This window comes from Bombus pyrosoma, linkage group LG1 (assembly GCF_014825855.1).
Source record: "Bombus pyrosoma isolate SC7728 linkage group LG1, ASM1482585v1, whole genome shotgun sequence".
NCBI classification, from domain to species: domain Eukaryota; kingdom Metazoa; phylum Arthropoda; class Insecta; order Hymenoptera; family Apidae; genus Bombus; species Bombus pyrosoma.
The window spans coordinates 5,259,719-5,382,894 of record NC_057770.1 but is presented as its reverse complement, the minus strand read 5'-3'; the positions used below and the strand labels follow the sequence as shown (position 1 = coordinate 5,382,894).

The 123,176-nt window shown below is 32.8% G+C and overlaps 11 protein-coding genes across 48 annotated transcripts in view; 5 read left to right on the top strand and 6 right to left on the bottom strand.

Moving 5' to 3' along the window:
* Positions 1–2,203: 2,203 nt before the first annotated feature.
* LOC122569582 (odorant receptor 13a-like) lies at positions 2,204–7,512 on the bottom strand. Its single transcript, XM_043731271.1, has 9 exons — positions 7,476–7,512; positions 6,894–7,016; positions 6,489–6,606; positions 6,154–6,415; positions 5,927–6,091; positions 3,627–3,717; positions 3,409–3,545; positions 3,198–3,330; positions 2,204–3,121 (listed from the first exon to the last, which is right to left on the bottom strand). Exons 2-9 carry the CDS (start codon positions 6,960–6,962, stop codon positions 3,071–3,073), a joined length of 1,026 nt encoding a protein of 341 aa, XP_043587206.1. The 5' UTR covers positions 6,963–7,016; positions 7,476–7,512; the 3' UTR covers positions 2,204–3,070.
* Positions 7,513–11,826: 4,314 nt separating this feature from the next.
* Positions 11,827–48,186, top strand: LOC122569658 (schwannomin-interacting protein 1 homolog). Of its 7 annotated transcripts, none has more exons than XM_043731045.1 (12): positions 11,827–12,156; positions 12,237–12,401; positions 18,013–18,084; positions 21,211–21,509; positions 22,188–22,525; positions 24,940–25,287; positions 27,595–28,144; positions 29,457–29,554; positions 38,142–38,253; positions 39,338–39,696; positions 40,648–40,859; positions 42,139–48,186. In XM_043731045.1, exons 2-12 carry the CDS (start codon positions 12,382–12,384, stop codon positions 42,317–42,319), a joined length of 2,589 nt encoding a protein of 862 aa, XP_043586980.1. In that variant the 5' UTR covers positions 11,827–12,156; positions 12,237–12,381; the 3' UTR covers positions 42,320–48,186. The 7 variants fall into 7 exon arrangements, with proteins under 7 accessions (XP_043586980.1, XP_043586991.1, XP_043586962.1 ...); XM_043731056.1 differs by having other exon boundaries at positions 24,940–25,296; positions 42,163–48,186; XM_043731027.1 differs by having other exon boundaries at positions 24,940–25,296.
* Positions 48,187–50,479: 2,293 nt separating this feature from the next.
* Positions 50,480–63,560, bottom strand: LOC122569633 (rho-associated protein kinase 2). Of its 3 annotated transcripts, XR_006317528.1 has the most exons (13): positions 63,064–63,559; positions 61,848–62,173; positions 61,344–61,504; positions 60,925–61,263; positions 59,697–60,830; positions 59,306–59,606; positions 58,450–58,865; positions 57,720–58,361; positions 57,233–57,643; positions 56,939–57,155; positions 56,408–56,630; positions 54,541–54,859; positions 50,480–54,455 (listed from the first exon to the last, which is right to left on the bottom strand). XR_006317528.1 is itself a non-coding variant. In XM_043730971.1 (12 exons), the coding sequence occupies exons 2-12, from the start codon at positions 62,026–62,028 to the stop codon at positions 54,772–54,774; spliced, it is 4,113 nt and encodes a 1,370-aa protein (XP_043586906.1). In that variant the 5' UTR covers positions 62,029–62,173; positions 63,064–63,559; the 3' UTR covers positions 50,480–54,771. The 3 variants fall into 3 exon arrangements, 1 of the variants encoding a protein (XP_043586906.1); XR_006317533.1 differs by having other exon boundaries at positions 50,480–54,859; positions 56,326–56,630; positions 63,064–63,560; XM_043730971.1 differs by having other exon boundaries at positions 50,480–54,859.
* Positions 63,561–63,621: 61 nt separating this feature from the next.
* Positions 63,622–67,209, top strand: LOC122569753 (BTB/POZ domain-containing protein 1-like). Its single transcript, XM_043731297.1, has 5 exons — positions 63,622–63,878; positions 63,997–64,951; positions 65,021–65,365; positions 65,441–65,614; positions 65,702–67,209. The coding sequence occupies exons 2-5, from the start codon at positions 64,058–64,060 to the stop codon at positions 65,873–65,875; spliced, it is 1,587 nt and encodes a 528-aa protein (XP_043587232.1). The 5' UTR covers positions 63,622–63,878; positions 63,997–64,057; the 3' UTR covers positions 65,876–67,209.
* A 72-nt stretch (positions 67,210–67,281) lies between these two features.
* LOC122568000 lies at positions 67,282–77,764 on the bottom strand. The gene is made up of 12 exons (XM_043727253.1): positions 75,588–77,764; positions 74,320–74,920; positions 73,379–73,491; positions 72,914–73,044; positions 72,676–72,833; positions 71,037–71,149; positions 70,601–70,764; positions 70,026–70,327; positions 69,758–69,932; positions 68,601–69,687; positions 68,157–68,458; positions 67,282–67,771 (listed from the first exon to the last, which is right to left on the bottom strand). The coding sequence occupies exons 1-12, from the start codon at positions 77,520–77,522 to the stop codon at positions 67,585–67,587; spliced, it is 5,268 nt and encodes a 1,755-aa protein (XP_043583188.1). The 5' UTR covers positions 77,523–77,764; the 3' UTR covers positions 67,282–67,584.
* LOC122569745 (ATPase WRNIP1-like) lies at positions 71,156–74,040 on the top strand. 2 transcript variants are annotated; one of them, XM_043731286.1, is made up of 6 exons: positions 71,156–71,458; positions 71,777–72,060; positions 72,148–72,336; positions 72,465–73,275; positions 73,363–73,584; positions 73,697–74,040. In XM_043731286.1, the coding sequence occupies exons 2-6, from the start codon at positions 71,785–71,787 to the stop codon at positions 73,807–73,809; spliced, it is 1,611 nt and encodes a 536-aa protein (XP_043587221.1). In that variant the 5' UTR covers positions 71,156–71,458; positions 71,777–71,784; the 3' UTR covers positions 73,810–74,040. The 2 variants fall into 2 exon arrangements, with proteins under 2 accessions (XP_043587221.1, XP_043587214.1); XM_043731279.1 differs by having other exon boundaries at positions 71,156–71,581.
* Positions 73,828–77,898, bottom strand: LOC122569765 (methyltransferase-like 26). 3 transcript variants are annotated; one of them, XM_043731345.1, is made up of 4 exons: positions 77,763–77,898; positions 75,111–75,177; positions 74,590–74,885; positions 73,828–74,433 (listed from the first exon to the last, which is right to left on the bottom strand). In XM_043731345.1, the coding sequence occupies exons 2-4, from the start codon at positions 75,143–75,145 to the stop codon at positions 74,252–74,254; spliced, it is 513 nt and encodes a 170-aa protein (XP_043587280.1). In that variant the 5' UTR covers positions 75,146–75,177; positions 77,763–77,898; the 3' UTR covers positions 73,828–74,251. The 3 variants fall into 3 exon arrangements, with proteins under 3 accessions (XP_043587280.1, XP_043587264.1, XP_043587270.1); XM_043731329.1 differs by having other exon boundaries at positions 73,828–74,885; XM_043731335.1 differs by having other exon boundaries at positions 73,828–74,885; positions 77,758–77,888.
* A 555-nt stretch (positions 77,899–78,453) lies between these two features.
* LOC122569572 (WD repeat-containing protein 7) lies at positions 78,454–98,345 on the top strand. Of its 19 annotated transcripts, none has more exons than XR_006317519.1 (27): positions 78,454–78,588; positions 79,755–79,933; positions 80,017–80,249; positions 80,339–80,481; positions 82,423–82,613; positions 82,689–82,834; positions 83,033–83,053; positions 84,246–84,272; positions 85,469–85,559; positions 85,645–86,056; positions 86,199–86,419; positions 86,528–86,747; positions 86,921–87,035; positions 87,147–87,352; positions 87,476–87,613; positions 87,728–87,796; positions 88,444–88,545; positions 89,497–89,709; positions 89,783–90,047; positions 90,141–90,360; positions 90,432–90,657; positions 90,734–91,074; positions 91,157–91,480; positions 91,552–91,644; positions 91,722–91,919; positions 92,021–92,467; positions 98,155–98,345. XR_006317519.1 is itself a non-coding variant. In XM_043730836.1 (26 exons), the coding sequence occupies exons 2-26, from the start codon at positions 79,769–79,771 to the stop codon at positions 92,204–92,206; spliced, it is 4,563 nt and encodes a 1,520-aa protein (XP_043586771.1). In that variant the 5' UTR covers positions 78,454–78,588; positions 79,755–79,768; the 3' UTR covers positions 92,207–95,514. The 19 variants fall into 19 exon arrangements, 16 of the variants coding, with proteins under 16 accessions (XP_043586771.1, XP_043586780.1, XP_043586789.1 ...); XR_006317518.1 differs by lacking the exon at positions 98,155–98,345 and adding an exon at positions 93,275–95,514; XR_006317517.1 differs by lacking the exon at positions 98,155–98,345 and adding an exon at positions 92,592–95,514.
* LOC122569722 (hrp65 protein-like) lies at positions 96,121–117,093 on the bottom strand. Of its 8 annotated transcripts, XR_006317553.1 has the most exons (15): positions 116,763–117,093; positions 112,868–113,032; positions 111,935–112,153; positions 111,415–111,728; positions 110,865–111,160; positions 110,559–110,749; positions 109,800–109,896; positions 109,539–109,558; positions 99,164–99,211; positions 98,838–98,938; positions 98,357–98,613; positions 98,013–98,069; positions 97,744–97,900; positions 97,475–97,640; positions 96,121–96,473 (listed from the first exon to the last, which is right to left on the bottom strand). XR_006317553.1 is itself a non-coding variant. In XM_043731256.1 (10 exons), the coding sequence occupies exons 1-9, from the start codon at positions 116,958–116,960 to the stop codon at positions 99,198–99,200; spliced, it is 1,524 nt and encodes a 507-aa protein (XP_043587191.1). In that variant the 5' UTR covers positions 116,961–117,092; the 3' UTR covers positions 98,832–98,938; positions 99,164–99,197. The 8 variants fall into 8 exon arrangements, 4 of the variants coding, with proteins under 4 accessions (XP_043587191.1, XP_043587171.1, XP_043587160.1 ...); XR_006317552.1 differs by having other exon boundaries at positions 97,744–98,069; XR_006317551.1 differs by lacking the exon at positions 97,744–97,900.
* Positions 117,094–117,680: 587 nt separating this feature from the next.
* On the top strand, positions 117,681–119,867 carry LOC122569756 (growth hormone-inducible transmembrane protein-like). Of its 2 annotated transcripts, none has more exons than XM_043731311.1 (5): positions 117,681–117,841; positions 118,035–118,252; positions 118,666–118,777; positions 118,870–119,487; positions 119,565–119,867. In XM_043731311.1, exons 2-5 carry the CDS (start codon positions 118,051–118,053, stop codon positions 119,650–119,652), a joined length of 1,020 nt encoding a protein of 339 aa, XP_043587246.1. In that variant the 5' UTR covers positions 117,681–117,841; positions 118,035–118,050; the 3' UTR covers positions 119,653–119,867. The 2 variants fall into 2 exon arrangements, with proteins under 2 accessions (XP_043587246.1, XP_043587255.1); XM_043731320.1 differs by having other exon boundaries at positions 117,792–117,953.
* A 794-nt stretch (positions 119,868–120,661) lies between these two features.
* Positions 120,662–123,176, bottom strand: part of LOC122569651 (TBC1 domain family member 25) — a 10,074-nt gene continuing 7,559 nt past the window's right edge. The window contains exons 6-9 of the mRNA XM_043731013.1: positions 122,680–123,067; positions 122,297–122,608; positions 121,721–122,137; positions 120,662–121,644 (exon numbers count right to left, since the gene is read on the bottom strand). Coding sequence (XP_043586948.1) covers positions 121,224–121,644; positions 121,721–122,137; positions 122,297–122,608; positions 122,680–123,067 — 1,538 coding nt within the window. The 3' untranslated portion in view covers positions 120,662–121,223. The remainder of the gene's footprint in view (positions 121,645–121,720; positions 122,138–122,296; positions 122,609–122,679; positions 123,068–123,176) is intronic.

Below are 123,176 nucleotides of genomic sequence, written 5' to 3'. Positions count from 1 at the left end.
AAAAAAATCGCGAACACGTAGCGCGGTAGCCACAGCCACGACATTTTCTAAAATAATTGTTCATAATTAATTAATTAAAGGGAAATTTCGGTCGAAATTGGTGTGTGAATCTTACCAGAGGTTCTACCTTTGTCTTACGATGTTGAAAATTCATAACTTTTACCAGAGAACAGAGTAATTAAGAAATAATCATTAACATTAGAGGGAGAAGTACGTCTGTCCTTGCCGCGTAATATAGCTCCTTCTTAATATACCTTCTTGCACGTTCTATGCTCCTTACTTTCCTGTTATTTTGCCGCAGTTGCAGCCGTCTTCCGACGACCCCTCATCACCCAGGGGCAACTCCGTCAATTTTTGCATGATTTTCGCTACACGTAGTTAATTTACGATCTTTTGTGTACGAAGGACTTGGCACAGGATCTAAGGATGCTCCTACGGTTGACTAAAGGTTGACTATAATAATCGATCGTGAAATTGGCCAGTGGTCAACCTATAGTCAGCTATTTCAGGGGGAGAAGAATTTATATGTCGGGTTGGCGTTATGATTAGGGTTGGGGTTAAGGGCGTGAAACGAATCTTCGTTATGGTTAGACTTTGTCGTTATGCAATAGAGAAGGTATTGACTAGTGCAAATATGATTGTTACAAATATCGACAAGTAACCGTGGTAATTAGATACTCGAGACGCTAGTGACAATGATTCTAGGTTCGATAACGAATCCACGGTCAACGGGATTGACATTGAACATTTAACTAACATTTAAGTTATTAATTTATAACATTCAAGCCATTAATTTACTACATTTAAACTGTTATTTTATACATTTAAGCTACTAACTTCTAACATTTAAGCTATTAATTTATAACATTTATGCCATCAATTTATAACATTTAGACCATTAATTCACAACAATCCAACCAATAATTAACAACATTTAAGCAACTAATTAACAACGATTAAACTATTAATTTATAACAATAGAAACATTAATTGCCAACATTTAAGACATTAATTTATAACAATCAATCCATTCTTCGAGGAATCAATAAATCCCTCGCAAATAGCCTAATAGTACCCGGTAATTGGCATCGTTTTCCAAAAAATTAGTCAGTTGATTAATCTTTGGGAAAGGATGTCAAGCTGAGAACTACGCACCAGTCCAGTTTGGATCACCGAAAGCCACCAAGAGAATTTTGGATGATCTAGACTAGACTGCAATAATCCATTCTTTTGCCATCCAGAAAATTATATTGCCTTACATACGTATTACCTATTATCATTTTATACTCTCTTTTCCTTCTTTTCTTACTTCTTTCGGCTTTCTCACGCATCCAACGTTTACAATACAATACAAATTTTTACATATTTTACAATTTTCTAACAAAGCTAACCCATGTTTTGACAAATTCCCATGCTGAATCATCATCGCTAGTACCTTTCCTGCTCCACCTTTCCTGCTCCACCAATCCAAGTTAGGAACGCGTTTATTTTATTTACGCATCTTTATTTCACACCTTGTCTTTTCACCCTGTATTTTTACGCTCTTATCATTACCTGCTTTACGCAAAACGTTTCACATTTCCAAACGCTTTTATTTACACATTTACGAGCAACCAACGAGATAATACATTTTCTCATTATCAACGATTAAACTCTCTTTCCCTTCTTCCTCTTGTTAATCCTCTTGCTGCTCGTTGTTATTCGTCGCAGTCCATTTCTCCAGATGCATCGTTCATCCATGCTCGCAGGGCAATTTATACAAAGGAAAACAAACCGATAACGATAACCTATAACCAGACATGAGGTAATTAGAATTATACTTCGCGTTTTATTTACCAGAATTTGCGATCAACGTACCTTTGCGTTAAATTTCCATATACACAAAATATCTTACGTGGCTCCGACCAACGAAAAACTCTGCAACGGTGTAACATGCGCTCGTCAGACGACCGAGTCACCATCATGAACTACGTAGAGTTCGGATCGATCACTTTGTCCAATAAACTATTCTAATACTTTCGAATAAATTTAATATCGTATGAAAGATCCAATCGACGTGTTGCCCTTGTTACGACGCTATTGCGTCGATGTCGTCTTACTTCTCTGTCTTGCATATAATTTTAGTATCGTCTTACTTAGTTTAGTTAAACGAAACTAATGCATACGCTGTCACAGATGTTACCCCACTGTAAGTAGAATTCACTGCAGTGATACTGGTAACTTTTCGCAAATATTTCTCGACGAAATTTATGCGAGTTCGCCCCTTATATGTATACGAAAAAGTTGATTGAAATATTGACTTCTACAACATGTCGAAATATCATCGAAATCGAAGCCTAGTCAGTCTTTCTACAGTTTTGATCGAATCTTCTTTTTAAAACGATCTTTAAAATGGATCCTTAAGATGGATTCCGTGGATTTTTCGTTGAGACAATCATTTTCTATGCAAACTTTTGGAGAAAAGATTCAAATTAAAATACTGGGATTCAACAACTCCTGATTTGATTATAGCTCGGACAAACAAGGGAAGAAAAGCTGTCCCATACGCAATGGCCAGGATTATTGGCATGTTCAAAGACGAGAAAAAGTCGTCAAGCCGATTTAATAATTCGAGGTTGTTTATGATTACATGATGTACACGTAGCATGCAGTATGCTGTAAAATTCACTAACTGTCACTACATATATGTATGCACCTCGAGAAGAATAACGCGCATATACACTTACCTGTACTTACCGAATCTTTGCATTCAAAAATTCAATCACCGTGACGCAACGAGGAGAACGGAAAAACCAAGAAGGAGATCAAAGTCAAGATAAGGTGCGAGTTTCAATATGCGTGCATCATATATTGCCTTTACTTTAATACTTAATTGTTGTTTTGTGTTTTACTTTCTATTTCTAATACTGGTGTTGCTAAACATGCCAGTTGTTGTACCCTGAGTTTTTTAAAACGTATCCTTATATTTATCGCAGAAATAAAATGAAAGCAATCTCTTTATCTATTAAACCCCTACGATATTTATTAAATATGCAACTAAAATATACTGCTTTTTAATTTCGTTAAAAGTTCATGTAGTTGAAAGCAACACGGTAAAATAACTCATTGCTGTTTGAATAATCTGAAAGTATGTGTTACAATAAAATTATGTACAATCTTACCATCGTATGAAATGAGTCGCGATAGAAAGTATTTACCGCGAGAAAAGTTTCCATTGACATGGTCGCTACTTTGAAAGCTGTGATTTTGCTAAATACTAAAGTCCTTGCGAGTAAAAATTTATATAAATTACGACACCTTTTAGGAAATATATACCACATAGCCTCGCATCTAGATGAATTAATTATCAATTAACTCTTGAAATATAAGAGTGCAAACGTTTCAGAAAAGTAAAGGAGGTATTCTTACGCCGCGTTGTACACCTCTTCGCTGTGATTCAATAATCTTTGCCCAGGAAGGCAGAGAACGAATATGTGAGCAGCTTGCGCGAATGTAAATGATCCAAATCGTATCGTATCAGCTGCATTGCCTAGTTTCATTACAGTCTAAAAATAGTGAAGCGTTTACAGATTTGAATCAAAGAAGAATATTCTAATTTAATTATATAATGTTGTACAAATACTCGCTTCGACTCCTGCAATGCTAAGGCAGACAACGTTAAAGAACAATTGAACGAATATGGATTTGGCGAACAATGATTCGACAAGATTACAGTATCTAAGAAAAATAAAATCCATCTGTCGGTGTGGAGTGAAAGAAACAAACAGTATGACTGTACACTAGGATGGACCTTACTCAACTTATTTGTCAAAAATTAATTTTGAATTCTTGTTTTCAAGATACCCCTTAAAATAGTACCACTAGATGAATACATAATCTATGAAAAATTTAGAATCGAACGGCAAATCGTGTCACGTTGACTTTGAAAATTTATTTGTTCTTGTGACTCGTTTCTACGCGTTGCGATACATCGTAAGTATGATATGTCTCACGTGTCTCAGATATATCGTTGAATTTATCTTTTTTTTTTTTCTTTTATCTTCTTACGCAAGCGTAGCCGGCAGTCTCGCGGCGGCCAGATTAAGGAAACAACTAGCCTAAAACCGCCGAATACATTGGTGATATTCATTTTTAAATGAATTATAATAGCCGTTTCTTACAGTCTTGCATGTGCACGTTCTGCACGGCGTCGTTAAGCTCGCCCGATCTTCGTGTATAAACAGAAGATAAGCGGCTGGCGGTCGGTAACTAATACCGACCCCTTTCGCTGTGACAGGCGTACAACTGTAGTAGGCAGAAATACCGGTGTAGCGGTACCGGCGTCTTTTCTCCAATATCACGAAAGCTAAGCGAGTTCAGCCCTTGAATGTACATATCCAAAAATCATTGAAATCGAAGGGTACTTAGCTTTTCTACAGTTTTACGCAATTTCAGGAAGTACAATTGATACACGATACTAGACGAAAAACTAATAGAACTACAAGGAAGCGAAATATTAGAGCCAGAATAATCAGAGGAGGAGATATCGAATAGCCGATATAAGGAACAAAATTGATATCAAAACATTCCTAGATGATAGAGATAAAGCTTTAGCCTCAAGATACTGTCCGATATATAAATATATATATATATATATATATATATATATATATATATATATATGTATAAAGAATTTAACAAATTCAAACGGGGAAGAATACTTAGGCCTTGTATTACCAATAATTTACAGGATTAGGACAATTGTTCAAATATGCTTAGCTGGGAGGCATGAATGTAGTATAGTATCAGAAGGGAAAGGGAAAAAAATAAAAAAAAATGACGGGCAAGTATGCCAACTGTGTAACATGAGAAGGGAAGAAACCTTGAAATTTGAAACACATCACTATTTGATCGCTGTGCGCGATCTTGGCACAAATTCACTTTATTTATGCTTGGTTTAACACTTGACGAATTCGCTTCTACAATGAATTATCATTTACACGACTATTTTGTAGTACAAGAGCGGAACGCGGTCGTTTTTCTATCAGGTCTCGGAATTAGAAACGACTCTCTCTCCTCGAATATCTGATCGATATCGCTAAGAAGATCGTCCTTTTCCTATTCGCCCGGGGCTCGTCCGTTGGCTCTGGCATTCTACACTGCGACTATCAATTACTGTCAAATAACCGAGTTCCGCGGTATGGCAGCGATATAACGTATCTCGATATGTCCCCAATATCAACGATATGGTATACAGAGAGAAGAGAGAAAAGACTTCCAACAGGTACTAAGCATCGAGAACAGAAAAGAGGCAAAAAACATTTTTAATTACGTGCAACCAACGATAAAGATGAGAAGACCGCACTTGGATCGGCAATAAAGCTTAATATATGTGAAAAGATATTTTTATATACAGACATAAATGTGAATATAGCTGTATGTACGTACTGTATGTATATATCATTGTATCGTATAGCGTAATACTAGATATTACATATTAATTATTAAGAGAGAGAGAGAGGGGGGGGCAGAGAGAGTTAAAGCAATATAATAAAATAGCAATATAATATAGGAACTAAGAACTCGATGTAGAAGTCTGATACAGTGTAGGAAACTAGGAATAAGAATGCAACAACCCCTCGTTGTATTAGGCCTTGAGCCTAAATTACAAACAAATAATAATAATAAATATTGTTTCAGAGCGTAAGAAGACAAATTCAACGATAAGATGAACATTTATACTTACTATATATACTACGACGTAGAGAAACTAGTCACAAAAGTAAAAAAATTTTTTGCAAAGTCGATATGATACCATCTCCCGTCGCCTGGTCGATTTAAAATTTTGTACAAATCACTTTTTCATCCAGTAGCACAAGGAGTGTCTCGAAAAACTTTGATAACGGGAGAATCCAAGTCCATCCTACCGTACACTAAGGCTACCGACCTTATTGCATTTTGATATTCTTTTATACAAAGAAACAGTTTCGTACAAATTTTCTTCTCTTCTTCCGGCAATAATTCGGTATTTTTGTAGCTTTCTAATAAACGATAATCCTTTAAATTTATCAAACTACTCGCATCCAAAATGTGCACAGTTCTCAATTCGTAACTAGAAAAATTTCCTTTTCACATCAGAATTTTAAACATAATTGAGATATATGTAAACTTTACCTCACAATTGCGAACAAAGCACAGCCATGTTGGGCGTATAGCATGTACGTAGTATCACAAGATGCAATTAAATTGGCAATCATGGCTATTGTCATGTATGAATGTATGAACAGATAATAAAAATATTGTTGTGTGTCCACGCCATAATCGAGTTCAATTGGAAAGCTTTTCTCTTCTGAATGATTCGAGGGTATAATGAAATCGATTAGCAGCGATATTGCTGGTATCGTTATGTAAGCCACCACTGTTGTGTAAACGTATACTAAGATGGGAATAAGAAAACTTTTTACCCTTTTAAATAACTCTGAAAAAAGTTCGAGATCTCAGACACTTACAGGCATAATAAAGTGTAATTTTTCTTCCTTGTACGTCATAATACCGAAGAATCAGCTTTTCTGGACGATTCGCATAGTAATTGTGGTTATTTTTAATGAACAAGAGTACATCCCTCATCTGTTGAAAGAAGAATAGGACAAACATCATTTAATGAAAATAAAGAAAGAAAAGTTTGTTCTAGATTCTCCTAGAGTGTAGGAATTTGCAAATATATTTTCGAAAGTTTTCTTCATATTTTCATCGTCGTGTGTAAATTTTAATTGCAACGAGAAACAAGTTGCTTTCATCTTGTGAAAATTATTCCCTATGCAACGATTGAAATAGAACCCGTTAATTAAATTAACAAATCGCCCTCAATCCTTGATAAATATTTCTTTGCTAAACGAAATAGATGGATGTAGTACCTTTTTTGTGTTAAAAATTGCGTTGAGATACATCGACATAGAAAGGAAGAGTGCTATGATCGGTGGCATGCATTCGATGGCTAAACCGTAGTTGACACTCAATGCATTGGACAATCCTCTAATCTGGAAAGATCCATATATACGACATAAAATTACAAGAATATGTAAACAAAAGTGTTTGATTACTCGAGAAGAGTTACAAAATTCTATTCCATGCCAAATTATTACATTCTTCTATAAAAGATGTAAATTCTCATTAACATACAAGTATAAATAATTCACTAAACGCTTGAGATTATCTCTTTAAACTGTCATTCACCGATCGTACAAGATCCACGTATCTTAACCTAGTTAAATGATCATTAGCAAATTCGTTTTACGATCACTTAGTCGGGAATTACTGTACTTCAAAAAGAACAATCTCAATTAGATGACCTCCAATAATTTCTCCGCTTGTTTATAATTACAATTGCACAACGTTTATTGTGATGCAAAAGAAAAAAAAAGAAGAAAATATATTATATGAAACAAATGCTATATATTCCAATCAAAAAATCGTATAAAAATAAAATTAATTCACACGTCACGCTGTTAGCTTTACACATCAAGAGGATTAAAGACACCGTCCGCACGAAGGGTTTATTTCATTCTAAAATGAAAATCGTTTTACTGCAGGCAATCATTTTCCTATAGGTTGCTTTCAGCGACTCATTTAATATGATAGCAGTCAGCCGTTTCGCTTATTAAGTATAATGTTCTCCGTATAATCACGAAAAGAAAGAAAGAAAGAAGAGATGATGAAACAACAATCTTCTTTAATTAGCTATCATTTTGCGAATATATCCGACATGAAAGGAATAGAAACTGGAGGGAACCTTGTGGGATAGGTAGACGTGAAAATCTTGTCTCTCCCATTTAATTAATACGGAACAATGAACTGTTTCGGCTATTTAAATAATTAACTGGCCCGTTAATGATTTAACAAGCAAATTATCGTCAATTTCAACTTCGTGCAAGTTTTATTGATTCGTTTTTACACTAGTCTACGACATACGTTGTATGTAAGTCGGAGCAATGAATGAATCGTGATGATAATCGGCATGGATTTCTTCGAGCAGCCTGCCTTTCGATTGAACAAGCGTCTTTTATCATTCGTAGGAGTGTGGCCATTTCAGAATACTCTGCCGAAACTATCAAGGCAAAGTGTTGTTTTAATCCCGATCATCGTTCTCCTTACGGCCGAGGTAATTGAATAGGAGAGAAACGAATTAATTTTTATAATTACATATAACTAGATTGATTCTATTAAAACAAAAGTCTGTAATGATATAGGATAAAATTACAAAAATACACGATAGAATTTTATTATAGTTTCGTCTATGGTTCGATAAATTTGATATATTCCATGCCAAATCATCTTAAAGCACAACTGTTTGATTATAAATTTGCACTGTGTGTTTGTGATAGTGAAAAGGAAATCCACTGTTTAAACGATGTAATATTTCCAATTAAATTAGATAAGTGCGTAAAAATTGCCAAAATTTTGTAATAGGATTTAGCTATTATACAATCTGAAATATATCGATAAATGTAATACCTTATGTTGTAACTGCAAACAAAACAGTTAAGGTGTAACAAGAATACCATATGCAAGGATCACAATGAATTGTCACGTAACAGTGCATCGTTACAGGATTAAAATATTTGTCGGAAACAACATTGTCAACTTGGTAAGGTGAACGCGAAATTTATTGTGCTTTATATATTGTACAGGGTATATAAATATTGTTGGTAATGATCATCACAGCGTGATTCTATATTTTCGATTCGGTGAATGTTTGACTAAAAAAAAGAAAAGTCGTCTGTCAAAATTGTCCTTGAAAGTCAAGGTCAAAAGGTCAGATTTTTTGCTTGCCTCATATTATACTCGTCGCGAAAACCAACTTTGTAACATGAACCACGGGCTGCAACTCAACCGTTCTCCTGAAAAATGATGTTAAAGTTTCAGTAATTATTAAACTGACAGTTCACATGACTGTGTTTAAGTTTACAATGAGAAAGTATTGTAAATAGCGCGTTAATGACGAAACAGCAGGGAACAGTGGGAAATAATGGAAGACCACTACGTGCAGAGATGATTCCTAGGTAACGTGATTTTCAACGATTATATCAGCAATTTGATAATCAAGAATTAATATTGTAACGCGTCTGATCACATTACCGAGCAGGCGGATGCCGCATCCATTGATGGTAAGTTATCGTATTGCTCTTGCTTTTCCACTAATGGGATTATACAGAATAGCTCGTCAAGTGCCAATCAATCGTATGAAAGTGCGAAAAATAATGATGAAATTTGCCACGTTCAAGCACTCCAACCAAATGACTATGCTGCTCGACGAAATTTTTCCCGCTGAATGCTAAATATATTGCAACGCTAACCACGCTTTTGGCAACGTTTGTTTTGTTACAGAAAATTTGTTACAGAAATTCCTAAAAATGGTTGAAAGATTTAATCATGTATGCTTCACCAACAACCTATGGGCAGGAGTTATCGTGAATATGTTGCACCTGTTAACTTGTAACTCTAAGCAACAAAATGAGGCCAATAACGTGGTTCCCAATAATTCTAAGTAATATGAAAGGTGCTGCGACAACATATAACATTTTTAAAATTTACACTACCAGGAGTCATTTAACAATGCAAGCACACTATTGTAAGCGGATCCTAGCTTCTAGGACATAACATTAGGCGTTTACGTAACAAAGACGATATAGATGGATAGGAACGCGATACACAATGATGCACTAGCACAATGTCCTTTTCTTTCTTTTTTCTTTTTTTTTTTCGTCCTGTGCCGTTGCTTTAATGTTCAATATATAAACAAAAAGACTGTCGCTGGATACCTCGGCAACACCTCGGAAGGACAGGTGTTGCTCGTGGACAATTAAGCACCTCTGTGATAGGTTACCAATCTTGATATGTATAATCTTATCAATTTTAAATCATGGATAAAAATTCATAGAATTAATAAATTTTACGTCATTAGGTCAGTGATGAAAGTAAAATGGATAAATGTTGTGGATCAGAAAGCTATCGTTACGTCGATTCTTATTTACGGTCAATTTGTACTTCTGCTTTTATCATTGCCGTAGACGAACGGGCATGTAAAACAGATACGTCGCGTCAGAAATAATATTTACTGTCCGTCAACTAGTAGAACTACTATTAAAATGAAATCTAGGTTTTATTACAACTAAAACATAATCGCAAAAAAATTAAATTTCATATTAAACCTAAGAGAAACATTCGTGTATTGAGACTATATTAAAATTATTGCATCACTCTCTTGATTCATTACCTCTCGATAGGTGACGTTTTCGTTTCTTCTCTAAAAGTAAATATAGTATACAATTAATTTCTTCTTTTTAGGCAACGTAGTTTGATTATTGCGCGATTTTGTTACCTTTATACTTGCCTATCTCGGTTAGAAGAGCACGTATGAACTTTTCTGTAGGACCGTACAATTACATATAGGTTCTTGCAGCGTGAAACCACAGACGAGTATTTATTAGTCAACGATGAAATTAAATAGGTTCTTGGATATGTGAGCGTAATGTTGCTTCCAGCATTTGGCTGATGAGGGGTGAGAGGGGGTGGAGGGGGGAGGGGGGACGGCAGTACTAGTCGGGAAACAACCAGAACAATGAGCAACGTGCGTTAGCAACATACAGCGAACACTCTTATTTCCTCTCTGGTTGAAGACGAGAGGCCGTGTTGCAGGTTACAGCCGCAAGTTATCGCGGTCATGCACGATATTCGACCGCTGATATGTATAGATATTACGAATACCGAGACTCCGTGAAACCGCGTAAGACAACTTGATCGCGGGCATATTGCAGCTTTAGTACGAAGCACCACTATAGGCTGTCCGGTGTACTTCGCTCTGCTGTACTCCCCATAACTCTCACAGCACTCAACATTTCGCCACTACATACATACATACATACATACATACATACCTTATATATTTATAATCTTGTGTGTTTCTATAAGATTTAGTATGTGGCGGCACCCGCCACGGAATTTTCCGCTGGCTCCGCGATGCGAGGCGTTAGGCCGTCAAGAGCGCAGCATCGGCGTGCCTGTTGTGTCATCGATATCCCCATGGTTTTCCTTAGTCAAATTCTCGGAAGAGCAAGCACGTGGCATCTGTCACGGCACTTCTAATGAGCGCGTTCTAGTGGGGATGTCGATGGGCACCGAAAGAAAGAATTCGTTTGTCTCGGATGGTGTCATTCGATCCTGCGCTACGAAACGAAAAACAACTCGGTGTCGAGTCGAAGACGAAATCGACGACGATTAACTTGCGACTTGTGTAGCGACGCTCGCCGTGAGCATTACTTTGTCACGAAACAATAAACTGGACATTATCGTTAAACATCTTCCCGTGTACGTTCATTAGCCCCACGATACTCATAATCACCTCAAATACGAAAACTCTATAATGCTATACGATTTCAAACACGATTCGCACGAATATAAATACGTACCCACAAATTTCAGGTATTACTTTATTTGTAAACAATCTGTTTGTAAGAGTTATTAGTTCCTATTCCCTCCAATCAGAACTGTGGTTAACAATAATTCTCCTGTTCACGAGTTAGGAGGTTTCTAATTGTGGTATATAGGTATACTTTTACACGATTGACGTAAAACTGTGTTAATACACAGTTTGTCCTACCTTTTAGTACTACTAACAGTAAAATGCGTGAACGAAGAAGTTTGTCTTGTTTGATATCGAGCTACTTGAAAACAAACTCTCGTTCACCTCGAACGGTGGCGTCAGCAACCCCGACGTCGCCCACGCGCATGCACTACCCTGATCGGGGGTTGAGAATGAGGCGACGAGCAGCAGAGAGGGAGAGAGAAATCGAACGCCAACACCGTTTCTCACAGTTTCCTCTTGTTGTTCGCGCGTGCATCAAAAATATTTTGCATAATCGCTGCGTGGCTCTCAGTGGACGTGGAAACGACGAAGAACAGGACTTGAAATCGGCATTTTCGCTTCAGAATTAAAATCCGAAAGAAAATAATAATTTTATGATAACACCCGCGTCTCTTCTATCGTGATTCTGGTGGATTCGATCGTGGAATGCGAGGGCTGCGACATTATCATCGAGGACATCGTGAAAGCTAAGGACTCGGTTTGATCATAGCTAGGAAACGCTAAGGAATAACTGCTGATTACTAGCGAAAAGGCATGTAAGTAAAAATAAAGTTTAATATGATACGTTCAGGATGCTCGTATACATGTGAATTGGGTAACCATGGAGTCCACACAGAGTCGTACGTGACAATATGGAGGAAAGGCGAGTCGCGTGACGCAAGGACGCTGAAAGACGCGTTCTCGTGCTACTGTTTGGGAAAGGAGCTTGGTGGAATTTCTAAAAGGTGGATTTTACGAAAGGATTTTGTCGGTTTGGAACTATGCAACGTACGAGAGACGAGTGAGTCGTTCGTTGCATGTCCGATTTAACGAAATGCGAGATACGTACGATATGTAGAAGCGGTAACGAGAGATAATTTAGATTATGTGAGATAATTTTAGATTACAAGTGTTTAGGCATTGTTGGATTGCGAGATGGGTAGTTAATGTTTATGTTTTTAAGTTAAGATGATTAAATGAACTCACGCTTACGCGGAAAATATTGAATTCGCTTGTACCTTATTCTACTATATAGAGAATATTTATCGTATCAGTAATTAATTGAATAATATTCATGGTTACAGAAAGTAAGTACTAATATCTTTTTCTCGTGTATATTTATAATTAGTGCCCGTGTAGCATTTTTATTTTGGTTTCAGTTTGGTTTACTTATTGCATTGATAATTTAAGGGACTTCAATATTTTTGTTAAAATTACAGATAATTCTGATAATTATTAGTTACATTTGTGAATACAGCCACAAAGGCAAAGGTCTCTACAAAAGGTCTCTACACAATTTTGCTCGTTTAACTTTTCAGCAAGATAATGTACATAGTATGTTATTTGGAGAAATTGAGTTCTAAATATTCGAATATGTTTTTTTGCAATTGCTTGACGTACGTACGGTTTACATACGTATAAGAATATGGTACGATGTATGAATATGAATGCATGTAAACCAGAACGATGTGTGTATGTATGTGCAGGCCTGGATATGTGAGAAGCGAAGGAAAAACGGCTCACAATTGATGAAAAGAAGCGAAGACGGTTATACATGTAGTTATGATACGCGAGGACAACACTTGTATTGCCCTACTTTCGGTCTAATAATTTTTTTCTTTTTTTTTTTTTTTTTAACTTATAAATTATTTTATTTAAGCTTAAAAGACAGACAGTATCTCTGGTTTCTCTTTCAAAACCTTATTCTACGTATATATACGGGCTCGTCCGGGATAAAGACGGGATCTACGACTACACGAGGTAGTGACGAGAAAAAAAGAAGTTGACTAACGAAGAAGACAAATGAGGATAGATGAGTCATCTAGAAAAGAAGTTGAGAAAAAGAGTTTGCACTACATTGCAAACTGTTAGTGGGAAAACATTAATCGGATAATGAAAATATCGTAGAAAGAAACAAAAGATGTACTTGTAAGTTTAATCATTCAATGGCCAATGTCAATGTATGACAGCTGAATGTTGTAAAGTATGTGTAGAGTCCTCCAAGCCCAATAAATAGGAACAGTAACAATGGAAAGTCAAGATGGTATGTTGGACTCTTTGGTCCAACGTCCGATTACGTAAATTCCGATTTCCTTAAGGCCTCTCCTCCTCGCATTGCCACATGCTCCTACATCGATATAGTATAGGTGCAAGTATTGATATTTAAATGATATGGTTATCAATCTCCGCGGTGATTCAACAAAAGAATAGAATCTGCGACCTCTGGCTATAGCCAGAAGTGTGTCGTGTGTTATATGATACGATGGTACCGCGAAGTCTGGTATCATATATGTATTATAGCATGAAACTTGGAGCGAGTAACATCATCCTTACCGCATTAAAGTGTTTGATTTTTGAGAAAAATATTTAAAAAAAAAAACATATTATAAACATTATATTGTATCAGGTATTCTTTGATTTACGATACCAAAAAAGATATAACGTTACTCAATGTTATGAAAATATATGTATATAGAATATGTTAAATCTTTTATACTTTGCAATATTAAAAGAGTAGCTATATATTCTTTTATTTTTCTTAATTATCTCGATAACTATGGCTTAATCGGTAAGGTGGCGATTCTACGTATGTGAATAAATTAATCGGAAATAAATGATAGAAAAGGAATTTGTTCAAAAAGGTTTTGTTCATTTAGTATAGTATTCGTAATTGAAACGCCTAAAAATTGATATCTTTTAATCGATCAATTTTTTGATAAATCTCTTCAAGACTTATAATGATCAACAGTTTCCATTTAAACAAAAATCAATCTTTTCCCAACAAATGTTTTCATAAAAATGTCGAAAATGGACAATTATTATTTTTGGTGCTTGCTTCAAATCCATTTCCAAACACTAATTTTTCTCCTCACAAGCGATGTTAAGATAAATAGAAGGAACGACAGTTTTTACAATCCTTGTTTAACCAACTAACTTTACAGGTTCATTAAGCTACAAACAATCTAACGCGGATTAAAGGAATGAAATAACGATTTTTATCATCCCTGTGTGTTTCACCATCAATCCAACCCCTTTATCAGCCCTCCCTCCTCCTACTATCAATGAAACAACGTCTAAATGGTTCTATAGTATACGAAGGGCTTGCATTGTGTTCAAAATTCTCGTCAATTACTCAAACGAAGAAAACTTGTTATATTATAGGCAGACAAATTGTTTCATACTCATTCAAAAAACTTGCGATTTATGTTGCGCCGCCTTTTTCACGTGCTTATCCAATCATTCCAGCTGTTGAGCGAACACTTCTCTAATATCCATGCCACGATTGTAGCACGTGGCCTTAAACGAAACTCACTACCAGGAAGGGTAGAAAGGACACAGTCGATCGATGCGTTCCTGTATCTACGATGTACATAATGTATAGCACGCAACCCAAGCGGAGACAGTTAAAAGTTAAAGGGCTTGCAAGAGAAAACGTGATAGGGATAATAGAGAGGGGAGAGGAAGGTATACGAATCTTCTTTTGCTCGGAAAAATAGTCCGGTGGTTCATAGATCACAGTGCATATGCAATATGCAGCTCTCATTCTCTTTCATCGTGGACTCTCTTTTCTTCTCATTATCCAACGAACATCCGTGCCTTACGTAAAACAAATAATTGTTACACTATTACACTATGTAATATAGATTATTTGAATTATAAAATACAGTATGCTGGAGAAAATGTAAAAAGAAAAAAGGAAAAATGATTTTTCGCAAATTTGCACTAATTCTAAGGCAAAGTTTTATAAAGCTCAGTTTGTTAATTTCGTTCCAATTAAGAAAACCGAAGGCAATATCTCTTTTCATTTTCGCTTAAACGTTAACTAACCTATTTTATTGTTTACTTTTTAATTCGACCAGACGACGCATGTTCATTCTACCTTGTACTGATTGTATACTAATCTTCTAAAAAATGATGGTAATTATCGTAATAGATATTGTAATGAAGCTCTCAATGATTTTCGAAAATCTTCTCCTTAATATTTAATTGGCGTATTTTACTATTATTATTATCAAATTAGCAGAATTACGTACTATTATCAGTACGCTGAGTGATTTTTATTTTTGCTTTCTTCCTGAATTAAATTCGTCGATATTTCCAAAAATTTAAGTCTTAGTAAGTAATTGCTAGATGTCTGTTAGTTATCTTTCAATTATTATTAATGGAAAATTAGTAAAATTACTAGTACTATGATTAGTATTCAGTGAGATTCCTATTTTGTATCTAGTACCTTGCGTTTTCTCCCTTGAGAAAATACGTCGTTATCATAAAGAAAAATATATAGGCATAGCTGAAATAGATATGAATCGCTTTAATTATAGGATAGGCTACTTTGCACGAGATTCGAATAAGGGCAGGTCAAGAAATTCTCCGTGAATTGTTCCGTTAATTACCTCTTTGAAGTGCTTTGAGAATTGAGGTGAACGGATGAGAAAATAGAAGCCATAAGAAATAAGTAGGCGTGGAATAACAGAAATAAAATACAAGGCTAGTAAAACCCATACATACTTGCGTAAGGTAATCCATTGTTGGTTACGGGCCTTCTACGAACGATAAACAGTGCAGAAAGCAAAATCGCTTGGTATACATTGACGAGATCGTGGAATATCGTAGAAGAGCAAGAGATTTATTTAAAATAAGCGAACAAAATATGTAAATCTTTTATTTATTTATGTTGTTTATATATATTCATTCGTATGTAAGCCTTTTGAAATCTTCTATCAATGTAAATATTAAAGGTCTTTAGGATTAAATAAAAGAAATAGAAAATAATTGAAATAAAAGTTTATGATATAATTCTGCTCTTTCTGTTTATTTTACTACTGCTTCAACTGAGATATCCGATATTTATTGCTAATAAGGAGAAGACGTTTTAGAAAATTTATGAAAATTGTTTTCATTGCGATATTTAGAAATACATATGTATACATGTATATAGTCCGTAAATGTAAACTCAAGGATATCAGATTTTCTTACGTTTCATTCATTAATTTGTTGAAAATATAAAAAAAAAAAGACAACAGATGAAGAATTAAAATATCTTACTGTATCTTGTAGACAAGTTTAACATTGAAATGATACAATAAAAATATGTTGCAGAATATATTACGGAATGCATTATAGAATTAATGAAATAGTGTACATTGCAAGCATTCCGTATACATAAAGTGTTTCAAGATAAAATTCCAACGAAAAGATTTTAATTATAGAGTACTAAATGAAATATGTAACGCTTAAATCAAACAACTTTCTATGTAACTAAAGACTGGGGACTTGTGCAAAACCAGAAAGTCAGGAAAATAATACTTTGCTTAAAAACAACGTTCATTCGCTAAAAGAACAATTTCAAAAGTGACATTTAAAATTTCGTACTTATCAAAATATCAAAGAAATTAACATATGACAAATATTTTCGCTCAAACAGACAACGTAATATTCGCTATCTGCACTAAAACGATCTTTTTAATTATACCAAAATCATTCGATTTTTAAGCACCATATTTTAAAACCATGCGATTGAGATCAGGTTCCCAGAGAAACCCGCGCAAATGCATCTCTCGAGCCGAAAGCGTGATGGAAGCAACGATCGATTAAACGTTTCCCACTATGCCTGCCAAACCTTTCAAAAATATTCCTTTCGAAAGTAGAACCTAACCAAATATAAAGGATATCCTCGTGTAATCAAAATGTCTGCAATACTAGTAAAACTTCGGAAAAAACAGCAACTTTTAACTAGTCGAGAAATCGGAATGGTGAAGAAAAATGACGATGAAAATGATAAAGAATCGTTTAAAATACATGTTGCATAGGAAGAGAAAGCACAGAAAGAGAAAGAGAAAGAGAAAGAGACAGAGTGTGAGGAAGAGGAATAGGAAGAGGAAGAGGAAGAGGAAGAGGGGGAGAGAGAGAGAGAGAGAGGAAGATAGAAAGAGGGAGAGAAAGACGGAGCAGGAGGAAGAAGGTAGGGATAGAGTGGGCGAAAAAGAGACAAGGTAGAATGGTGACGAGAGTGGTAGGAGAGTGAAAGGAGAGCAAACGAGGGTGTTGGTTGCGAGTCGATAAACCACGGGAAACGCGAGCACCCTTGCGCACGACTTCAACATGGCGGTCGGTAAGTCCCATTCCTCTTTTCCTTAGAACCCTCGGGCTGGTAGAGAGGAAAGAGAAGAGTTATTGGTCATTTTACAATAGGTTCGATCCAGCGTTTTTCTTCCTTCGCTCCGACAGTGAAATGAAATGATTCCGTGGGATTGATGGATATCGCGGCCATGTGCGTGCGTGCGTGCGTGTGTGTGTGTGTGTGTGTGTGTGTGCTTTATCGTGTTTTATCGTGTTTTATCGTGCAAAAGCAGAAAGAATCCTTTCAATCCACCTGATTAACCAACCAGTCTGTCTTGGAACTGTGTTTTCAGACGAGGATTCGATATGCGGCTCAAGGAGGCTGTCGTCTCGATACCGCTGCATCCTGGAGGATTGAACAACAAGTAAGTGCAACTGCAAATTCGTTGAGTCAAAACCGGGTTAGTCGATGTTCGTGATCCGTCTTCACCGTTCCGTAATCGCACAATTTCGTTTCGTCACCGTGGTCGTCATCGTGATCCTCATTGTAATCGTGATCGTGATCGTGATCGTGATCGTGGTCGCTTTCGTTCGAAACGAGCTTTTTCACGAAAAAGGTTAAACAGTGGTATCAAGGTTTCCGTGAGCAGAAACAGTATTTCGTGCGACAAAAAGTTTTCTTTCAGTCGTTCTAATTGGAAATTTCTAAACGAATAATAAGGCTCTCTTGCCATCTTTTCCCCGCTAACTAGATCGAAATTTGTGTTTTGTTATCTTTCTTATCGGTTTTTCTTAGATTGACTATATTTTTATTCGTTCGATCAAAGATACGAACTTTGTTGTAAGTGAAAAATTTAGGGGGGTGTTCGATATTACGTTTTTTCGGGCTGGTTTTAATATTGTTGCGTCAACATTTTTAATGTTGTTGCGCTTAATTTGAAATGGTCATTTAGCATCGTTTAATCATCGCTGTAATAATTCCCATGAAATTAATTATTTTGCATTTTTGTTCTTCGATGAATACTATCACGAGAGTGAAGTGAAACATTAAGAGATTCACATGAATAGCATTGTCATGAACTTGAGTGCAATATTTATTTCAATATCGATTAATCACGTTTCACTTAATACTGCATCCTTTTTCTTTATTATCGTTAAGTAGAGTAGCTGATAATTCTTTGTAGAATTAGTAATTAGCTCACAGCTTAACAGCGTAGCTTTCACTGATCTAGCAACGAATAGCTTTAAATGTTACTTAACTAGTTTAAATCGTAGAATATTTATTCCGTGCCTTATTATTAGCAATGCCAAGGCATTTAACTGAAAAGGAAAAACCATAAGGTTAGTGTTGACTCTAAACGGTTCCCTTTTCATAGAGTTTACCGTATACATATAATATACATATACTCATTTGTATTCATTCTTATTATTTCTCTCTTGTTGTCTCCATTTTATTCACGCATTCCAAATATTCGTGCTTCTTACGATGTCGATGAGAAAGTAGAACGAGATTAAAGTAATTATTTACCTCGTTTAGATTCTAATTTATCGATGTTGTCATTTATAAATATTTCAACCTTTTCCAAATGCATCAAACACATATACACATACACGCACGCGCACGCGCACGCGTACTCACACGCATATACTATACATACAGATCACAATAAATGATTGTGCCGCATGTGTTTTGTAACCCTTCCTCCCCCTCCCCTCTCCTCCTCCTGCCTCCCGCCCCAAGACACGAGTTTTTTGAGAAAACAGTCTTACAGTTACACGTGCCTTGCCTAGCGAATAAAAAAATTTCCTTTGGTCGTTCAGTGATTTTTATAATTCTCTCCTGTAAATATCCTTAGACGTAAGGATCGTACATATCCTTAGCAAGCGATTACGCGAAATTAATAGTAATTTTATTTCCTTTAGTATGGTGTGTTGCCTTCATTAGATAGAGTTACGTTATCCCTTTTTAATATTCGAAAACGTTGCCGCCGTGTGCACGAGATTATGCGAGACCTTATTTTCTATAACACACGCGACACGACCGGATAGAAAATAGTCTTTTCGTGTTCTAACGACGAATGTTCGAACCATCGCATACATCTATCTCTGTCTTTGTGATCCCATGGCAATGAAATTGCACATTAACGCACTAATCACTTTCCTCGGTTGATTCAAAGATTCGACGGAAGCTAGCTTGAACGATGCCCTTCTGCGTTGCCTAACTCAACTTAAACTCAATTTAACGACCACCTACTGTTTGATCTCATAGATACATATTTGTAGATACTTTCTCCAATCAATGATTGAATTAATCTCTTTCATAGAAATCTATGAAATTCCTCCTAATAAAAGAGGGAAGAAAGATGAATGTTGTTGGTTAATTTCTTATTAAGTTGGTTATTAAGAAAGTAAGTTGAAATAGAATTGAGAATTAATATTTGATTGATTTTCGAACAAAATTTGTTGACTTGTCTATATAGGGAAATTGACAGCGATGTCGATAAAATAAAAGAAAGAAACAAAAAGTTAGGGGGGGGGGGAAAGAAAATTAAATACCTGAAAGGAATACCTGAAAATACACTACATATGTCGTTTACAGGAAGTATAAACAGTTTTTTCGTATGCTTTGAGAATAAGTAATTCGCACAATTTTTTAAACGAAGTGAGAAAATAAAAATTCAATAAGTTTTAATCAATACCTGTTCAAGGTATATGTAATATTTAATTATAGAAATCGACAGTTGGTTAACAGTAACAGTTTCATTTTAAACCATTTTTGAAACGAGCTACAGTTTGGCAAATAATTGCGCGCGTACTTCCAAACGGGACGCTGTATTGATATGTACAATATACACACATATAAATGAAACTGCAAAAAAGTTACTTCATCTCTGATTTCAATGATTTTTGGATACGTTAAAACACGTTGACATCTTGAACAATTTTTTCCTGTTAAACGTATAACCGGCGATCCCGCTTTGTTTTCACGATATTCGCATAAATCTGTCAATACCACTACCTATGTATCCTGTTTAAATCCAACTCAAATCTAGCACTTATCTTTTGTTTATTCTACAATACGTATACACACGCGCGAGCGCGCACGTCAGTTTCTTTAAGCCCGCCATCGCTTACATCAAGCGATAACAATTATTCCGTTGTTTCGTAAAATAATATCGATTGATCAAGCGAGTGATGTGTAAGCTTTTATCAAGTTTTACCAAAAATATTTTAATTATTCTAATTACAATGTAATTAAAATACAAAACGCGTTCGAAGAAAAAGCAACGATAATCGCGCGTCGAGGTCCAAGAAAGTCAGTAAATAAAGCATTGCGCGATAAAGCTGAATTAGTAGTTGCTCGTAATCGCAAATTTAATTATTCGCAAAATTAGAGCGATATGAAAGAGCAGAGTGTAGCTCGTGCCACCTTGCAGACGTCTTACATGGGTGTGCTGCCTCTACTATATTTGCATCGTCATAGATCGTACGGGCCACGGCTAACGGAACGTATCGATCCATTTGGACTTATTTCTCTGTCTCACTCGCAGTCAGTTACGTAGGAGCGACCAGAACCAGCCGATCGTCGAGGAGATCGGAAATCGTAACGGAACTTCGTCGACGACCGTAGATACGGTCGCCAGGGGCCAAATCAACACCGAATTCGTTGTGGAAGTTGCGCAGGATTTTCGCGTCGCCGAAGACACGACCACGTGGTCCTCGTTTGCCATCACCCGCGAAAACGTGCAAACCAATAGCTCGAACAACGAGACCAGCAACCTGAACAACAACCTGACAGTTCCGAGAATCTGTAGGAACAGTTCCGTGGAGAGTTTGGCCGACTACGAAGGTAATCATTGTTTTTTGAAATAAGAGAAATTTTATATATGATTTGTGTAGTTTAGACAGTTCGATCAAAGTAGAAGACGAACGGAATGTTTTTGACACGCGGATTTTGATATCTTGCAGAATGACAAGTACATAACTCGTTGATCCATTGCGTTCCGTCATCTTTCTCGCAAAACTTTAATGTCGTATTATTCTACAGATACACGATGGACTTGATTTAATGGACGAAATTTGAGTAGCAAAGGTGATTTAGGTCAAAGATTCTATTGGAAGATGACTATGAGCGCTGTGAAAATGCGGATCTTTTTATGATTCCGAAAAAAGAGATTCCTTACGTTTACATTGTCAATTCAGCACTTCCAGTCGCATTTCCAGCACTTTCGGCTAATTTACTAATTAATTAGTATTAATTAATTACTATAGTGCAATAATAGGGAATTCTAGTAATAGTATAAGAGTTTACAAACAGCCATTACATGTATATCTGCAATTGCCGGAGCAGCGAATCGAACCATGTGAGAATGTTTAAGATCAACACGTGTGATTTAATGAAACGATTCAATGAAACTATCGCCCGGTGACGGGCGTCTGGTGCAGCTGTGATGAGTCAGTCAGTGGCATGCTATGATTATGAATAATCAGTATTCCGGCAATGTGCGACGAGCATGAAATTCCGCAGGGCGTAACTCCTCTCACGAAGACTCGTCCCACGAGTTGACACCGTCCGAGTGGTCTGACTGGTCCGAGGAGGGAAATTTGCCTTCAGGTTGTCGCGGTATCGTCAACCCTAACTATCCTGGCTTTCAACATCTGGCGCCTTCTCTTCTATCGGACACAGATCTGACAGAGGATGAACACGAGAGCTGTCCCGATTATACAAGGTTGAACGACATCGACACCAGACCAGCTGAGAACGACAACGAGTACAACAACAACGTTGAAGACAGCATTAATCATTTGTGCGGTCAAAGGAACGAGAGGAAGATTTTTTATGAGAAACCTAAGTTTAATATACAGGTAAATAACATGCTTACGGATTTTGATCATTCGTTGTTTAGGAAATGAATACTCATCGAAGAAGCTGATTACTGCTGAAGGGTTTAAAGGACTGTAAGTAAAGGTGAACAAAGGAGGGTAAAATGTAGCGAGCGATATCTTTCTTTTCTCTTTTCTTTTTTTCTTTTTTTTATGGTGCACATCGTGAAATTACTTCCAATTATTATCTTTATTTTTATTATTATTTGATATTTATATAATATTTGGCAAAATGTAATTTTCAAAATAAAGACAATGATCGAATACTGTAGGCATGGATTAGGTTCGGTCGGTCGATCTAGCCAACATCGATTTATAAAATTTACCATAGCTTGGTTGTTTTTCAAAAATTCCAAAGTGGAATTTGAAAAAGATATATAATATACAGCGATTACAAAAAATATTTGCACATCATCTTGCTTATCGTAACATTTACATACATGCTAACTAGATAGTTTGGAGTGTATTAAATTTCGTACAGCTTGGCATATACTAAAAACGTTCATATAAAAAACGTCTCGTTGGAAGATAAGGGTACGTGCAACAACCTTTTGTAGTAACTATTACATACATGTACATAGAGAAGAATTAACAGAAACATGTTTCTGTGTTTTATACGAAAAGAATCAAAGACTGTTGAGCTATTCTTGTACCTAAAAGTACGATTATCAAAATCGTAGTTAAGTTTCAAATATAAGTTGTACCCTTTTGAAAAATGCTAACGAAGCCACAATACGCATACAAGTATCCGCATATGATGTTGATGATATATAAATTGTAAAAATATACGAATGAGTGGCAAATTCACGAATGGGAACAGTATAGATATATTGTATCCTTGTTATATTATTTATCAAAATACTTGACTGACGGCGTTATATTAAAATTAAATACGCGATTTGTCGATGTATCCGTCGGTTTCACATACTAATACTCGAAATTAGAATCTTGTTGTTCCATTTATAATTTAGACCTGAAAACAACGAACTTTCCAAACAACAAGCTGGATATGGGCTTGGACAATTTGGCTACGAACGCCAATTTTATTATTGCATATTAGTTTTTACAAGTCAATTTGATCATTCTATTATAGATAGCTGTAGTAACAATAATATAGAATGAAATAATTTCAGATCCTTTCATACGTAATATCGTAATTAAACTATATTCTGTCAAAGGCAAGTAATTATAAGTGTCAAAATATTTTTCAGCACTTGCGAAATCTTGAGACACATTTTTCAAAAGGGATAAATAGATAAATAAATAAATATATACATATATATTTCACTTATAAGCAGTTCTAACATGTGGGAGTGTTTCGGTTATTAAACGATGCTGTTATTCGTGTTTGTGATAGACAGACGCGAAAATTATAAATAATTTGAAAATGTAGGATTAAAGACGTTCTCAATGGAAAAAATGAAATGCTGAAAGGATTGTAAACTTGATCTTTGCAATTAGAGAATAGTTTTGGAGAAGTTTTGTTGCTTAATCGTATTCTTAATTAGGAACGAGCTTATTTAATGAGAAAGGTATATTTTATAAAAATATTTCTTTGGATAGATAGTTAATAAAATAAACACTTTTGAAATAGAGACTAGACAAAGCTACGAATAATGTATCGAGAAACAACCAAGTAAGCTTAGTTAAACGGAATAAGAAATTCAAAGTTGAAAACCAGAGTCACGGCTAATATTGATTATTAAGCAAATTCACGCGTTTCAAATTTAGCTACAGCTTTCATTTAAACGCCGCCTTTGTTTCAGACTGGTCCAAAATACGTTCAACAGAGGAATTCTTAATTATATTCAAATTCCCTTCGTTTCCAATTACGAGCTTCTTTATACTTTCTCTGCGAATTAAATTTTTCTTTCTCAAAGGTTAACTGTAAGTTTAACTGCATAACTATGAAAAGTCATAACATTAAGTCAGTAACAATGTGAATGTGTCAATCACGTTCAACGACATTCCTTTGCGACTAATACTTGACTAAGACTTAAAAGTGACTGAAATATACCAACGATTGGTTTCCTTCCAACAACGCCAAACACTTTCCTCGTTATTTAATCAGAGATATGCATCTCATCATATGCATATGCATCAGAGCAAATTGCTTTGCTTCATTTCCTGAAAAATGACATTGTTGCAATTTTATCAGTTCTCCTTCATCAATTCGGTTAATACGTACGTGTATATTATCTTATCAATATACATCGTATTTTATTTCCTTTCCATGTATCATCGTAATCATATAGGATGCGTTAGGATCCGTTCGAATGTATTATACTAACCGTCTGTGGTCTGTACGATATACGATCCGATTATATAATGACTATATACAAGTAGTTGGTCGACTTGTTACTGAAGGGTTAAACACGAATCGACTCTGTTTCCAGACTGTAACATCTTTGTACGAGTCGGTGGTGCCGCCATCGGAGAAATGTATAAACTACGTGAAAAGCGTTGAAGACTCTAGAACGGAAGAAAAGATCCTCACGCCGAAATCGGATATCGTGAACAGCGTGGTTGAGGCGGAGACGCATTTGACGGTGCTAGAACCGGAGGAGGCGCTTGCTAACACAGTCGCGGAGGACATTACGGAATTGTCGGAGGCAGTGTTGGAAAAGAATCAGGAACGGGAGATTCCGGTCGAGGTCGAGATCGTCGAACTGACGACTAGCGTCAAGGAGATCCTCCAATTTCCGGAGATCGAGGAAATATCGGACTCGGGCAAGACTAGCGAGGTCGGTGAGGTGGGTTTCCAGCTTTCTGTCATCCATGTACGAACTTTGATATCGAATAAGTTTATTGGTTTATCATACACGTATTAGAATCGAATCGAATCGTGAAATTGTCGAATTGTTTTTAATTGAAGCAACTTCCAAGTAACATTTTTGAAGAATTTATGTGACCCGTAAATACAGACATACATGTAAATACATGTGTGTATTGTTATTATATATATTGTTATTTCGACATTGTGATTATAATTTAAATTCTAATAAACTAATATTGTTTCTATATTAAACGTATCATAAACGCTCATCTGCATAAGTTAAAATTAATTTATAATTCGATAACACACCGCGTAATGGAGCTATATCTCTTAGAAAAATGTTTTAACATTGGTCGTTTAACATCTGCCAGCTTCTCGTAAATCGTATGTCACTTCGGACATTACGTTACGATGTTTATATTACAAGTTCACATTGAATCTCGCAACGATATAGATTAAGAAAAGTGCTTAATCGTCGCAATTTTTCAAAGCGGCGGTGATACTACAGAACGATCACTGTAATACGAACGATTTCTGTTGCGATGAAGCACGAACAATCAAGATTAACGAGAATTCGCTTTATACCGTCTGTGTCACGCTTCTGTCCGTGTATGTGGAAGACTAATAACTGCGCAGCACTGCGCACTGAACACACACGCGTGCAGAACACATCAATGTATTCAACAGACTTCACACTACATTCCTGGTTTTAAAACAGCGTCAGTCGGCATCGACTGGCGACATGTATGTATTATAGTTACACCACTACGTTAATCAGAAATTTCCGCAAACTTTAGGACTAATCAGGCTAATTTCACGAAACCATGTTAAAGCGTTGGTAATATTCTAAGAGGGTGATGAATTTCACGACTATATCGTGCTGTAGAGCATAGGACAAGTTGTGAAATAAACTCGAAATGGAAATCCACTGTTATACAGATTGTTACTTGAAGAAAGAAAAATTATTCGTATGATAGGGAAAATTTGAAAGATTGATAAAACTCGTTTTATCATGAGCATGTTTCAATATCGTATTATTCGTGCAAAATATCATTGTTAATGCCTTTATATCGTCTATTATGTACAGGTATATTATTTTATGTCATCTATATTCCTATCGTGATATTATCTTTGTGTTATATAGTTCCTTGCGACAGTTTGTTGTGATTTTCTGAAGCCATTTCAATTGCGTTGTTTCACACATTCACAAACCACTCCATCGTAACATGAATATGAATTGAATGAATTTTCTATTCTAAACGATAGATTCTAAGCGATATGGGAACTATCTAAATGAAAGATCTCGCGATATTAGAATATAAAATATCATGATAAATATCATAGATGAAACGAAATCATGACTATTTAACCATTATGCACCAATGACAATTAATCAAACTGATTCGTTACAGATTCGTATTACAGATAGAATATTGGCTAATATTGCGGCAAATATCCAATGCATAGAATACTAGAATGCTATTCGATACCACTTTCCAATAAATATTCGACCAATTGATATTCACGAATTAAATTGATATCTACGTTTTCCAATAATTTAATATATTCGCTGTTGATCGTGGGTAAATTCTGAAATAAAAACTACAAAAATGTTTACCAACTGTATCATAATGTATAAACATAATATTGCAATAGATATACGTAGCAGAACTCATCATCAATTTTGTTACAAAAAAAAAAAAAAAAAAAAGAAAAAGAAAAAGAAAACAAAACAGTTCTGCGTAACTAAAATTTATGTAAATTTTAATAAATAAAGCGCTTTAAACGAATCGGGCCACTGGTAATCCAAAGTCAAACTAATCGATTCTACTTTTTACGAATTTCTCAATAAAATTGTGCTGCGTTATATCATATTACATTATGCGATAGTCAATTTTTCAGAAACCAAAGAATCGTGTCCCGCATCTGTTTCTGCGTCGCACACATACACGCACATTGTAAAAGTACGTGCTAAATTAAAATTCAAGTCACATGCAGTGAGGATTTTAAAGAGTACGCTTCTCATGTACAACACGATACGTGTATAACAGTGTACATATTACTAGTGTACTACTAGCGCGCATACTATATGTATATAATATTCTCCATACGATGCACAGCGTTGAATAAAAGAGAAAATTGAAAATTTAACTCGAATCACGTTTACGATAAATACCAAAGGAACTCGTTAAAAATCGAATGAAAAACGTCCGATGCATCCAATCCCATTGTCCGCGAAGCAAAAGGAAGCGGCTAACGAGCATTGTCTTTTCAGACAGAGGATATCGTGGTGGAGCACATCGACCTGATACGCGAGGCAAAGGAGTTGCCTCACCAGGCCCGTTCCAAAATAGGCAACCGTCAGACGGCCACGTCGAGCGGCTCCGCCGACGACGACTCGGAGAGCAATACCGACACTGACAGTTATCCAGAGGAGCAGCCCACCTACACGAAGCTCGAGGAGATTGATCTGCTCTCGAGCATCGGCCGTGATATCGGGGTCGATCTCGAGAAGTACGTGCAACCGGTACCAGACGTGGTCGCTATGGAGGCACTGGATCCTATTCACTCGTCCACGCGATCCTCTGTTCCCACGAGCAATATGACGAAAGACAACATGCAAGATACGAACAAGCTATTGGACCGTGATCTTCCGGAAGCATCGGGCGCGGATACCAAGAAGAAAGAAAAGATGGTCAGGAATCAAGCGAAACGCAGGCAACAGCAGCAACAGCAACAGCAACAGCAACAGTTGCAACAGTTAAGAGCGGCGAACTCACAGAAACGTCCGGACAAGAGAAGAGCTGATGCAGACAATGGACCAGGTATACTTATTATAACGTTATATTATTATATACGTATATAATACATATAATAATATACGTATACGTTATATGTAATAATATCTATATAAATAATATAGATTCTATGATATTAAGTGGTGAAAATTAAATATTTTAGCTTTTCGTCCAAGTATCGTGTTTCTCTCTACACGTATTTTACGATTATATTTTTATAGATGTAGTTCTTTTAAGGGAAGTTTGTTCAAACCATTTTTTACCATCGTGTCTCACATGATAACGTATAATTTTACACATTATATTATACAATGTAGGATTATATTTAACAGATTTTTTCAAACTCAACAATATAATATCGCAGATATTATTTATAATTGCAATACGTAATAGCTTGTGTGTTGCTCCTTTGGCTAGTTTTCAATTACCAATAATTGAAGAAAAAGAGGAATTATTCAAGTAAATATCAAATACGCAACAAAATATGCATATTTCTTTCTTTATCGAAGTTCTTCTTTATCGATGAACAAAGGAAAATACGTATATCAAATGAAATGGAGGAGATTATTTATCAACACTTGTGTTAGTAAATTGATAGCGTTACGATGATAATAAATATCTTTTCTATTAAGTAAAAATCGCGTATTAAGAACAAATAACATTCACTAATAGATCGGATTACTAACCATTTATCGAGCAAATTATCATAGAAGAAAAATTTTCCGCTTATCCCATGGAAATTTTATCGTAGTGTCATTTAAAAGAATAATCGAGCTCTGCTGCTCATTTTTCACGTGTAACGCACAGCAATTCTGCATGATTGGTATTATATAGTATCGAAGTATAGAAGCAGTGTATTATATGTATTATACGTGACACGTTCCTTTCACTGTTGCTCGTTTACGCTTCTTCCTACGTATGCTCTCGCGTACACTTGCCGTGCTTCTTCCCATTTCATAGCAATAAAATAAGATTTATAATACAAAAATTATTAGAAAAAAATAAAAAAAATAAAAACGTTAATTTGCTCTTTTCTTCAATTCAATTTGTGTACATTTGCTCATTTTCGTTCAAACGATCGCTTATCGCGTGATGCATTATATGTATATGTTTCATGTATACGTATACTATATACCATATTATACACATAATATTTCGGTGACAAATGTAGAAAGGTTACGACCATAATAATAAAAGTAGAAATGAAATGATTATGATGGGTGACGAAGAAAATAATAGAGTAAAGGTCTTTATTTTCTATGTTACTCGACTTGCAATAACTTAACATTACATAATTAAGATTGTAACGATATCTCATGCGATCTTCTCTCCATGGAAGGTGGCTTCGACGTCTACAATATCGAGACAGCGATGCCAAAGATCGATCTGGATGCGATCGAATCTCACCTGAGAGCTGCACGCGAAGAAGAACGACGAGTGAGTAAACACCTTTTTACATATGTCTAATTGCACGGTGTCGTGCGTAGCAACGTTTTTGTTACAAGGCCGATTCAAGGGAAACGAGGTATGTTAACGTTGTATTTCTCGAATAATAAATTGTAGTAGAAGGGATAATGGTAGAAAGTAACGAAACGTCGAACGTAAGCGTGCAACTGTTAATACGTACGTTAATTACGATCGCGTAATTTTTGTACGGAAAGGTAAATTCGGCTGGCCAATGTTCTCATAGACAGATGATAATACAGATGGTAAAATTGAATGAACGTTCACGCGACGATATTGAATCGTCAAAGGCCGAGATATACTCATAATCATAAATGTCGACCACTGTAAATAAAACTGCAAAGGATGCGGTAGGCGTACACAAAGATAGATATCGATCTCAGTTTAGGTGCGATATGTTATAAAAATTGTTGCAACTACTGGTTTAGCGAAAAACTGGAAAGTCGCCAGTATATCCCCAATTGCGGAATATTTTCGTTAATTGAAACCATAATGTTTCCACTTGAAAATCAAACAAAATAGAAAACGCAAAAGTTCGTTTAACTAGTTTAATTAACCTAATTATTTCTCAGGAATGGAAAAAAATACAGGTTTTCTCCTTAGCTTTTCTTTTTGTTGGGAAACAAGAGGAATTATGTCGAGTTTAAATGACAATTGGGAAATCCCGTTTAACCTACTTTATCGGTGAAACAGTTAGCGAAGAAAACGAATCCGTGAAAGAGAATGTTTCACTTGCGCGTAGGCTCGATCGGTTGCTTGCAAGAGAGAAAAGAAAATCCGTGTAATTCCGGACAAGGTGTTTCGTGCGAGTAACTTTTTGACCATTGACGCGGAAAATGAGGTCGATGAGGCTTGGGACCTCGTTTCAGGGTCCCGATAGGCAGAGTCTCGTTAAATGCACAGACGATCTATATTCGCCGGCGCGGCGCAATGTCCATTGTATGGAAATGGGGGAGCAGGAAACGGATGCTCGCCACGAAGAGGATCAATGCAACCGTCATGTCGGATAGAGTGTGACACTATTTAGCACGTAAAACCTTCGAGTAGCCTTAACGATGCGTAATAAATTATGAGAGAAAATGAATAATGGGGACGATAAACACATTTTTGAAAAGAATTTATCGCTCATTATGTGCATGTATAAATGTCGTATTACTTTTCGATATTTTATTTTTCTTTTGCGTAGAAAATCAAACAAATCGATGTGTTAGTGCGGCAGAGAATACTTGCGTTAGTTTTGAAAATAAGATTGAAAATATAGAAAATCGGGCAAAATCATTAAAATGTTCCTTTAGTGAAATTAAAAATTTATGTACACGGAACAATTTGAGAAATAGCATTTTTACATAATTACGTGTCGAAGTAACTTAATTTTATATTTCAATTTAAGATTGCACAGTATCGTCTACCTCAAAATTTTCTTTAAACCAGTACTTGAATTCCTATATGTGTCGGTAAATGTTTTCAAAGAAATGAAGCATCGCGTGTTTATTGACGTTAAAGAATGTTTCAGCGTTACATTCGTATAGATATATATTCGTATAGTAAAAAAATAATTACGACTGATTTATCACAAACTAATGCATAGAAAGAGATTTCGTTTTACCCATAAACCAGTTTTGATTAGGTGCAACTAATTCTCTAACATCTTCGGTTCACGTATCATTGCGAATCAAAATCTCAACTGTCCGTAGGTGAAAAGAGTACTCGAGCGTGAGCAGTCAAGCGAAACATTTTGCGTACAATTTGCGAAGGTACATATACCATCTTTAGCAGTGATAATCAAAAGATTTGTTTCGAAGTACCAAACGTTTTACAAATAGAACTGCGATTTTAGAAAAGCAAGTGCGATTATAGAACTAACAAGGAGAAACAATACCTATGAAATACTTATAAAAGCATAATTTAAGGCGTTCGAGAGAAATGTTGAATCATTATTCTCTAAAGTAATTGAAATCGTTAGTAAATAAACTCTTTGCTTGATTAATACTCTATGTCTATTTATTACGTTAAATATTAATAAGAATAACAGAATAGGATAAACAGTAATTCACTTCCTAAATTACTATTGCCATTTATAATTTTTTAAATCAATCAATATCAAACAAAAGAGTTATATCGGGGAATAATCAAATAATAATATCCAATAAGTAATACAATAGCTAATAGAAAATACTATAGAACATATAGCGGTAAAATCATTCAAATTTTAATTATTATACTGAATAGCTGATTTTTTCGAATAATATTCAAACAGCCAACTATTTGCATTGATCATTCGTCGTATCAGAGTCTTAAATTGCTTATTTCGAGCTGTTTTGTCTTACGACGTACAGCTGATGTGTAACTTGCGCTACTAAATCAACCGCCTGTGCTTCTGTACGTAGTTCTCTCTCTCTCTCTCTCTCTCTCTCTCTCTCTCTCTCTCTCTCTCTCTTCTGTTTCCTGTAAAAAGTTGAAACTACTTGCCGAACTTTAAACCGTATAATTGATCAAGAATAAAGACTAAATGTTTCCTTGCTGTAAACGTGAATAAACACGAACACTCGCGCGTCAAATAAGCTAACCACTTTCACCGAACACTATGAAAAGCTAGTTCAACCTCCGTAGACGGTTAATGGCACCATCGGCTTTACCACCTCCTTCGAGTAAACCTTACCGGAAGATCGGTTCGCCGCTCACTTGACTCATTTTATGCCAGTCCCGTGTTGTTCTCGTCTCGCGCGAGTCCAGTCACGTCGTAAAAACTCCAGTATCTTTCCATGTTTTCAATCTATTTTATCACGAGTAAAAAAGCTAGAAAAAATATCTAGTCTCTATGAACGACAATGAACGACAGTGAATGGTGACTCGAGATAAAAGCTTCGTTGGTTGATCGAACAGCTATTTGCCAAACTACGTGAAATTTACTAAACTTTAAATGCATCTAACATCGACAAACAGTGTATTAAGGTTATTTTCACTCGAATCGTCGGCAGTTCGATCTTCTTCCGCATCCGTTACCTGCGAACCGATGTTTCGTTTGCGCTGCGGCTTACTTTATGAGGGTCAAAGGAGAAATTGATATTCTTGGCGTGATAAGTACAACGAAGCTTGAATAACAGTGTCCTCGTGATCTTCTTCGACAATTTGGTTTACTTTAGTGGTGTTGTGTAACTATTAGCGGAAAATTGATTTCATCGTGATTCGTTGTGATCGTTCGTTCTGATCAAAGAATTCCGAAAATCATATAGATCGTACACTTTTTGAAGGTTATGTTGAATATCAGTATTCGCGAGGAAAATAGTTTGGCGATGTTACTAGAGATGGCGTGCAAAATCACTGACATTTGATGATTTATGATTTATGATTTATTACGGTGATTGCAGAATCACGATTATGGTTTGATCTAGCTTTATTCATGACTGTGAACGTGATTCTGTTATCTCGAGTGAATTTGCTCACTTTGATCTGGTAATTCTTCATCTTGATTGTCTGTGATCATTTCTTATAAAATACTTCGATATAGCTTGCACAAAAATATCTACGTATAACGTTAATTTAAAATTACGTTACGTTTCCTTCGTCTATCGTAGATTTACTTTATTTAACATTCGAAAAGAGAGGAATTATTCGTTTCTTTTTTCTTTGCTTCTTTTTCTTCTATCCTATGTCAGTATCTTAAAATTCGGAATTTGTCCATTCGGTTTCAAAATTGTTGATACAAATATCGTTGATAAAAAACATACGGGTTATATGATGCTTGCAAAGAACGGTTATGCTGTTGACCAATCAGAAGCGATTACGAAAAATCGCAAATCACTGTGAAGTACCAGCGTGATCGGTAACGAACGTGATCGAATCACTCTTGATTCACAAGTAGCAGTTCACGTCATCTCTAGATGCTACAATATAGATCGAATCGTCATAAATCGAAAGGCGCGTGTAATTAAATTATACGTTTATTACGTTTCATTTGCATCATAAACACTGTCTCGTATCTAATAGCGTCTTGTTACGTTGTTCGTCTGCCTTTTATTATATATAATCGAAGGCACGCGCCACAGTGTCTGCCGAGGTGAACAAACGCGTTATAGTCGTTTGTGACATCGGTAGGAAGGAAGCCCAACTGTTGGGAACGAGCGAGGATATCAATTGAATTGCAAACTGAATCGCAAGATAGCATCAAATTCTTCTTAAAGAGAAAAGAAAATACCATTTCTGTTTAGTTTTTTAGTAGGTGATAACTTGGTAGGATAGGTAACTTGATTACGATGAGATCCTACATTATATATATATATATATATATATATATATATAATATATTATATATATATATATATATATACATTAGAAGATTAGAAAATTAAAAAGGCAGATTTTTTGTTGATATTGATACTACTAGTAAATAGAGTATTCTTGCACGATATTTCAATATTTTTGTCAACATATTTGAATATAGAGAGAGGACAATGGAAAGACTTTTAGATTCGTTTCTTCTGCATTTAATGTATTTCACCAGACCTACTCCAATCACTTGAAAATCATATTCAAAGGAAATTACATCGTACTCTGAGAATTCCGTGATTTTAAATTCATTGTCCGTTAAGCATTCTTCATCCGCTTTCAATGTCCATAGTTGCTACATTTCATTAACTCTATAACGTTACCTTATTGTTAGACTTTCATTTTTTAAGTAGAGCCAAGACAAAGCTAATCCTTGCTAGAAATGAGAATGACGATGAATAATTTGAGAACAATGTCGACGAAAAATTAGTCTCCGACATAATAATTCCCTCGACGCAATAGGAAAACGAACGATAGAAGAAAGTTTTCACGCTATATCACACGGCGAATAAATGAAAAGAAAGTAACCGATAGATGATATAAGAAAATTGGATTTTTATTCTCGTGCCTTGCGCATATAACGAATAAGAAATCATTCGATGAAGCCATTTATCTATTACTCTCGAGCTGTCCGAATAACTTTCTTCTCGGCATACGAGCAAGAAGAAGAATTTATTGTTGCGCACGATAGCATGTAGACGTAGCACCTATTATAGACATGATGAACGAAGAAATATCAACGGGTCTGTCAAATCTGTCGGCTTCTTCTCCTTCATTAATTAATGTTAACGGTTTTCCAATTCGCCTGTTGAACTCCTTTCGTAATGATACGCGGAGATGAGACTGTGTAAACAGAGTGAAGGAAAAATGCGTATGGTGTTCTTGTGGAGATAAACGGTTGACAAGGAAGAAGCTTGACGGAAAAGCTTAAAACGTGAAAGAACAACCGGAGCAAAATCTTGAAAACATGGGTAGTAGCAACAAGGCAAGAAAACATTATAAAAAGGACTCCCGATTCGTCACGGATCTATACACATTTACATACGATGACTTCGATCTCGTAAGATATACATACATAGCCTTAAATACATTATCAGTTATCAGTCGAAAGAATGGCGACAGATTAAACACGTACGTATATACATGTACGTATCTCTGTTTTGCCGCTTAATGTACTTTAAAATAATGTTTTATAAAATAATATTATAATAATAATGTTAGAATCGTAGAATAGTAAATGTATAATAGCGATGTAATTAACTAGGTAGAAAGTAAAAATATGAATACCGATAAGCAACGAATAAGTAGGTGGTCGATAAGCTGCGGACATTTATGCAAACGCATGATATTTGTATAAAAAAATAAATAAACGAAACGAGGCTTTGATAGTTTGTTTTGTCTCTAGAAATACTAATTGATTTGCATGTGTTACGTGCATTTTTTAAAAGTATAGTTTTATAAACATAAGAATACGTTCGCATATCTTGTAGATACGACGCGTAAAGATTTTGATGGTCGCATTTGTTGCCAATTATTGAAGAAATGGGCCGACCACGTGTTAATCATTAAGTATTAAATATAACTAGGATTATAATTGTTCGTTAAGAAATTGTGAAAAAGTTTTCGGAAATGATTTCATGTCCTATTGGCAGACAGCCTCTTGGTGCAGTTTCTCTACTTATACAGTGGAAGTAAAAAGCAAATCATTCTTATTGTTATTATTGAGAAAACACAAAGCATAGATCGGCTTGAAACGACGAGAAACGGAAAGAACACGGATACTGATCTATTCGTCTTTTAGCGATCTCAAATTTTTCATCGAAAAAAAGGTCTAAACACTAAAATCTGTCATGATAGATATGTCATTGTTGAAAAGGGCTACAGTTCATATACATACATACATATATATATATATATATACATATATATATATATATATATATATATATCGTTTTAGTTATTTATACAGGGTGTCTCTGTGATAGCGACATCTTAGAGGAAAATAAATACAAATGGCTCATGTGTTTCATGCGATACCTTTTGTAAAATAAAAATTAAAATATCCACTAAACTGATAAATAGTTTTCCCACGTGAGTAGGTTAATGTATTGTTGCTGCCATATATATATGATAATATGATTTCATTCAGAAAACAAACTCGACCTTTATATACCTCCATGTATTACTATAATCTACTATATTGTACTACCATAATCCAGTAGGGTATACAAATAAGCCAATAACACGAATAGAAAAATATACCCAACTCCCCCGAAGCTCTTTATCTCTTACCTGAAATATTTTCGCTACAAATAATAATAGACAGGTAAATGAAGGTGTCGATATCAGCTGAAGAATTCTATATGCTGTATTAATACTCTTCTAATGAAATAAACCGTTTAAAATTTAAAGAGGCTAGACAATACAAAATTATAGTACCTAAATTTTCTACTGAATCATAAGATACACCTAAAGGATAAAAATAAAAAATTTCTGATTCCGTGAAATTGCACTCTACTCTGAAGTAGATTTCTTGCTTTCAAATCTAAATATTTTTATATTTATATATATTTGCGATAAAGATTTAAGAGCAACGGATAAGATGTTTTTTATCTATCGATATATATGCCTTCCTTCAAATTGAAGCATTTGGAAAGTAGTTAAAAACGACACCGAGATGTTATTACATACGAGTTATTACTCGTCGTCTAATTTCACGCAAATACAAAAGTTCAAAGCGCTAAAGGAAAAGGAGGAAAGAAAGTTGAGTGTTGCTGAATACATCGAGCATTGCATTATCACTTATTACTCGTCACTATCCTTTTGCTTTGCGCGCGAATCTCTGTCGCCATTCGCACGACTGAATATCATTCTGATCATTTTTATCGGTGGTAGTGAAATGTATCGATTGTTAAATTGAATTGACTTTCATTTCTGGGACATCAGGATGACGATAAAGAGACCGACAAGGAACAGCCAAAGTCGGAAGGAACGACTTTATTGCTACAGAAGCCCGACGAAACAAAAGATCTTGAAAGGGAAGATCTCGTTATGCGATTCGATAGAGTAGTGCGGGGAGAACCGGATGAAACTTTTCAGGTGTGACTTCCGGTGACCTTCCATTCTAAAGAATGCTTCCTTTCTAAATAGTTTTTCCTACTAGTTGTGAAATTTTACTAAAGGGAAACGGTTGGTTCTTAAATTCCGTTACGGTGCAGAATCATCACGATTTACTTTCAATTTCTTGTCAAAGTAAGATTCTATAGTTCGGTTTAATATACATATTTATATCAAATGTAGAAATTTCGTGATGACATATTGCGGCATATTAGATAATTCATTAGAATAATATCTAATCATGGTGGATTTGTAATTCTAATTGACTCATAGTAACAGGGAAAAAGTCGAATTCCAATGGCACCATTTATAGTTAGAATAGAATTTTTAGAGAAATGATATTTTTAAATAGTAAAGATTCGCTATTCCTATATTTTCTATTAGTAATCACGATTGTTTACTATATGTAATTAGATATTAATATTTTTGAATACATTCTAAATTCGAGAATACATTCATTCGTACTAATTTTGAACATTTTTATTTACTACATGATTTATTTTCAAAAATTATTCTTAATTAATCACAAATAATACAATTATTCTTGTGTGAGAGCCAGTTTACTCGAATTTACGTGTAATATACGTAATGTAATTTACGTAATAATAAATTACGTAACCCACGTATTAAAATAAAAATTCTACCGAAACATCATTCTATCGTTACGTTACAAAATATAGGATCAATTACTTATTTAGAATTTAAATGCTTTGAGAGACGTTTGATGTTCCTTATCACGTAAGATCGTTATAAACATCGCCTCTAATAGATATTATAGTTCTACTATTGATCCATTTCCATTCGATTGGCAAACACCAATTACTCTATCCTTACAACTCGTCACTGTGTAAAAATCATAAAGAAAAGTACAATAAACGGATAATCTATCGACAGCATCCCTTTTCCTTTCCAATTAATGACATATTATACGTAGTATAATGTCTAATGTCTAATGTACAGTATACGTTAGAGAAGTTAAATACCGTCAATGTCGTTAATAATTTCACTCTCACGCATAGGCGCAGTTTCGACAAAAGCAATTAGGAAGAATTAAAGCATGAAGGCGGTTTTCTACCACCCTGGTGTTCGCATCTTAGATTTCTCTGTTTGTTCACAGCGGCGAAACGATCGCGAAGAGATACGAAGGAGATTGGCAATGGGTCCAGACGCTGAAGACCTGCGCGCTGAACGCGGAAGAAAACCGAGTCTCCAGTCGCGGCTTCAAAGTGGTCCGTATCACTTGAACATTTCGCAAGAAGCGTATCTTGTTAGTCGCATTTTTCGTGGAAAAGCATCGATTTATATCCATAGATTATTTATAGTTATAGTGGCATTATTGATCGAATAACCGCAATGATATATGATTATTGGTTTAATGTTTGGTTTTCAACTTTATTATGGATATGTATCGCGTGCGTGGCGTGGAGTGCGGACTCTGGCGATATCTGAAAGATTCAAGTTAGAATAAAATTATGTTTATTTATAAAAGTAAATAATTTTTCGAGGCATGGAGACCCTTTGTTTGAAAACGCTACACCATCTCGAACGAATGGTAATCGGCTGTGAATTGTTATGCAATATAACATAGAGATTTTGTTTATTGAGAAATTAAGGCAAGCTTAAGGACAGTGATAACGCCGATTTTATATGTATATACATATATATCTTGCTTGTACCTTTCTTTTTATTGATTAATATGGCAATAATGGAAGGCTAAATTCAACGCTTTAGATAAATCTTACAAATATCTTACTGTTTCGAAATAATTTTGAGAGTAGGTTCTAGTAGAATTAAGAAAATTAATTAGTAGTAATTAGTATCAACTGAAATATGTTCGACTGTATTTCGATCAAGAATATTGCTTCTTCTTACAAAATTTATCAATTAAATAATACGTAATAGATTCGTCGTATGATTGAAATTGCTATACTTGAGCCCGAGAGATTTAGGTATAGAGCGATTTTCCCTCGCTATTATTTATCTTCGTTATAAAATAAAAGATCAGCGTTGCGAAAAGATAAATAAAATAAAAGCCAATTAATCTCTATCATAGATAATTATAATGGCAACCTACGTAAGATGTTCTCGCGTTACATACTTCTTCGGTTGAAAACAAGTCTGTAACCAGCAAAACTTGGTTCGTGTAGCATCTTGATTGGAAAACAAAAACTCAAAAGTACAAAATTAGGTAAAATAAAGACAAATTAATATCTTCGAAGATAATCTATCCTATATACAGAGGCACATAAGCGTGTACAATTTCATTTTACAATTACAACATTTTACATTTACAAAATCAATTGCTTTCCTCAGGGATGAATCTGCAGATCTGCTTCATGAACGAAACACCTTCGGACACGGAGTCTCCGTGTTCAGAGAACGATGCATCCCCTGGATCCACGCCGAGCCCACTGAACTCGAAGCAACAACAGAAACAACAAATGCCAGTCAGACCTCAAGTGCTGAGCCTTCCACCTTTGAGACTGGACAGTGGTTTGAATTCAGCACCGATCGACGAGGCCGACTTCTTCGCCAGACAGGCCAGATTGCAAACCGAGGCACGGATGGCCCTGGCACAGGCCAAAGAAATGGCACATATGCAGATGGAAGTGGAGAGGCAAAGGCTAAAACAAAGTCCCATCACCGAGATGGTGCGATCTAGCCTCGAAAAAGTGAGTTTTATCAAATAATTTCACATTGCTAAATATGGTTCAAGCTTTTACCATCTAATCGTGCTTTCCTTTCCGCGAGTTTCCTAGTTTCAAGAAAAATATCTTTAATTCGGATTCATAAATATCTTTAATTCGATCAAACAAAGGATATTGATCAAATTAAAGATTAGATTTACAGTGAGCTCGTCAATTAGCTGTTGCCTCGATGATTTCGATGATTTTTAAATGTGTCATAGAAATTGACATCTTCAACGAGTCTTTCCTCTCACGAAAATATCGGACTTTTCTTAGCTTCCGAGATATTTGTGGTTATTGGATCGAAAATGATCCTTAGAGAGAAGATTAAGAAAGATTAACGTTCGTATCGTTGTACTCTGGCCATTCTTTGAATCTGGGAACCGTATGTTGTGCTATGTCGAATCGCTACTCAATCAGGCTCGCTTTTACGACCATTGTTTAAGAACGGATGCTCTCGAGCTGGACATAACTGGTACAACTTCTGAACAAGACAAAGACCAGAAACACACCAACCTAACCCCCCCCCCCGCCCTCCAGTAAAGTCTGCCTCTTAATCTCTCCTATTTTTTTCTCCTTCCAAAGAACTCCGTATCGTATTCTACTTTAAACGTGTATGTTAATATTAAAACTATCCGATTCTTCGATCTGTATCCTGGAATCTAATAATATCATGAAATTAAGCATTAATCGAGGCATTAATTATCCCGTGATAGCGACCAAAACTAAAACTATATATAAAACTTCCTATTGAACAAACAGAGGTGTTCCCCAACTTGCGTTTTCAAAAAGATGCTAACATACGAAGAACAAAGTGTGGAAAACAATTAGATCTATGTGTCGTTATTTTTACTGCTATAAAACATCGAAAGGATAACTGGAATATAATATTTTGCGTTAAAAAGAATAAAAAGGTCTGTTCGTTATTAATCTTAGGTTGGCGTTCAGCTGGGCGAGGATAGGCGCAGATTATCTCGAGTACTTTTAACGGAGCTAAATGTCGCGCAACTTCAAGTAGTCGCGAACGATTTGCATGCAAGAATCGCTGCTTTGAACGAGGCTCTGGTCGAAGGACTTTTGAGAAGAGACGACTTACACATGGAACAAGATTCGATGCTCGTCGACGTCGAAGATCTCACTCGATATCTGTAAGTTCTTCGTTTACACTTTATACGATTCTAACTCGCTCTCCTTTTTCTATTACGCCTTGCTCTACGCCTTGTTCTACGCCTTGTTCTACGCCTTCCTTATTCCTTCCTTCGTCCTTTCAAGCCACGATTATACAAAAGAGCGATAAACGGTAAGCAGTAAGCAATAAGGAATAAAAACGATAAGCTGCTGTACGTGGCCTTTATTTTTCGCGTACCACTCGTATATCTATATGAATAGAGTCACGTACCATCGATTAAAATTAAGATAAATGTATAGTGCGCGACACGCGTATGTTACGCTTCAGCAATGTTAGAACATGCTACGAATTTAATTGATTTATGACGCGTAAAAAGAATTGGAAAGCATTGAAAAAATTTTAAAAAATTTTTTAAAATACCTGCTAATGAATGAGGTAAATGACGCTGCAAGTTTGAAAGAAGCGATCGATATAATGGATCGACAAGGGTTCGACACAACATAGGTCTTTAAGGTCGCAGCTTTAGATTCGGCTCGATGATTATCTTAGTTCGGAATTGTTTCTTTATCGACACCATGACAGAATATTCGCTTTCACGCGAGTAAGTGGTAGAAAATGCAAGTAAAAACTTGCCGGGAGCCGCTCCTTCTTGCCTTTGGCCAAAATTCAGCTGGCCGAAACGTTGTGAATTCGATTTTTGAGCCTCGTTCGCAAGACAGCTCTGTTAAAGATTCTTCCTCGTCGTTAGAGTTTCGGGGAGAGTATCCGTGAATGGATTTTTTATCCAGATATGGTCGGTATAATCTTTGAAATATACTCGAAAAGTTTCGCCGAGTATTTGGCGATACTCTGCCATGATATCACTGCCAATTCCTATCGACGAGACGGTCGTTATTAACTTTCACGTGCATAGGAAATAGGCCATACAACAAATGCTTCGTCATTCCTTTATTATGTTAATTGTTATTGTAGTAAATACCCGAGCGACAAATAAATACAGTAGTATAGTATCTAACGACGAATGCGAAGGACTATCTTGATATCGAATCTTTAACAGCTGAAGCGCAGTGTAGGCCGATTTTATGGCTGGATAATCGTAAAGATTGCGGAAATGAGTCTATGATGGGTAAAAAATAAATGTATGAAGTAGGACGTAGCCACTTGTGTATGATTTTGCCGCTTATCGCTCGTCGCTCTCTGTATAATCACGGCCATAGATGTTTCTTTAACGATAGTAGCGTTTTCCGGGCAAGCTATGACGAACGTTATATTTTCCGGCCTGTCGCGTTAATAAACAGCTTCTGCTGCGTTCACATGCACAGAGGTGCCAAGCAGGAGTCACTGAAGAAAAAGCAGAACGCGAGGGAGCAACAAACAACGAGCAGAAGTCATCATCAACAAGTAAACGCAGGGCAGAACAAGTCGTCGATGAAGCCAAAGCTTACGCACCGCGGTCTAGTCTCGTTGGTAAGAAAATAATGCCTCGCCACGAGACTGCGTAGTCTCGTTGGTAATTAAGCGGGAATTAAGGAATTACTATTTATCTGGTACATAGCACAACATCCGGAGAACACGAATACGTTAGATTAGATCTGCTCGATTCGACGTTCGAGCTCTAGCTCGAGAATCATACTGATCTGGACGAGATGCGATATGAATTGCGCCGCGTTCGGCGGACAAACGAAATTCCGTTTGCGATTCCGATGTCGATGCTCGGATTCCCTCTTCCATTTGGAAGAGCAACCAGAAATTGTATTACGAAGAGAAAGAGAAATGTATGTTTCGAGGCAACGGTAGAAAAACGAGTAGTTTTCTCTTATCGCGCGGGAAAAGAAGTTATAGCAAAGCAAATACAATCGTTTTCTTCTTCCTTAATGGAGATTCAAAGATATACCGTAGTACGTATCGCAACGAAGAATCCTCTTTTTCCCTGTTTGATAAATGTGTTTTAGACAGGGAAGAAGGGCATCTTTTTCCAAAGTTTTTACAGCTTTGCCGTTATCAGCATAAAAACTAGAGTAATATGTAAATACGTACACCTCCGTTCGTAATTATATATACCTATGTACATATTAAGACATTTACGGATAATAAGGTAAATCCAAAGAATTATTAGAAAACTATCTTTTTCTCATCCATGCATGCCACGCATGCATTTCTTCAATCGTTACCTAAACTTTAATCGATTCCAATATTTATATTATTATTCCTTTTATCATTGTTATTTGTTGTTATTTGATTGTACGCGTTATCGGTAATTCCATAAACCGGATTTAGAATTTGACAAACTTCCCTGTATTATCTACTTGATCGTCTCAAATTTGTTCAATCGGTGATTCATCGAGACCAACATATCGCTTCTTGACACTAGCGACCTATCACACAACTTGGAAAATAAAAATTAGTTTGTAACTTCAATGTTCATCAATTTGTACTATGTCGTATACACGTTACGCACATACATAACGTATTACGTTTTCATAATACGATGTATTTACGTATTTCTGTACGATAGTTTCGTAAGACCTCGTTATTTCTATTCGATGCTGTTACAACGTGACTAAACTAAATTTTTACTCTTCGGGCTATTCTTTTTACTTTGTCTAAATTTGCTTAATTCTGGCGTGACAAATTGAGATAGAGATGTATACCGTTTCACGCGATAGAATTTATTACGAATAAAAACAAAAATTAATTTTCTTTTTTTTTTTTCTTTTTTTTTCGTTCCACTATCTGCGTCGATAAGCGATATGGTAATTCGTCGTATATTGAAATGTCGAACATTTCCAAATAATTTCATAACTTTCTCATATGTTTTGTAGCACGCAATGTCTTATTGTGTAACGTTTGATTCTTTATCTTTCACGAATACGCAATACTGATCGATTAATCATTTCCTTGACTAATTGACTAATTGAATTATCGTGTTTTATACGAAGTCATTAGGTATTCTAATATTTATGAACGGGGATACATGTACGTGCATATAACATACATAGGCAGAAAAAATAGCAACGAGCAACAAATTCCCTTAGTTAATCCACCTATCTTATGTTCGATGCAGACAAACGATACATTACACGTAGTTGCAATCGCATTCTGTGCGATTCGACAGCTTCGTACATACATACACGTATGTTTTCAATGTCTTTTCAATGTGGTTTCAATGTAGTTTCAATGGTGGCTGAATTCTCAACCCATGAATCGCGACTTTTTACAAAAGTACAAATTGTCTTTTGCAGGGCTTCTTCCAGCGTGATTATCTTTACTTTTATGAAACTTGCTTCTAGAAACACACAATTCGCCACAATGATTTTCAGAGTATTTCAGATTTATCGTAAGTACGGGTTCTATCAGTGATTGTAAACAATGATATTTATTATATTATTATCATTATTATCATTATTATCATTATTGTCATTATTACATATATTATTATGGCATGCTCGATCATAATTGATCATGAGTCGTGTTCTGAATTGATTCTACAACGGGCAATCCGTCAATATGCCATTCTCTGTTTTCTAGCTCCTGTCTGTTGCATATAGCATTTGTTTTGTAAATTATCCAACTCCCTGGCCTTACTATTGTCCGTTCCTATCTTCTTGCTAGCGTCATTTAATCTCCTGGTAATCACTAGTGGCAATTTGGTATTTAGGTAGTTGGCTTTTGCTATTTTTGTTGTATTTTTGATACATACGTGGGTAAATTGTCTTTGCGGAAGAGTTTCTCTAGTGCTTGTTACTAATTACTTGGCTTAATTCGGCTGCTGTTGCTGAGTTCCATTAATTCCATATCCACGGTTATCCAGTTTGCTTTTCTTTATTTCAGCGAACCAGTTTCTTTTCGAGTCTCGGTGTTTCTCTGTCCCATTTTTTCGGCAATTCTTCAAATATCTACTTCTAGGTACCCTATGTTCATCCATGTTCGTTAGTTTTGTCCAGTGGTTGTTTAACGTTTCTCGCCTCTTTTCAACGTTTGACGCTCCAAGTACATTCTTCCAGTTCCTAACCTCAACATACCTGAGATGCATCCTGATGTGCTACGAGATACATTTGACACGATTTTCAGGAGACTCGATTGCACTCGTTCCATTTTCGTATTCATTTCATATTTCACATAGCTTTACTACCGTGTCCCAGCTATTATATTTTGTCGTTACTAATGGTTTCCAGATCGTGCCTGCTGCGACTATTGCCCGAGTTGTAAAATGTTTTATTGCCGTATGTAACGTGGCTGACTTTGAGAATGATACTCTTACATAGGTGTATAGACGTCTACTTCTTCTACGTTTTGGCCTTCGTATTTCGTTTTTCTGCTTCCTACTTTTCCATTTGTTCTTCTGAATACTAATATTTTAGTTTTCTCCTCGTTCACTTCGAAACTGTTTTCTCTAAAATAGTTCCGTAGTGTGTGTTTCCATTTTTTCTTCGCACAACTTGTGTCCACTATTGATGAGGTATTTGTCGATGTCGGATAACATAAGGATATTTATTACATTGCCCCGTGAAAAATGTCCTTTTATGCAAACGTGACGAGGAAACCTCACATGTACTTATATCGTATAAAGAATTTGGCACTTTTCATGATTTATAATAATTATTCATTCTCATTCTTTTGTAGCAGATAACAAAATTCGAAAAGTATTATTCACCAATGTGGCGAAAGCATAATTCGACGCACGGAGAATAATTCGTTTAATGTTAAATAGCATCAAATTATAACAAAGAATGGTTTTTAAAAATTTGTTAACGCACGTTTTGTGAAAACTCTCATTCTCTCGCTTTTCTATTCACTATTCTATTTCACTAGCTTAATCTTACGTAATTTATAATCATTTGTATCCATGTATAAAATTGCCGAGTCGCACAGCGTCATAAGTACAAAATCACAATGAGCGCGACGTTTCATCGCTCGTTTGCATCGGAGTTTGATCGCCCTGGATCGAAACGGATGAAATTGGATCCCCGGTTGGATAACCGGTACATCCCTCCTTTTCTACTCTGGTTAAAACTTGCGGCCATGCATGCACGTGTTTGCCGAATGTATCGCCTTTATATATACATACATGTAATAGCGTTTTAAACGATAGGCAGATCTCTTCTCTGTGTTATAAATAAAGGACACGGGCCAGCCAGCTGCGAAGGCTGGAATAGGCGAATATTTGCTACATACGACCTTCGTCACTAACGTCATCGCTACACGTACGATGAAACACTGATTTTTTGTTCTCCGCAGTCGAGGATATTTCTTTCTCTCACGGCGTCTTCCAATCCCTTAAATCGACTCAACCAACCGACTATTTCATTAACGAATTGATAGCGTTTTCTGGCGTTTACGGCGGAGATCGTGATAGAACGATGACGATAAATGTGGTCCTTTGAAACTGAATTCTTGCTGCACTACAATCGATTCACCGAAATCTTACGGTAGAAAAAGATCTTTGTTTTATAATATTTAATTGTTTGAAGATTCGAAGCGTTGCCTCGTTTGTGCTATTGGCGTAAACACGGATAGAACATGGACGAGGGAATTGGTAGAAAGAAGCGCGACAAACTTGGAGAATCGTCATCCGACGGTATTGGATATCGTACAACTTTCGGTGAGTTTGTTGTACCTGAGAAAGATATTCTTGTTTTTCAGCTGTACCGTTCATCAAAGATGCGTAAAATAGGAGCACGATCGTAAACGCTAACAACATTCAGGCGATTGATTCACATTCAGTTCAGCTAAACCCGAGATTCGGTTCTTCTGTATACGAAATTATTGATAAAGCGTACATCGTAAATTTACTTGGTAAGAAAAGACGAAACGCGAATGGTGTTAGCCGAGCATTGTTAATTGTCACACATGCGAATACACATACGTATGTATATATGATCGCAATGTTTGAGAAATTTAAGGTCAAATTTAAGGTGCAATAATAATATGTAGAAGGAAAGGCAACAGAGAAGCAAGTACGCATCCTACAAACGATATTTTTTTTCTGGAATCGCAAGAGCATACGGGGTATACATATGCATGTACGTATGTACATGTCATCATAAAACGTTTAACTTTTAATTGGTACATGTAACGTTAAATCGTTAAAACATCGACCCATAAGAGAGTTAGATCAAGTTATTTTATTCTTAAGTATTTCATACGGATTTATATCCTGTGTTTCACGTTAATATTCGGGCATCCTCTAAAGTGGAATAACTTTTTTTCAAAATTGGACCAAACAACTTGAGTTTTTTCACGAGCAAAAAGGATCGGTTTACCGCATGAAGGATCGGTGAAAACAATTTTGAAAAAAATTGCTATTGATCGGAATCGCGAAGAATATATTCGTTGTAACGGCAACTTTTTGCCATATTTTTTTATTTATCTGAGCCTGTAGCGGAAGTTGCGTAGGTAAGAAGTATACGTTTCGTAGAATCGTGTCAGTTATGCGTACTGAAAAATTCATGGAGATCGACAATGATGAAAATCACAGTTTTTTCACAACTTTCCGCCTCTAACTGTAATAAATCGAAAGATTCTTACATCGTTTCGACATCTTTCGCTTGTGTCTCGCCAAACGGCTAAAAAAGTTAATAAAGTTACAGGGTGCCCGTATTAACGCATGCTCGATATTAACGTAGCCGTCTGTAAGCAAAAATGAGATAACCTTAAAATTTCTGTCGTCGCTTATGAACCAATTCTATCAGGTGAACATTAATGATACTTAAATCAACAATAATTTCTTTTGATTTTCTTCCATTCTCTAATGTTTTTGTCATAATTTATTACTTTACTCGTGTTCGATAGATTGAAATGAATTTTGAATCAAAAGCATGCACAAATAAAAACTATAGTAGATAATTGATATTACGTCAAAATCGGAACGAGTGGCTCTCATTTCCTTATCTTTTAATTCATTTGCAAGTCATAAACGTTATATATATATATATATATATATCGTGCGAAAGAAGTAGCTACAAACATATGTACATACATATACGAGTACGTAATGATAATTTTGTAAAAAAAAAATCTCTGAAAACATCGAAAATAGCATTTACAATACAAATATTTTACCTATATCTAAAGGTAAATTCGTGAGCGTACATGGGAAATAGCTGAGTACGTATGTATTTGCAAGTGCATTGAATCGAGGCACTATCGATGCTTATTTAAACGTATTTCAGAGATTTAATTACCTTTAATCTCGCGCAAGTCACGACGTATCTCAAATATAATAATTTAAAATCTATTATTACTATTATTATTATTATTATTATTATTATTATTATTATTATTATTATTATTAGTATTAGTATTATTATTATTATTGTTATTATTATTATCACCATCACCATCACCATCATCATCATCATCATCGTCATCGTCATTAGCGTTATCATTATTAAAGAATTATTATTATTGGTATTATCATTATTAGATTAAATGTAATTTATTATTATTAAATACAATATAAATATTCCTGGTCAACCTGTCGATGTTTAAAACGTCCTCGTGGAGACTTTCACCAGACTTTTCTTAATCGCTTTGTATGTCGTGACGTTGCATAGAACAAAGAAAATGGTAAAAACTGGTGGACGGAATCCAATGACCTTGAAAAAGATGAAATAGCGCGCAAGCTATTAAACTCCGTATCAGGATAGCACACTTTTTTTAAACCTTTTCTTTGTATTGTCCGATGGTAGTCGACGAATAGAGCCGAGACATAACAGTTTGGAGCTCTTGCGATTAGTCTACCGTATGGCTTAATCTATCTTATGCATGAGAGACAAACGCTTTAAAGCGTTTATCTTTGTTGATATGTTGTATGATCTTTGTGGTGTGGTTGCGATATTGATCGGGCTGTATGCATACGTAAATGTTTTTCCGGTCGACGGAAAGCGATCGTTTTTATTGTCAACCATTATGTAAAATGATATTTGCCAGATCGATTCGTCCATTGATGATAACTTTTGAACTGGCATATTCCTAAACTCGATACCATTATATTCGCTACATTCGTTCGTCTCTATTCGCATCGAGTGCGATTAGAAAATACAGAAACTGTTTAAAAAATAGGTGGTGCTCGGAAACGAATTTTATCCCCCTTTTATTGTTTTTCTCGTTATATACGCGACACAACGTATTGAATATAAAAAACGATTGGGAATTTTTGAATTTTCAATTTTGAGAGAAGTCAAAAACCATAAAAGTATTACACATCGGCAGGTTCGGCGTATTTCCTCGTGACATACTGATAAAGTAAGCATACGATATGAAAAAAAAATAAAAACTGAATAATTATGTTTGATATTTTGATCGATCAAAATCCTCGATTGCTAGTCGAGTTTTTAAGTGATGACGATCATATTCATCACAAATAATATTATTACGCTAAAGGCATAACAATTTTTCTCAGGCCATTTGTCAAAAGCATTTTAAAGAATGCTTCTTTGTCCATTCATAGGAAATACTTACTTGGTATGTGCATACATATTACTAGTTGATCCTTGTTTGCAAACTCTACGACGTGTCTGTCTGTTTGAAAATATTTATTTTAAAAAAGTCAGGTTAATCGCGACCTCCGAAGGGTTAAAGAAATCAGGTAATTTCAAGGGAAAGATTCATATTTTCAGATTTGTGCGCTGTAATGAACGTAAGTTTGTCGTTGCGTGTTTAATAACGTGTATTAGTGAAAATCGATACTTACTTCGGTAATCATTTAGAAAGCTGCCGCCATCTTGGATTTCGATCATTTTTTAATATGTGCGAGGAAATCAACATTCTGAATAACCTTTTCCTTTGCATGTAAACGCCGTTCGGTCTTAGTTTCCGAGATATCTGCAAAAAATTGTCGATACCACTACGGTGAATTCTGCCTACGATTGTATTATATACCCGACTATATAAACTATGAACAAACGATGGGAATTAGGTTTGGGTTAAACGTTATTTTGTCCGGCCGCTGTAAGCTCACCGACGCACGATTATAAGCAGAATTCGCTGCAACGGTACCGACAGTTTTTTGCAAACGTCTCAGAAACTAAGGCCTTACGCGTATCGAAAGATCATCTAAATACAAGATGGCGGCACCTTTCTAAATAATTACCTTCATTTCTATCGGTGTCTAGTTGTTTCCAAAGGGTACAGATGTCTCTTTTGTATCGTAATACAGTATCAACGATTGTGAACGTGGAATTAATCGCTTGTAGTTATGTATTTTCTTGAATTAATTAAGACTATTCGATTACTAAATATCTAATTGCGTTTAAGAACAATGAACCTCAGATAGAACAGTTCTTGCTTCAGCTTTTGTAAATTTGTTTAATTAAGCCGCGAGCGACGAAAGAGAACGACGAATGCATCACATATATTTTGAGTATCAAAAACCTATGATCGAATAGGCAAAAGAAAACGACTAGTTCACGAACGTAAAAGCGTATTCAAATAGGAATAAACAACTAACTATGCCGAGTTCGAGACGAGAAAAAGACTCTGTTGTCGACCGCCCGTTAATATAACTTTAGACTTTAGCGAAAGCGTAATCAAAAGTATGTTAATCGTGCAAGTACTTGGAAACGGGTTATCCAAGTTTTGCATAAAACTATTCACGTACTGATTTACATGTATTCATACATTAAGGACTTGAAAAGGTAACCAGGTACAGTAAGTTTATTAAAGAGAACACAGAACGTATGCATTACCTATCGAATTTCGACGTTCTTTCATATTTACGCTAGCCTTGCGTGAATTACTTAACAGAGATATGAAAAATTATTATAAGCGAACAAGTAAACGACAAATAAATGACAGAACGTTTGATCTCCGAGGAACAACACGATGTTATTCACCCCTTTGAAACTGACAATATGAGAATCTAAAATGATTTTTCTAAATTAAAAGAAATTACACTTTTCCATTTTTTCTAAATTCTCTAATAACTACTTAGAGAGAAAGAGAACAAAATTTGCTGACTTAAAGCGCCTTTTACGCCCCTTACAAACAAAAACTTCTATTCGGATTTTGCACCAGTCTAATACGTATCGCGTTTCGAACAATTTCAGAGAACTGTAAAATACAAATGGAAATGTAATTACAATGATTATTTTGATTACAATGTGACGAAAACGGTACAGAGAGCACGGCAGTTTTCAAGGCTTGTATCGAAAAGTGCAATCAAAATGTAAAAATGCTCTTCCCGATTGCGTAACAATCGTTTGTGAAAAAAACGCGATGACGATCAAATTGTCGATCTCGAGGAATAATTAGAGGGTCGTCGACGCGTATTCACTCTGCAAGAAGAACCCTTTCGTCGTGAAGGGTCGACAAAGTGAAGCCGAGACATCACTTTGCTTTCTTCGCGTATTGTAAGCAAGTAAAGGCCACTAATCGATAGTGTTCTAATCAAAGATCAAGTATCCTTAGAAACTTGAAACATGATCAGGAATTAGATTTGCGAAATTCAATGAGAGTTGAGAGAAGCAACTACGAAGCTAACTGCATGCATCTTTTCGAAGAAATAATATTAAAGAAATTCTCATTTAATGTAAATTATGGTTAAAATTAATTTGCTACGAATTAAATATCCACAAACGATCTTTTCTAAATTCATTAGGAAATATTCGAACTCGAAATGACTCGACGTACATGTATTAACTGGTTGCTGTTTGCATAGGAAACAAAGATAGATTACATTGTAAAACGGTCTATCTCGAAATTTTGATTACAGGTAAAATAAAGTCATAAAGATTTAACATATACACATGTATATAGAAAATTGTACGCAGTACGCAAAAGAGATATAGAAGAAGGTTTTACACAAAGCTCGATACTCGCTATTGTATTAACAATAATGACATTCGATCAAATTTATCACTCAAAGATTTTTGCACATCCGTAATAATCTACAAACGGTGCTCCAGATGAGGTATCTTTATTTCAACAAGACAAGAAAGGGAAAGAAAAAAATATATGAAGAATTCGTTCTCTTTTATATGCCATTTCTTACCTTATCGTAGGATAGAGAAGATCAAATACATATTTAGAAACATCTAATCTATTCGACAATGAGATTAAATTCATTGTTCGGTGATGTTGGAAAACGTCTACGTAAACTCGCGTTTTATCTACAAAATACTTTAATCGTAATATTAATTAATAATATACAGCTTGTAAATAACTAAACAATAATAAAATATGCTGTAACAAGTTTTTTTCACTTCTTCTTGCTTCTCTACCTATCTATCTGTCTATCCGTGTCTGTCTGCCTGTCTGTCTCTCTCTCTCTCTCCCCATCTCTCTGTCTCTCTCTCTCTCTCTCTCTCTCCCCATCTCTCTCTCTCTCTCTTTCTCTCTCTCTCTCTCTCTCTCTCTCTCCCCCATCTCTCTCTCTCTCTCCATATTTTATATCTCGCGTTGTCGAAAATTCTTTTCCAGTCTATAAAAAAATAGTCCAACAGGCAGGTGGAGCAGAGTAAAATACACAGGCTAATTTAATTAAAAACGCGGGCTTCCTACTTTCATAATCGTTTGCGTATATCTAGCTCTTTCACATCTTCTTAATAAATCAACGGATGACGTCACATACATACTGAGCTTCCTTTATCTCTTGGAAACTCGAAAACTAAATGAAAGCAGAGTGTCAAAAGAAGAATAAAAGGAAAAGGCAGCTAAGAAAAGGGAGGATGAAGAAAAAAGGCGCGAAAAGTACCATATAAAAGGACGTCTCAGATGGAAAGAAAGATGTTGCAACCTACCTAAGAAGAGTCGGGACAAGTTTTGTAAAGCGACCGAGAAATTTCATTTTTCTCTCGACCCGGACCAATGTGATGAATATACGCACACGTCACTGAGGTACACCGTGGATAGAACACAAACGGCGACAATGATTTTTTAATAGTAATGATGATGATGATGATGATGATGATGTGATGATGCGGATGATGCGGATGATGAGGATGACGACGATGATGAGGATGATGAGGATGATGATGATGATGATGATGGCGACGATGATGTTGATGATGATAATAATAACAATAATTTTCATTAGCTCATTACACTTTTTTCCTTTTTTCTTCATCTTGATGCCTCTGTTGCTCCTCGTACAAATCTTTTTTTACTCGGCACCAATTTTTTTAGCATTGTTCCTAAGCCTCTCTCGACTACATGCGCGATTTTGCGCTTTTTTTCAGTGTTTCATATCGCCCATCCTTTCAGCAATCTGTAGCGGATATATCGTACATCGTATTAAAAAATTCTTATCTTACAATTGTAAATATCGTATTCCTATTATACAATGAAGCTCGTTCGTGGCGGTATTCCTTAATATTTTACCATTGTGCTTGTTCTAAAATTTAACTTTTTCTCCCCCTCTTACAATTTCACCCTTACTTTATTGCTTGGTGGCAATATGCATTCATATTCTAATGAATACATGGCAGAACAGAAACGAAAATTCACAAAATATACAGAGCGCCTGTTGAATCTTGAAAGGTCTTCGAAAATATGAATTGAAGATTTATAACAAGAATTTTGAACCAATAAATACAATAATAATTTTGAAAAAGAAAGCAAGAAAACAAAAAGATGTAGAAGGTTCTTCCAAGATTCTAAAAATGTGTTCGTGATAATTTAAAAATCTCAGATATTCCAAGACTATCAATTTCAAAATTTAAATAATGTATCTCCCATTAATAATTCTGTGATGAAGTATTTCCAATATTCATTATCTCACGTTTATATGTATCTACCGACGCATTTCCCGATGATTCGATTAAACATAATAACTGCGTTTCTCATACCAGAAGAAAAAAACTTTGGCAGCCGCTCTAGCCAGCTGATTAGCGTACTTCTACGTAAAAATCAATTTCACTCCTTCTCTTCTTAACGTAATTAAATATCGATATACATTAATCTCAAAACGTATAAAAATAATAATACTATCAATCCGGCGTAGTAAATACACAATATTATCGAGTTCTCAAAGTTCTCACCTTTAAGTAATCGCTAATGACCGGAGAATATTATATATATCGCACAAACAACAATTTTTTTTTCTTCTTTTTTTTTTGCTAAAGCATTATAATTAATGTCCACCAATTTCACAATATCGTTGCAAAGGTCAATGAACGAGCTGCTTAAACAACTGAGAAGCAGTTCTTACGGCCGTAATTTATGTACAAGGAAATCATCTTTGAATTGAAGCATTCACGGAAAAAATAAATCAACATAAAAATCCATCCATTCGCACGTACGAAAAATATTCATAAAACAATGCGCGATGATGGTCTCTTGATGACACTATGCAAATCATTGGCAAACTTGCTCGTCGAATACGATATCGAACATAACGCTGTAGTTTGATAAATCCGAGAAACGCGGCCCACATACTCAAATTCGTTACGATCACTATATTCATTTATATAAACACTATTATCATTACTTCGTCTTGTTAATAACAGCTGCACACTCCCACTTATTACTCGCCTCGTTTCCCCCTCCTGAAAACTTTCATCTTATAACATTTCCTGATGAGCGTCTTGTTTCTTCAATTTCCTTTAGATCATTCGAGTTCCATCATCGTCAGTATATATTAAAGGCACGTTTGATTCGTTTAACGAACATGTACCTACAAATAACGATCAATACAAGTAAAAATGTCAACGAACGATTTTGTGGAGAATCCTCGCATTCGTCAAAAAGTTGATAATGACATGTTTCTCTGTGCATTCAGATCGGCGGATGTTTTTAAGATACATGAACTCCAGGTGTCTCGAGATATTTTCCAGATAACATAGAATGTCGAGAATTATTTTCGCATATTTGAATCTCATTGCAAATCATTTGTCTGACCAACTGATTGAATTTATATGTTTTAAATAGATCGATTGAGAAGGACGTCGAAGCAACGAACTCCAATCGAGTATTATCGACACTAGCTAAGGTCACTTGCCCATGCTGGCATTTGCTGGTAGAGTCGCGGATCGTTGTTGCACCGATAAATATGGCTTCAAGGTGGATCTCGTAGACTCTCTGAAATATGTAAATCGTTATCGATGAAATTCGACTTGTGGAAGATCGTGACTATCGCATTTACCAAGAAATATCACGAGTATAGACTAATATAAAAAGAAAAAAAAAGAAATAAGCTTTAGAAGCAAAATAACAGTTTTTATCTATAAGAGCTAGTGTAGTTATAAATGTTAAAGCCCCATTTCAATAAAAAAAAAAAGCATTGAAATTCATGATGATTTTGTTGATCCGTTTTTTTTTTTTTTTTTTTTTTTAGAATTACAAAGTTTACTTTTAAAATTTTTAGACTTTTTATTTAGGATCAATTTATAATAATGTTTTCTTCTGTACTCTTTAAATGACGAACTTTTTATCAATAATCACATTGAACAATTTGCTGTTAAAAGTAAACTCTGAACGTGCCAATTTTCATTACTATCTAACAGTTTTGCCGTGCACAATGTCAAATATGTTTTGTCATTCTGCATATCGTATTTCGTAATTATTACCATGCAATTTTTGGAGAAGAAAAAAGCTATACGATTCTACAAATTCTCACATAACAACATAAAAATAATATCGCAACTGAAAATCTTAAGCTGCTGCTCGATTATAGGTTATGATTTTCTACTTGTTAAAGTATCGTAAAGTTCCATTAAAAAGAAAATATAAACAAAATATTATAATGAGTATATATGTACATAAAAAGTATATTTCCATCTTAATCTATAATATTCTCAAATTAATTTTCATGCATTATGAATCTTATCAATTTATAACTTCTGCTAATACTAAACAAAGTTAAAACAATGCGACATCATATATTTACTTATTGAAGGGTATGTATATTTAAACTAGCAGCGAGATCAATAGAAATAAAATGAACAATCACTCTCGGCGAAAAAATGTGCTAATGTTTAAGCGCATGCAAATGACAATTGAATCGAATCAACTAACAATATCCTATTCTAGTTTTAAACAAACTCAAACAGAAACCAACATATCAATAACCGCAATAATAATAATAATCGGAAAAAATGAAGCTTATATTGCTTCGATCTATCGAACGATATTTATATATAATTTCGATTTTGAACAAAGCAACTATGTTGGCTTTTAAATTTTTCAAAAGTTGGAATTATTACAAAACACGCTTAATAAGATTACCTAAAGTCTTCATAATACATTTTCAAATTTCAAAACTGCTTTATATCTGTATCTATATTTATATCTACATCTATATCTATATATATAGAAATAGATAGATAGATAGATAGATAGAGAGATAGGTAGATTAAAGCAATCTGAAACATAATCAATAATGGCATTCCATTATATTATTTTTTGTTTCTGTAACAATGATATCTTCTAAGCGCACTGCACTTACGAAACGCTGCCAACGATGTCTTTTTTCTATTTTCATGTTCGTTGAAAATGCGATTCTGTATATAGATATGGGAGTGCAAGAAAAATCAAACGACTCTAACCTCGCTACACCCAATCATGCGATGCCACAATACAAGAGAGCTACTTAGTCTCCGGTTACGTTGAGTCGCACCGCTACGCTACCTTGGCGAGACACGTTGCCCCGTGCCATCGACGTGCGAGTTTGCTTTGTAGCCACATTTTTGTACACGTCTGGACAGTCTTGCGACCCAATATTTCTGTTCGTCAGGACTACCAGCCAATATTAATAATTCACGAGCACTGTTTGGATCGTAGTGTAATTTGCAGGGTGCTATGGCATCTTCCTTTTTGTCCAAATGCTCCTTATGAACTTTTATACGACACCCTGTACACACGCAATAACAATTTCATTACATATTCTATTATGAATAATTTTTTATTTTATGGAGCAGATTTTTTATTTTGTTTGTTGACCAAAGAAAACGAATCATGTTACATCGTTATCAATTTAATAAAATTTATTACAAAAGATAGTTTTATAAATCTTTTCAAAATATAATTAGAAGCGACGAATCGCGAGCAAATACACATCACCCCACGAACGAGCAAAGATTTGAAAATGATATGTTTTAAGCAATGCAGTAATTATAAAAACGTACAAATTCGTTGAAGGAAACATTGTTTCATACTTACTTCGGCACTCGAGAGCTGGTGGCGGTCGAAACATATGCCACAATTGTTTTGAGCATACTTCGCAAGTAGTCGGCATATGATACGATATTGACACAAATTCGTGACCTTTTAACGATTGCGTGCCTGGTTTGTCCGTAAGTTGTGGCAGTTCCACTCCAGGCAGTGTGTTTCCTTCATCACCAGGACGTCTTGCTTCGCCTTCACCAGCATATAATAACTAAACAAGGGAAGAAAAAATGTAATTGAGTATATCATTCGATGAGTAGGGAACCAATTATTCAACATATTATTTACCTGGAAAATTCTCGGAATATCTTTGGCATCAGCTCGGATGACATCACCCTGAGTAACAGATCTAACGTGGAAGACTTTATTTAGGTCCAATATCAAGACTGGATCGGCATTTAATTTATCATTTTCACTATTATAAAATATTATTTTCTTCGAAGAAACGACAACGTATTGTTTTTTCCATCCATGCCTTTTAATGTTCTGTTTATTTGGCACATTTAACCAACCTTCCAATCGCATGGTTCCATGTTCCGATAAAACAGAATCTTCTCCGTCATTTTCTACGGACGAAACGCTAGCGGTTTCTGAGTTGAGCGAAGCAATTTTCATTTGTAATGTTTCTATTTCGGAATCTTTCGAATCAAGTTCCATTTGTAACCTCAATTTCGCTTGATTTTCTTCCACTAATTGTGCCTATAGAAATATAATGATGCTAGGGATAATATATAAATATTTGTAAAAGTGGAACGAGGTTTAGTATTTTACTTACTTGTAAATCTTGCAAATCTTTTTGCCATTTAGCCGTTAACTGTCCGTATTTTTCTCTCTCTTGAGTAAGCTCTTGTTGTAAACGCCTGCAATCTTTCTCCTTCTTTCTTAAATCTGCTGCAGAAGCTTTATTCTTGGATTTACCACTTGAAGACAAATCTTTTCTGTTCATAATCTCTGCTAACTTATTAACTGCTTGTTGTTTCAATAATTGCTCAGTTTTCAATTTACTGCTCAGTTTTTCTATTTCTTCACCATTAGACTGTGCTTTAGAAAGTTGATCTTGCAATTCTTTAAACCGTTTATTTAAATCTTCCTTTTCTTTAAGATATTGATCAACATTTTTCTTAAGTTCACCTTCGCTATCCTTAAGCCGATTTATAATTTGTTCTTTTGCATTCAATTCTTGGTGATGTTTGGCTACTCCATCTTTATATTCTAATTCCTTCATTGTTCGTTCCTTTTCGAGGTCAGCGACAGTTTCTTCAGCTATTGATCTTGCCAAAGCTTCACTATCGCCTCTCGCTAGAGATAATTGTAACTGATGCACTAAAGAGCTACGTTCTTCTTCTAATTCTTGTTGTAAACGTATTTTTTCATCAAGTTCTTCCCGAAGTTCTTGCGTCTGTGTTTTATAAAGTGTCTGGAAATAACACATTAAAATTTATAATAAATATATCAAAAAAAAATAATAGCTTCTCCGCTGATAGTTTGTTGAGATGTGAATTTACCGAAAAGTAAGCTTCTGCTTCTAATTGTTCTTGTAATTCCTTAGTTTGTAGTTGATCCACATTTCTTTGAGTTTTCAAGTGATGTAATTCATCCTCTATTTGACGTTTTGCTTCTCTTAGCTGAGCAACTTCGCCAGCTAATTGTTGTTCCCTGGCACGTAATCGTCCTGCTTCGGACGACTGCTGTGCCAAGTCAGTCTGCAGAATGTTTCTTTTCTGCTGTTCTTGTTCGACCTGACCTTGTAGCACTTTTACCTTTTCAACTTCTTGCCTATGTTCTCCTTCCAGTTTCTGTAATCGCTGTTGAATCTGTCGATAATCCACAGAGAGCATAGAGGTTTGTCTTTCCTTTTCTTGTGCAAGTAATTCAGCACGTTGCCTCCCACTTTTTTCTTCATTTAATTTTGCTTGTAATGCTGTTAATGTTATATTAATACATGTATAAGGACAACTCGCAATAAATTGACAAATTTAAATATAAAGGAGTAGCGTACATACTGTAAATAGAAATGCCATCGAGCGCGAGCATTCCGAAATTTGAAAAATTGCAATTAGTGATAAAGTGGGTTAAGAATAAAACAAAATAATTATATGGAGATGCAGTTATAGGATAAATAAGTGTATGAATGAAATGCAACTTTTAAAAAATCAAAATTTTTAGAACATGCATGATGTTTAAATACAATATGATATATGTATCCTATAATTTATTACATTTGACATAAATACGAAAAAATATTTACGTTAGCCTAAAATAAGTATTTTTTCTCACCCTGACATGCTTATCAGTATAAAAATATGGACTTTTAAAAACCTTAATATTACGATTATTAAATACAAATGTAAATAAAATTACCTTTAACTACTTCTAAATTAGCTTCTTCTTTGGATAGTATGCGTGAACGTTCCGTTTCTTGATGGGCTACCACTTCCTGATTATACCTGGCTTGCGCAGCTTTTAATTCAAGAGTTAAACTTGCTGCTTCTTTTTCCAATGCTGAGATTTTTTCAGTTAGTTGTCTATTATCCATGATTGCTTTCTCCTCTTTCTCTCGACTATGTTCGAGTTCGACATGAAGAGCAGAGAGTCGGCTTTCTAATTCAGCAGTTAACGATGAGGCTTGTGATCGAGAACTACGCTCTTTCGACAATTGTCCCTGCGAAATTATTTACAAAAATATAAATTTACGTTTGAAAATGAGTATTTCTAATCAATTTTCTTTCTTTTTTCTAACATAAACGCTTACTTGTAATGTAGCCACTTCTTGCTGTAAATTATCTCGTTGCGCTTGTAATTTCGCTCTTTCCACTTGTAGTTCATTTGCCATTTGTTCTGCAGCTTGACGAGCAACAGTAATCTCAGTAGCTTGTTTCCGTAACCTCGTTACCATTTCTGTTTCTCTTTCCAATTTCGATTGCATTTCTTTAATTTGTTTTTCTAAGCTTGTTACACGTTCAGAAGTTTGTTGTGAATTACTTGCATCACGTGCTCGTTTCGTCTGCTCTTCATCATACTTCTTTTTCAACTCCACAATTAATGACTCCGCTTTTCTACGCGACTCAGTTTCATGCTCCACCCTACGTTGTGCTTCTTTGTAATTATGCCTCAACAAAGTCAATTCTTTGTCCGCTCTACCTATTTCTTCACGCAATTCGGTTTCCCGGCGTGCCATAGCTTCTAATCGTGTTGTTAAAGCTTTCTGCCTTGATTCTAAAGATTCTACCTGTCTCTTTTCTTTATCCAATAAGTTTTCTAATTGAGAAATTTTAATATCATCGCTTGTACCATTATTGATATGATTTTCTAATCCATCTACCGACTCCTTGCCGCTAGAAGCCATTAATTGATAATCTTCTGAATATGTAAAACCAATAAAAGGTAAATGGTTTCCAGAAAATGCTTTTGGTATCGGAAAACTTTCCTCTGGTCCATCTTCTTTATCAACATCCTCAAAATTGCTAGTATCATCATCGCCGGAAAGTTCTGGCACGACAGGAGGCACACATTCTCGTAAATTTTCAAATGTCCACTGATCGTTTTTAAAGAAAGGATGATTTTTTATTTCTTCCACGCCATTTCTACCCAAACGTTTAGTTCTATCCGTAAGAAAACCACATATCAAATTCTTGGCAGAATGAGAAATATCAACTTCTTGTGGAAAATGTAATGAATTTCTATGATCCATAATTTTTGAATATGTTCCAACTAATGAATCTGCATAAAACGGAGTATCACCAACAAGCATTTCATATAAAAATACACCAACTGACCACCAATCACATTCTCTTCCATATACACCTTCACCACCTTGAGACTGAAGCACCTCAGGTGATATATAATCAGGTGTACCTACTGCAGTATCAGATCGAACAAGACCATCCTAAAAGACATATAAGATAAAATATTTTCATATAATGTTGCATTGTTAGAAATTTGATAGAAAATGCTAAAAAAAAAAAAAAAAATATACATACAGCATCCATTCTCATACAAGTGCCAAAATCTGCGAGTTTTAAATGACCATACTTATCAAGTAACATATTATCTGGCTTTACATCTCTATGAACAAATCCCATAAGATGTATTGCATCTAATGCAAGCACCACTTCTGCACAATAAAATTTTGCCCATTTTTCTGGCACGTCATAATTTGACATTAAATTCACTAAATCACCACCTGGCATGTAATCCATCACCATGTAAAGATATTTTTGATCTTGAAATGCAAAATGAAGCTGAACTATCCACTGAGAATTGGCATGTGCCATTATATCACGTTCTTCCCAAAAAAAGGCTGAATCTGATCGCTTGATCTGTAGAATATACAAAAAATAAAGTGTGCAGTATACACATAAATTATCTATTTGTGCTTTATGTCTTATTCATGTCTTACCATTTCAAATTTACTGAGTAATTTCATAGCATATACTTTCTGCGTAGATTTATGTCTTACTAATTGTACTTCACCAAATGAACCACGACCTATCACTTTTATCAGGGTAAAGTCGTCTGTACGCATTCGCATTTTACAAATATCTTGAGCTACTGAGTCATCTGAAAGTGTAAATAATTTTTATTACATCTTTTCCTTGAAAAATTAATATTAGCGTCACAACATCAATAAATATATTAACATGTTTCATTTATTTATATCTGATTTATTTACTCCTCCATATCTATTAAATAAGGCGAGTCGTTGTATTATTATATTAACATATTATTCTAACACGATTATATATAATAGCGATTGCGATTTGCTTATTGACAATAAAATGCCTAACTTTTCTAAAATATACACTTTATACTAAATTAATGAAGTATCTATTACTCTGTATTTTAGTAACTGCACTATTTAATAAGAATATTTTTCATAAAAACAGAAAGGTTAAGTACTTACATCTATTCATATATGCTTCTATGTTTTTCATACGTTTTACGCTGGGATGATCACAATCTGCCACCAGGGCCTGAACTGTATCCAACAAGCAATCAATGTTTGTGATACTTCTTGGATCCTTTACGCGTTCTTCCAGCACCCTCAGGCGCCTGCGCCTGTCTTCATCTCGTACTACATCCATCTCTCCTATTAAAAGCTAGGAATAATTTCCTTCAAAAATGTAATATTTTTTTTGACGCATCAAAAACAATACAAAGCAAAAGGCTACATATAGCATAAGCACAATTTATGCACTGTTGCAATACTGGATGGACAGTCCATGTTTCCTGAAACAAGATTATATATATATATACATAAATGTTAATATATAATCATTATTGTGATATTATTGTACAAAGATTTACATAAAATATAGATGACTTTTTTTTTTACTCCATAAATGAAATAACCAAATCTATATTTAAATAATACCATATATAAATATAGCTTTAAATAATATAAAGATATGATTATCGATAAGTTTAATATAGTTTAATTCGTGCATTGTATTCATATTGCTAGTCGTATGCACCCATGTAACAAGATAAAAATCACAATATTATAAAATCAAATAAATGGATTTAGAATTAAAGTAATATAAAGTGAAAGGTTAATAAAATTATTAGTTCCATGTGTACCTTTTACTAGAAGGGTAAGTTAATTAAATAACACAATTTAAAAGATATACAAATTTGTGAGGGAATAGATACAACAGAATATAATATATGATGACTCAACATGATTTATGTGTCAAGATCATTAAGAAACAATGATTACTGAACAGTATGAAAACAAAACATATATTTAATTATTTAGAAAAATATGATTTCCCAGACACTAACATTTATTTAGATATTTTGCACTGAAATTGATCATTAACTTACAAACAAAATTTTACCAGTTCATCTTGTCATTTTCACAAAGAAACTTTTATAAAATAAAAATGCAAATTGTAGAAATCGTTAAACAAATGTGAATTTAATGTTTGCATTTCAATATTTCAATGAAAATTTAAAAATTCAAAAAATAACAAATCAAAGAGGTCTGTTAGGAAGCTTGCAGAAATAAGGTGGATCCCGTGCTGGTACTTCTGAATCCGTCATGAAGGATTTTCTAAATATTCCGTATTTTTCATTATCGATTAATTAATGTCAGAAGAAAATTCACTCTAACGTACCTAATATCACGAATACCGTATCCAGTACTTCGTCTAACTGAATAAAAATACTATAAAATACATTATTTTTCTACGTAAATTGGTTGCGATTGCACACAGCTGAGCCGTGTATGCGCCATTGAGAAAATTCACAACGGTCATCAAAGCCAATGAAAGCTCGGGGAAAACGTAGAGTAATTCGCTTTTCAATTCATGTACAATGATCGAGGGGAATTTTCCAATTTTATTCGAGAACTCTGGCACCTGCTTCAGATGTGAAATCTCACATTATTCAATTTGAAAATATAACAGTATTTTCAATGAGATTTTTGGTTATTTTCACTCTACTTGACACCGTTTGAATTAGTTCGTTGTTTCAAAATTGGCAACATAAAAGTCACCCCTTCTTCATACATATATATTTATTTGAATCAAATAAAACTTCGAAAGTTTCACGAATTAATGAAAACTACGTCAAAAGTCGTTGAGACAGAACATCAACGACTTCGGAAAAACGATATAATAAATTGCAGGCATAACCAAGATGGCGTAGTATTCGACGCACTAACTGAGATACAGGTTTTTGCACTTGTACTGTCTGCTTATAATTTAGAATTTCTTTAGTTAACCTGAATATTGTTTTCAGGATTGTAGTTCTGAACAAATTGCGTGATCTAAATCTGTATGATACGCATCACGCAGTTCTATAATATGGAAAAATTCTTAGTTTTCCCGCGCGTATTTTGATGCTCATTGAACACTTTAACGGATTTTTTTTAGCATCATTTATATCATATTTTGTATTTATAGCGATAATACATATCACAAATAGATAGGTACGTATGGTCGTCAAACCTAATACGTCAAAGTATTGCTCTTGCAATATTTAGATCCCTTTTTTGTAATTGATACTTCTTTTATCCTTTTTTTTTATTCTTACCTTTATTATTGCAGTTTTAGTCAACAGTATAATTACGTGAGTCGTATTTAATCTCATATTCTGAATTCTGTAGAAATGGATCTGCCTTGTGATTGGCAGACCAACAAACAAAGACTTTCAGAACGCAGTCAATATTTATTAGAGACAGGGCAATGGTCTGACTGCAAATTTGTAGTTGGGCAAGAACCCCATCAACAAACATTAAAGGGACATAAATTATTTTTAGCTATGTCTAGCCCTGTCTTTGAAGCTATGTTTTTTGGGGGTATGGCAGAAAAGAATGACCTGATACCTATTCGAGATGTTCAACCAGAAGCTTTTAAAGCTCTTTTAGAATACATATATACAGATCGAGTTGATTTAAGTTCTTTTGAACTAGCATGTGAATTATATTATTGTGCCAAAAAATATATGCTTCCTCCTCTGGTAAAAGAATGTACAAAGTATCTATGTTCTGACCTGTCTCCAAAAACAGCTTGCAGAGCATATGAATTTGCTAGATTATTTGATGAGCATGTACTGATGGAGAAGTGTCTTCAAATCATTTGCACAAAGACAAATGAAGTTTTAAAAGAACCTAATTGGGAAGAAGTTGAATTAGGAACACTATTGACAGTGCTAGAACAAGAAGATTTACAAATAAACTCTGAAGTGGAATTATTTAATGCAGTGGAACGTTGGGCAAAAGCTGAATGCACAAGAAAATCTCTTGATCCTAATGATGGAAAGTCTTTAAAGTCAGTAATTGGTAATGCATTATCAAAAATTAGATTTTTAAGTTTAAGTGCTCAGGAATTTGCAGAAGGGCCAGGAATGTCACCGTTACTTACTCAAGATGAAACTTTTGCAATACTCATGAACACACTATGCACTGGAAATAAAGCACCTATGCCTGAAGGATTTTCAACTAATTCACACAGTAGAGTTAACATATATAAACCTCCAATTACACGTACAAATTGTTCCATTGTAAGTTGGATAGATATCGCGTGATAGCCTTTAGATTTTAACTATTCTTCATGAGATTTCATTTTGTAGAGGTTTAAGCCAGTTAATCCATGTTATAACTCATTTATGTCACATTGCTGGTCTTTACAAACACCTACATATCGTGAACCTGTTTTTATTAATGATGCTGAATCTAGCAGTACATTACGAAATACACCGCCAACAGTAATTGATAGCGGAGTAAGAAAGGATGCTGAAAATTTATCTGTAATTGAAGGTGGTATACAAGAGGGATTAAAATATTATTGTCTAAGATCTGTTATTCGATTAACAGAATGTCTTAATGCAAATGTGTTGGACTGTTCCGTGACCTTTAGTGTAGACAAAAATATTTATGTATTAGGTGTACAAGTACCTACACAGATGACTGAAGTAGTAAGTTAAATAATATCGGAGACAAACACAATGTTCAGACTTTACATTAACCGCTATATACTATTTTTATTACAGACTAATGACTTGAATTATGCTCTTAGTAATACTTCATATACCGAAATTTTGTACGCTCATCTTCTCGATTCTGATAATACACGATTAACTTACACGCACTTTTCGACAAAAGTAAAAATTAATACCCTTGTGGAAATTACGTTTAATCGACCTGTTTATATTCAAAAGAATAAGGTATATATTCAAATAATAATTTTAAGCATACTAGAATGAAAATCTGTAAGTACTTGTGAAAATCATTTTTGCTTTTTTCAACTATAGGTTTATCGAGTTGGGGTAGTTTTTAATACACTTGGGTGGTATCCAATTGGACTTTGTACCCAAGATATGACCTGTGATTCTGTATCCTTCTCATTCGGTGTCGGTAATAGTGCGGATAATGTGCGAGATGGTCTCATTCGGTCTATAGTTTTTACATACAATGATAATATGTAATATCGATAATAAAATTGGCTGGCGTAAAAATAAATTTAAATACGTATATTAAATTTCAATAACAAAACAGTATGTTTTATTCTGTTTTATACTATTGATGTATTATTGTATCTCTCAAATTATGTCGGTGCTATTATTAAAAACTGTACAAAGATATATTCACATACATTGGTTCTAGTTATAATGAAAGTCGAATTTGTATAAAACTATTCTCTTAATTTGTATATATAGAAATATTAATGTTTATTCTATAAACAGAAAAGTCTGAATTTTACAATTTAAATTTTAAATCAGTGGACTACATATTAATACAATATATGTATGTTTTTGTTTATTATTCTAACATTAGTATTATTGTATTAAATTATAACTTTTAAGGAATTGTTACTGTACAAAAGAATGTTATAAAAAATTTGAATATAAAAACATGATTATGCTAATAATATATAAAACATGTTTCTTTTGTATTATGTTTGATTTAATTTTATATGTATACATAGCAGAAATGATTATATTCCTTTTATCTGAATTGTTTAACTTTCTTTTAATATCTTAGAGTATTATTGATTTATATGATACACAGCGTGTCCATAAATATCTTGAAAACAATGGATGATACAAAAAATTTACCTTACAATGATTTTGGAAAGCCTTGTGAAGGTCATGGTTATATTCTTAAATGGGAACTATATTTTTTTATTCCATATTCTTATAGCCGACAGCAAAACATTTTCAAGATACTACTTGTATTTTTTGCACCATCGAGATATTAATTCTTAAGAAGGATGGAAAGTTGTATTCTTTTTAAATATATCCACATAAAAGGACAAGCGACTAGCCTTTCTAGTAATAGTATTTAGTACACACATACAATCGGCTGTTTTTAGTTAATTATTATTTTGTATATAATTTTAGCAATCTCCCTGTGATATACAATGGATAACGCCAATGTAGCCGGCATATCAAGTTTGATATCTAACATTTCAACAGTGATTCATGCAAAAAATACAAGCAATGGTGTTTTGAAAAGGTTTGGATGTCGGTTACAAAGGTATGAAACAAAAGGATATGGTTCCCATTTAAAAATATAACCGTGATCTTTGTAGAGCTTTTCAAGGACATTGCAAGATGGAATGAATATCAGTATGATACGCCCTCCTCGAAATCGAACAACGTACAATATTTGTTTCAAGTATGTTTCGACATCCATAGTTTTCAAAATATTCGAAATAAGGAAATTGAAAATTTAAGGAAATGTATTTTCAGATAAAACGGACACATTGTATATAATGTAAATATAATTTATCTTAAATATATAACTGTTTATTTTTCTATATAGTTTTCATAACATAATTATATGACAATTATAAGTATTAAAGTTTATATCATTATATTTATTTGTTTATATTTATGTTTGCTTATTATATACATATAATAAGAGGGAATGTTATAAAATATAATCAGTCTGTATAATTTATCATATACTTTTCGTTATGTAAAAAAGTAAGAAGAATAATACATCTAGATATGTGAATTAAACTTGTACCTTGAACATTTGAACAATGTTCTTACAATTATTAAAATTTGTTCTTTATAATATCAACATACAATGTATATATAAGTGATACATTAAATAACTTTTGATACAAGATACAGATAACAATTTTATAAATGTATACTTTAAAAAACTTTACATCTTTGATTGTCTATTATGTTTTATGTATAATAAAATCCCATGTGTCTTTCCATCTGAACTTTAAAACTTCCTTGGCACTTAAATGAGTTGTGCCATAACTAAGTATAATAAATTTTTTAAATACATAAATAATAAAGGTCATCCATACGATAGTACAGAACTTTAATGTATATATCAAAAAATTGTGCTGATATCGAACTCTGGAAATTAAAAATGCTGAGTTAAATTTTATAAGTGTGTTTCAAAAAATGAATAAATTATAAGTGATAAATCATGTAACTGGAACAGGTGGTCTTTTTCTTGAAAGAAACGTTTTCTTTTTCTAATAAAATGTTAATTTCGAAATATTTTACGACATATTATACATAACACGTACAATGTAATGTAATTTTTCGATCTCCTAACCCTAGTATCTTGAACGTTAAGAAACATCAACTTATGCTTCCGCTAAAAAATCACTATATACAATTACAGATGCACCATTGTATCGACAATTATTATTATTACGACGATATTTTTTCTAATTATTATTGAAAATGTTTCCAGTTACATAAGATCCGTCTTGTATATAATCTTCTAACATACCTAATTACGTAATATAAATGTTCTATTGTCGCTGCTGTAAGCAGTAGTTTAAAAATAAATGCTGGTAAATAATGATGAAGAAATAGAGTTCTTTCAACAAATACAAAAGGCAAAAAATGTAATAAATATCCAGCTAACAACATGCTTCCAACATTAACAAATTTCTTCCACTCTTCATATGCAATATCAAAACACATTCGTTTCCGTCTTAACATATAAAATATTAAAAGAGATGAATAGACAATTACACATGCTGTTCCAGAATACCAAATTGCTATATTCCCTAATAAATGCACTTGAGCCTGTCATAAAAGTATACACATGTATGTATATATATGTATATATATATAACTACATTAATATTAATAAGTAATAATGAATATTATTGAATTGTAATAAAATCAGATAATTTGCTTAGAAAAACATATTTCAATACATATTTACATTACTGTCATTAGAAACCCAATATGCAATTCCTCTAGACATTAATGGCCAATCTAAAGGATCACTAGAATACATATGACTGTTTTGTCCTTCTTGACCGCTGAAAAGCATTTTTATCTGCAATTCTACAAATTTCTCCCAAAAGCTCAAAGTAGTAGCTTGTAATGGAATCATTTCAGCATTAATTAATTCTCTTTCTCTTTGCTTCTGATCTTCACTTTTAGTATACCTATGTTCTTCAACATTCCATATGGAGTCTGTTTGGTCTACTAATCTATCTGCCACTACTTCATGCTGGTTAAATCCCCAGTCGGGCAATTGCCTTCCACTAAATTTCAGTGCATAATCTGTATTTACATGTATTAATCGAATCTGGCTTTGAATCGCATGCCAAACATCACCAGTATTATCTTTGTTAGTAACCTCCACTTTCCAAAAATTTTGAGCAGGCATAGATACATTGTAATCAATATAACAAGACACCTCTTGACTCTGAGGTGTCATTGGGGCAGCAACATCATGTGAATTTAAAGCTCGACTTGTAATCCCATGTACTAATTGTATTATATCTCCATGTTTTATTGGTTCACTGGGTTTTGTAACAACTAAATCATTTCGCTCTGGTTTTTTCACAATCCACCAATTGTTGACATCTTTAAATGAGTAACATGTAACTTGTTGTTGGTGAGAGCTGCCTCTTCCATCTGGATATCTTAATGGATACATATGACTATGACTATGAAGCCAACAAGCTCTTCCATATGTATGTCTCAAGGTAATCTGTGATCCATGCGTAACTTCTAAAGGTTGGCCTTTTGTAATGCTAGCAAGACCACCATCGAGACTTGCTTGAAAAGCACTTGTCATTACTGAATCGTGCGGTCCAGCTTTAGAGAGTATTGTTAAATGTATATAAAATACAGTCAAGTAAACAGTACAAATAACACTTAATATTATCAATACTCTTATCATAAGATGAATGCATAATATTGTGTTAGATAAAGTTTTTCTTGATATTAGATTCCAATAATCATAAGCAATTAAAAATAATGCAAGGATCAATGAATATAATCCAACATATTTTACACTGAAAAAGATTTATATTAAATTTATGTTAATAACCTTTGTTATAGAAATAGAAATTTTTAAAGTTTTACCATAATGCACATGTTAAATTAGTAATGCCCAAAATTAACCATATCCACCAAGATAAACATGTTAGTCGATCCATTACTTTTCTAAATTTGATAATACATATCAGTCCAAATAATGAAAACTGCATTAGAATGCTTTCCATTAAAATAAATCTAGATTGTGTTAACAATGCATTGTCTGAAACAATAATACAAAAATATATAACTAATACAATATAAATATGTATATGTATTGTATATTCTGTAATAAAAATATAATATGATAAATTACCGAATAGTAATAAAATTCCCGCCAAAACAGCAGTCCATTGTTTTAAACCTAATTCTAAAATCAAATGATAGGCTGTCGGAATTAATAGACTGCCGCATAATGCCGGTACTAATCGTAATGCGAACAAAGGGACAATGTCTGCGTAAGGGCTTCCTATCCTGTCAAATTTAAATTGACCATCGAAATCAGCTAAATACGCTACTGCAGAAATAAGTTGTTTTCCCAAAGGAGGATGTGAATCAAAAAAAAATGTTCTTTTCATGTAAAGTCCTATATATTTTCCGTAATGTAATTCATCAAACCTGTTTTAAATACATCAATAATTATTATGATATTTTAATTGAAAAATATGCGGAAATACTTAAATTTCTACACAAAATTCCATAGTTTATATACAAACTTTTAATTTAAGAAAATTGAAATTTGTTATATTTATAAATACATCTCAAATTTATATTATATATAAAACATATATATCATAATGTATTATTACGTGTATTCTATGTATAATATATATATTAACGGTTAGAAAATAACATTATTTTATACTTTTATTAATATAAAAAATAACTTACACTATACTTCGTGGTTCTTCTAAACGATAAAATCGAGTAACAATTCCACTTACTAATAAAATAACTGAAATTAAGTCAACTTCGAGACTGATTTTAATTCGAGTTTTTAGCGTTTCCAGTGTCTTAAACTTCTCAATTACATTTGAAACAATTTCTTCGTCTTTCTATTAAAAAAGAAAACTAATTGTGCTGTATGTGGGTATGTGTATACAGGCTATGTTAGTTAAATATAGAAAATGTGTAAATATATGCATATAAATTCACTAAAGGTTGGAAAGAAGATAAATATATATAAATATTCAATGGTAAAGAATAAGTTTGAGTTCGTAGTTAAAAATATCAAATAAAAAAACAAACAGGCTAAAGATATAAAAAAGATTTCCTGAAAAATTAAAAGTTATCTTTTAATTATTTAATTATTTAATTATTTACCTACCTCCTCCTGTTCGACAACATTTTCGACACAATTGGTAGAAATATGTTCATAATCAAACTTGGCGCTTTGCACCTGCGATTGCTTGTTATCTAATGTCCTTCGCCTTCGACGAACTATCATTGCACAAATTTGCTATTCGATACAGCCTTGTACTATACCTATATCGTATTTTTATTTTCTTAATTGCTATTATTTCGAAAAAATCAAGAGAGTCGTTACTGAGCCACTACTTGATGTCTAATGTCGACCCACGTCATCAATCGAGGAATAGATTGGGTGACATAAATTTCTGCTTATAAAAATTTCAATCTCCGGAAAAGTGATATCCCAATTTCTTTATTATTAAGTAGAGAAAGTGTTAAACATTACGATAAAATATTAAAGACATAGAATTGATATAAGAAGTGACCATCAGGCTTAAGGTATACGATGTAATATACATGTAAGATAACGGTACTATCTCCGACATTCCCTTTGAAAATCCTTTCTCCGTATCGTATGGTAGTTTTGTACAATATATACATATACGTCATTTTATTTATAAGGTACGAAAGTTTCTTTGAAATTTAAAAAAAATTGTTAGTGATTTTTAAAACTGTTTAATATACGATATTCAATATTTTATATCGTCTGGTATTTAACAAATTATAATACTAATTTTCCATCATTTTCAAAATATATTGCATTGTTTTTGCAATTATTAGATATAATGTGTTTATATTTATATATTCGTATTGTAGATTGAGATATGGACAATGATAAAATTTGTTGTCCCATCTGTTCTAAAGAATTTTCTTCTGTAATAATAGAGAATCATGTTAGTAAATGTTTATTCCTAAATGAATCAGCAAGCAAAGAATCTTCATCATCCTTTAAAGATGGAAGTCCTGCAAGGAAGTATATGAAATTAAGTAATACCAAAGTAAAAAAGGACGATGTAGGATTAGTAAAAAATACAACTAAAATGGTATCATCAGTAATAGATATAGATTCTCAAAGTCCAAAGACATCAGTTAACAATAATGTACTTATCTTTTTCTCCTATTATAAAAAAAAAAAAAAAAAAAGAAGAATATTAAAATAGAAAGCTGTCAATAATAATAATTTCTAGACAGATAAAGGAATTACAAGATTATTTGGGAACGATCATATACCTCTTCCTGAACGTATGAGACCCACAACACTTTCAGGGTATGTTGGTCAATTGCATGTTCTTGGACCATCTACTGTTTTATATCAATTGTTAAATAAGTCTGAAATACCAAATATAATTTTATGGGGTCCACCTGGTTGTGGAAAGGTATACTAAAATAATTTTATTATACATAATCTACTAATTTTTATATTTTAATAAAATTGATATAACAAAATTTTGTATATTGTATATAATTTTGTAATATATATAGATATAGGTTTATTTAATTACAGACGTCTTTGGCAAATGTCATAGCTTACATATGTAAGAATAAGTCAAATGGTAAAATGAGATATGTTAAGTTATCTGCAGCAATGTCTGGTGTAAATGAAGTAAAAGAAGTAATCACTATAGCTTCTAATGAGTTGAAATTTAACAGACGTACAGTGGTTTTCATGGATGAAATACACCGTTTTAATAAAATTCAGCAAGATGTATTTTTACCACATGTTGAATCTGGTATCATTACACTAATTGGTGCAACAACAGAAAATCCTTCTTTCAGCTTAAATTCGGCACTTTTGAGTCGTTGTAGAGTCATTGTTTTGGAGAAATTGAACATATCTAATTTAATGTCTATATTAAATCGAGCAGTGTCTTCACTAGAGGGAACAGTATATAGCTCAAATAAGGAATTAGAAAGTGCAAATCAAATACCAAAATTTATTATAGATGAACCGACCATAGAATGGTTAGCAGAAACTTGTGATGGTGACGCGCGTATAGCATTGAGTGGACTAGAATTAGCAGTTCAATATAAAATACAGAGCAATGAAGAATTTTTACAAAATGGTCCTGTGACCATAACACTAGCTGATATTAAAGAAGGCCTTAAGAAAACTCATATGTTATATGACAAGAGAGGTGACCAACATTATGATATGATTTCAGCTCTACATAAATCTGTTAGAGCAAGCGACGAAAATGCTTCTCTCTATTGGTTAACAAGAATGATATTAGGTGGCGAAGATCCAGTTTACATTGCACGAAGATTAGTTAGAATGGCATGTGAAGATATTGGTTTAGAAGATCCAAAAGCACTTGGTAACGTTAAACATTCATAAGACTAATTATCTATTTTATCAGGAGTCTTATGCTATATTATATGATTATTTGGGAAATAATTTCCAGGAATTGCTGTACATACAATGCATGGTTGCAAGATGATAGGAATGCCTGAATGTGATGTCCTTTTAGCACAGTGTACAACATATTTAGCAAGAGCACCAAAGTCTAGATTAATGGAAGATGCGCTCAGAGCTGCTCAAAGAGTAATAGCTGAACATAAAGGACCTCAGCCTGGAGTACCTTTATATTTAAGAAATGCTCCAACAAAGCTTATGAAGAATCTAGGTAATCATTACATATTGCTTGTCATCATTAAGAATCATGTGTAATGAAATTTAAGACCATCAAAAAGTATTTTCTTAATAATATATAATATATTATATAAATTTTATTTTAGGATATAGCAAAGGTTACAATATGAAACATAAAGATGAATCGGGAATGAATTATTTACCAGAAGGATTAGAAAATGTAAACTTTTTTGATTACCATAAGAATTATATGACATAAGTATAAACTTGAATAAAATTGAATGAGAGATTGGTTACAATATATTTATAATATTGAAGAGTACAGAATAATAATATTGCATACATATTAATTATCGAGATACAGATTTAAGTAAGAATACTATACATACCAGTTATCAAAATGCAAATCTAATAGTTTTAATATACATTTTGTAGTCGAAGCAAAATTATGCAGAATTTCAATAAAAACAGGAGGACAGTGCAAGCTTAATGTGATTTTATGTCAATTATTTAAGATTTATGATAGATTTTAACTGTTAGACATATATGAACATTCATTTGTTTAAATCGGAACAACGCTATAAAATTAATGACGTCGATATCGAAACTGAAGCTATTTTATAAAATACCTGAAAATACGGTTTTTGGACTGGCACTATTTTTCATCTTACTGACTCAATTACTTCACTGTTACTATGTACTTAACATTTTTTCCATATAATAGTTTTATTGTTAGCAGGCATGTCAATAACATTTATCAACTTAATACCATTCTTTTCTGCTAATGCCTTCAGATCATTAATATCTCTCAAGCCCCAGTTTGAATCTTGAAGCTTCAATGATTTATTGAAATTAACGTTACTTTCTGGCGTTATTTTTCCGTCTATAGCATAAGGTCCATATGTAAATAAAATACCATCATCCTTTAACAATTTACCCGCATTATTAAATAAACCAACACAACACTGATAAGGTGAAATGTGTATCATATTTGCATTATATATATAATCAATATCGGCTTCCTTAAAGATGTTATTACCCCAAGTATGAAAATCAGTTGTAATATCTATCTTTAAAGGGTCTTTCACATTTATAAGTCCATTTGTATGAGCTGTAATACTTTCGAATAGCCTTGATTCATATTCTGAAGGATAAAATGAAATTTGAGGAAAATGAGTAGCAAAATAGGCTATATGTTGTCCAGAACCAGATGCAATTTCCAAAAAAGTTTTATCTGGACTATGCTGAATATATTTTTGAAGAACTGACAAAATTGGACTTTTGTTACGTTCAGCAGCAGGATAAATTAGCTTTTTGGCAGCCATAATTCTGGACCTTAAATTAGAATCATCTAACATATTATTTGCCATCTAAATTTAATTCTTATTTTCTTATTTATTTATTTTATTGAATTTAACAATTATTTCCGTATTTCCTTCATTAGTATTTAAATATTAAATATGGTCTGTTCCTTTGTACACTATCTTTTAATGTCATTTTCATAATTAATTGTTTAAAAACTACTTAAAAAAAAAAAAAAAAAACGAATATAAATCTTACCTATGATTAGCAGCACAGTGAATAACTGCATTCATATCTAGTTACTGCACTCATATTAATATTTTACCTGAAAAATTTAAGTGTAAATCTTACAATTTTTTTGCCACAAAAATAATATATATTATTTAAAATTATGATGTAAAATATAATACATATCAGCAGTGTCTATTAAATTTAAGCTTCATATAAATTAATTTACATTTATTATATTCTGGTGTGTTATAATTGTATTGATCTTTATATTATATTATGCTTACAATACAATGAAACAAGCATTCGTATGAAGTAAAAACTAATTTATGCAAATATATATTTCTATTATGTTTATTTAGTAACAATGTCTAGAATGTATATCAAAAGTACAATAATACATGATCATTTATATGTTTTATTAATTGAGTATTTTTCACATTTCTTGAACTAATTACACTAAATTGAATCAAGTAACATATAACTTGTTTAATCGACAGAACATTAATGACTCCTTTTATCATTGTTCCCCTTGCCTTTACTCAATTTTTCTTGATTTCTTTTATTTGTCACTGAACTTGGTATATATACAGAATGTCCTGTCTTTTTCAAATGTTCAAATAATTTATTTTTACTAGGAAATTCAAGTTTACATGTGACACAACAATGTGCTAAATCTGGCACTTCAATGCTTTGTGATCCATCCCTATTTTTACCTCCATTTTCTTTTTCTAAAGATTTTCTTTTTGCACTTTTGACCTTTTTACTTTTAGATTTCTCATTAGTTGCAGTATTTGTTTCTAAATTATTAGGTAATAATTCTCTTCTATCTATTTCTTTGATTATCTCTTCCTCACATTTCCTTGTTTCATCATTGGACAATTTTTGATTATTCTCAACAATTTTATTTAACATTGTCTGCTTGTGTTGCTGTTTTTTGCGTTGTTTTTTTGATAACAAAATATTTTCATTGATATTTAGATCTTCGTCACTAATTTGTTCTACTACTGGATTCTGAACGTTCTTTTTCTGTTTTCTCTTTTTTTGTTTCTTGGATCGCACAATTTCCTTATTTTCTTGGTCGGAAATAAGCTCATCTTCAGAAGTTGTATATTCATTATTATATTTCAGTACTTTAGGTGATACGCGAAGGAAATCGTCCATCTGAGATTCCACAGCAAATTTAGATTCTTCTGGATAGCACGTTATTCCTTCTGCTTCTGCGAAATCCTTAAATTCTTCATCATCTGACATTAATTCTGCCTCTGAAATTTCTTTTTCAGCACTACTTTTATTCTCCATATTATTTTGAACAGGATTTAATAAAAAATCAGGAATTTGTGAATCTGTTGCTAGTTTTTTCTCACATTGTGAGATTGATTCAGAATTAACATCACTTTCTTGAACATTTCCAAATTTGTCACATTCTTTCATCATAGATAGTTTTATCATTGCAATATTATCTTTATGTCTTTTAGAGTTTTCATGATTTTCAAATGCTTTATGCGTTTTAAATACTTTATTGCAAGCTACACAATACAAAGAATTATCATCTATTGCATTTTCATCATCCATGTCTCCTTCAGAAGATAAATCTTCTCCAAATTCTTGATCAAGATTAGCTTCAATATTTTTAAGCTCGGCCTCTATGTTTGAAGATGTTGACCACTCTGATACTTTATGTTCTTTTAATTGTTTTTGTCTTTCTAATAATTGTTGTCTTCTTCGTTCCTCTACCTTTTTCAAATTTTCTTTTGCATGTTCACTAAGCTTAACTATATGAGCCTGTACTCGTTTATCACGTTTACGTATAAATGCAACTAAATTTCTTACTTGTTCATTTCTTTCCTTCTTAGCTTTGTCTCGAACTTTCTTATTTTCTTTCTCAATAAGACGCGCGACTCTTCTATTAGGAGCATCTCTAATGTCATAAGGATCTAACCATGCAAATGATCTTTTTGTGTTATAACTTTGCCAATAAGCATAAAATTTATGTACAATTTCTTTATATGAACTTTGTGAATCTCCAAATCCTGGAATTTCTTCATCTAAATCTCTTTCTTTTGCAAATTCTATGTCCTCAACTGCTAATTTTTCAAATACATTACGATAAATAGTATAAAATCCTTTTTCATCGTCTCCATAACCCTTGAAACAAGTAGTTGAGAAATATTGAAAGAGATCAATGGAGTCATCCTTATAATCTCCATCAATACCACCTTTTAAAATGGCTTCACGATGGTTGTCATACCAGGTACGTTCATGAGGATCACTTAATACTTCCCAAGCTTGTTGAACAAGCTGAAACTGTTCCTTTGCTTCTTCTGGATTATTTAAATTTTTGTCCGGATGCCACTTTAAAGCTAGTTTTCTGTAAGCCTTTTTTAAGTCATCATCAGAAGCATTTCGTGGCACTCCTAATATCTCATAGTGACACTTCATTGTAACAATGACTAATATTTCTTATCTTCAATAATACAAATTGTAATTTCGCAATATAAAATTATGTAAATCATACACTACAAGAAGATCATTAAATTGATGATGATATTGATATTGATAACAAAATATTCATATTGTGTATTTCTATTCGTTTACTGATAGTCTCTATTATCATATTTTATATCGTATACGACGTGAAAAGTATTTATATTAATAGATCTAAATACTATCATACCTTACCGAATATTTCTTAATGCTTATTTACGCTTGAATTTTTCCTTTATGCTTGAATAATGTCCGTATTTATTAAGAATCATAAAATGATACTAGATAGTTCTTTTTACAGCCCTTTAGATATAATTATGCTATACGGTAACAAGATTCAACAATTTCAGCTTATATTATATATATTATTTCTACATACGTACAAAATATGTATATATGAAGTTGTCTTTACTTCGAAACACTTGTCACGTTTATCTCAAGACTGACCCACATTTTTAAATTATATAGGCATATATAAATACTTATATTTATATAGTAAATTTTAAATAATTGGATAAGAAGAAAATTTTTTAAGTAATATGAATTCAATTAAATATCAATATGATTTTATTTTTAAGTAATGATATATCTTTTTTGTTATCACATTGTTAACGAATATATTTCATCTAGAGATTGATATATTTTCTTCATGAATTTCTCTGAAATCCTACATTAATGAAACTAATGTGTGATCCACGTGCTTGTTTTATTAATAATAATGTTAATCTAACAAATTAAATGAATTTTTAATTTAATTTTCTATCTCTGCAATGTAAATATCAAAAAATAATCAAACATATTGTAACTCTTGCTTGCTTCACTTTATATTGAATTAGAGAGGATTTTACTAGGGATAGGGATCTTTTGACGTGGAACAGCTGATTCTATGCGTTATTCGTCTGACTATTTCCAACATCAAGATGGCCACGGTCGTGAGAGTACAGTAAGGGTTGTACGATTTTTGGCATATATCGCCAGTTACGACGTTTGGAGCCGTTGTCATTAATATTCAGTATTTTCGGTAAATATATCTATGTTTTTTTACATAGAATACATGTTGATTTGTTAAAATAATTGCATATAAACGCGATAAAATTAGAACCTTACAAATTGTCAGTGACATCTCGTGAACGTGATATAGCAGACGCCTCTAATTGCTTTTAATAGGTTTTCTTCGAGGACTTAATGTATCGCGTTATAACGATGGCCTTTATGGTAGATGCTTGTCAAACCCTTTTTGCTATGGACGAAGAATCCACTTGCTATCAATGAAAATATTTGTTATTAATATTAATATAATACTGATTATTCTTCGAGTACTTTATAATAAGGTTTTGTCATTCATTTATTACGGGATTATTTAATTGCATTGTCATTTAACGACTTCCTTTGAATTGTTTCATTGAATTACTGTTATTTTATATCATCTATGCCAGACGAGCATATGTTGTAGATTTAGCAATTTTCATCCTTATAGTTTTACAAAATAAAACATGTACTTATGCATAGCCTATGTATATTGTGTTTTTATATTATCAAAACAACAACTTTTTCCTTTACTAACTGAAAAAATTAATATGCTGTGCATTTAAATCACAATGACTTATTTAAAAATTAAGTTGTGTTCCTTTATATCGTTTACAATAATTATATTAAATAAAGATATAACACATTTTGTTTTAACATATGAGCAGATGAATTTATTCCGAAACAGAACATGCAATGAAAACAATTATTAAATATAAATTTGTGAGAATTTGTAATAGTTTTAAAGTTCAAAATTAAATAGTTGTATCTATGTTTGTAATATATTTTACATTTATAGCATTTAAATATTACTACAGATATGAAAATTTCTTGTATCTTCAATCAAACTTGGAATACTTCTAAAGGATATTAAGATGATATACCATCATTATAGAATTATTTTCATTAAAATATGTTAATAACTTGTTACACATAATGTTATGTATAATTATAACAAAAAAGGCAAGAGTTCATTTTAATTACGTTTACAAAATATAAATAAGTTGTTTAAAGATCTCATTTAATTTTATATTAATTATATTTGTTATATTCCAACTTTGTGTTCAATGTTACAATGACTATGTTTGCTAAAATAATAAGTTAATTAAGTAGATATTTCGGTATTAATTTTTACTTAATCCAGTTTGTAATAAATTGTAGGTTGAATTTTTAAAATGACAGCGGGCACAAGCTTAGTAGTACCCATAGTTTTATGGGGTCGCATAGCTCCAACTCATTGTGTTTCCTGTATCTATTTGTCTCGAGATCAAAAAACATTAGTAACAGGATGTTACGATGGTCAGATATGTTTGTGGCAAGTAGACCCTGAAACATTGAAGGTAAATGTATAATTACATTTTAATTAAGTTTCAGAAATATTAATATTAGCATTAAATGATTATGTTATTAATTATATATCAAGATGAGTCCAAGATGTTTACTTGTTGGTCATACTGCTCCAATAATGTGCCTGAGTCGAGCAAGTGTTATTATGGAACAAAATTATATTGTCAGTAGCAGTGAAAGTGGAGAAATGTGTACATGGGACTTAGTTGATGGAAAATGCAGGGAAGCTGTTAAGCTCACCAGTGTTCATACACAGATGTTGCCTTATGTCTCTGCTGGTGGAGAAGATGTTAGATTGTTTTGTTCGGGGTATATTATAATTATATTATACTTTAAAACAGTGTATACATTTCTTTAGCAAATTTCTAATTTAAAGAATATTCATTTTATGATTTTAGATACTATCCTGAGGTTTTAGTAATGGACCCTTTTAGTTTGGAAGTTTTATTCACCTTAAGCTCCCGTGTTAATCCTGACTGGATCAGTGCTTTGCACGTTTTGCGGCCGGCCAAACGGAAAGGTCGGTTCTACGTGCATACAAGTTAGTTACACTCCATCACACCTATGCTTTATACCATAAATTGCAACCTTATCTTTCTCTGATTTCTCTACCAATCTGTATTGTGCAAAAATTTATTGCTCTAAAGAGATACTATTTCATTATAATATAAGTGAATTGTTTCGATTAGATATTAATTACAATATTTATTTGCACAATATGCTTGGTATTTCCTGGCCTATTAATTTTTTATATACTATCTTTCTGCTCAACAGGTGTTTCCTTTAGATATCGAACAGAGTCGTCCATGAAAATATATATTCTTTGTGCACTATACTATTTAATTGGAATATATAATAAATTTTGTAATATTTTTTTTAGTAAAGTAATTGACAAAGATAAAAATTTATATGCATAGATATTTTTATCTTTTTGTGATTTAGAATTTTCTGATAATTTTTCAAGCAATTAATAAAAAAAGCTTTGGGTAGATTAAAAACTTTGCATTTAACTATTTATATATCTTTTCTTTTGTAAAGAGTATTTTGTAATCATTCAAATTGATAGTACAGACTATCTAATATATCTTATATTATATTATTTAGCGGTGTTAATCTAAATATTATTATAAATTAATGAAAATTACATTGTTGCAGCATGTTAATGAAACAAATGCGGAGACATATCAGTGTTTTTACACTGGTAGTTAAGGCTCTATCATTTTTTTCATATTTTTTTCTCCTCTGATTTTTGATTCTCATTTTCTAGAATAATAAAATCAAATGAGCAGGCATTATACTTGAACATACCTTTCTTTTATGCTACTCTCCTTCATTCGCATTTCCTTTCACAAAATCATTATGGCATACATTGCATTTATCTACATTAATCACTTTCATATCATTTATGGTATACTATATCTATCGTAAGTATATATTTAAACTGATAATTTCTAGAACATGTTTAGTGTTTGAATGCAATGAATGCACTTGTATGAAAATTTTAGTGCTGGTATTTTATTATACAATAAAATACCATATGATATGAAATTTTATTGATTACTAGAACAAAGTTCTATTTTCATATTTCTTATAGAATTTTTAGTAAAGATATGTACGAAAACTATTTTACTATATAAAATATTATATCTACAATGATAAATTTTATAGAACAAAAGTCTTTTAAGTATATCCCTAGAATTGATAATGAATGAAAAAGAATGTAAAGAATGTAAAAAAGTGTAATTTTGCATGTACTGTAATTCATCAAGATTATTTTTTACAATACTAGCACATCAGATATATCTGTCTTTAGTGCACATACATAAATCTTAAAGATTATATCCCTTAATATACGGTATCTTAGAAGTTGAAAACTTTTAGAGGGCCAGCAAAGCAAATATAAGTCAATAGATTTGTTCTAGAAACTGGTATATGTACATATATGAGGTATGTCTTGTATAAATCTCTTGTCAACGTTCAAACCACTATAGCGACTTTCTGGCTTTCCAAAAGTTAATAATAAGTGCCTATTAACTAATACAAAATGTCTAATAGTCTAATGTATTTTGTCTTTATGTAATTATGCTATATCTGGGAATGAATAATTATTGATTAGATTTTTAAGATGCTCTGTGGATTATTTGGCATGACTCAAAATCTCTTTATAGATAACTGTTTAATTTAATTTGAAACATTTTATTTTGCATGAAATTATAGCATTATATTACAGGGGCTTGGATCATTTATGGTTGAAATTATTAACCGTTTTAAATAGTTTGTGTTTCCTACTTTTAGCATATTTATTCATCAACAACTACAACAAAGTTTCATAATTTTGTATAAAATTAATATTTTTTCATATGTTTATGACATTTATAAGGTGTCATTTTATTGAACCTTACTAAAAATTCTTTTGCTTAAAACGCTATGACACCTTCTTAGATATAGTTAACGCGCAACAGGCGCTTCCATTCATTTAAAGATGATGTTGTGCTGGCCTTAACGACGACTGGTACAGTCAAGGTGTGGACTCTTCTTGGACATGAGAATCGTAATAGTGAGCCTCTTTATGAACATGAAAGCAAACAAATACGATGTTTAAATGCACTTGCAATGACTTGTTGCCCATATAATCAGAGAACTGTATTAATTGTATGCTCTAAACATTGGCAGGTATATCTTATTTATTATTACAGTTTCTCAAATTACTTAAATTTGATTTTTACTAATATACCACATCCATATTAGATATATGATGCCGGTGATTTCTCCCTTCTATGTTCAATCACTGCACCTTGTGGCGAACGTTGGATGGCTGGAGACTTCTTATCTGCAGATAGAGTAATTCTGTGGAGTGACGAAGGTCGTGGTTATCTCTATAAACTACCAGCTAAGTACGTTTTTAAGTAGAATACCCTTTTTTCTTCCTATTTTATGTTTTTACTATTATATTTAATATTTCATATTTTGGACTTGTTGCAAAGAAGTTATCAACGATGATAAGCATTAAATATTTCTAAAACAAAAGATTCATTATAAAACAAGTTTGAAATATAGATTTATTTAATAAAATATTTATTTGTTGCTTATAGGGTTCTGGTACATCTTGACAGGTAGTTCTTCTAAATTTAATATTGCCAATTATCTTTAATATAAGAATTAACATGTCAAGTTTTAATAAGAAAAGATATTTATTGAAAAAAGATGCTTAATCTTATAGCATGACACTAGATACTAATTTATACTTATATACTCTAACACAAATATAATAGCTAACAAATTCAAAAACGATAATACAACAATTACAATTTAAGAAACGTAAGAAAAATTGTACATAAGTAAAAGCTATATGTAGTAAAAGTAGAAATATTTTGGAAAAATATTTTGTTTTATTATATTATTTTACTTTATAATACATGAAATAATATATTTTAATGAAACAAAATGTATTATTGCAAGCATAGTTAAACCAGAATGTAATATAAATTGGTTGAAATGTAGTTATCTATCTTGATGCCAATGTCATTTGCAGTTAATAATCTTTTCTTCAATATACTTCATTTATTGCTAGATGCATAGACGGATCTTATAACCAAACATATTTCTTTTTTTTTCAATTAATTAGAATCTTTAATTTACAGTTTTTGGAACTAAATGCTATTTTATAGACGCACTTGCTGGCAATGCACATTTAATATTTGTTCCCCTTATATTGTTTTACTTCATTTACCATGAGCATTCATATTCAGTCACCAAATAGGAAATACAAATTATGTATTTTCTATATTACGATGAAAATTAATGACAACATTTTAATGATTAAGTAAAATAATTCTTACAAATAATTAGGAAATGTAAAAATGTAGTAATGTTGATCTTTGGAAAATATCTATTATTCCTTTCTCTTAATAATATTTCATCTTTAATAAGGACATAATTAAACATAGATATACATTTGTATCTCAAAAATTTCATGAAATGCCTATAGAGTTCTTTATATGTGAGAATGAAAAGATAGAATGAATATCTTTTTTTAAAGTTTACTTATATTTTAATATAGCAGAGTTTTCATTGAGTTTTCTCGAAAAGCAAAAAAAAAAGAAAAAAAAAGAACACCAAAAATAATTAAAATAAGAGTTATATTAAAAAGATAATTTTGCTGTAATTAAGTATATTGTAACTATATGTATTTGTAATTTACATATGTTACAAACAATTCATGATATAACTTGTTTTTACGGTGATGTGTCTTTTTCATATAACACACATCTACTGCATTCTACGGTGGATCTGGTGTTCTTCTAGCAAGTTGAAGGGCAAGGCTCTTAGCAGGTAATCCTGCGTTATCTCTGTTACACACTTTCTTCTTGTATTCTTCGTTGCAAGTTTTGTCTATTTATTTATGTTCTTCATATTTGTTTCGCTACGTATAGCATTCTTCTACAAGTTCACTTTTCTTCTTTCCTATTTCTTATTCCCATTAAAAATGATGAATGAAGTATAATATTTATAAATTTCTTACATGCGTAAATGCAAAACAATTTAAAGTGCCTTTTAAAACCATAAAAATATAATCAATGACTATATTAGTGACAATATTCATCTTCTATTTTATTATTAGTAATTTACAGATATTTTTTAATCATAGAGTCAAATTAAAACTGATTAAAAGTTAATCAATTAATTAATAAACAAATTGTATGAATTTTCTTACATTTTGTTTGTTTTGACCTTATGTTTAGATTAACGTTCTTTGTAATATGACTATATAATCGTAAAATACTATAAAGAACAAATATGTAATTTCAAATTATACAAATATGTTATAATTGAAATATAATTTGTTATATTATGTCATAATTGCCAGCACAAATATTTCATAACTAATTATTCTTTTGTCAAAATCTATAATCTATAGATTATATGATAGAAATTTACATTAAACCAAAATATTATACAGCTGTATTATATCTCTCTGCATTTCATCTTACGTTTTCATCTTTATGTGTCCTAAGTTGCTTTACATGTATCAATATTTCATATCACAAGTTAGGTAAATAATGAAAACAACTATTTCAATAAAATATAATAGTGCTATGCCAGCTTATGTAGTTTTAGTAAGCAATGCTATATTATTTAGTTATATTTATATAAATAAATTTATCCGTATATTTAAAAAAGATCTCTATTTCTGCATTTACCATATAACATATTATTATGTAACCAATACAAGTAGCATACTAATTTAAATGAATTATAAAAGACATTATTAATTATTGGTATGCATAATAAATCAAGTAATATAAATTAAGTTATTAAAATAAATAAATAAAAAACAATTTATAACAATATTTTAAACAATGAATAACATTTACTATTTATCGATTGCAAAGCATTCTTAATTCTATAGTTTGCAATTTATTATACTATATCAAAATTTATTATGAATTATAGTATATCAAAATCTATTATGAATTAATATTTCAAATAATATTGTTCCAAGAAAGCAATTTTTTTTTATTGTATAGTAGCGTTGCAGACAACAAAAATTTTCATACCGCCGGTGTTGAATATGATCAACCTTATCTCTACTGCACTTTGACGCAACCTGGAGTCAAGGTCAGTTTAAAATTGGCGTTTAACAATTTTAATTTCCTACAAATTATACACTTCAAGGTAATTAATTATTCTTTTTCCATTTTAGCCTCTATCATGCCCACCGGCAATGCGACTAGTTACAGTTCAAAAACAAAGTAAAACGTTAAAGTATTTATTACGTGGTGATAGTGGAGGAGTTGTTCTCTGGACAGTTCCAGAAGTAACGAGTCAACAATTAGCTCAAATTTGTCAAAATGACCGTTCAACTCCACTTTCACTACCACCAGCAGTAAAAACGAGTATTACAACTGCTTGGGAGGAAATGAAACCATCACCAGTTGGAATATTAGATCAATTAGACAGCGGAGATGGACATGGCATAAAATTAACAGCTAGTATATATTTACCGCAACAAAGTCGTTTAGTTGTCGGTCGTGAAGACGGCAGTATTATCATTGTTCCTGCAACACAAACAGTCATGCTTCAATTACTTCATGGCAATCATCAACAATATGATGGTACAATAAATTTATTAATTCAGAAGTAGCAATATTTTTCTTTTCATTCAACTGGGCAATTTGAATAATAATAATCGTGATGTTCATATAAATTTCTTTCAATCATACTTCCTTCTCTTTATTCTATTATGATGGTTTATAGATTGGCCTCCTCATCAAGTATTGTTGGGTCACTCCGGCCGAGTGAACTGCCTTTTGTATCCACATGGAGCAGCACCACGTTATGATCGGACACATCTTGTTTCTGGATCTGTTGATTTTGCTGTATGTTTATGGGATCTTTATGCTGGTACACTCATTCATAGATTCTGCGTCCATGCAGGTGAAATTACACAATTAATGGTACCACCTGATAACTGTAGTGTACGTTCAATTTTTTTTATAAGTACATTATTAACTAACAATATTTTATTATATATCTGTCTTTTGTCTCACAAATTATACATAATTATAATTTCATTATCTTTTTAGCCTAGAATACAGAAGTGTGTTTGCAGTGTTGCATCAGATCATAGCGTTACTCTGTTATCATTAGCAGAAAGGAAATGTGTTGTTCTTGCTTCTCGGCACTTATTCCCAGTTGTTACGATAAAATGGAGACCATTGGATGACTTTATGATAGTTGGATGTTCAGACGGAGCTGTGTACGTATGGCAAATGGAAACCGGCCATCTAGATCGTGTATTGCATGGTACATATAAATTTTCAATTTTAATATCCCAATGATATCTTTAAATTTTTAAATGTAATAATAAATTATAAATATCATATTTTCGCTATTATGATTTTTGTCAGCTAATATATTATTTAGCGTCTAGTACGTCAAAATTTATTTTCGTAAAATTTTAATAAAAATCTGTACAGGTATTATTGCAGAAGAGGTGCTCTATGCTTGCGATGAAAATACAATCGCTGCGTCTGGTGGATCTGCTACTGGTGGTGAACTAGGTTTAGCTAATCCTGCTGTACATTTTTTTAGGTAAATGAAACCTTGTAAAATGAATGATTGGGATACTGAGTAAATTTTAGAACCAAGTCTCTAAAAGATTTCCTTTCTTTTCGTTATGTTTTCCATGTTTTGTTTCTTTAGAGGCTTGAGACATAGAAATCTGTCTGCTATAAGACACGCAACCCAAAGAGGATTGCATCAATTGCAACAACTTCATGGTGGACAAGGAGTTGATCATGGAAATCAAATAAAGACAAAAGGCACACCTTTAATGATTCAAGGTTTTAGGAGTAATCCTAAGGATCCAGAAAGCCATATTTTATTTTTTGACATAGAAGCATTAATAGGTAATATCTTTTTTAATTAAAAAAAAAAAAAAATGTATATATACATACATATATATATAAAGTGTTAATACTTTACATAAAGACACTTAAAAATTAGATTTATTTGTTCTCTTTTTTACATAGTACAATTACTTAATGATGAATATGGAGCAATGTCACCTGGTTCTTTGGAAGCACAGGGTCTTATTTCAGCCTCTGAGTATCAAAAAGTTGCAGCGCTTACACAGTCTGCTAGTCCAGATGCTCATAAAAAGATTGCAGGTAAACATGTCTGAGATATTTTTATTTGTTCATACATATAAATACTAACTTCGAGCATTTAATTGATATCTATATTAATAAAAAAAAAACTTGCACAAACATGCCACTTTATAGACTTTTTCGGTCGCGTCAAGGATAAGGCAGGCGACGTTGAACGAATTTTAAAGGAGAAGGATCGCCACGGTATTGTGTTGTTATAGTTTCATTTTGTAAATCGTAGTTTGTGTGCAATTTTTTTATATACTTGTATAGAGCAAAAATTTAACAAGATCTTTATATAAAAAAATATTGGCCTTATTTCACATATTACGTTTAATGCAAATAATACGATATATAGTCTTCATGCATACTAAAATATTAATCACATGTTTTGCGATGCAGACAGATACATATACTCTTGGATGTAATATAACATTCAAGCCAAAATTCTACTATTAAAACACATTCGTTTTAAGTACAATATATTATTTTGTTTGAATTTTCAATATTTACATTGAAACTCTTAATCAATTGACATTTTTTATATCAATTCATCAAGGAACACAAATTTACAATCTTAATTTAAAGAAATAAAGAAAATTTAAAGAAGGTATTTTATCATGAATTTTAGCTGTTTGTATCTTTAATTTGCTTAATGCTTGGTAGTATTTCTTTTCTATTAGGCATATTGATTTACACAAATATATTTCCTTTTCGAATATTTATTTCATATGCATAATACTTACAGGTAATTTCATAGTATGTTCAACATTTCAACTGTTGTAGTTAGAAGAATTCATGTTGAAAAAGTATACTCACTTATAGCATCTAAAGCCAATTTCTTTCTGTAGGTATATTGGCTAAAATGAAGGAGGGCGCAGAGAACGTACATACTAAGATTCAGGCCAAGGTGGAAAGCGTTGGCCTCAAGCCGTCGACTCTCGACGGCAAAGGTTAGCCATGATTTAAGGAAGATGGCAAAATTATTGTACTTTCTACTGTTGAATTACGTGGCATGGATTTTTGTTGTTAGTTTAGATTTGTCATCTGCTTTCCATTTCCTTTTTTTTTCCCCCATATAAAATATATTAATTTATAGTATTTTTTTTAATGTCCAAAATACAAATGATTGAAAGTTTTACTAATTTCCCCGGTTTGTGGTATTTTTATACTGATAAAAATTCAAACATTTGTGGATTTTATCATAAGTATATTTAATTATTTGTAGTATCATTTAGTAAATACATAATGTTATATTTTTATAAAAATGAGTTGAAAATTAAATACTTTTTAAAAGTAAAAAACACACAGTTAGATGTTATATTTCGTAAATCATATTTTATGCTTCGAACGTTCCTGTTCTCATTGTATCATTTGCTTATTTTTCTTCTTTAATTAATATACTTAAAATTCGCTATAGTATTTATTTACATAGGGCAAATCAGAATTCATAGTATGACTGTAAAGAATTTAAAATCAGATAAGTAAAAGTTCTAAACGAAACTTTGTGTATTTGTAAGAAAAATTGCTTAAAAAATTATTTGCTTACTTTCTCCTTAAATTATAAACGTGATTTTATTTATTTCATCATTTTCATTAATATTTTATCATGTTCTGACGATAGCACGCTACATTTTATATGTTAATGATTTTATTCATAAACTTTTTGTCGTTGTATATTATTGTAAAATTTCTCATACATCCAAATTGATCAAGACGTTTAAAACAAACATTTAATATCTCTCTTCATTTAAATATTTTTACATCTAAAATGTTGATGTGGGAATGTACAAACAATCTTTAAGATTATAGATTTATGTTATATTTTACTTCTTCAGTGTTTCTTTGTACATTTAGGATTAATAAATTTCCGATTATATTTACAAAATTTTATTCTTTTACAGGTGATAATTGGAATAATAATGAAATTGCGAAAAACAATTTAAAACGAAATGGAGCGTTTAGTGAACCAAATGCCACTATGGAAGTTGCTCAGCTTATATTAAGTTTATTACATGCTTGGGGTATTGATCCAGATTTAGATCGTGTTTGCGAAGGAAAGTTAGGCTTATTAAGACCTATGGTTCCTGTTTCATTTGGAGTATTGTCAAAAGGAGGTACGTGCGAATATGATTTAGTTTATTAAATGCATGTGACTTCTCATGATTCAATTAATATTATCTTTCGAAGGTTACATGTCATTATTATTACCAACTTGGCAAATGCAATTGGAACCAATTGGCGAACCTACAACTCAATTAGAACAACGTTTACCAGCAGAATTAGTTAGACAAGAAAGACTTACCAGAGCATTCACAGCAAGGGCACATTGGGAGTTATCTACCACATTAACCAGCAATCATTTATTAGCAGTAGTAGCTTTAGCAAATACTTTAATGTCAATGAACAATGCCACTTTTGTACCTGAACAAGAACGAAATCGTAAAATGCATAGGTGAATAGTTAATATTATTTGTTTTTCTACCCTTTTAAATATCTAATTAAAATTAAATACGAATCTTATTTACACTTTATTTAATATACTTAGGCCTGGTAATAGATCTACAGTTAATTGGAATAAAGCGGAAGAAGAAAATGAAGAAATTTATACAGCGCAACAAGCACAGATTAAGCAAGGTTGGTCTCTCTTAGCAACATTACACTGTGTACTATTACCCGATAAAATAGTTTCACAAGGTGGTGTTAGGACTTTTAAACGGCCTCAAGTTGAAATGATGGCTCGCAGATGGCAACATCAATGTCTTGAGGTTTGTTAGCACTGATGTATATAAAAAATTGTATAAAACTTATAATGTTATACAAAATAATAATATTTTAGATTCGCGAAGCTGCTCAAGCTTTATTACTTGCTGAATTAGGAAGAATGGGTCCAAAAGGAAGGAAAACACTTGTAGATAGCTGGTCACAATATCTACCAATGTATAGCACTCAAGAACCTATTGCACCACAAACGCAAAATCAAAGTCCACCGGCTCCAGGTAGTCCAATTCCACCATCTGAATCACATACGGAGGAGGAAGATGAAGAGGAGGAACTGGCAGAAGGTAAGAATAAATTATAAAATTTCGCTTATACAATTTTAGTATTGGAATAAGTATTTAATTTCTTTGCATACATTAGCAGAAATAAATGTAGCTAGGAAACCATCGAGCGTGGCGGAATTAAAACGAAAGCAAACGACAGCAGTTGTATTATTAGGGGTAATAGGTGCAGAATTTGGGCAAGACGTTACTACCACAAATCAGAAAAGAGATAACGAACAAAGACGAAAGAGTTCAATTGTAGAAGGTTTTGGAATAGGAAATAATAATCTTGCCAGGCATACTAGTATGGCACTCACGCACTTGTTACACGCACCTCACTCTCCGAAATTACCTTTACATACGGCATTGCGTAGAGCCGCAATTGATCTCATTGGTAGAGGTTTCACTGTTTGGGAACCGTATCTTGACGTATCGAAAGTAAGAATCGTATTAACAAATTAATCTTATAACTAATATAATTTGTAAGCGTAAGTAAGATTTGTCAATGTATCCAATACAGGTATTATTGGGATTACTAGAAATGTGTTGCGATGCTGATAAATTGGTACCAAATATGACATATGGCCTTCCGCTTACACCTCAAGCTGATACCTGTCGTACAGCAAGACATGCTTTAACTTTAATAGCTACTGCTCGACCTGCAGCATTTATTACTACGATGGCACGAGAAGTAGCTAGATACAATACACTGCAACAAAATGCGCAAACATTAAATGTAAATATGGGTGCAAGTGTTTTGGTTAGGGCAAAACCAGAAATACTTAGGATTGTTGAACAATTAATTGATAAAATGCAGAGTGAAATGAGCGATCTCTTAGTTGAGGTGAGAATAACTCAAATTATTATGAAATTGAAACATAATTGTATATTTAATATAATAATTAATATTTGTAGGTCATGGATATTATCTTACATTGTTTGGATCCAGGTCATCTTAAGACTAAACCATTGAATGATGTGTTTCCAGCAGTATGTAGATTTAATCAAGTAAGTTGAGTTATGCTAATATTGTTTATATAATTTTTTAAATACTTAGCTGATAATAAAATATCTATTTATTTCAGGTAAGTCATTGCCCGGCAACACGCAGAATAGCAGTAGGTAGTCGCAATGGTCAGCTCGCTTTATATGAATTACGAGGCAATGTTAAGTGTCAAACAGTACCTGCGCATGTTGCATCTGTAACTGCATTAGCGTTTTCACCTGAAGGCAAGTTTCTGGTTAGTTATTCTTGTACGGAAAATAAATTATGCTTTTGGCAGGTAAGATGTTCTCTATTTATCTATATATATATATTGTTGTAACTCACATTAATTAATTAGTCAATTTTATTGTTAATTTAAGTAATTTTCAATGTTCTCAGCAAACAAGTAGTGGTATGTTCGGCCTAGGGAACTCTCAAACACGTTGTGTGAAATCATATAGCACTGCACCCATTAACGATGTAGCACGATTAAACCCTATGCGACTAGCTCGATTGATATGGATAAATAATCGAACAGTTACACTAATGCTTGCTGATGGATCAGAAACGCGATTCAATGTTTAAACTGTGAAGATGCTCCGTTCTATCCCAATAATGAATGAATGAAGATAAGTACAGTATAAAATGGGATCAGCCTATAGCAGAAATATGGAGTAACTGTTTTAGGCAAAAGAAATAGCCGAAAGTGATGTCGTTAATATTGGTGCGCTTATTGGTACTTAATAGTACTAGTGCTAAAATAATTGGATATCATATGGAGTATACATAAATGAAGTTTATCATTGCACGACGCAGGATATGGCTTAGCAATTATCGTCAAGTATGGTATGAAAAATTGTTTTTTCTTTTCAATTTCTTACACTTATCTATCTTTTTATTTCATATATATAATTTAAATATTTCATTTCTTGGTCGCGCACGAATATGCTACATTTTGGTGTTTTCATAGCACACAAGAGAGTTTGACGCCATCAGGTTTTAACAAAAAGTATTTCTTTTATCTAGTAATTTAACTGCATTATCATTTCATTGCCAACAATGTAGTTATGATACTAAAGTATTTCATTGAAATTTCGTGAATTTAGATCAAAGTAAAATAATACGATGAAACGCTTTCATACTGTCACACGTATATCATAGATGTTGTTAGTTATTTCTACATGAGGATTTGTGTGGACGTGTGCTGTACTGTACATTACGCAATGTTACATTATTGCATATACTATTCAAAGCCATGATTACATATTCCTGAAATCCTGATATAATAGATAAAAAGATGGTTACCATATGAAAAACTGGAGCCTCGCGTTGAAAGTACATACCTGTGTATATATACATATAAAGAAGAAAAAGAAAAGAATTCTCGCTGAAGATTTGTATATACATACATAACGCAATGGCGAATCGTATAGGTCAATATAATAACTTGTATGAACATCATATATTTAATTTGTTTATGTATAATTAAACGCTTCAAATGAATTCCTGTTTTACAAATTTTACATGTGTTATTTGTCCGCGTAATTTGTACCGCTTAACGAAAGATAAATATTTCCGTATCTTAGAATGATATACGTCAAGATCTGATTCCTAAAGAGACTAATAATTGATCACGCATGTTTCGGTACTTAGGACTAAGGCTGGAATAGAGAACTAGACGGCCGTTTTATACGCTACGTGTTGCATATTGCGTTTCCCCGCCGGAGCAGGATCTTGAACGGATGAGCGTTTTACGGGCATCTTACACGCTACGGGTTAGACACCGTATTCAGGAAGAATTAATTCAATGCAAAAATGAATTTCGTACAGCCTTGATGCCTTACTACTCCATGCGTAATATTAAAAAACAGGAAAAAGCGCAATAGTCGTTAGTGAATACATATCGAACATTTTTCAATCACGTTTTTACTTTCCACCGCTGTGTAGTTAAACCGATACTAAACATTGTATCATTGTATCGCATTGCCAGCGTGTTTTATTTCCAAACTTTGGTGGAGAAAACGGGACGTGCAAGACGTACCGTATAAAACGCCCGTGTAGTTCAAGCCTAGAAGTCAGTCTAGACACACACACACACACACACGCGCGCGCGCGCGCGTTCAAGATATATTTTACAGTTACCGTACGATTTTTATAAATATTCTACGCGAAAATTATTAGTAATATTTATTTCGTTTAAAATGAAGCGATTGAAAGATTAAAAAAGCTAATCTATATGTAGGTATTATCCATATGTGAAGTGTGTTGCTTCTCTTTTTATTTTTCCTCGTGAAATAAAATTTTCTCCATTCTTGAGAAAACTGGATAAATAGTGAATATAGACGATAATAAGTTCGTTTAGTATAATTTATTGTGATTATTGCCTTTTATGAATTTTGCACAATATTCTGTGTAAATAGACAATGATCGTGTATACATATGTGTATATGTTTTAAAGATTGATAACATTATTCAAGTTATTACAGATATTGTGACAAGTCCAGCGAGGTATGCAGTTGTATGTATGTACAATCCTTATGTTACGATTTAGTTACCTATCATAAATCGCACAAAATCATGAATAAATTTTCTAAGAGATTGTGCTAATCAAGCGAAATGTAATGCATATCTGTTAAAATTTTTGTTATCGGTGATATATTGCGTTTATTAAGTTGATTCGTTACTATTTTAAAAATATGCAAAGTTTTATTTTTTTTTCTTTTTTTTAACGATATCTTAAGCTTTCTATCAATGAGTGTTGATAATATGAAGAATATGAAGAAAGATATTATAGAATACTTTTAATAGTTTTGATCTTCTCTTTTATTTGAAATATCAGCAGGAAAGTGAATAGAAAGATGAAACTAACATATTTATCGATAACAAAACTTAAAAGGTATTAGATTCGTAATTATTGCGAAGGCTAAGAGACATTTGTACCGCAAGCATTTGTCACGCAGGCGTGTCTAAAATCGGTACCAAAACAAAATACTCGTAAGCAGAAGCCGAAAGAAAGTGTTGGTTTTAGAAACATGTACGAAAGTGACGAGATTCATTTCTCAATCATAATATCCTATCGCGATAAACTAAACAATTTCAATGCGTTACACATACGCATACATGTATCTTGTATATATATAAAGTCAAACTATGCCTAATTGTAACTATGTAATTATTTATGTGTACATTATATTTTATCGTGCGCTGCGTATGACCGGATGAAATTGGATCAATAATGAAAATGATCGATAACTATTATTCTTATCGATCATTCTCTTGTAGTCACAAATAATTGTCGGTGATGGATATTCGATATTTCCAGATTTTAACATAAATAGATTTCTATATAGAAACTTTCGATAAATTCTTACAATTTTTATAAAACAACTTTTCCAAATTCCATTATTCCTACGAAATATTAAACGCGATGTATTAATCTTGTGGAAAAGTTGGATTGTTCATGTAGTATTTGTATGAAGTGCGTGGAACAACATTTAAACATATAAGTCTCTAAAAGTCTCATATTTTTATCTTCAAATATTTGGACTTTTTATTATTTGAATGCATTCTATCGTTTATTTTAAATGCTATATGTGACTTTCGATTCCATCACTAAGAGCTGTTTTACACGGAGATATGATTCTATTTATGTAAGCGCATGTAATATTTCCTAACTATCTATCACGAATTGTGATGCATGTATTTCCGTGTGAAAGAACTCTAACGGTAATGTTTAAAATGTAAAAGGAATGTGACGCACGTGTTGTTAATCGTTATGCAATAATTAAATGTATTTAAATGTATCCAATGTGAAACGCGTTGCGTTAAAGATGCGATAATACACACACACACACACACACACACACACACACACACACACACACACACACACACACACACAAAATGAAAACGAAGATCTTGATCTTGATGAATCTTATGCTGTCGCGTCAATTACTAAAAAAAAAAGAAAAAAAAAAGAAAAAAAATGATCATTTATATTTGAGGAAATACCAAAATATCCATTTCTTAAGTTGCAGATGATACAACAAACGTCTCTATTTGGGATTAGAAGACTATAATTGAAAGCTTTAATAATAGCAATTTTTACAGAAGAGGTTATACGTGATATTTAAATAAACGTTCAATGTTGTATTTGTAAAAGAGCACTATCTGTTCACAAACTAAATGAGATATCAGAGTTTATATATAATTCTATAAAATTAATTTCCCGTAAAATAAGTTGCTAGAACTTATTTCGTTATTTTTTTATTTATAGTCATATTTGTTAATTAGTACTACTTTTTTTCCGTCGTAGAATATCTATCGATCACGTCCTTTTAATTCTAAATGAATTTACATTGAATACAAAATACCTCATCTTTATAATATTACTTATTTATTACTGTTTACATTAGTCCCTAATGTTCATTAAATCGCATTTTAATACATTTTTTATCATGCGAAAAGGGGACAGGAGTAAAAATAGAAGATCTAATGAATATTCTGTAGTATTGTGCATAAAATTTTAATTTCATGTTTAGTTAATACTTCCGCCGTAAGCGAGGGTGCATTATATATTTATGAGTGATGTGATACTACACAAATGGATGTTACAAACGAAATTAAAGTTTCAACAATAAATTACATGTATATATATTTTATTAAAGTAACATAAGAATTTTAGCCATTACTTATTCTGAGTATACAGTAATTAATATCGTATAAAAAAATGGCGAATGAATTAAGCTTCGTTTAAAGTTAAATTTAAAATAAAGCTTCTGAACATGTTCAAAGTCTCTTGATCCATATTCAAGTAACGAACGTCCACTGATTGTAGGTCACACACACACATCTGAAACCAAAAATCCTAACTTTTTTTACATGAATAACACAAATACTCTTTATTTATTACTTTTTCGATAAGCTTCAGAAAATACATACAATATATTTTTGTGAATATTGTTTAACATACGTAGTTACAAAAATATTTTAATTGATGAAGCGTATCACTTTCCTAGAGTGGTACTAAAGCAAAGTACGTTGAATTGCGAACGTGTTCACGCTTAGTCATAATGTAAATAAAAAAATGTTTAATATTTTTTTAATGTTTTATGATATGGAAGTATATAATACAATAATTTTACGCAAAACATAGTAAAATTACTCAAAGTAATATATATATATATATATATATATATATATTATGACATAAGTTTTGTAAGATTATTATATTGTCACGTTTGTGAGCGCGCACGTTGGCGTTTCTTGTCCTGCCCGGTACTGAGCGCGGTCAGCCAAGATTCGACACTATCCACTATCACTCTACCACCAATAGTGAGTGAGACTCTAACGTCTTTAGGGTGCGCATCACTGCAACTGAAGCAATCTATTTGCCAGCAGTGAGGGAGCGCGGGGTCCGGCAACGCCCGGAAGTCTAGATTAGTTCGATACCCTCCACCCCGTCAGGTGGACAAGGTCGACCACCCACGATCATACCATCTTTCTCGCAACCGAAAACTAACCTGGCCCCTCAACTCCAAACATATACATAAAAAAGCCAACCAAACTGAAGGGAGAACAGTGTATGCAGAGATCACAAACCAGGTTGATATTTTGACTTAACGCTCCCTTAACATTTTTTGGAAACTAGAAGGATATTAACTAGACACGCGTTTCAAACTTCCACCTTCACTGTAGTAGCCAGCGCAGGGAGAAGTAGCTAGCACGGACGCGCACAACACCCTTTCCTCAGGATCTACCTCCACCACCCACGTTTATTCATAAGTAGACCAGGGATCGTTTAGCGGTTCGAAAATTTTTTTTGTTATCGGTAATTTAATTCTTTCTTTTCACCTTCTACAATCCGAACTCTCTCAACGAAAAAGGCTGCTTTTCTTGACGACACTGTCGAGTCCCATCTTTCGAGTAGCCGGTCACATGAACGGAAATAGCTCGGGAATTTCAAATTGTATTTTAGGACCCAACAATATTGATAATTTTTGGTATTTTGAGTCAAACACTGCAATAAAAGAAGAAAAAAGAAAAGAAAACTATTTAGAAAATTATATTTAGATGATTTTCTTTTATTATTTATATATCAAGTTTCAGTATAATATACGAACAATAATTGTCATCTTTTATTCAGAACTCTAGCCAAAATTTCATCATAATAGGTTTACATAAAAATATACACAAGTATTGTCTACTTAAGCATCCACGGTCCACGAACATATTGGGGATGCATCTAGGCAGTTAATCATTTTCTGAGCGAAATCTTAACTGAGCGAAACAGATATGATGTGATTAAAATATACGAGTGTTTCTTTTTGTCATTCGTACAATTGATAGTAAAATCATGATAGCTGTTATTGTCTGAATAAATAATAATCACCTTTTAAAGTATGATATATCACCAAAACAATTCCACCTCATAGCAGCTTCTAACGTCCTAAAAAAAGAAAAAAGAAAAAAAGTGCAATTACCAGTTGAACGCACTAAAAGCTTGAATATATATGAATCTTTGTTTTTCTCAGTGAAAGTGTACACGTTGGATTTTTGAAGCTTCGTCATTATGCTCAGCCCCGAAAGAAAATCATCATTATATTTTAGAAACTTTTGCATAAAATAAGTTATATAAAATTAAAAAGAAATATGTGGAATTAAATATCTGTAGGTTTAATGTACTTTAATATATAATTATTTTAATAAATAATTACTTTAAAAAATGTATATTACCTTGAACACTCCTATTCCAAAACGATGACTTGCTGTGCGTATTGCAGCGAACAAAATTAATTTTTTGTTTCATCTAGTCCATTAAGTACGAAGAAATATTTAAAGGGATGATTAGTTAAATCAAAACTGTATGATGATCGCATATGCCTTATTTTAATTCAACATTTGATATAATCATAATCCTTCTAAACGTTTGTAATATGATTAGCGTTATTAATTCTGACCCGTAAATTTCGACACGTCTGTATATTTTCCTCCTGCAAGACAAAAATTATTTTATTAGTATTAATATTATACGAGCATATACATGTTAATTCAAGCGAAAATTTTAAAGCAATACACCCACGTTGCAGGACATGTTGAGATAATCATTGAAATCTTTCATTAATCACATATTTGTCATCGTAGAAAGGAATGTTGCAAAAAAATATTTAATCTTAATTCAATAGACAAAGAAATGCAAGACAACATTGAAACAAACCTTATGATTTCGCACGCATTCTTTTGCACAAATTTTGCGCTTGTATGTTGAATACATACGGGATGGTGAAATAGATGCAATTAAATGTGAAGTGTGCAAATCTGTAAATGAAAATTCTATTATCAGAGAAACTGATATTTGTATAATTGTGTTAAATTCTATATAATTAGTGCATTGAAAAAAATTCTAAAAGATTTGGAATAAGTGAAGATTAGATATAATTATATCATATATAATCTCATGGTTCCGTATTACAATACAATCTAATATAATTATTCGTTTGATTCTTAAGAATCAGGTATATAATGGTTTTTATGTAAATTTACCTTTTCACTTCTCAATAACGTTTTACTCATTCGCTCAGCCAGCAACTGCTATTAGTATCTGTAAACATAAATACTAATGTAAGTATTTTACATAAAAACAATATATTAAAAGTTTTAATACAGTATGTAATGAATTAATACTTTTTGTATACAAATTACATTTGAAGTTAACGATTACAGATCGTTACAATCAATGAAGCGATTGTTCACAGAGATTACTTCCACACATCTTAAACTTCGAGAGTATATCTTGCGAAGTATAATAATACCTTCCATACAAATATGAACTCTGTTATACGACATATGAAACATTTTTCACCCCTTCGATAATTAAAATTGTGTAAGTAAAAATTCATGTTACGTATATGTATAGTAAATGTATACTTGTATAAAAAAGTAATTATTTATAATTCAACTTGTATTTGTTAATTATTTCGGGGAAATACATTAAAAATATCCTTTTTATATTCAGTTTTATACAGTGTAAAACATATAAATTTGCAAATAAATTAAAATTAACAATTTTTAAAACACAGAAATAGTATAGACTGCATAGGTCTTACAAACGGAAATTTGTTATAGTTATAACTACATATAGTTTCAGATTTTAAACATTAAAATATCTAACCTTTTTAAATAATATTTTATAGCACTAAATGCATAAATTATATGTATAGTATATTTGATAAAGTGGCCTATATATATATGTGTGTGTGTGTGTGCGTGTGTGTGTGTGTGTATATATATATATATAATATATATTTACCACCCAAGGTATAAGTATAGCCAATACGATATTGCGGTTTTGTTGTTCAAGTAACAATTAGATATATCAGCCTAGATTTCAATAATGAACCCAGACAACCTTTGCTAAAGTTGGTATACAAGAATATTTTGGTTGTCATAGGTAAAAACACGGACTAGGCTGGTAAATTTGTACACAAGTATTATTAGGTTTTTATAAAATCATATAATAAAACGATTAGATTTTCATAAGAGTTAGTTAGCTTGGTTGAATATGAAAAGTCAATGGTATATTGAATACATACAATTAACAAAATAAACCATTCTATATCGTAATTTCCTATTCGTTTGCTAATTTTGGATAACGTTATAAGTTCAATTTCGCTGGTAAAGATTACAAATTATTAGACTCGTTCAAAAAATATATGGAGCTCCTTAATTGCTGAAATATAATTTATGTATTCAATATTAAGTAAATAAAGATTAAAATGATGAAATATATGTAACATTTATGTTATGTGCTATTTATACTATTTCATAATCTTTACCATATACTCATATAAATGTCCCACCCGAAGATTAAAATAGAAGTACGCATAATAACAGTTTTACAAAGTCTACTCACCTCGTACCAGTAGTTTCACTGACTAGTAGTTTCAAGTATGTAAGCCTATCTTGTGATTGCAGACTCTCCTCCGTTAAGAGATTCTTGATTAACAACAGTCAGTTTATATCGCGCATTATTAGGAATTTCAAACAAATGCGTATTACTTGCACATAACAGTTTCCTTCGATAAAGAAATTGGATAACTTTGATCGCAAGAAATACTTATTTTCGTATAATTCATATTATTATCTAGACAATTGTTCGATAATTTGTCGATATTTGTCATTTAATGTGTATAGGCATTGCCAGAAAAATTCTCATTATAAAGTTATAGTAGTCGGACCATATCCTTTTTTCATGATCAGTTTAGTGGTGTGTTTAAAGTAGTAAAGATTCTCGTTCATTAGGGTCTCTTATGTATACACATCTCGTGCGTTTATATAATGTATATAATTATGTAATGCGGATATGTTAAGAACATGTTCATTAAATAGCTATATTTTGCCAAATCTCATTGTAAATGTTCACTTTCATTCAGAAAATACAAGGGGATTTCATTCAAGGATATCTAATAGATGTAATTTCTATTACATTTTTTTTTAATGCACCGTCTATAAAGTAATTACTGTTATAACACGAGAATACAATAATATTGAACGAAGTTATGTTTGGAAATTCTTCAATGACGAACCACGTAATAATGAGATTCTAGGGGCAAGATTTTACAGAAAGGCACAAAATGCGGATAAAGAATAATGAAGAATAATTTAAAATGAATTTCATGAAAATATACATTCGTCCAAGAATTTGTTCATTGCTAAAAATGATCACATTATTGAAAACTTTATGGAAATAAAATCTGTGATGTCCATATTATGTCGAAGGTTTCCTGAAAGAAATGCGGTGATATATTTGGAAATAATGTAATAAAAGTAGACCAGATAATATAATAGTTTTTCACCATAACTTTTTAGTTTTCTCCAGGCAAATACTTCTAATTAATTATACTTCATTACATTATATTATGCTTACTTTTATTCAATATCAAAATTTTAATTTACTCCCAAAATGAGGGAAATGTACTGCAAACGCTTTTAAAAAAGGAAGTTTACTACTTTTTAATGGTTGAAATTTATCTCTGAATGAATCCTTGAAAGTTTATAAAAAGAAATATATTTTAATAGCATTATATATCAGCATTTAAGATAGAACATAATACTGTTATTATCATTTTCTGTTTGAACTATAATATCCCTATCTCATTTTAGGAAATTCGTAACACACGTTCAAGTTAGAACAGTTTAACAAATATACCGTTTATCGAAATATCTTCGCTTAATATTCACCTATAAGCAGCGGTGATGATTAGCGGTTTAATAGTAAAATAAGCTTAACCTCCGTGCACACTTTCTTCGTATATTTCTATAAGAAGAAGAAGAATAATATCTGCCGTATAATTACTCTTCGGATTCTTATAAAAATCTATTTGTCAAGTATTCTAGTACTTGTTTCAATCCGTAGTTCTCCATAAATATCAACCCATCATGGTATAAACATTTTTTAAATTATAGAAAAAGATGTTATAAAATATAAATGTGTAACAATGTAATATATAAAAATTATCATTGCAGTAGTGTCATTCAAAGTTGCAGACATACAAATTATAACTTATACGGAGTGTTCATATTTAATTTCCTCTTACAACTTGTAGAGATAAATTGTATATCCCTATGACATAAGTTTGTATATGACATATTTCAAGATTCAATTTCATAATAAGCGTCCACTGAGTATAAATAACTCAGTATTGAAAACAAAGATTGTAGCGTGTTTTCACAATATCTTTCAAATAAACGCGATATTCGCGAAATTTTAACGAAGAAGATTAGTAATTAAATAAACGTTAGTGTATTATATATTCCTATGTACGGATATATATGTAAACCTTTATTCATAAAATTACTTTCTGTCAATTGTGTTCCTTCACAAAATTTGAATAGCACAAGCGCAGATCGATTACTGCTGCTGAGATATACGTCTTATTCTAATATAATTACTTTTATAAAGCTTCAAGTAATGCAGATATTGCATATACTTCTTCTCGTGGCGACATTCACACCATCGTTAACATAAAGACACGTACGTACGAATATGCATAATGCACAGGGTAAAACTAACTTTGACACAGAGACACGTATATAAGAAATTTTACTCGTTATTAAAAAGATAAGTTACCAAATGACCGATATTGATTTCAGCCAATACTAAACGCACTTTTTACTTACGAACTAACTTTTTTAATCGTAAAGAACAAAGCTAAAGGTACGGACGACGACAGTGTATACACTTTTCACCCTGAAAAACTACCGAATCAAATGAAATAATGAACTATGAATAGTAATACAGTTATGACAATACAATAGTAATAAAAAGTAATATATACTATATTATTTGTAATATTTACATATTGTTTCATAAATAGAAACTCCTATGAGATGATTATTTTATTGAAAGTACTAATTGACAGTGAATATATATATATATATATACGTTTGTCTACATTACTGTATGTTATACTGTATGACACCGCAAATTTCAATTCAGTTTTTCCATTATATGCGATTCTCATCTTTAGAACAGTCTTATGGGGGATCAAGAGGCGTCGTAGTACGTACAGTTCATATCGTCTCTTTATCCTTGAAAATGATATAATTATGTTAATAGCCAATGTGTTTTAACAGTACCTTGATGTTTTGCTTTTTCGATGGCTCTCAAAAGTATGCCTGTTAAAATATTTACAATTTGTTAATATATCAAATTGAAAAGTACTATTAAATCCTTTTAAAAGGGCTTCCCATGTATTTAACACACATTCGTAAATTTACATTTGGAAGGGAGTACCCCTAACCTTGTCGGTTTCGAAAAACCGAAGATATTTTCAACATTTCATAGAATATTGCAGTTGGATTTTTTGAAATTCGAAAATTGGCGAAGTTACGGCACCAAAAATCACTGTATATTGCGTCAGGTGGGACGATCTAATAATATAACGTTTGTGAAACAGAAATTTCGGTTAATTTTTCAATATCGATAAAACTTTTTAATCTTTTGTTTATTGAAGTAATGTTAGGAAACCGTCTCGGCTCGAATAATCCGAAAAAAAAACGATATGGAGTGGTGATTCACGCAAGACAAGAAGAGTGAGTGTGAATTCTGTAATTTGGACAATTGTCCCGAAGATAATAATCTGTAATAAGAAAATGGATAATGGTAATGAGAAAAATTGCTGATTTCGTTGCTGCTAGTATTCTCAACAGTGGATATAAAACAATATCATTAATGAAGCAATTTATGAAACCGGTTATTGGAAATAGTGCAAGCAATTTTTGTGAAGAAGTAAACGACAAACGACGCCTAAACGCGCGAAAAAATTTAGGAACACGATAAAGGTCCAAAGAAATTCCATAATTACTAAGAGTAGCTTTAAAACAAGCTGATGAAAGTTTCCGAGCCAGAAGCAGCATCCTGTTATAGAGTTAGAACTGCGAGCTGAGGACAAATTCTGAAAAAGTTTGTTTTATTTCGTTAAAATATTGGATTAAATGGCTATGACCACGCTTTCCTCGAAAACATCGTTTTCACGTGAGACCCAAGGTAGACATCAACAACTAACTATATTCGGCTAACTTTAAATTTTTACGTATTATTTCTTAGAAGATTACGTAAAATGCAAAGCGTACGATCTTTTCTGATATTTAAATTCGTTCAACTTTTACAAAGGTTAACTTTACTGGGTGAAAACCCATTTCCTTTCAAATACCATCATTTGTATATTACTGAAAGTTACCTAAGGATAGTGAGCTACGACGTTATAGATAGTTTATTTTTGTTTAGGTTGATATGGAAATTTTTCTTGTTTTACGTTCCAGTCCACTTTCGACGCCAGATTCCAAGGTTTTGTTAAACATGACAATAGATGATGTTGCATAACTCCGCCGTTTTGTAATTTTAGACAATAGATGAAACTTAATATAAAACGTTGCCCAACATTCTCTGAAAGAAAATCCCGATATTTCACAGAATAATTACCCTGAGAACGAAAGTCTTAATTTATCTGTTTTCTAAGCTCGCAAGATAGGGTACTCCCTTGAAATTTTTTGAAGTAATGCCTCATGAATAAAATAATTCGCGATACCACGAAATCAGATCCACATTGAAAAATATAAAAGCACACTCTCTCAATCATTACATATCACCCTTTCCATTGTTGCCTATTCATTCTTATTAATATTGTTTCGCCTTTATGCACAGCATTTCGACCAATGGACAAAAAAAAAAAAAAAAAAAAAAAAAAAAAAAAAAAAAAAAAAAAAAAAAAAAAAAAAAAAAAAAAAAAAAAAAAAAAAAAAAAAAAAAAAAAAAAAAAAAAAAAGAAAGAAAGAGAGAAATAAGAAAAAAAAGAGAAAAAGAAAAGAAAGAGAGGAAATGAAAAAAAAAAGGATTAGGATTGTCCTAATAACGAAATGCAGTTTATAATATTAATATGACTTATTTCAATATATTCATTTGTTAATAAAATTGAGGCATGAAGTTTATCACAAAAATCAGAGCATTTGCATATTTAATCTGATTTTTCTTAAAATTCAGTATCCTTATCACCTTTGAAACTGGTGAGAGTAAAATTCAATTTCAAATAATTTCAATAATAACAAATAATCTTAACTTTTTTAACGAATGAAATATGTTTATCAACTTTAAATTGGATCAAATCCATCGTTTAAATCAAATTTGATTTAAAATGAAATTTTCAATTGTCTAAAATTTCTCCAAGATAAAAAAGATGGTCAAAATGGCAAACTTGAGAGTAATCCTTCATTACATAGATACTTTTTTCTTTAATTTTTTCTTTAAATTTTTAATTTTTCTTTAAATTTTTTTTTTTTTGTTTGTTACTTTTGTCCAGTACTATCAATATAGTCATATTACAAATTTGATAGTAATATATATCTCGTAATTTCTATTTTCTTGAAAAACAAATTCAGATAACAACACGAAATGGTATTTAAAGACTGCTACAAAAAACAATAACGATATATTTCTCTATTTATGAATGGCATAATATTCCTTCATATAAATTATTAATTTACGGAATAGATATTATTACACGCGCAACGATATTTACCAAAACGTTGTCTAAAGAAGCTATGATAGATAGTTAGAGGACATAATGAAACAAGATATATACGGAAACGTCATAGCCGCAAAAGTTCTAGGGAAAATTGTAATAAAAATTTGTACAATTTACTTATCATAAACTATGATACAAGTGTGTCAAAGCACAGAAAATGATATAATAAAATTAAGGAAATATTGAACTACACATATAAGCCAATATTTAATAGCAACAAATGATTCATCTGTCATGATGCAAACACACGCATGTTCTGGATCTGGCCCTGAATGAATATAATCGCAGTATTTACATTTTAACAAAGAATGAAGGTCAAATTTAAAACCAAAGAGTGAATTGAAGAAAAAATTGTGTACGAATACACAATGTTATGATTTTTGCCCTGAACGCCCATATACTCGAAACACTGTGCCATGATATAAAACGTGAAAGATGATCGATAACAAATTTTGTTGGAAAAAATGACTACAATGCGAACTATCGATTCTTCTCAATTGATTAGAAAACGTAAGTTATGTTAATACCGCAACATTTTTAATAGCGTCTTCTTTTATTAGGATAGTCATCCTGACGATTACGATCACTTCCACCTTGCCAACGTCCACTACCACCACTACCTCCACGACCACCACCCATATTACCCATATCAACCCTCATATCCATCAAATCCATTATTTGACTACGATCGTCATTGTAACCCCCACGGCTACCACGATCCATACTATTATAAGCATCCATAAAAGACTTTGGATCCTAATCATCATTACAGAGAAAGGTGAATTTCATTATTACGCGTAAAGTAAAAACAAAATGATATTTTAAGGACGAAGTAGTCAAAAGTTATGAGCCGATATCACCGAAATGAATGCCAACGATTTTTGTTTAATACGGTGAATAACGGTGTTTTGTAGATTTTGGATGTACCATAAATACATTTCACGGTTCAGGGCGACCATCCATGTTTGACAGCAGCACAGGTCATCGTCAATTTTCGTCAAATCACATAGAAAAGAAAGGGGAAAACACAATGTTAGATGTTGTTTGTACGTACAACATTAGTAGAATGGAATGCGTGAATAATACACGCGCTAGAACAAATCATAGATACGAATAGTTACACTGCTTTCACAGAGTATGCCGTTTTCTCAACATCGATTAGCCTTATTAAACCAAGCAAATGCCCAACATACGATCGACAATGGTTACCGTCTAAAGTCAGTGCACACAAGTCTGGTGAAATAGATTAGAATATCCTTAGAATGTATTTCTTCGTCTACAATATTTTGCATAAGTTTGTTCATTTAAATGCACCCTTAACTTTATAAGTCATATTTTAAGATTGAATTCGAGTCATAAAATTAAAGGTTTAGAACTTTCGGGATTAAAGTAGAAGTATAGATGTATCACTAGATTCCACTAGATTCCTACGGATGTAATTTAACTGAAAGAATATACGCTATTATATTATTCCATACCACTAGAGAAATTTCTCTGAAATTGTTAAAAATTTTAATTTACACAATAGATATTTCAAATTCGGTACCAAGTCCTCATTAAATAATGTTAAACGCACAATAAACATTCATATATAGAACATATCCAGAGGTTTTAAAGCATAGAAACGTATACGAGATTCTTAATTTAAGTACCCAACAACACGTATTTATACGACTTTCACAAAAAATATAACCGTTCTAGTGTACGAACAAGAAGTATCTCGTCATATTAGTTACATCAATAGTGTGTATTTTTAGCGATAATGTTGTAACAATTAATATTGAATTAATTTTACACAACTCTGAAGCTTAAATATTGGTATAAGTGACAAAGAGATGTGATCAAGATCTCTAAGCAAACTTTATACAATATCTATACTACAGAATCGTGCATGTATGTAATAAATAGTTCACAAAATATGTAGAGTTTGGAGTATGAACAAAAGATTCATAAAGATTAATATAACAATAAAAACTCAAAATTATATTCCTTTAGATAAATGAAGCATAAAGATTGTTTTAAGCTCGTTTACTTATTGTAAATCAAAATTGATATATTGCTGTACTCAGAAACTATGTTTAAATTACACTTAATCTTCAAGTAAATATCTCTAAATAAATATATAAGCGTGTATATTTAAATATATACTATATTTAAATAAAAATCATTTCTGAATACAGCTAATTATGTTTAATTAACACTCAATGTAGTTGGGCATTTGTTGGTTAATAAATATCAAATTATTACTATGGAACTATTTAAGTGAGGAAATATTTCAATTTAGTTCTAATGTCCAGATTTATACAGATTGAACAATGCTAGTTCCATAGTATGTAAGCATACCTAATACCTAATTCTTAATGTAACTAGAGAAAATAGAAGAACAGAGCCTCCTGTCTGCAAGCATATGGAGAAGCCAATGAGACACGAAATATTAATTCAGTTTTAGTTTCAAGTTTACTGATGAATGTCTAAAAAGTATTCCTAGATTCAGTATTTATGAATTCCAAAGCCCTGTCGTCTATGAAGAATATATTCGAATTGAATACGTAGAACATTAACTCAAAGCTTATTACCAGTATAAACTGAAAAAAGCGGATTCCCTCAAATGCTTATAAAAGTATTATCGTTAACAATAAAATTCACGTCTTATAGATAAAAGCGAAGATGTTTAAGAATTAGTCATGTATGGTATATATAAAAATAAGCGATTGCTGCTTAAATGTACTGATCTCACAGTGCAGTTAAAAAATTAAAAATTTAGGTATGACGAGAAGAGTACGTCCAGTAAAACCTTTACCTATGCCTATACAACTTTTATATATCTGGCATTATTTATAATAGGTTAATAAAAATTTCCCAGCATTTCTCCAAAATTTCGTACATTTACCTTTAAGTATCCTCTGTTAATTTCATAACTTTGAGTATTTATAAATGTCAGCATGATAAAACCTTCCAGCCAGCAATAAATGCTTTAATATATTTTTATCAGCATAGAATCACACATTTTTACAAGAAGTAGAACTACATTCAAAAAACAAAAAATGTCACATGTTTCAGTAACCGTTTGTAGTAGACAATAATAGAGACCATATCACATGCGTTTGTAATACAAGTGAAGAATATTTAACAAAGATTGTAGCGGTGTGTCACGTGAACGTAGATAAAAGGTTTCAAATATAAGATATGATAAGTATTGTCCTTATTACCTAATAAAATAATACATGGGTTCTATGAAGACCGAATAAATTAATTTAAAATTCTGTATCTATTCACGCTACAACAAATGATCTCCTGTTAAGTAGAAAATTTAATGTTAAGGCCCATTGACACCTCCACATGTTATAACAAACTAATTAAAAGTTATTATTGTACGATATATATATTCGATATTAGACTGATTTTAATACTATTGCCATTGTTGCAGACATTAGAACCCTGCTATATCGGAAAGCATGCTTTATAGGAATATTCGTAAAGTTCTTTCACTTATGTTTTTCGCAAGTGTTCACTAATAATACTCGCGATTTTACCATGCAAGGCAGTTCAATTATTTCTAACAAAAGATTCTCATATATAGGTAGAGTAATTTGTTTAGCAATATCACCAAATGGAAATATACATAAATGAAATATCAAAGAAATAGTAGTCAGAAAAAATAAATACTTTATGGGAAAAAATATATACATATACATATATAGATATATATATATAGATATATATATGCGCGTGTGTGCATATGCATATATATTGTACATATACATAAATATACACATATATATATATATTTTTTTATATATATATATAGAATGATACTTTAATGGGGGATACATTACCACTGGCATGCTGCTTCCACCTGTAACGAAGTAAATTTTTCCATTACAAATAGTTTTGAAGAATCTTGAATGAATGTTTCACGTAAAAATGTATATACAATAATTATATATAATAATAATAACAATCAGTATAAAATATAAATTTCTATTTCAAGGAGAACTAATTGAATTCAAATATACTAGTAAATAAATACGCATTATATGCGTAGAGAAATATTGAAGTTTATGAAGAATAACGTTTCAACATTTTAATAAACTTACCATCTGGCTGTCCATATCCATCGCGGTCATTATTACCAACGGAATCATAATTTTTTCCTCCCATCCCGCCTCCTCCACCTCCTCTCATTGTTTGCTCCTTAAATATAAGAGGAACATAAGAGCTTATGCGTTAGTTAAAAAAAAAAACAAAACAAACAAATACAAATATTCTGACACATAAACATTACAAGTAGTGCTACTATCCTGTTCCTATCACTATGATAGCGATAATAAATGTTAACACTTTACCCACCGATAGAGTCTATTAATCGGCTTTTTGTCGCAGACAATTTTTCTCATTATTTGAACAGTAATTTGTTATTTAGTACTAAGGCACCTTGTGCTCAGTTGCGTCAGTTGCGTCAGTTGCGTTGCTTTGTAAGCTCCCACAGTTTTATACCAATTTGAAAAACTTACCGTTCGCGATGAACGAAAAGAATGGTATCGGAGAGTCTAAACCAAAACAGAGCCAGCGCCAGAGAGAATCTGCGCCTGAGATGACGGTCGGACGTGCGTATGCTGTTGAATCGCTAGCGGTCGGTAAAGTGTTAATAATAAATAAAAGATACGTTTTCGCAAACGCGTAAAAAATAAAAATCTTTTATATAACTTCCGCATGTAGTTTTTTAAATACATGTTACTGATCTCTATTGTCATCCCTGTAGTATAAAGATGTAAACATTTCAACCTATTATTATCATAGAAACTTTCTGTAATTCCAATGCATTTAGTTTTCTGTTAACGTTGCCAAGTAATTACCTGCATGAATAAATTATTTTCTTGTTGACGACGATGTAACTCCTCTTCTTGTCTTCTAATACGCATTGCCATTTCTTCTTGTTGTCTCCTTCGTAGTTCTTCTTCGCGCGTTCTTTGTTCTTCAGCCTGTCTTTCTTTCATTTCCCATTCTCGCTTTTGTCTCTCACGATCGGCCTCACGCATACGCAGTTCTATCAATTAAGGAAAATCAACTTATTTATTTCCTAATTTATTACACTTACATTGCTTGTGCCATGTATATGTATATATTAAAGAAATATCTTTTAATGATGTTAAAATACTTACGTTCTCTCAACAATTCAGTCTCATGTTCATATCGTGCAAATTCCATTTGAGCTTCCAATTTTTCTTCCTCCATTGCCATTTCTCTTTTTAGTGCTTCTTCTTTCTGTTCATATAATTCGTGCAGCTGTTTCCACCTCGTTCCATATTCATATTCAAAACTTCCTATCTTTGCAAACCTTGGACCAATATCGCGAGCTGTAAAAAATTCCTGATTTTTCCGAGGTAGATTTTTGTCTGAATAACCATCAATGTCATCTAGTAATTCAAATGGTTTAACAACTACAGGACGTAGAGACCTATAATATAAGTACCTAATGTAAATTTTCGAAGTTCTCTCTTTTTGTTTCAATAAAATTATGTTTAAAATAATGTTTTGTGTTCCGATTCGCGGCACACAATACAAACATCTATTATTGTATCATGCTTCCTTTGGGAACTATTTTTCTTTCCCCCATTATGATCAATTTTTAGGCACTTGTAGATAAATTAAATACGTCAAACAAGCGTGGCATTGGGGTAAACAACATTTATATTTATAGTAAAAACGTACGCGGTTAAAAAGTAGCATCCTTCTGTGCACTTTCGTAAAGCAAGTTGGGCCGACGGTTTTCTGCAGAATTCTACAATTCCCTCTCCAGTAGATTTTCCCTTGTCATCAGCTATAACTATCGCCCGTTCAATTTCACCAAAGACACTGAATGCCCTCTCAAGCAATTCATTCGTAATCCAAGGTGTAAGATTTTTAACTTTAACTGTCGAAGAATGTGGAGCAAAACGAACTTTAAGTGCACGTCCTTTACTATTTGTAAATACATTTTTTCCATCTAACTCATGTTTTGCCTTCTCGGCATTTACCCTATAATCCTGTAAGATAAAAAAGATTAAGTTATAGTTTAATGCCATATGTAAAAATGCCTATATACATATATATATATATATAGCAATGCATCATATAGTATAAGATAGCAGCCAAAATGTTATCATTTTCTTTCAGACGGTAATTGTTTTAATCATCTTTTTATGTAAACATCACGGAAAAGAAAGAAAGGAAGAAAAAGTATTGAACTTACCATCCTAAGAAATGCAAAGTTTTTCTCTTTATTTACAAAGAGTTCAGATATTTCACCATATTGTTGAAATATCTGTTGAATTTCCTCTTCTGTAACATCATTTGACAAGTTTCCAATATACAGACGATTACGACCACTGAATTTCTTTTCCGTGGTTTCTGGGGGTGGTAGATCATGCGTAGGACCACTAATAGCCATAATCCGTTCCATTAAACGATCCTGATCACGAAAATAAAAACAATATTAATAAGATTATGAAAAGGTATTTATGTATTAATATGTACACATTGATTTCTCGATTTATACTGATGATCTTTTTAATATGTTAGTTTACGATGGCAATTTCATTTTACACCAGAAAACATTTTCTCATTGTATATTAGTATACATAATATATAAATTCTCGCTTGATTAGCTAATTATTATATCATTCCAATCTTTTCTACTTAACTTACGCATATTATATTAACACATTCAATGTCAGCACACAAAATCGAAGAGGGCCTCTGATGGCGGAAATCGATTTTTCTATAACATGTATATCTCTCACTTATTCAGGCGTCGTCCGCAAGAAAATAGGAAATCCGGAAATGCATACGTTCGCGTCTTCTGCATTGAATGCGTTAAACGCGTTTTTACAAGTAGCAAGGATATTGATTTCGTGTTAATTAAAAGAGAAAAGAGAGAGACTATTTTGAGTCTACAGTACTGACGACAACGAGGAATAAAATTTCTTTTGGTTCTGTAAGCTTTCATTATTATCCTTTTTCATAAAAATATGAAATAAATAATTTTATAACTTGTATTGATTTTCTCTATAAATAATTCTTTTGTAGTAACTTTTATCTACATAAAGAATCCACATATAGAACATATACTCCGCGTTAATTGAAAAATTAGTGCGTACATATAATTTCTTTAATTTATACTTACATCTTGTGATCGATTTCCCATGTTTCTATCACCCCCTCCGCGGCCACCTCTACCACCGCGCATTCCACCTCCACGTCCAATACCCATACCTCCTCCCATACCTCCGCCTATTCCTTCGTTTATGGTATTGTCCATACCACCATCCATAGGATCATTCATTTTCATCTGTAACATTTATGAAATTCAAGCACGTTTATATACATATTTATAATTTCTGATATGTTTATTATTATTATTGTTGTTATATTTCACAACTGACATTTTCGTTTTCTATCGAAAAATAACAAGTTATATCATAGATGGACAAGGAGGTACCTATATAAAAGTGGTCTCACGATTAACCATTTGCGGACTACCGCCGCATATATGCGTTCTGCGTAAGCCATCAATTCGGCCGAAGAACTGATATATGCGTTTGGCGGAAACAACTGATAGAACCAAATGACTCATATGTGTGTCATTTTATTTATCCTGTGGAGAATCTGTGCATGTACATATGTATAGAATTTAACATCTATGAACGAAAAACGCGTCTAAGCAGAAATGTGCGCTGGCAATTTTAAATGACTATCGCGGTAGTAGCTCGTAGCCCTACCGGTACGATTGACTTCGAATCGTCCCGTGCGCAAAGGGTTAATACAAGATCCACTTGAACCCTTTTGTTACTAGTTAATTATAATCGACATTCCTTTGATATAGATATTTGAATTAAGCGTGAAACGGGCCTTACACGATGAGACATGCCTCGGCTTATAATTGACAGTATGGACAGCTTCCAAGCAATGAAATATCATTTCCATACGAAAAGTGACAATTGCTTAGGTATAGCGGCAAATATGTGCACTGAAGAAGGAAGAATGTTGGCTGATTGCCATAAATACAGATCCGTTTAGGATTTGGTCTTGTCTAGGATGTTCCACAAACACGAGAAATTTCTATATAATACGATACAATCTTCTCGTAACATAGGATGGGAGTATGCGGAAATCCGAATGTGTCGAGTCGGGCCAGAAGAAATCAGGTAAATTCGGACGGGCACCCGACACGTTCGTACACTCGGATCAGGTGAGAAGAGGTGAGGCGAGCGGGGGCTCGGCCGAGTTTTCGTGATACCTGTAGTTTGTGATTCGATCCGAGATCGTGTTTGAAATTGATTGTACGTAATACGTTCATTATGCAGTCTTCGATACTTGGCCTTTTTAGGTAACCAAGTACTCAACAAACACGTACAAATGCAATTGTCTATATGCAAGTTTCAAAAAGATAATTTTTCTGTGAAAAAATAATATTTCTAGCGGATTTATTTGCAATAAACCTCATTCGATGTAGCCTGTATATTCATTGTATAGAAAGTATACGAATTAAATATTATATTATCGAAATTTGAAAATAGATTCTATAAAGGGATTAATTTTTGAATATTATAGTATTAAATATACACCTAGAAAGGGATAGTTATTGAATGTTTCATAAGTAATAACAATATACAACAAATTTTTGGATACACCGTATTTCAAATTCGAGTGTAACAAAGACAATTGTTTCAAATTGCACGATAATAAAGTTACTGCATGTACCCAATTCTTTGAGACCGTTTTTTCTTCTTTTACGCGATATTTTTTCCCTTCATTACACATATCTGCTGCTATAGCTAAACAATTGTAACTTTCTTCGCACAAGAGTGATATTTTATTACTTGGAAGATGCCAATACTGGCAATTATAAGTAGGTTTCATAAAAACCAGCACGCATCGTACGAGATCGTCTCGAGGCAGATCACATCGTGTAGGGCCCTGTTTTGCAATTTTAGGAAGTGCAACGAGAAATATCGGAATTGAAAAATAAGGGCGGCAGCCCTAGCGTACGCGTATGTATCGCACGTCCACTCGGACTTCTCTTGGCCCGGACCGGGACTCTCTCCCCCAATCAGGTAATCAACACACAGTCAAGTTGTTGCCCTTAGTATCTCAACTTTGCAACATTATAAAAGCCGTTACGCACACAGTCGACAAGTCGCCGAGGGACTAAAAGTCGACAAGACAGAAAACCAGGCAAGCAAACTCGGCGATTTTATCGGTATCGTAGGAACCATCTAATGGAATAGATATCGAGGAAATTGTTACAATTATGAATAGTCCGTCTGTATATGATTTTCAAAAGAGTTGCTTGGCACGCGTACGCGTACATTTTTAATTTAACGCATTTCATAATATATATATATATATATATATATATATATATATATATTTCAAATATATATGTAGTATCTTCAATGGAATATAACGTTATTATATCCTAATACTTGTAGTTTATTTACAATGAATGGATTGTGCAATTATAGACAGTAAAACGATGGTAATTTAACATGAACTAATCGCAATAACCCGCTATAATCTAGACGACTCTCGACACAAAGGATCCAACGTTCTCTCTCACGCGGACCACACTCTCTCGTCAACGCTAACAGCACTATCTCGACAACACAACTCGCACTCTCCGACTGACTTCTCGATTTACCCGCTTCGACTTCTCAACTCAAACTGCCCTGTTCTCGCATGTCTTTTCTCTTCCCATAGACCCACCACACACGTGCCGCGCGACCGCTCGCGGCCAAAGCCACGCAGATCTTTTCTATCGAAGTATTCCTTTGAAATATCGACGACACATTTACGGGCCCATCGGCACCTCGGCTCTCGGGACATTGTGTGTGATCTACTCGCTAAACTCCTAGGCCTTATGTCCGCGATACTACATATATATATATTTTTTCTCGAAAACTGCGGTTGCTGAAAACCTAGTTGCCGACGACTAATCGACAGTGCGTAGTAGCGGCTATAACACAGTTTTTGGAAAGGCTACGTTAAAACGTACAACCTGTTGATTATAAAAAGTTTACGTCCAAAGATACAAATACCAAAAGTTAATCACAAAGTACACTAAATTTGATAGATTAATATTATCTTCGTCAAAATTATGGACATTGGAGGTCTTAGAAATCGGTCATTTTGCGTAGAAATTTTTCGAAATATTTATTTAAATCTCATAAATGCTAATAAATACTGAAATGATATCTGGACGTTATGAATTTTACAAATTGTTATTATTATTACCTACAACTAAATTAATTCAAATTTTAAATAATTTTGAAATTCCAAATTCCCATTTAAAATCTAGAAAATTTATATTTAGATCGCTACAAATACATTAATAAAATATATTATACCATTTATAGGAGAACAAAAATTTTTTAACCACGTGTTGTGAAGGCGTGGATACACTTATCTGCCATTTCAATTCTCGTACACGCCATTTTGTAACTACTCTGATGAAGAATCAATATATTATAATCATTTCTTACATACAGAAACTCTGGTAAACAACAGCGTTTGCTGATTATACTCACAGCAATAAAATTATTGACTATAATGTATTTTATATCGACCTTACAGAATAATAGAACTAAAAATCCCAGTTTACTTTATCAGCGCTTCTTTTTCGATGTATCTAATATTCCAACTTGAGAAATATTAATATAACTTCTGGAGTACTTGTAAATTTTATTTAAATATTTGCCTACAGTAACAGTATACATGTATGTAAATTTAATTGAAATACAGTTAATTAAATAGTATTTATACTGCATCACAAAAGACACCAACATTATTTTAGTTGCAACACTATAATAAATTGGTGTGTGTATAACACAAATAAAAATTATATTTATAAATAATAGCATTTAATGAATCGAAAGGGCAGAAGTTTAAAACCGGTGGAAATATTACGCATCAATTTATAGCAAATATGGCGGTAGGAACAACGAATATAGTCTCAAAATATATATATGTGTATATATATATATATATATATATATAAAAGAATTATATGAAATTCTTACCGGTCCATCGTTATTTCTGTTCCCTCCGCCCATTCCGCCACCACGTCCGCCAGAAAAACGTGTTCCTCCTTTTCGCCCACGAGGACCGCGGTTGCCGCCACCAGGAGGATTCCGTTCTCGTGGATTTTCATTACTATTCTCTGTAGATGCATTCTGCGATTCCTGTTTTAATTTAGGTGATTCGGCTCCTGCCATCATCCGTTCAAATGTTTCAAGCAGTAATTATTAAAGACAAGGTTTTTCGCGAAAAAGTTCGATTTACTTTCCACTTTCCTCCGAAACGAAGCGTTAACTATGGCGTCCGACAACGAAGTGAACGAAGAAGCAAAATTGGAGATCCACTAGAGGAACTGTCCCACTACCTACCCCCATCTCCGGTGCATTATGGGTATATTTCTCTGAGAACATGATTGGTTGTTTTATTAATAGGGATTGCATTTGATTGGCTAATTCAAACAGATGCAACGTCGCCATTGTTAATGAATAAAATTGACCGGAAGTACCATTTTAATTCTATATTTTGTGAATCTAGACTAATATATATAATATTTATTTTCATTTGCTAATACTATATTGAAATATATTTTATGCTTCGTATGATTATATGTTTTGTAATATTAATTACAACTATATATTTTAAAAATAGTACGTATTTTCCAACTTTTTCCAAGCCCATCCGAGTGCGTAATCCCGGGTATCCGCACACTACTAAACGAAGAAGTCATTCCGAACCACGTATATATTTTCTAACAATTAGAAAGAGATATTATGTACAACCTTTTGTTCAGTTATAAAAACAAATGATTTTTTATTTTTATGACGGAAAGTAATATAAAGTAAAATTCAATCTATGTATACGTATGTGAAATATATAAATTAGGATCTGATATGTTCGATCGAAAATTTAACAAATTCGATGCAACTGTGTACCAAAGATGGCACTTTCATCGCGTACATCATGATTTCTACTATCTGTACGATATCTATTTCAAAGTTTCAGATACATATATCACGGAAATTGTCAGCGTTAGCGATTCGAGATATTGATTTGTCGTGAACAATTGCAGCTTACCGCGTCTGTGAGTAATCACAAGAAATTTTTGCGAAAAACTATTGATCTGAGGATTTAAATAAATTTTGCTAGATATGTGAATATTTTTCAAACTTTTAAAAGATAATTCGTTCAAAATCGTGTGTACTTTTTGTTTAACATACCAAGGCTAATATGCGGATATCGTCGATGTTTTTATTAATAAATATATTATTTTTCAGACATTAGCATGCAAAAATGATGCTTGCTAGGGTATGTCGAAGTACCGTCTCATCAAATTTGGTCAGTCTACTAAAGGCTCCAATTAATTCGAAACCGTTTATTCCGAGAATTCAATCTACCAGATTATTTGCTAACGATGGACGAAGTGCATTTGCAAGATCGGCTCGTAGATCAGCCACTATTTCAGAGCAGGCAATGGCTCCTGCAGGAGAAACAGGTAAGATTTCAATTCATACATAAAGTATGTAGAACAAAAGTAATAATAGAGAACACATATGCAATATGATGCAATCGCAATTATGAATATGGATTATAGGTTATTTCATATGAACTGTGCCAAATTTTTATGTATTCATTGAATGTAATAATAAGGAAGGGGAGAGGGGTGATCCTATTTTATAAGTATTTTTTAACGTGTCTAAGATTTATCATGTAATATACATTATAACCAATAAATTGGTTATAATGTTATAAATGCGCAGTAAATAATCCTAGTATGTTTCTTTTATTTCTAAAATTCATTTACTTTGTTAATTCTTGAGTCTTAATTCTTCCGTGTTAATAGCGGTAAAAGTTAATTCTGTGATATATGTATCAAACTTACTACTGAAAATACTTTTGTATTCATAGCATTCACTATTGGGAAAGGAGTTGTTGCTGGTGGTGCTGTAATAGGAATAGGTTCACTGTGCTATTATGGTTTGGGTTTGTCGCCATCTATGGGAGCTATAGATTATGCAAAGTATTTTCTTTTAATCAGAGTTACAGTTACGAGAATATTATCAATTGTAGAATAGCAAAATAGAATATAATACGATATATAATTCTTTATAGGTTATGGCCCCAATATGTGAAAGATAGAATTAAGACTACATACATGTACCTTGGTGCATCTATAGCAAGCAGCACTGTAGCTGCTGCAGTATGTTTACGTTCACCAACTATGATGAACCTGGTAATGCGTCAAGGATGGGTTGCCATGTTAGTAACATTAGCATCTGTTTGGGGTAGTGGAATATTGTTACAGACTATTCCATACAAAGAAGGTTTTGGTGCAAAACAAATAGCATGGTTGATACATACTGGTACTGTTGGTGCATTTCTTGCACCTTTGTACTTACTTGGGGGACCTTTGGTCCTTAGAGCTGCATGGTATACTGCTGGTGTAGTTGGTGGTTTATCAGTAGTTGCGGTTTGTGCGCCAAATGAAAAGTTTCTGAACATGGGAGGTCCGTTAGCGATTGGCTTGGGTTTTGTATTTGCAAGTAGTGTCGGATCAATGTTTTTACCACCTACAACAGCTCTTGGATCTGGTTTGTATTCAATATCTTTGTATGGTGGTCTGGTGCTCTTCTCTATGCTTCTTCTGTATGATACACAACGTATCATCAAACAGGCAGAAACATATCCAACCCATGACTACCTAGCAAGGCCATACGATCCAATCAATAAGTAAGTAATTTAATAAACATGTGAAATTTGACAAACACTTACGACATCATATACACTTTATACTTCTCTTATTTCAGCGCGATTTCTGTTTATATGGATGCAGTGAATATCTTTGTAAGAATACTCACAATGTTAGCAAATGGAGGAAGTAAAAGACAAAAGTAAAAGAATGGATGTCTTTTTGAGTAGATCAATAAAAGAATTATGGAGTCTCATACCATGTTTGAAAAACGCCGTGATTTAGTATTAAACTTAAGATAAACTTAAAATTATTTTGCAATAAAACAGCTTTATATATACAATCTACTTCATGTTATATTATAAGGTGATATGTAAATTATTAGCTTATTTAAAATAAAGTATAAAACAGAAAAAGTAAATTTCTTTTGGAAAATATGCAGAGGACGTATTTATACTTAATCACTAGCGATAAAATTAAATGCACTTTATTGTCGTTTCTCAAACACATTGTTCGAGAATAAAGTAAGATATAGTTACTAAATTAATCATAGGTTTTTTACAAATTTAAGCCAGTCACTTAATTTTAAATCGAGGTACAGTGAGAAAGATAATGCAGTGCAATTGATATTGTGCATAGCGTCAATGGACAGTGTCACAGATAAAGCGGATTTAACCTTTCATCTGCATACCAGGTCGTTGTCGACTGGTAATTATAACTAGTAATTAGGTAATTTCTCAGTTTACCAATATTTCAATATTTATTTAAATATATTTAAATATATATATATATATATTTATATTTATATATATATATATTTATTTAAATATTTATTTATATTTCCGTTAAAATTTAGCTTCTTTTAAAGGAACGAAGGTAAGATGTAGCGATGAAAACTATGAAATAATATTCTAGAAATCTGGAAGGGTATTTAAAATTTTTTGGGGATCTTTTAAAACACAAAAGACGTAAAAGGATGTACCAGGATGTATGTAAAAGGAAACCAGTATGCAGACAACGTTAGTAAAAATAAAGTTGCAGACGGAGGGTTTAATATCGTGTCGTTCTCAACATGATTACGTTTTAAGTCATGTTGCAGTAGTGTTTGTATATTAAGTATCGAAGAAACGTTTACTTCACTTAGTTCCATGAATTATGCGAAACATAAGAATTATTTTCAACTGGTGGTAACAAGTGCTATCACACTGCAGATAATTACATTGGTTTATATGTGTATTTGTATTTAATTATACATGATCGCCAAGAAGGTTAACCCTTCCAAACTAAAATTAGTTTGTCCTAGGAAAATAAACTTTTATTAATAAGAAACTCATCAATAGACAGTAAATGTAGATAAATGCAAATAAATAATATAAAAATTATCATATCTTGAGACATATGTTCATCAAACAATAATAAGATTTGGATTGAATGTACATAATATGTATCGCAATCAATATGCTTAGAATGATGAAAGGAATACACGAAGAATTGATGATTTTTTTTACGAAAGCACGATTAAAGGAGCACCTCGAGGAGATTATTTAAATTTCTTATTGCCTAGTTTATCACTGATACGCATTTTACCTGATATCTTTTTTCATTTACAGAAGTGTTTTGATTCACCTTTTAGATTTAAAAAACATATTTTAAACTTATTTTTTTTGTTTGTGATTTGTCTTGAACGGTACACAATATATTTTAAAATCGTCCATTTCGTATTTCATGTTATATGGTAGGTGTCGATAAGTACAATGAATATTCAAGCATTATCAGGCTACACATTAACAGAATCTGACTTCGCACCTAATGACGATGAAGAATGCCTTCTAAGATAACCAGCGAATAGTTGCCTCGCTTGATTGAGCACTCGAATAACGTTATGTCGACGAACCATTTTATCGAAATGCATTGCCATTTCGTTATAATCCATTTGATTACGCATAACAAAGTCTCTGTGTTGCAATAACAGAGTAATACAGAGGAACATAAGAAACGGATTACCACCACCAAATTCGTGAGGTGGAGGTAGAGAAGTTTCTCCCAACTGATCTTCGCAAGTTCCTGCTGGAATAAGATTTGTAAGCTCTGTGGCTTCTTCACAGTGCTCTTGTACCGTTTGTTTTATTGGACTTTCTTGTACTGTTGCATTTTGGTGCCAACTTTCTGCCTCCTCGCTGTCCGAAGCAGATTCGGACCTATGAAATTGTATAATTATTATATTTAAGGCCGAAATATATAGTTCTTGTGGAATTATAAAAAGCTTGTCTATACCTTGTAGTCCGTTTAAGTAATCTAATTGGGGTAACAGATTTAACACCATTCTGATCTTCTAATATTTCACCATCATACTCGAGTTCTGCTTGTTCATCTGGAGTAGCTGGATGGTTCTTTTGCTGTAACGTGTGCAGAGGATTCTCCCATACAAATACATCCGCAGCTGGACTACACCTTGCTAACTCTGTATCTGTTTCGCTGTCGGCTAATTCGCTTTCTCGTTTAGATAGAACACAATCACATTGTTGATCACTTGGCGGCGATGGTCCGAAGACTTGTCGATCGAGCGATTCTAGTTCCAGTCTTAATTCTCTAGTCATTGATGTAGTCATTGGAAAAAAATCTGTCGGGTCATCCGGCGAACTTGGTTCATCTCTTAAAACTCTAATTACTCCGCTCTCGCTCGAAACACGTCTAAAAAATAATATATTTACCGGTTATAACATTATTTGTACCCATTATTTTTATATAAAACGGATAAGAATAACATGCTGGTATTTCTGATAAATGATGTTTATCATATGTTTATTGAATCGAGTGATATTGAATTATGTTGAGAATATATTGTTTCACCTCAACTCTGGTTCAGCATCGCTTGGTGTTATTTTGCTACGGTTGAGGCTCGTAAAGTTCAAAAATTCGTTCAAATTCTTTACTACTCGGGCGCATTTCTTTTCACCATCATTTTCATTATTTTTTGTTTGTTGATATTCTTTACTAGGTAACGACAGTCTTTCTTTCAATTCCAGCAAGTTTACGCGTTTAGATTTACCAGACAGAGAATCTGTACTTAGGCACTTTTCCGTAGATTCTGTGTTTCTTCGATTTTTCGCTGTCGTCAAATCATTTTCTGGCTCAGAAAACGTCTCGTAAGGAGAGCTCGATCTGTAGACAGCGGGTTTCACTTTATATTATTATTTCTATTTCACTGCTTTCATCGATTTGCATAGAAGTACCTTTTTGAGTCGCCGTTAGTTTCTGCAGAGCTTTGCAAAGATGGATCCTCCGCGTTAAGAGTCTTTCTTTTACCAGTGGTGGCGATACTCGCGGAAGAGCTTTGTCGTCTGATAGCACAAACTTTCGTGTATGCGTTCTCACGAATATGTTTTACGTTTGGGCTTGGCGGTGGCGAAGGTGGAGGAAAAGGTACTTCGGCCAGACTAAGTTCTCCGTTTGGCGGTGACGCTGGCAAAGCAGCCCACAAAACTTCGAGCATTCTCAGAGCGTCGTCCAAAGCAAATTCACGTTTCATTTCTAATAAAAGCCATCGATAACAGAACAATAGGTCGTCCGCTTGATGGGATTTTAAATAAGCATAGAAGTCTGGGTCATAATGTTGTAAACCTTAAAAAATGTAGATATTTTATAACAATTGAGACGTAACATTTATTAAATGAATTTCCCAATTTGAAAGAATTATATACATCGATTAGAAGATTGTTTTCTTTCTATT

Excerpts from the sequence above, each read along its gene's own strand:
- LOC122569572 (XM_043730808.1), top strand. The coding sequence starts at position 79,769 with ATGACAGCGGGCACAAGCTTAGTAGTACCCATAGTTTTATGGGGTCGC. Across the intron at positions 86,748-86,920 it reads TCTAGATCGTGTATTGCATG|GTATTATTGCAGAAGAGGTG; the intron begins GTACATATAAAT and ends AAATCTGTACAG. Across the intron at positions 87,353-87,475 it reads TGACATAGAAGCATTAATAG|TACAATTACTTAATGATGAA; the intron begins GTAATATCTTTT and ends TTTTTTACATAG.
- LOC122569722 (XM_043731236.1), bottom strand. The coding sequence starts at position 116,960 with ATGATGGCAGGAGCCGAATCACCTAAATTAAAACAGGAATCGCAGAAT. Across the intron at positions 112,154-112,867 it reads TGGGAAATCGATCACAAGAT|GATCGTTTAATGGAACGGAT; the intron begins GTAAGTATAAAT and ends TTTCGTGATCAG. Across the intron at positions 109,897-110,558 it reads AAAATAATTTATTCATGCAG|GAGCAAACAATGAGAGGAGG; the intron begins GTAATTACTTGG and ends CTTATATTTAAG.
- LOC122569753 (XM_043731297.1), top strand. The coding sequence starts at position 64,058 with ATGGATCTGCCTTGTGATTGGCAGACCAACAAACAAAGACTTTCAGAA. Across the intron at positions 64,952-65,020 it reads CACGTACAAATTGTTCCATT|AGGTTTAAGCCAGTTAATCC; the intron begins GTAAGTTGGATA and ends TTCATTTTGTAG. Across the intron at positions 65,615-65,701 it reads TTTATATTCAAAAGAATAAG|GTTTATCGAGTTGGGGTAGT; the intron begins GTATATATTCAA and ends TTTCAACTATAG.
- LOC122569658 (XM_043731027.1), top strand. The coding sequence starts at position 12,382 with ATGCAACGTACGAGAGACGA. Across the intron at positions 12,402-18,012 it reads ATGCAACGTACGAGAGACGA|ACGAGGATTCGATATGCGGC; the intron begins GTGAGTCGTTCG and ends CTGTGTTTTCAG. Across the intron at positions 28,145-29,456 it reads TGATGCAGACAATGGACCAG|GTGGCTTCGACGTCTACAAT; the intron begins GTATACTTATTA and ends TCTCCATGGAAG.
- LOC122569765 (XM_043731329.1), bottom strand. The coding sequence starts at position 75,145 with ATGAATGCAGTTATTCACTGTGCTGCTAATCATAG. Across the intron at positions 74,886-75,110 it reads CACTGTGCTGCTAATCATAG|GTCCAGAATTATGGCTGCCA; the intron begins GTAAGATTTATA and ends TTCTAATTTAAG.
- LOC122569745 (XM_043731286.1), top strand. The coding sequence starts at position 71,785 with ATGGACAATGATAAAATTTGTTGTCCCATCTGTTCTAAAGAATTTTCT. Across the intron at positions 73,276-73,362 it reads AGAAGATCCAAAAGCACTTG|GAATTGCTGTACATACAATG; the intron begins GTAACGTTAAAC and ends AATAATTTCCAG. Across the intron at positions 73,585-73,696 it reads AAAGCTTATGAAGAATCTAG|GATATAGCAAAGGTTACAAT; the intron begins GTAATCATTACA and ends ATTTTATTTTAG.
- LOC122569633 (XM_043730971.1), bottom strand. The coding sequence starts at position 62,028 with ATGGATGTAGTACGAGATGAAGACAGGCGCAGGCGCCTGAGGGTGCTG. Across the intron at positions 61,505-61,847 it reads AGAAGCATATATGAATAGAT|ATGACTCAGTAGCTCAAGAT; the intron begins GTAAGTACTTAA and ends TTACACTTTCAG. Across the intron at positions 60,831-60,924 it reads CTTGTATGAGAATGGATGCT|GATGGTCTTGTTCGATCTGA; the intron begins GTATGTATATTT and ends TATGTCTTTTAG.
- LOC122568000 (XM_043727253.1), bottom strand. The coding sequence starts at position 77,522 with ATGAAGTGTCACTATGAGATATTAGGAGTGCCACGAAATGCTTCTGAT. Across the intron at positions 74,921-75,587 it reads ACAATGATAAAAGGAGTCAT|ATGGCAAATAATATGTTAGA; the intron begins TAATGTTCTGTC and ends AATTAAATTTAG. Across the intron at positions 68,459-68,600 it reads GGGTTTCTAATGACAGTAAT|GCTCAAGTGCATTTATTAGG; the intron begins GTAAATATGTAT and ends CTTTTATGACAG.
- LOC122569582 (XM_043731271.1), bottom strand. The coding sequence starts at position 6,962 with ATGCCACCGATCATAGCACTCTTCCTTTCTATGTCGATGTATCTCAAC. Across the intron at positions 6,092-6,153 it reads GCTTTGTTCGCAATTGTGAG|TTACGAATTGAGAACTGTGC; the intron begins GTAAAGTTTACA and ends AAATTTTTCTAG. Across the intron at positions 3,331-3,408 it reads GAAGAGGTGTACAACGCGGC|ATGCGAGGCTATGTGGTATA; the intron begins GTAAGAATACCT and ends TAATTCATCTAG.
- LOC122569756 (XM_043731311.1), top strand. The coding sequence starts at position 118,051 with ATGATGCTTGCTAGGGTATGTCGAAGTACCGTCTCATCAAATTTGGTC. Across the intron at positions 118,253-118,665 it reads GGCTCCTGCAGGAGAAACAG|CATTCACTATTGGGAAAGGA; the intron begins GTAAGATTTCAA and ends TTGTATTCATAG. Across the intron at positions 119,488-119,564 it reads CCATACGATCCAATCAATAA|CGCGATTTCTGTTTATATGG; the intron begins GTAAGTAATTTA and ends CTCTTATTTCAG.